The following is a 121,896-nucleotide window of genomic DNA, read 5'->3' as shown; positions in this document are numbered from 1 at the left end:
GGTCCTCACTGGACGTCCCTCTTTGCAGGAGACCTCCCCCTCAATCTTGAGGACCTGGGGTGGAGGATGTTGCATGCAGCAGTGCTGTACAATCACCGATTGCACCGGTTCACGGACTCCCAAGAAGCCTGCCATTTTTGCAGCCTTGTGGAGTCTGTGGGCCATATCTATGTTGAATGTTTTAGGCTGTAATCCCTTTTAATTTTCTAACCAAACTTTTGCTGGGGTTTTGTTTGCACTTCAGCCCCACGCTCCTAATCTATGGGTACCTGGTGTGGAGAGGGGCGGGGAAAGCGGAGGACCTCCTTGTGAACCTGATCCTAGGCCTGGCAAAGCGCGCCATTTATAGGTCCAGGCAGCAGGCGACCGATGGGGTCATCCAGCCAGACTGTTTGCCCCTCTTCCGTGGCTACATTCACGGCCGGGTGTTCCTGGAAAGGGAGCATGCAGTGTGTCCACGGGCACCATCGAGGCCTTCCGTACTCGGTGGACACCGCAGGGGTTGGGGTGCTTTATTGACCCCTTTAACTGCACTCTTATTTGATGTTTTTAAGTTTCCGTTGATCTTTGTTATGTTCGGGTAGTGCCCCTAACAGGAGCGGCCCTTTTTTGCTTTGTCCCTCAGTTTGTTTTCCCTTCTTCTGTTTTGTTGGTGGACCTCAAAAGAGCGGCCAATCCACCTAGCCTGCACGTCTTTGGGTTGTGGGGGCGAAACCTACACAAAAATGGGGAGAACGTGCAAACTCCACACAGACATTGACCCAAAGCAGGGATCAAACGTGGGACCTCAGCGCCGTGAGGCAGCAGTGCTAACCACTGCATCACCATGCTGTCCTGTTCCAATCTCACTTTCCATTTGATGCCATCCTAAAATTTTTAAATTGTGCTTCTGATTCCCAAGTTGAAGCCATTGATGTAAATTATCTAAATTATAAACAACAGTGATGCCAGCGCAGATGATCCCTGTGGAATACAGTTTTCCACCTTTTGCCAGTCTGAATAACTGGCCTTAAACCCTACGCTCTAGTTTCTGTAATGTTTTCCATCCATTCTGATATCTTGTTCCCTGACTCCACATGGGGCTGGTTTAGCACACTGGGCTAAATCGCTGGCTTTTAAAGCAGACCAAGGCAGGCCAGCAGCATGGTTCAATTCCCGTACCAGCCTCCCCGAACAGGCACCGGAATGTGGCGACTAGGGGCTTTTCACAGTAACTTCATTGAAGCCTACTTGTGACAATAAGCGATTTTCATTTTCATTTCATTTTTTCATTTCACATGCTCTGACCTGAGTCTACTATTACAGCCTTTTGAATATCCAAATATATGACATCTGACACATTACCTTGGTCTACCCTCATTAATTCTTCAAGAATGCAATGCGGTTTGTCAGACACAGCCTTCCTTTTGATGCTGATATTATATTATATTTTCAGTTTCTAGATGTTACAACTTTAGACAGTGATTCCCTTGGCTTTCCTGCCAATTATGTTAAGTTAACTGATCTGTGTTCCCTGGAATTGATCAATCTCCCTTTTAAATATCTTAATAACATGGGCTGCCTGCCATTCACAACAAGGTAAATTAATTGACGGCACAAATAGAAGACCATAAGATGTATGGGCAGAAGTGAGCCATTCAGCCCATTGAGCCTGCTCCACCATTCAATGAGATCATCACTGATCTGATATGGCAACACCATTTTCCCATCTTACCCCATAACCCTCGATTCCCTTACTGATTAAAACTTTATCTCAGCCTTGAACCCCTACAGCCCTCTAACAGCCCAACCTCTACAGCCGTCTGCGGTGAAGAGTTCTGCAGATTCACTAGCTTCTGAGGGAAGAAATTCCTCCTAATCTGTTTTAAATGGACAATCCCTTGCTCTGAGATAATGCCCTCTGGTCATAGACTCTCCCATAAGGTGAAACAACCTCTCAGCATCTATCTTATCACATCCCCTGAGAATCCTTATGTCTCAATAAGTCGTCTCTCACCTTCTGAACTCCAGTGAGTACAGACTCAATCTACTCAACCTCTCCTCATCAGAAAATCCCTCCATACCTGGGATTAACCTAGTGAAAAGGAAACAGGTATGATCTAATTGCAATTATGGAGATGCGGGTGAAAGGTTGTCAAGGATCGGGATTAAAAGTTCAATGCATTTCGGAAGGATAGGCGAAAAGGAAGTGGGAGGTCACACAATAAAGGATGGGATCAGTACACTCATGGGAAAGGCAGTGGAATGTTATGGCCCCGTCGCAGCAGGGGAATGGCTGGAAATGCGACGAGCTATCAAAACTCTATTGACGTCAGTGGGGTTGGAAGATCCCACTGACAGGAGCAGCTGTAAAATTTCACCCAGGATCTTAGATCAGAAGATCAAGATGTAAATTCAGTTTTGGTGGAGCTAAGTAACTGCAAGGGACAGCAAACTTTGGTAGAAGTTATTTCTAGACCACCAAATAGTAATGGTATTATAGGGCATGGAATAACTCAGGAAATTGGAGGTTCATGCAACAAAAGTAATACAGTAATCATGGGTGACTTCAATCTACATATAGATCGGGTAAATCTAATTAGCACTAACACTGAGGATAACTTAATAGAATTTGTGGTGGTTTCCCTGAACAGTATGTTGAAGAACCAAAAAGAGATCAGGCTATTTTAGATCTAGTATTGTGCAATGAGAAAGGGCTAATTAATAATCTCGCTGTCAGGAAGCCTTAGAGAAGTGACCAGAATATGACAGAATCTTACATGAAGTTTAAAAGTTATGTAATTCATAGATTAGAATCATCAAGCCTGCACCAATAAAAAACTACTCTAAGCTACACTAATCCCACTTCTCAGCATTTAGCCCATTGCCTTGAATGTTTCAAGTGCACATCCAAGTCTTTGTAAAGATTTGGAGGTTTTGAGGGCAGCACGGTAGCACAAGTGGCTAGCACTGTGGCTTCACAGCGCCAGGTTCCCAGGTTCAATTCCCCGCTGGGTCACTATCTGTGCGGAGTCTGCACATCCTCCCCGTGTCTGCGTGGGTTTCCTCTGGATGCTCCGGTTTCCTCCCACAGTCCAAAGACATCCAGGTTAGGTGGATTGCCATGATAAATTGCCCTTGGTGACCAAAAAAAGGTTAGGAGTGGTTACGGGGATAGGTTGGAAGTGAGGGCTTGAGTGGGTCGGTGCAGACTCATGGGCTGAATGGCCTCTTTCTGCTTTGTATGTTCTATGTACTCCCTGCCTCAACTATCCTCCCAGGCAGTGCATTCCAGATTCCCACCATCCTCTGGGTAAAAAGAAAATCCTCAAGTCTAAACCTCCTGCCTTTCACCTCAAAATGATGCCCCCTTGTTATTGACCATTTAACTAAGGGGAACAGCTGCTTCCTATCCACCCTGCCAATGCCCCTTATCATCTTATACACCTCAATCAGGTCCTCCCGCAGTCTTCTCTGCTCCAACGCAAACAACCCAAGCTTATCCAGCAGCACTTCATATTTCAAATGCTCCATCCCAGCAATCCAAAACGAATGCCTTTGATTGAAACAAAGGCAGCTATGTAGGTATGAGGGAAGTTGGCGGTGGTGCAATGGGGAACTGCATTAAAAGGTATGATGGTAGACAATGGCTAACTTTTGAAGAATTAATACGTGGTTTGCAACAAATTTACATTCTTTTGGACACAAAGGCCAGCAGGAAAAGTGATCCAACCATGGCGAACAAGAGAAGTGAAGGATCCTATTAGATTGCAGGCAAGGGTATATAAAGTTGCTCAAAAAGATAGTCAGCCTGAGTATTGGGAGCATTTTAAAGTTCAGCAAAGGAGAACCAAGAAATTGTTAGAGACAATAGATGTGACAGTAAACCAGCAAGGAACATAAAAGCTGCTGAAGGTATGTAAAAAGGAAAAGATTGGGAAAGACAAATGGCATAGAAACGAAAGAAATACTTTGTGTCTATCTTCACAGAGGAAGGTACAAAAAAACTTCCCTGAAACATTGGGGAGCCAAGGGACTTGTACATAGATAGAACAGTACAGCACAGAACAGGCCTTCGGCCCTCAATGTTGTGGCCGAGCCATGATCACCCTACTCAAACCCACGTATCCACCCTATACCCGTAACCCAACAACCCCCCCCCTTAACCTTACTTTTATTAGGACAACTACGGGCAATTTAGCATGGCCAATCCACCTAACCGGCACATCTTTGGACTGTGGGAGGAAACCGGAGCACCCGGAGGAAACCCACGCCCACAGGGGGGAGACGTGCAGACTCCACACAGACAGTGACCCAGCCGGGAATCGAACCTGGGACCCTGGAGCTGTGAAGCATTATGCTAACCACCATGCTACCCTGCTGTGTGAGATTGAACACTTGAAATAAATTAGTATTGGTAAAAAAAGTGAAGAAATTACTGGCACTGAAGTTGATAAATAACTTCGACCTAACGATATGTATCTGAGTGTTGAAAGAGGTGTCTGTTGAGATAGTCAATGCATTGATTACCATCTTTCAAACTTCTGCTGATTCTGGAACAGGGGCGCCAGGTGCAACAGCAATGAGGAAGGCAAATGGTATATTAGTTTTTTTTGCAAGGGATTTGAGTGTAGGAGTAAGTCTTGCTGTAATTGTATAAAGCCTTGGTCAGACCACAGCTGGAGCATTGTGTGCTGTTTTGGTCTCCTTACCCAAGGAATGATGTACAGGCCATAGAAGGAGTACAACAGAGGTTCACCAAACTAATCCCCCGGGATGGCAGGATCGTCCTGTGAGGAAAGATGGAGGAGACCGGGCTGGTATTCCCTAGAGTTCCGAAGAACGGGAGGTGATCTCTTTTGAACCAATACAAAATTCTTGCAGGGTGGCTTCAGGATGCTTTCCCTGGTCGTTAGGGTGGTGCGAGAGAAACGGGGAACACAGCCCAATTAGGGACGAGTTGAGGAGAAGGCTCAAAGAGGCAAATGGATTACCCCTGCTCCTATGCCACGTGCCTTAATCAACTCACTTTCAGGATCTGCAGACACATGCCAAGGCCCCTCTGTTCCTCCATAGTACTCCGTTAGCTTCCATTTACTGTGTTTGCCTTGCCTTGTTTGCACCTCCCAAAATGCATTATCTTACTTTTCTTCAGATTGCATTTGCCAATTTTCGGTCCAATTGACCACAGCATTGATATCTCCTGGCAATCTAAAATTTTCCTCCTCACTGTCAAGTGCATGGCTAATTTTTTGTATAATCTGCAGACTTCTGTAGCATTAGAGTCTTAAGTCATGATATGAACCACAAAATGCAAGCGACTGAGCATGGAGCTCTGTGGAACCTTTCAGTCGTAAAAACCTCAACCATTAATCTGCTTCCTGCCATGAAGCGTACTACTCTCCCTTGGATCCCAAGTGCTTTATCTTTTTCATCAACCTGCTTGTTAAAACACGGCTCAAATCCATAATAGACCATATCCACCACACTGCGCTCACCAACCCACTTGTCAATTTCCCAAAAAAGTTAATTTAGTCAGATATGGCCTTCCTTGAGAAAATCCACGCCTTTCTAAATTAGGGTTATACTGTTCTTTAGGATGGATTCTAATAATTTGTCCACAGCCAAAATGTTGTTCCGTACCAAAATGTTGTTCTGTAATGCTCCCGTAAAGGTGTCTGAGCACCTTTAATGTAATAAAATGTGCCATGCTTAAGTTGTCATTGTTGGTTATATGGAACAGATACAGGTGAGCTCAGGCCTAGCAGCTTTATCACTCTAGCTTGGCAAGCGAGGGCTTGACCGAGTTGATATCAGAGATGCAATGGCACTTTCCTCCTGTGCCAGACAAATCTTTGTTTTAATGTCAGGTACCAGTAACAGTGCATGATCTAAATGATGGAAGATATTGATCACAATCACTCAAGAATAGATTTCACTGGCTTCAACCTTGTGGTAGATTTATTTGCCGTAAAAACCTGATAGCACTTTTACAAGAACTTTTGTTACCTTTGCGGTGGGTTGATAAACACAAAAAAATAATAAATGGCTTCACAAGAGTCAGCATTATTGCAAGTTTATTACACAACCCGATTATCGTACTAAACTTTTTGAGTTTCAATTGTTTCGTTGAATATGACAGATATTAACAATAGTACAACATTGTGTAACGCGTAAATGGGTCGAGTCTGATGTAGCTTCCTTCCCATATTGAGCAGCTAGGTATACAGCCAGGTGTGAATTCAGTCTTCAATTGAGGCCCGTCCTTTACATGCATTTATGCAGAATTCAGCTACAGCAGCAGAAAATAGATATTTTGTCAGTATGTGTTAGCAGATGGAAGGCTCATCCACTGCGCTGGCTCCTTCAGTCACCGCTTTGACACATTTTGCCATTGTCTGGGAAGCTCTACTGATCGGATCTGTAGGAAAAAGGGAACCGGTATCAGAAAAGGCTTTAGAGAATCTTGAAGAAGTCTACGTTCCTGTTGAAACCTGTTGCACAAATACAATGGAGCCTTATCTCTGGAGCAAACAGGGTTTTTCACAAAACAAAACAATGCATGAACGCAACACTATTATTGCTGGATTTCCCCCTCAAGTCAGCAGGTTGTGGCTTTGTGGATCCAAACTGCACGACAGGGTTTGAGCATATAATTTCAGCCAAGTGTATCCATGTAATGATGTATGTGCCACTTTACAGCCTCATAGCCGTGACAACCTAACCCACAATGTTCAGTCCGATGTGACTTTGATTTCCGACAGGCTTGTTTCTTTAGTTTGAATTCTGAAGATTTGGAAAAGGCGGTTGCCTCACTGGCGAATAAATCCTCATTCAAGTCATAACATTTTCTCTCCCCGTGTTTGCATGGGTCTCACCCCCACAACCCAAAAAGAAGTGTAGGGTTGGTGAATTGGCTCACGCTAAGTTTTTTTTGTTTTTTAAATTTTTTTTTTCTAAATTTAGATTACCCAATTATTTTTTTCCAATTAAGGGCAATTTAGCATGGCCAATCCACCTACTCTGCACCATTTTTGGGTTGTGGGGGCGAAGCCCACGCAGACACGGGGGGAGAATGTGCAAACTCCACACGGAGTGACCCAGAGCCGGATCGGAACCTGGGACCTCAGCGCCGTGAGGCGGTTGTGCTAACCACTAGGCCACCGTGCTGCCCCTGGCCACGCTAAATTGCCCCTTAATTCGAAAAACAAATTGGGTACTCTAAATTAATTTAAAAAAGTAATAACATTTTCAGGTGTATATCCAGCTTAAGGGAAACAAGCAAAAACGTTACATCTACGGCTCTCTTAACCTAGTGCACACCCAGCCAGCCTCTCCTCCTTCTCCCTCCATCAACAGCAGCTTATCGAAAACTCTGCTGCTCCTATCCAGTCCTGCAATGACTTCAGCTCACTCGTGTCCAAGTTTCAGAAATCCTTGCCTAGTCCGACTTCAATTACCTCCTCTGAGAACCTCATTTCTGATCCCTCGTGGATCCTCTGGCCCCTATATTGAAGGCCATCAGGAATTCCCTCCCTAAACACCTCGACCTCTGCATCGGTCTCTCCTCTTTCAGCATCATTCTTTTATTATTTTAAAAAAAAATTTAGAGTACACAATAATTTTTTTCCAATTATGGGGCAATTTATCATGGCCAATCCACCCAGCCTGCACATCTTTGGGTTATGGGGGTGAGACCCACGCAAACACGGGGAGAATATGCAAACTCCACACGGAGATGATCCGGGCCGGGATCGAACCCGGGCCCTTGGCGCTGTGAGGCAGCAGTGCTAACCACAGCGCCACTCTGCTTCCCCTGCATCATCCTTTTGGACCAAAATCTGAGTTCTCTCTTTGAATATGTCCTCAACCCTTTGCAGAAGCATCGGGTTAGTGACACAAACTTTCAGATTTCAGCGTTATTCTGTACATGTGCAGACTCCCAAGTGTTTCTGTCAGTTTTTAGTGGCGTAATGACAGTGGCACTGGCAGTTTTGTCATCTCTACGGTGCAATATCCAGGCTTCCTGGCATGCAACTAATCAGAGAAGGTGCCTCATGTCAATTAAGTACAGCTGCTACTGGTAAATATCACATTAATCAAAGGAAAGAAAATTCCAAATTTGATTCTTATAGGAGGATAATTACCACTGGTCTCAAACACTACCCCATTGAATATTTGAGGTATACATACCAGTCATGTAAAAATCTTTAATTGTAAGTTGGGGTGGAGCAAGTGGTTCAGCTAGGACCTGTTGATTCACCAGCTGTAAGAAAGCAGAGATAATGGTCAGAGTCTGCCTGGAGGAATGGAACAAATCAAGAGGAACATTAGTAGAAATGAATACACATAGTATGAAGTATTATTTTCTAAACATTCTCCAAATACCAAGTCCCATTCATCTATCACCTCGGTTCTAGTGACCGAGATCATTCCCCTGGGTTCAAGATTTAAATTTTCATGACCATGTCTCTCCCAATTGTGCAATCATCCCACCGCTATGAGAACTCTTCATTCCTGTAAATGTAATTCTTGTACCTCCTTCATTCTGCAATTGGTTGCCATTCCTTTATCCATTCACATGCTTATGCTTTGTAATTTTCTGCTTAAACACCTCCGTCTCTTCCTTCTCCTTGAAGATGCTCTTAAAACCTATCTACTAAACACAACCCTGCAAACGTCTCCATTTTTATCGGATTAGGATGAATTAAACTACGTTAAAGGTTCTGTATAGATGAAAGTTATTTTTCTTAATGTCCCATGTGATCATAACGTAAGCTACGGAACAAAGTGCATTCATATGGCAGTGTGTAAACTCTACCAAGCTAATAGTGAATCACTCTGACCTTTGCGAGCTCATTTGCCTGTTTGAAAAAATTGGCCTCCTCTACATCATTGTAACAGATCAGGTTGGAGCTATCTCGGCCAGCCTGTCTCGAACCTCATCCAGAGTATCGTATGGAAGTGTTACACCAGCCACCTGTGGAGGGACAAAGCATTAAAAATGCACAAGACCCCACTTTCAAATTAAACGACCACTGGTTGATTTTCGCTGCTCAAACCTCATTTGGAAATTTGGTCTGTATAAATATGAAGAACTCATTAGGTTTTAAATTGAAAGCAAGTAAGAGATTTTCTTGAGAGTTCAGCAAGATAATTATACGGCATGGTGTTGTACTGAACCGTACAGATCAGGAAGATTAATTCAGACTTAACCCCTGGTGTCAGCCATGGATCAGAAGATTTGGGGATTCAAGCACCAGTCTAGAGATTGAAGCACAAAATCTACGCTCGGTACCAGTGCAGTGCCAGGGAGTGCTGCTCTTTCAGAAGTAGAGACTTTTGGATGAGAGGTTAAATCAAGGCCCTGCCCATACTCTCAGGTGAACATGGAAGATCCATAGTACAATTTCAAACAAGACCAGGGTCTTGAGCATGACTTGTGCCTCAACCAGCAAAACTAAAAAATAGGTTATCTGGTCATTATCATTTTGTTTGTGGGAGATTGCTGTATGCAATTGGTTGCTGCGTTTCTTACATAATAACAGCGGCTACATTTCAAAATTAATTCATTGGCTGTAAAGGTTGGGACAACTGAGGATCTAAAGGGTGCTATATAAATGCAAGTCTTCCTTTGTACCACAATTAACTGTGCGTTTCAGTTTTCAGGAAATTTGGTCAGCTCGACTGAGTTAGGACGAGAAGACAGATTAAGGACTCAGTCCAGATCTGAAGAGTTTGACACCATCACCAATTTGAGAAATGAGTGGCAGGTGCTACAAGAGTAAGATCAATGCAAAAATAGCCATATTAAAGTAGGTAGTCTGAGATAGGCTTTCTCCCTCAGCACATTACTTACTACAAACATACAGATGTGCAATTTCTATAGGGAATACTATTTAAGGATAATGGAAGTCTTAACTGTTCCTGTTAGGTACTAACAGAATTAACTGAATTTTTCAAATTTACCCTGGTTTCTCATGGAACTAGGCCTGCCAGTTAAAGCCCTGCTTTATCCTTGGGAGTGGGATAAAGGAAGAACAAGTTCATGGTCCCATGGAGCTGGGAACTGAAAGAAAATGGTTGCCGAACGAGGCGGTTGGTGGTCCCACCTGCATTTCTACCCGTGGCCATCTTCCATGAGAGTAGGAGTTGTAGAGTTGGCCCCAGAACTGGTCCAATCCTATTAGGAGACAACTGACCAGCATTATGGGCTCATGGAGACTCTGCCTCAGGATAAGATTTTTTTGTTAATTTGAATGAATGAAATGAAAATCGCTTATTGTCACGAGTAGGCTTCAATGAAGTTACTGTGAAAAGCCCCTAGTCGCCACATTCCGGCGCCTGTCCGGGGAGGCTGGTACGGGAATCGAACCGTGCTGCTGGCCTGCTTTCAAAGCCAGCGATTTAGCCTTGTGAGCTAAACCAGCCCCTATAAAATGAAATCGCTTATTGTCACGAGTAGGCTTCAAATGAAATTACTGTGAAAAGCCCCTAGTCGCCACATTCCGGCGCCTGTTCGGGGAGGCTGTTACGGGAATTGAACCGTTCTGCTGGCCTGCTTGGTCTGCTTTCAAAGCCAGCGATTTAGCCCAGTGTGCTAAACAGCCCCTGGTGTGAAAATTCCAATTTTCATGGAATGGGTGGAATTCAGCAGCTGCATGGAGGCAGGAAGAGAAATGGTTTACCTCCATTACAGATCATCATGAAATGCTGTAGCATGAGTTGAATGTGTTCAGAGAACACCATCTCAGACTGAAGCGCCGATCCTTTAAAACTGAGATGAGGTGGAATTTCTTCAGCCAGAAGGTGGTGAATCTGTGAAACTCTTACCGCAGAAGGCTGTGGAGGCCAAATCATTGAGTGTCTTTAAGACAGAGTTAGATAGGTTCTTGATTAATAAGGAGATCAGGGGTTATGGGGAGAAGGCAGGAGAATGGGGATGAGAAAATATCAGCCATGACTGAATGTGGAGCAGACTCGATGAGCCGAATGGCCTAATTCTGCTCCGATGTCTTATGGTCGTATTAAGGTGATTTATGACATTGCAGTGATTGGACAATATCTCAACCCTGAACAATGGTCTGTACACGTTAGGGTTAGAAGGATGAGGGGGAATCTTATTGAAACTAACAGAATACGGAGAGGTCTAGATAGATGTGGAGGTGGAGAAGATGTTTCCACGAGTAGGAAACAACTAGAACCCGAGGCCACAGCCTCAGACTAAAGGGACGCTCCATTAAACTGAGACGAGGATGAATTTCGTCAGCCAGAGGGTGGCGAATCTGTGTAACTCTGTGGAGGCTAAGTCACTGAGTGTCTTTAATGGGGATGTGAAACATATCAGCCATGATTGAATGGCGGAGCAGACTCGGTGGGCCAAATGGCCTAAATCTGGACTTATATATTATGGCCGTATATGTGGTGATATGCCTATGGACCACATCACAGTTGGAAGATGTGCAACCTCCAACCAGCAGGTGGGGGTACAGACACACCATGCAGTCGTTAGACCAAGGTCATGTGACCTGTGACTCCGCTATAAGGAAGACAGTGCTAGGTGCACGTTCCATAGGAGTTGTCAGCAGACTCCATGATAACGTGCTCTGAATCAGATTGCTATCTTACCACACGATAAGCAATAGAAGATTCTGGTTTGAGGGCTATTGCTGCCTCATAGCGCTGAGAACCTGGGTTTGATCCCGGCCCTAGGTCACTGTCCGTGTGGAGTTTGCACATTCTATCAGTGTCTGCATGGGTTTCACCCAACCCAAAAAGATGTGCAGGTTAGGTGGATTGGCCACGCTAAATTGCCCCTTAATTGAAAAAAATATATAATTGGATACTCTAAAGTAATAGAAAAAAGATTCTGATTTGGACGAAGTGTTTGGCGAGTTCCTTCGTGAAGTACAAAAGACCAAACACAACATTATGGACAATGTAACTGCCCCTTGAACAATGTGTGTGCCAGATTGTTACTTCAGCCAACTGGCAAAGCTGTAAAAGATCGTAAATGTGAAAAAATCATCATATGAGTTTAAAAAAATTAATCTCATGCATGCAAACTATTTTGCCTGGGACCCATTATTACCAACCGAACATCCTTCGGGTCCCACGCCGGCTGACTGTCGCGACCCACCATTTTCATTACATTTAATGTGACAGGAGGTCTGCTTGGTCCTCACCATCTCACTTGCTTGTTATTCAATGTTACATTTCTGATAATGACCTCAGCTGATGATTGAGCATCCATTGTAAAAAATCAAGAGGTATGTCCTGGAACTCTCCATGTTTAGTCTTCAAATGACTTTGACATTTTGAGGGTTTTAAGCTTTCATTTGCCAGTGCTTCCCCGCATGTCACATATGAACTTTGAATCCTGATTTGCAGTGACAGAGTTAATAAAGCCATACTCAAGAAGTCATCTTTCTGCTTGATTATTCCTGTTTTCAGCTTCTTCTTCATCGCCTCCACAAATCCAAAGATGGGCAGCACGGTAGCACACGCGGCTAGCACTGTGGCTTCACAACGCCAGGGTCTCAGGTTCGATTCCCTGCTGGGTAACTGTCTGTGTGGAGTCTGCACGTCTCCCTGTGTCTGCATGGGTTTCCTCCGGGTGCTCCGGTTTCCCCCCACAGTGTAAAGATGTGCAGGTTAGTTGCATTGGCCATGAAAAATTGCCCTTAGGGTGGAAGTGAGGACTTAAGTGAGTCGGTGCAGACTCGATGGGCCGAATGGCCTCCTTCTGCACTGTATGTTCTATGTATCTACAGGGTTGTTCACCTGGAGCTCATACAGGCGCTGCTGGCACCTGCAAAATGGAGGAATCTCTCTCGTGCCTAGAACACGTGACGTCAGCATGCGTCAGTGTGACCTGCTCTCTGCTGCTGCTTCTGGTGGGAGGGCTCATTGCTGAAACAAAACTGGCCCTGGACAGCACGCTGACATCAGGAGGAGGCGGTCTACCCAGCTGAGCTTCGGGCCTGCACACTGCTTGATCCGACACCCACGCGTGGCATGGCCGGCAAACTCAAATGTTCATCACGACCAGCATTTTTAAAAGCCGGTTGTGGCTGTTGGGCGTTCCTTCCGCGATGGGTAACGCCGCGACCGATCGTGTCGCGACCCTCCTGAAACCTGCACGCGACCCTGAGTTTGAAAACCCCATATCTAATGGATACAAAGATGGAGTACATTTCAGACCATTGAAAAAGTAGCCTAGTATGATGACAATGTGCAAATATTTAATTATTACTCACTGTTTCTTTGTATTCAGTTTTGACATATATTGAAATAGCAATTCTAAGGTCAGTTAGTTTATTTTTGGAGTTTTATGGGCTCTTTACTGCAATGTACCTGCCCAAACATTTTACAAATGCTTGATTTTGTTCACCCAACTGACTTGAAGAGTTTGTTTACTCAGGGAGTTTTATGAACTATTCAACAGCTTCCAATTGCTATGATCCGGCTTCTGAGATTTGTTCATGAATGGATGGGTCAATGAGGTGAAGGGGTGTTTAAAGTGGTCAGACGGTTCAACGGTATCTAGATGGGCTGCTGATTGCATTGGGAGCACCAGGCCAAGGCTTTCTGGGAACAGAGTCAGGCCTTTTAACCTACTTTTTCTGAACTTTCCGCATTGCCAGGTTTTCGGGCCTGGACCGTGGGAATATCCTGCCTTCTGGCAGTCTTGAGACAGAGGTGGGATTCTGAGGACGGGATTCGTCCCATCTCCTGATTCCAACTTCTGACATGAAAATCTGGCTCCAAGACTTTGGCAAAATTTGGTGATCATTAGTGAAGGTTAACACTTGTGGAAACCTGAAACCCTCTCCTCCAAAAAGCTGTTCAGTAAAGGCATGAAGGCATAGGGAACAATGCTAGGGATGTGGGGCTGAATTGGGGGTAATTAGTTGGGGTTGAGATCCAGATCAATCATATTCTAATTGAATGGCCAAACAGACTGGAGGGCTGAATGGCCTGCTCCTGTCACTATTTCATGCATGATCCATTTTACCTCAGAAAGTGCACGTATTATTTGCCAATCTACCCTGGCCATGCCAGGTGCAGTCACTGCCACTCTGGTCTGCTGGGCACGGCCCTCCGTGTTGACATATGTGGCATTCTTCTCAGTGTAAGCTGCTCCAGGTAGAACAACATCTGCCATGGGTGCTCCGACATCTCCGTGGTGTCCTAAATGGAGAATATGGACAACCAGTGACCATCTGACATGGCTGTGTTTGAAATCAGTTACTTTTTTTGATTTTCAAGCTCATCAAGTCGAGGGATATCAACACAAAGCAAATAGAGTTGGCAATCACAGTCAGCATTAAGGTATCAAGCAGCTAGTTGCATCATAGAGGATAGCTCTGTTTATTCTGTCCCATAGGCTTTAACCGCAAATTCAAAATATTTATTGCTGTCCTACAATATTTCTAATTCTTACACCTGTCAGTCTTGTTGCCTCTCAGAATGAGATGCCAAGACGTTCCCAATCATAGTTAGGTGTTACTGTGGGCTCCAGAGACTTGAGCACATAATCCAGACTGGCATTCAAGTGCAGTGCTGCATTGTCAGAAGTGCCACCTTTTGGATGAGATGTTACTGTCCTGGACTGCCCTGGATTGGGGCAGCAGGGTAGCATAGTGGTTAGCATAAAATGCTTCACAGCTCCAGGGTCCCAGGTTCGATTCCCGGCTGGGTCACTGTCTGTGTGGAGTCTGCACATCCTCCCCCTGTGTGCGTGGGTTTCCTCCGGGTGCTCCGGTTTCCTCCCACAGTCCAAAGATGTGCGGGTTAGGTGGATTGGCCATGCTAAATTGCCCGTAGTGTCCTAATAAAAGTAAGGTTAAGGGGGGGGGGTTGTTGGGTTATGGGTATAGGGTGGATACGTGGGTTTGAGTAGGGTGATCATGGCTCGGCACAACATTGAGGGCCGAAGGGCCTGTTCTGTGCTGTACTGTTCTATGTTAAACCGTGCCCTATCTGCCCTCGCAGGTGGATGTAAAATATCCCACAGCACTATTCAAAGAAGAGCAGTGGACTTCTGCTGGTGTTATGGTCAACTTTTATATCTCAGGCAACATTTAAATCAAAAGATTTGGTCTTCAATTAATTGATGTTTATGGTAACTGGTTGTACAAACATCACCTGCTACATTTTCTACATTACAAGAGCGACTACGCCTCAGAAAGTGCACAACAGGCTGTAAAGTGGTTGCTGAGCTAAAGCTGCTCAAATCTGTCATGATGGCTGCTGACAATCAGAGGTGAGATATTGGTCAGGATGTAGTAATGACGATGTTGTGATAGAACAACTGAGGGTTTCCTGATGCAATGTTTTTAACATAGGAAGACGCAAAAATGACAGGCAGGAAAAGACAATCAAGTATACCCCATACTATGAGAGTGAAGAATCAAGGATGAACACATCCTCCCATCTCTGTCTTCTTTTCAGTCACATAATCTCCAAAAAAATACAAGAGAAAAAACAGGGGTTCAACACAAAAAAGTATACTCTGGAATATTCTTCATCAATGCACCGCTGGTGATTGAAAACAATCGAAGTGATCGCACCAACTATGTGTTATCTAGACTTGCCTTCTATGATTCAATTTTTGCCCAAATAAAGAACACTTCATGCCTGTAGAAAGTCAGTACTCACCATACCTGATGGCAATACATACTAAAGGGTCAACTGTATGTGTAGATGACAGTAACCCTGGAACTTACCCTGATAAATGACGAAGCAGTCCTTTGGAAGGTCCTGTCGTGTGATGCAGCCATTGTCTGCTCCGAGAAGGAACAGGACTTTGGGTGGATTTTTCCGGATAACATCAACACCAGCTTTGTATCCCAAATCCAGAGCTGCTACTTGACTGGCTACCCTGCAGGAAGACACAGATAGCAGCTTTGTTACTTCATATCAAATAAACAACCGCCAATGGGAGTTCTGTGCACTGTACACTGTACCACTGTGCTGCACCTTAAGATGTTCATTAGGTGGGCAGCACGATGGCGCAGTGGTTAGCATTGCTGCCCCACGCGCCGAGGTCCCAGGTTCGATCCCGGCTCTGGGTCACTGTCCGTGTGGAGTTTGCACATTCTCCCCGTGTTTGCGTGGGTTTCGCCCCCACGACCCAAAGATGTGCAGGGTAGGTGGATTGGCCATGCTAAATTGCCCCTTAATTGGAAAAAATCAATTGGGTACTCTAAAGTTTAAAAAAAGATGTTCATTAGGGTATACGCAGGGAAAAAGTTGTTACCTGGACAGATTCAAAACTCAACATCATAAATATAAGATCACATATATATATTTTGTAAACATTTTACAATTAAGGGGCAATTTAGCATGGCCAATCCACCTACCCTTCACATCTTTGAGTTGTGGGGTGAGACCCACAGACATATGGGAAGAATGTGCACCCCCACACGGACAGTGACCCAGGGCTGGGATCGGACCTGACTCCTCAGCGCCGTGAGGCAGCAGTGCTAACCACTGCACCACTGTGTCGTCCCTTACGATTATATATATATATATTATATATATATATATATATGAGAAAGCTATTCCATTAAGGAATCCAGGACAAACTTCTTTATGCAAAATAGTGAAAATGTGGAACTCGTTATTGCATGGAGTATTTGAGACAAATAACATAAATGTAGTCAGTTCTCCCAGTGTCTGCGTGGGTTTCCTCCAGCTGCTCTGGTTTCCTCCCACAAGTCCTGAAAGACGTGCTGTGAGGTAATTTGGACATTTTGAATTCTCCCTGTGTACTGAACAGGCGCCGGAGTGTGGAGACTAGGGGATTTTCACAGTAACTTTCTTGCAGTATTAATGTAAGCTACTTGCCACAGTAATAAAGATGATCATATTATTATTATTTAAGGAAAGATCGGTAAGGACATGAAGGAGAAAGGAATAGGGCAAAGTGAAGTAAAATGGGAGGATTGTGTGGAAACCAGTTGGATTTAAAGTTGTTTCTGTGTTGTAAATTCTATGTAATTTAAAAAGTACCAACAATTCAATCATCTTACCATAGGTTTGGTCGGTTTTCCACAAAATGAACCCCACTCCAGGACCTCATTCACATTATCTAAGACTGACAGTTTGGTGCAGTACTGGGGAAGTGTTATGTTGTTGGGGCTGCCAGCTTCAGATGAGATATTAATCTGCATTCAGTCTCTCTTCCTGGGGGTTAGCTTTCATTAAAGATCTGCCTGCATCATCTGAAAGAGCAAATCTTTTTTACCCCAATTAATTTTTGTTCCAATTAAGGGGCAATTTAGTGTGGCCACTCCACCTACCTGCACATCTTTGGGTTGTGGGATGAAACCTACGCAGACACGGGTGAGAACGTGTAAACTCCAGATGGACAGTGACCCAGGGCCGGGATTCAAACCGGGTCCTCAGCGCCGCAGTCCCAGTGCTAACCACTGCGCCACATCCCCCACCATGGAAAGAGCAAATCTGCATTGATATTGTACCTTGCACTTCACAACCCGTTTTTGAGGGATTGTCAATGTAAGCAAACATAACTGTGAGGTACTGAAAACAGCTGGAATGGCTGATGTTTGTTTAGTTTGAAAGATCATTTTGAATAATTTTTTAAAAGGAGATACTTTGAATTGTGATTTTGTGTGTGTCAAATGCAAGAGATACTTTTAATGGTCATAATGTGTAGAAAGTAATGTGTATGATGCATACTTCCCAGAAGCATCATACTTATTTCCTGCTAGATTTATGCGACAAAACTGCATATCATCCAACGATCCATCAATAGTCCCATGGGAGATCTGCAGTTTGTAGGAATAAAACTGTAATACAGTTCAGCAGCTCTCAAGATCGAGCAATATAGGCAAGTCATTGAAACAGCGTTGTAAATCATGAATCATTCATTCAATATTATATTACAGCTGTGGCTTAGTGGGTGGCACTCTCACCTCTGGGTCGGAGGGCTCCACTCCAGAGTTGAACACGAGATATATGCTGACATTCCAATTCTGAGGGAATTCTGCAAAATTGAAGGTGCTGTCTTTCAGATAGGAAGTTCAACCAAGACTTCCTCCTCATGTGAATGTAAAAAAAGGTCCTACTGCACTATTTGAATAGCAAGAGAATTCTCCCCAGCATCCTAGCCAACATTTATGTCTCAACAAACATCCTGAAAGCAGATTTTCTGGTCATTACCGCATTGCTATTTGTGGGATCTTGATGTGCACAAATTGGTTGCTGCATTTCCTACATAACAGTTCTAAAGGTGTTTCATTGATTGGAAAGCCATTTGGAGGTGAAAGATGCTACAAAAATTCAAGCTATTGCAGCATTGCATGTGACGTTAGATGGGATTCTGTGCTGTTATCTGATTAAATTCAATACTGCTTTGACTGGGAGGAGTTATGCAATGAGTTGGCAGTGCTATGCTGGAACCCACGAGGTTTTGGGCAATTGTTCTACTTAAAACACCAAAGCTCTCACTGCGTCATTGGTCGTCACATTGCTAACCTCTGGAGGACATTTAAAACCTTCCAGTCATCTCCGACTTCACTGCCTGCTCGGGCATTCATTGCAATGGTGCTGACTGCGGCATGTATCGCTGCACTGTCACTCCTCTGGAGAATCGAGCTACCCACCACCACCATAGGCTTCTTTGCTTTACCCAGGACCTGTTTTGTGGGAGGAGAGGAATAGAAAGAAAAGAGGTGAATGTCAGTGTACCCGTTTGTTTTGCTCTTCATCTTGCAATCAATTCAGGAACAATGGTACAGTTTTCTCGTCACACCTTTAGCTGTACTTATGCCAGTACTAAACTATGATTCTGGTACGTTCTTGACTTCAGGAATGATTGATACAGGAACGACTGTCTAGATCGAAATAGAGATATTTTATAAGCTAAAACAAACATCTCAAACTCTAACCTGGCAATGGGACACTGAACAAACAATTCATTGGCTTTTGTTCTTTCAGCTAAGTTGTTTCCCAAAACAGATATGTTTTTATTTTATGACTGCAACAAGGACTCCAGTATTTTATCGACCAGGATCTAAATGACTCAAGTGAAGGCATATACAGAAACACGGCACACCGTACTAACATGCCCTTGCCACAATGTGAATTTTGCTCATATTATTTAAAGGTCAGGTGGGTAATTGTTGAAGAGATCAAAGGGGTGCTTGGTGAACGGTCAAAGGAATTTTAAATTGCCAAGTTGTACGAATGACTTTCCACAGGGCCCAAGTCAGTTGGAATGATCAAAAATCCCTGGTATTTGGAGTGGACTGCAGCGGTTCAAGAGGGAACTCATCACCACCTTCTGAAGGGCAACTAGGGATGGGCAATAAATGCTGGCCCTACCAGTGATGCCCACATCCCATAAATTAAAAAATATATATTTATTGAAAGGAAAGGGTTCTGTTGCTGTGCAAAGCTCCTAATTTACATGATCTGCATTTGAATTGTTTAACAAAGCTTTGTATTTTGAATTGTGCATTCGAGATTTTTCTGTCTGATCACCAAATTTAAATAAGTCGAACAATTAAAAATAGGAGGTTCCAAAGACAGTGGAACATTTGGAGCTTGTGCTGAAATGAATAGAAAAGGAAGCTACCTTTGACAGTGAATATTTAAGAACTTTGTTCAACAAATGCATTGACAATGTGGAAATAAACCAGAAGCTTGCTCTTTTTATACAGGTTATGGACTTTTGAATGCAGGCAGGCTTTATACCTGACACCATAATGTGTCACCAATCTTTGGTGTGCAATTCTTTTTTAACTATAAATTAGTAGCTTATGGAGATTGATCCAAAATTTTATTCTCTTTAATATTAACCAATTGAAATATTTAATCAGAAAATGTCATAAAACCCAGTAAACATATTATTAAAGAAATGCTAAGTGTTTATCCTTCGTGCTACAAAACTTTGTACGGTTACTGAAGAAGTAGTTGCTAGGTAGATAGCGATCTGATCAATTTCCAGAAATCATTGTGAAACAGAGAGCAGACAGAGTTTTATGAAAACGCTGATTTGTTATAGAAGCACATTTGTTCAATCAGGGTTGTGTTTTAGGAGTCTCCATTACAATTTCCCAAGGGCAAATCACTCTACTCACTGACGCTATCTAGCCAGATTTCTTATCAAGAGTTTGAAATTCACTCTGCTAGGACAGAAGTCAATTCCATACCAATAGCACCGAGTGCATAGCAGTTGCTCCATCAGCAACATTATTAACTTGTGATGAAGGTTTGAATTTCAAATATATTGCATTATAAGTATCTGGTGAAGTAAGGGTTAAAAGCCTTGGTTAGAATGTGTTTGACTGTTGAAGTATGTTGTAAAAGATTCTTAGGTTGAAAGACAATGAAGCTTTTGGGCAAGAGGTGCAATTAATCATCGTAAAAAGCTTGGCTAATGGAATTTTGTTTTGATTAAGATGATTCCCTGGGGAGTTAATTGGTTTGCAGCTTTGTGAGATGATGTCATTGGCAAATTACTGCTGGTATCTGAAACAATCAGCAGGTCTGACAGCATCTGTGGAGACAAAAGGGAGCCAACGTTTTAAGTCTGAATGACTCTTTGTCAAAGACTTTTTGAGAAAGCATTTTCAGTTCAGTTCTGTTCTGGATGAAGCTGAGGCTACAAGTAAGGCAGTGTGTTCTCACTGTAGGTTAGTAAAAAGAGCTGAACAGTATTTAAAGCAGTGCAGACCTGTCTCAGAACAAAGGGGAGCTGAAACAAGCCAGCTAAAAACAGCTGCTGGAGCTGGAGTTTCTGGGTCAGATCTTGCCCGGGATTCTCCCCTACCCGGCGGGGGGTCCCAGCGTAGCGGAGTGGCGCCAACCACTCCAGCGTCGGGCCTCCCCAAAGGCCCGCGCCGGAGTGGTTGGCGCCACGCCGACTGGCGCCAAAACCGGCGCCAACGGCCTCTGACGCCCGCCGCCCGGGCTGGCCGAAAGGCCTTCGCCGGTTCGCGCATCCGCCGGTGCGTTAGCTGCCGCCACCACCGACGCATGCGCGGTAGGGGGGTTCTCTTTCGCCTCCGCCATGGTGGAGGCCGTGGCGGTGGTGGGAGAAAAAGAGTGCCCCCACGGCACTGGCCTGCCCGCTGATCGGTGGGAACCCCAATCGCGGGCCAGGCCACCGTGGGGGTTCGATCGCCCCGCGCCCCCCCAGGACCCGGGGGCCCGCTCGCCACCGCCAATCCCGCCGCCCACCAGAGGTGGTTGAAACCACGTCGGCGGGATTGGCCTGTCAGCCTGTCAGATGGGCTTTGGCCCATCGCGGCCGGAGAATTGCCGCGGGGGCATGCCGATCGACACGGCGCGATTCCCGCCCCCGCCAATTCCCGGGTGGCGGAGAATTCCGGCCACGGCGGGGGCAGGATTTTCACCGGTCCTGGGCGATTCTCCGACCCTGCGGGGGTCGGAGTATTTCGCCCCTTGTCTTTAAAGCAGTGTCAAGAGATCTTTCTCAAATAGTATATCTGTAAGGCAAGTATTTTTCTGGTATTTATGGTAGATTTAGAGCGGAGATGGGTTTTTTTCTTATTGTTTAAGTGAGAATAAAGATAGCAAGTAAGGGTATTGTATTCACTGTGTTGAGTAGTATTGTTTAAGGGATAATTATGTAAGCTATTTTCTATTGTGATATTAAAGATTTAATACTGTGTTAATAATAAACTTTGTTTTAATGTACCATATTGTTATTTTTTTCATGCAATCAGTCCCGGAACAAAGTATCCTTTCCTTACAGGAATACAAAATAAAAATAAAATAATAGGGTTTCTGTCCAATAGCCTAGCCACCGTGGGGTCTGATCTGGAACCATAATAAATTGAAATGTCAATACAAATAGATTAAAATAAAACAAAAAGTATGAACGTAACATAGTCAGGATAAGCTATACCTGGTTGAAAGGGTGCTTTCCTGAAGCGATCTCCTGTAACACCTGTGGAGAGTCCCCAAGGTGATCGTAGGTGTAGCTCAAATCCACATTTGCCCCAACTAAAGCCACCTGGAGATCATTGTGCATCCAGCTGTAAAAGGATATACATTTGGAATGAAAGTAAGCACTTTATGGTATACTGCTGCACATCATCCGATTGCTGGGTCCCAAACTGTTTCAAAGAAGAAACTGCAAACGAAAACACTAGAAATGTTGGTAAAATAGCAATTGAAAGAATAACAAGGTGGGTGCAGATCGTTCAGAATTTCTCCACAGTTAGCATTTAATTTTTCTCAGAATCTTATCTGCAGCTGGCTGTTGGACATTATTCCCTGTGCTTATTCTCTCCTTGTCCCTCCAGCAATCAGGGCAATTGGAAGTTTGCTGTGTGGAGAATGCAAAGGTTTGCTGTGGTACATGACTAAATATTAGATTGGACAGGTGAGTGAAGGAAAAGGGGTGAAAACAATACAGGGTGCAGGACAGCACGGTAGCACAGTGGTCAGCACTGTTGCCTCACAGCACCAGGGTCCCAGGTTCGATTCCCGGCTTAGGTCACTGTCTGTGCAGAGTCTTCACTTTCTCCCCGTCTGCATGGATTTTCTTCCGGGTGCTCCGGTTTCCTCCCACAAGTCCCAAAAGACGTACTGTTAGGTGAATTGGACATTCTGAATTCTCCCTCAGTGTACCCGAACAGGCGCCATAGTGCCTAGGGGATTTTCACAGTAACTTCATTGCAGTGTTAATGTAGCCATGATGTGGAGATGCCGGCGTTGGACTGGGGTGGACACAGTAAGCAGTTTTACAACACCAGGTTAAAGTCCAACAGATTTGTTTCGAATCACTAACTTTCGGAGCACAGCTCCTTCCTCAGGTGAATGAAGAGGTGGGCCCAGAAACACATATATAGACAAAGCCAATGATGTAAGACGATACTTTAATTAAGTCTTTACAGGTCCAGACAGAGCGCCTGGAGAAAGTATTGTATTCCATCATTAGGAATCTCAAACAAGGAGGAGGAGACAACAAATATAGGATGACAGTCTTAAAGCGGTAATGTCACTGGACTAATAACCTAAAGACCCAGACTAATGCTCTGGGGACATGGGTTCAAATCCCGCAGATGTTTTAGCCTTTGCCTCGCTGATCGCTCGAAGGCGGATCCTGTTTGGGCAGCTGGCTGAATTTAAATTCAATTAAATAAACCTGGGGGCAGCATGAAGGTGCAGTGGGTAGCACTGGGACTGTGGTGCTGAGGACCCGGGTGCGAATCCCGGCCCTGGGTCACTGTCCGTGTGGAGTTTGCACATTCTCCCTGTATCTGCGTGGGTTTCACCCCCACAACCCAAAGATGTGCTGGGTAGGTGGATTGGCCACGCTAAATTGCCCTTAATTGGGAAAAAAAATAATTGGATACTCTAAATTTATTTTTAAAAATTAAATAAACCTGGAATATAAAAGTTAGTCTCAATAATGGTGATCATGAAACCATTGTCGATTTTCGTTAAAACCTATCTGTTCACTTATGTCCTTTAAGGAAATAAATCTGACTCTCTTAGCTGATCTTGCCTACGTGCGACTCCAGATCCACAGCAATGTGATTGACTCTCAACTGCCCTCACAAATGGCCCAGCAGATGGGAGGAGAAGTGAGTGAGGGCATTAAAGGATTTGTTTCTCAGGAGCCGGTTTGTGGGAAAGATGGAGCTGAGTGCGAAATATGGATTGGGGCAGGGGGAAATGTTTAGATATATGCAGGTCCGAGATTTCGCTAAGAAGGAGATACAGAGCTTTCCAGTAGCACCGTCCTCCACACTGTTGGAGGAGGTGCTGACGACGGGGGAATGGAGAATGCGGTGGTGTCGGCGATTTACGGAGCGATTCTGGAAGAGAAGGCGCCGCTGGAAGGGATTAAGCAAAGTGCGAGGAAGAGTTGGGAGGGGGCATTGAGGAGAGGTTGTAATGTGAGGGAGGGTGAATGCCTCAACTTCGTGTGTGAGGTTGGGGCTGATACAGCTGAAAGTGGTGTACTGGGTGCAACTCACAAAGGCGAGGATGAGCCGACTCTTTGAGAGGGTAGTGGATATTTGTGAACCTTTTGGTCCTGTCCAAAGTTGGAGGGGTACTGGGGGGAGGTGTTCAGGGTAATTTCCAAGGTGCTACATGTGAGGCTTGAGCCCTCTGGAGGCCATATTCAGGGTATCGGATCGACCGGGATTGGAAGCAGGTGCGGAGGCAGATGTTTTAGCCTTTGCCTTGCTGATCACTCGAAGGCGGATCCTGTTTGGATGGAGGTCAGTTTCTCCACCCTGTACCATGGCGTGGCGGGGGGATCTGTTGGAGTTTTTAACACTCGAGAAGGTGAAGTTTGAGTTGAGGGGAAGGATTCTACAATTCATGGGCTTTGTTATTATTGCACTTTCAAGAATTGGATGATGTTGAACATTAAGGCGGCGGGGGGATGGGGGTTGGACTGTGTACGTGTTGGTGACTATGTATGGGTGGATGGTGAATTCCTGATTCCTTTTCTTTGATGTTTGTATTTAAAATGTTGAGGGTTGTTTGGGGGTTGGTGGGAGGAATGAATTGTTGGACAAGGGATTGACATTGTATTTGTTACCGTTGATTGTTTGTTGGTGGGTGTAAATTTGGATGAAAATGTGAAAAAGGAGAATTAAAATATAAAAAAAAAAGAAATGGCCACTCAGTTTAAAGGCAATTGGGGATAGGCGATAAAATGCTGACCTTGCATTTACATTTAGAAAATATGCAGTTGCTCAACCTGATAACAAAGATACTCTCTCCCACTTTCCTTCCAATCTCACTTGAAGGTGATTATATTTTGAAGTGAGAACATGCTTCCTCAGATTCCAGAAGCTACTATTCACATGCTAGCCTTGACAACGAGTGTCTGCAAAATATTCAAATGCTGGGTGTTGTAGAGGAATAAAGGAAGAGAAGTCAAAATGGATTCTGATCCTGTTCCCAGAGAACAGCAATAGGAATCAGGCATTCGGGAACACGGAAGGTGAATCAATGCACCCCCACTGAAAGCTGCTAATTCTGTACAGATCAAACGCCATTTTTTGCAAAGTCTTACACCCAGAGCATCAAACAGCGCAGCTCATATCAGAGATAAAGCTACACTATTTTGTGGGCTGCTATCCTTAGGTCCAACCTCAAGTAAATGCTGGAGTATACATGCACAGCTAATATTATTTTAAAAACACTTAAAAAAAAATTAAAAAATTTAGAGTGCCCAATTCATTTTTTCCAATTAAGGGGCAATTTAGCGTGGCCCTGCACATCTTCGGGTTGTGGGGTGAAAAGCACGCAAACACAGAGAGAATGTGCAAACTCCACATGGACAGTGACCTAGAGCCGGGGTCGAACCTGGAACCTCGGTTCTGTGAAGCAGCAATGCTGACCACTGCGCCACCATGCTGTCCAACAGCTAATACTGTATTATCATGTCAAAATAGCTCCAGTGTCTTGGACAAAAATTGATTTCAGTGCAATTACATATGCAAATCTCAGCATGGTCCAACTACAAATAAAGCACAAAATCAGAGAAGCATTAACAAACCAAGAACAGAAGCCATTTACACCCAGTATATGCACACTGCCCTCTGCCAATTAAGTGATCATTCACATCTCACCTCTTTCTGACTCGAACATTGAAAAGTGGGGCTTCATAGCGTGGGTTGGTGCCGACCAGCAGCAGGATATCAGCCTCCTCCACTCCAGAGATTTTGGTGTTCAGCAAGTAGTTGGAGCGCAAATCGGTGCTGTTTGGAAACAGAAGGAAATCAAACACGAAAGAAAACACTTGGTTTCACCTCACTTTCTACTTGTATAAACATCCCATAGATTATGTTGATTGTGCTCACTCTTTAGATGACTGGGCACTGCAGATTGTTCTAAAGGATTATCCTTTCCATTATAAAGAAAGGATCACTTTTAAGTGGTCATCTTTTTCTTACCAACAGTCCCTGTGTCAAATGTCCCCATCAGCTTTTTATAAAACAGCCTTTCTATACAGCTATTAGCTTATGTCTATCTCCCTCCTCGGAATCGAGGGAAAAAGAAGCCTGTTTCCACCACACTGTCTTTAACTCTCACTCAACCATCCCCAGGTGACTCACCCTCCCTTAGTCTCTGGTTGGCACCCTGCTGGCGGGTTGGTTATTTTGTTTGCAATTTATTCATTCTTGGGATGCAGGCAATGCTAGCAATTATTACCAACAACACTCAAGAAGCTCGACACCATCCAGGACAAAGCAGCCCGCTAATTACTATCCCTTCCACAAACCTTCAAATCTTCACCGCCGACGAACAGTGGCCAGCCATGCGTACCATCTACACGATGCACTGCCAGTAATTCAACAAGGTCCTTAGAAGCACCTTCCAAATCCACAACCCATACCATCTAGAAGGACAAGAGCAGCAGATACCTGGGAACACCCCACCTGGAAGTTCCCTCCAAGTCACTCACTATCCTGACCTGGAAATATATCACTTTCCTTCACTGTCGCTGGGCACCACCCTGGAACTCCCCTCCCTAATAGTACAGTAGTGCTACACTCAAGAACTGCAACAGTTCAGGAAGGCAACTAACTATCGCCTTCTGTAGGGCAATTAGGGATGGGCAATAAATGCTGGCCGAACTAGTGACGCCAACATCCTGAGGATCTTCATCCAAGGGTTGTAAATCTGTGGAATTCCCTGCCCAGTGATGCAGTTGAGGCTACCTCATTGAATGTTTTTAAGGCAAAGATATAGATTTTGGGCAGCATGGTAGCATAGTGGTTAGCACAGTTGCTTCACAGCGCCAGGGTCCCAGGTTTGATTCCTGGCTGGGTCACTGTCTGTGCAGAGTCTGCACGTTCTCCCAGTGTCTGCGTGGGTTTCCTCTGGGTGCTCCGGTTTCCTCCCACAGCCCAAAGATGTGCGGGTTAGGTGGATGGTCCATGCAAAATTGCCCGTAGTGTCCAAAAAATGTTAAGTGGGGGTTATAGGGTTGCGGGGATAGGGTAGATACATGGGCTTCAGTAGGGTGCTCTTTGTCAGGGCCAGTGCAGACTCGATGGGCCGAATGGTCTCCTTCTGCACTGTAAATTCTATTATTCTAAAGGTAGCACAATGGCTAGCACTGTTGCTTCACAGAACCCGGGTTTGATTCCCGGTTTGAGTTACTGTCTGTGCGCAATCTGCATGTTCTTCCAGGTGCTCTGATTTCCTCTCACAAGTCCCAAAAGACGCGCTAGTTAGATGAATTGGACATTCCGAATTCTCCATGAGCGTAGCCAAACAGGCACCGGTACGTGGTGACTAGGGATTTTCACAGTAACTTCATTGCAGTGTTAATGTAAGCCTACTTGTGATAATAATGAAGATTATTATTTTAAAAAATTGAGTGTTATGATGAGCGGGCGGGTAAGTGGAGCTGAGCCCACAAAAAGATCAGCCATGGTCTTATTAAATGGCGGAGCAGGATTGAGGGGCCAGATGGCCTACTCCTGCTGCTTGTTCTTATGTTCTTCTTAACCTTCTGACTCAGATGCAAGAGTGTCATCAACTGACACTTCGACTCAACAGCATCTGACGGTAAGGAGAAGCAGTCCATCAATGTGCCAGTGCATGGATGGGATGGTTGTTGGATGCAGGTCGGATCCTGGAGTTCTTCACTTGTCAAATTGCTACTCCCAGCAGGGCAGGAAGGGGGTGGAAAATAACAGCATGAAAAATGAAGCCTCAGAGTAACTCTTGTAATTCTGGGTCATGCTGCACAGCAGCACAAGTCTACATGCCTGCTTCCCCCAGACAGAAAGTTCTGTGGATAACTTTAGAGATTCACAAAGCCGACCTTGTAAATCACTTGCCTCCCATTTGGAACAGGTCAGTAGATCTACATCAGTCAGGAGAGAGGGGGCTGAAATGGCATTGGATCTGAGCTGACAATTGCACAGTCAGGTGACTTCAGTCATGATCTGCTCCTTTCTTGGCAGGCAACCAGCAGCAGAACCCCTGCATTGTTACAGCATAACTGATACACATTCTCCTTTAACTTGTGAGCTGAAGTTCAGCTTCACATCTCCTCACCCCACCGTCCCAGATACATTCACACAAAATATATCAGGGAACAGCTGGTCCCGTGAATAGGGAGCGACCATAAACTGACAAGGTAGTAACCAATTCTTGTCATTGGAGGGAGGTAACTTTCCACTGTTCCATTTCCAACATCACTGCAGTGAGCACACTTCATTGGTTGGAGAACACTTCGGGAAATCCAGTGATTTTGAAAAGACACTTTGAAAGGCCTTTTCTTTTTGATAAACTTAAAACTTAAGAACACTCGGTAACTATGAAACATCAGAAAGACGAACAATGCACTTGTGCCAAACCATTTTGGATTTGTTATCAGGTCAGTGCTGTATGCTCCAATGCAGTGCAACTGCAATCTTACCCAGCTCCGGCCATCGGGAAGATCTCCTCTGTGCACAGTGCGTCACTGTTTAACCCGTTGACGAAGTCCTTCAGGGCCACAAGAGCCTCGGCGTCAGCCATTCCTCCAGCAATAGCGGCCACACCTTTAGCATCCACTCCCTGCAACTGCAGCCACAATATTAATATTTAAATAGTCAGGGCTGGGTGTGGGAAGGAAAAGCATTCTGGATTTCATAGAATCATACAGCACAGGAGGCCATTCAGCCCAGCACACTTGGGCGACAGCTTTGAAAGAGCTATCCAATTAATCCCATCCCTTGCTCTTTCCCCATAACATTGCAGCTTCTCCTTTCCGAGTACATTTGTGATTCTGTTTGAATGTTACTTTTGAATCTGTTTCCACTACCCTGTCAGGCAGCGCATTCCAAATCAGAACAACTCGCTGGCTGAATAAAAATAAACACCGCTGTTTCTCCCTGCCAATTATCTTAAAATTATTGTCGGTGTGAAATGTTATTATAAATGCAAAACCAATAAATAGACTTTAAAAAAAATTATGTTCTCTGATAAACAACCTTCAGACCTGTGGAAACAGCTTCTCCCAATCTATCCTACCAAATACCAAAAAAGGTGTCGCAATTTTAGATCTATTAAATCTTCACTTTATTTTTCTTTTAAAATCTTGTGTTCAGCAAGAATAGCCGTGGTTCTGTCCATCCAGATGGAAAACTCTTCTGCCTTTGCCGAAAGCATGCAGCTGACCGTGTGACAGCGCTCTGCTCATTCAGATCAATGCAAATTGGTTTTAACGAAAGAGTTTGCTGATTGTATCTGAATAAAAGTGGTGTACTCAGACATGTCAGCAGGCTTGTTTCATACATTCACACAGTAGTACCATTACATACTTCCCCAATCACTCACCACCCAAGCCCTCTTCACCCTTCTCTGGTTCAGGACTGGGCAATAACTAGCAACTGGTGGTGACAGGTGTATCCACTGGGATATTTGAATACCTGAGGGTAGGCCAGAAAGATGGGGGAAATTAAGCCGTTTACTGTACCATGTTTGATCTTGGAAGAGGACTTCTCCTCTGCACATACTTCCAGAGATTGGACGATTTGAAGGCATAGCCTCCAGAGCTGAAGTGACAGAAATCGGGAATGCTCAAGAGGCCAGAATTGGATAACGTGGAGAAGCGCTTATCAAATGTTTTGGCTTGAAGGACCTCATTTGAAATGGATTAGCAATCATGAATCCCCATTTAAATTCTAACAGTATTTAAGAATCATAATATTGGGAGTGTTGAACATAAAGTTTCTTCATAACGCTTTTATGAAACAGACACCAGGAAGATGCGTTTACCAGCTTTCACTACAGAGACTGCCTATCCATGGCAGGGATACAGACATAAGAGACTAGAGAACCCTGGAGAAGTTGTAAGAGAGCAGGGACCCAGAGAGAATGTCAGGGTACAGCAGTAGCCCAATGGAAGCAAAACATGCCTCTGGCTGCCAGTCCTTGGGTTACTCCTGACCACGGCACCCCTCAGCAGCCAGCCCTGAAAAGTGTCCATTGACCTGCAAGGATCTGTGGATACATCAATATGAGAACTATTGTCATGTTGGGTCTCGACGAACTGTGGGGTTGGGTAGGCTACAAGATAGGAAAGGATGAGGCAAGAGAGGCATTTGATACAAGAATAATATGTAGAGTTTCTGTCGGATCAATTGCAGTGTTCTCCATTCCAGAACATCATCTTCAATCTACCACACCACAATGTTTGATGAACAGGTTCAGATCAATGTAACACGCAGCAGTTTCTTACCGCTTCAGCAATTTGTGTTAATGCCTCTTCCCAGGATGCAGATACCAGCTGCCCTTTAGAACCCCTGACCATGGGAACAATTAAGCGCTGACGCTTAAGGCCATCGTATGCAAACCTGCAGAGCAGGACAGGTAAAGTTAAAAATGACATCCATTTTCAAATTAAATAAATCAATAAGATCCTGACAAAAATCAGATCAGTGTATCAAAGAACTGAGAGCAGAGAAGTTTGCTGCTCATTTCATGTTTCTTCATTCCTTTACTGTTATGCATTACCTGTATTGAATAAGATTTATGTTAACCACTGCATCACGTTAACCCAATACCATGCAAAATTACCAATAATTGTATACTACCCATTCAGCCGCATGGTTCGAGAGCAGAGGGATTGGTGTCATGTGGACACGCTGGAGTAGTGGAGTTGTTCTTGAGAGGATTTAACAGAGGTGTTCAAAATCATGAAGAATTTAGATAGAGCCAACCAAGACAAACTGTTTACAATGGCTGAAGAGTCAATAACTAGAGGGCAGAGATTTAAAATAATTGACAAAAGAACTAGAGACGACATGAGGAAATTCTATTGCCCAGCGAGTGGTCAGGATTTGGAATGCACTGGTCACAGATTCGGTTGTAATTTCCAAAAGGGAATTTGGTAAAAACATGAGGGAGAAAAGAATTGCAGGGATATGGGGAAGGTGGAAGTAAGTGGGACTGATTGGAATGCTCTTTGAAAGAGTCACCATTGTCTCAATGGGCTGTATCGCTTGGTTCTATGCTACTATGTATGATTCAATAGTCTAACAAATGTCAGGTTCCTCTGCATGGGCCAGAAAGAGCTTTACAGACAATTAAGTTCTTTTGAAGTGTAGTCATTGTGCAGCCAATTTGTGCACATCAAGCTCAGACAAAGAACAATACAATGACCAGATACTCTGTTTTCAGTTGTAGTTGAGAGTGCAATGTTGGCCAGAATATGAGGGAGAACTCCTTTCTTTGGAATATGCCATTAAATATTTTACATCCACCTGAGAGGGAGGGGATTTGGTTTAATGTTCCACCTGAAAGGTGGCACCTCCCACAGTGCACGTATTCTCAGTACCGTGATGACATGTTAGTCAGATTTTGTGCTCAAGTCTCTATAGTGAGACCTGAACCCACCACCTTCTGGCTCAGAGTCGAGGGTGTTACACTTGAGTCATCCTGTCACCTGGAAGGGGTGAGATTGTTCTTCCACCTCACTTTTTCACATGAGGTTTCCTAATCCGTGTCAATTCAGAAGTGGGGGATTTTAAGAGCAATACTTTGTATAAAACACCCCATCCAGTTAAAATCCATCACCTAGTTTTATCAGAGATCCACTCTTCATTCACATCTTCATTTAACCGTGGCAGGATTCTCATCACTTCCCCAGTTCGCGTGCTCACGACGATATTGCTTCCGATGGCATCCATCACATCAATGGACTCTGTCTTCCTGTTGTAGAAGAATTATGACAAAGGTAAATACAGACTGGCAGTCTGCATCCTTATCTGTGGGCATTTTGGGTTGAGGAACCGTGACAAGACTGGAGCACTAAGCTCACCAAACACACCTTATTCTTAAACAGGTCCTGCAAACACAACGTATCGTAGTGAAACTATACACAACACCACAGTCAGATAGACCACCATATCATTTTGATGCTTTCACTACGGTTGGATTCTTTACGTTAATTCCCAATCTTGAGGTTTCCCATGCCACTGTAGGTGGTATACAACTCACTGACATGTTCACGTGTGAAGGTGAAATTTCAACTCTCAAGAATGATATATGGAGGGACTTCCGGTGGCGGCCATGGTATTTGGTGGTTCCCGCTTGTGGTGGACCTTTGGGACCTTTTCCCCTGGTGCATGGGGGATTTGATCGTCAAAACAGGAGATTGGCGAGGTAGAGGAGAAGAATTCCCCATCAGTGTTTGAATTTGTGGACCAGGAGTGGTCTGAAAAGGAGAGATCGTTGGTCAAAAAAGGGAGGGGAGTCTGCAGCACCGAAAAATATGGCGGAGGGTCAGGGACCGCAATTGCCGGCCCAGTGGTCAACGGAGCAGCTGGTGGACTTTCTCCAGGAGAGCTTTGCTCAGCAAAGAAAAGAGTATCTGAATCCAATTATGATGGGGATTGACCGTGTGGAGCGGAGATTGGAAGCCCAGGGCCAGGGAATTAAGAAGGTGGAAGAGGTGGTTGCTGAGTATGATGACCAGCTAGCCGCAATGGCGGTGGAGATGGGACTGTTGAAAGACCACCAGAAAAGGCTGCAAGAGAAAGTGGAGGATCTGGAAAACAGGTCACGAGGGCAGAACTTGAGGATCGTTGGCATCCCGGAGGGCAGCGAGGGATTGGATATTGGGGCATATGTGGCGCGTATGTTAGAGAAGCTGCTGGGGGAAGGTGCGTTTACTCGACCTTTGGAAATGGACAGGGTGCACTGAGTGCTGATGAGGAAGCCGCTGAGGAATGAGTCACCGAGGGCGACGGTGGTACGAATACACCGGTGTCTGGACAAGGAACAGATCTTGAGGTGGGCCAGACAGACGAGGAGCTGCAAATGGCAAGCGAGCGAGCTGCATATTTACCAGGACTTGGGTGCGGATGTGGCCAAAAGAAAGGCGAGTTTCGATAAAGTGAAATCGCCCCTCTTTAAATGCTGTACCCAGCTAGTTTGTGGGTCACTTTTGAGGGCCAAGAACTTAATTTTGGATCGCCAGATGAGGCGGTGAACTTTGTTAAGGACAGGGGACTGGCAGGTGATGGGGGACATGGAACTTGGGGGCAAGTAATTGTGTCCATATTATGCTGCTAAATTTCTTTTTGGGTTTTGTATGTGTTGTTTTGCACTAAGGTTTGGGCCATAGCTCGGTTTTGTATGCGAGTTATCTTTGTTCTTAATGGGGGATGGAATTTTCTTCTTTGTGTTTGTCGGGGTTTGTAATGTTTACATATGTATGTTTGAGTGGAGGGGGGGGGGGGGGGGGCTACAAGGTGGGCTAGCTCACAGAAGCGCAGTGGGGGGCGAGCAGGTTTGTTGAGGGGGGTTGGGATGGTTATTTTGTTATTTGGCCGGGGAGGGGGGGGGCGGATTATTCTGCTGTCAGGGGAGGGACTGGCACCGTGGAGACAAATTGGAGGTCGATGACGGTAGGCGTCCGAGGGCTGGCCTGAGGAGGCGTGGGATGAGGGCTGGCCTAAGAATGGAGATGGTTGATTGGCAGGGTGGGGGCTGTGTCCCCCAACAAGGCTGATCACTTGTAAGCGAGAGGGCTGAATGGGCCGGTCAAGAGGGCTCGCGTGTTCGTGCATTTGAAGAGTTTGAAGGCGGACGTGGCAATGCTACAGGAGACACACCCGAGGGTAGTGGATCAGACTAGGCCGAGGAAGGGGTGAGTCGGGCAGGTATTTCATTCGGGCTGGATTCTAAAAATTGGGGGGGGGGGTAGCGATCGTGATCAATAAGCTGGTGTCATTCGAAGTAGGGAGCATAGTGGCAGATTCGGGTGGCAGGCACGTTATGGTGAGTGGGAAGCTGGAGTGGATGCCATTGGTATTAGTGAACATTTATGCACCAAACTGGGACGACGTGGAGTTTATGAGGCGGGTGCTGGTCAAGATCCCAGACCTGGATTCACATAGGCTGATCATGGCGGGGGTACTTTAATACGGTTATAGATCCGAGGCTGGATCGGTCGAGTTCGAGGATAGGGAGGGTGTCAGCCATGGCGAAGGAGCTAAAGGGGTTATGGAACAGATGGGAGGGGTAGATCCGTGGAGGTTCGGATGACCAAGGGCGAAGGAATTTTCTTTTTTCTCCCGTACACAACCCGGATTGATTTTGTCGTTTTGAATAGGGCCTTCCTGGCAGGGTTGGTGGATGCTGTGTATTCGGCGATTGTTGTGTGGGACCATGCCCCACACTGGGTGGATTTACGGGTGAGCAAGGAGGGGAGCCAGTGCCCGCAATGGAGATTGGATGTAGGACAGTTAGTGGATGAGGAAGTATGCAGGCGGGTGAGGGAGGCCATCCAAAATTATTTGGAGATGAATGACACAGGGGAGGTTTCAACGGCAATGGTATGGGAGGCGCTGAAGGCAGTAGTTAGCGGGGAGCTGATTTCGATATGGGCTCATAGGGAGATGGTGGAATGGGCAGAGATCGATAGGCTGGTTAGCGAGATCCTCCAGGTCGATAGAAGATACTCGGAAGCCCGGAGGCGGGACTGTTGAAGGAGCGGCTGAAGCTGCAGATGGAGTTTGAGCTGACATCAACAGGGACGGCGGTGGGGCAGCTGAGGAAGGCGAGGGGGGGGGGGGGGGGGGGGGGGGGGGGGGTGGTATATGAGTATGGGGAGAAGGCCAGTAGGATGCTCGCACACCAGCTCAGTTAGAGGGAGGCGGCCAGGGAGAGAGGAAGAGTGAAGGATGGAGGGGGGAAACACAGGTCTTGGACCCAGCGGGGTGAATGGGGTGTTCAAAGAATTTTACAGTCGGTTGTATGAGTTGGAGCCTCCTGCTGGGGTGGAGGGGGATGAGGCAATTTTTGGAGGGTTTGGAGTTTCCGAAGTTGGAGGAAGGGTTGGTGGAGGGGCTGGGTGCCCCGATCGGGATTGTGTAGTAGAGGGATTGGAGGCTATGCAGTCGGGCAAGGCCCTGGGACCGGACGGTTACCCAGTGGAATTTCATAAGATGTTTTCTAGGGTGCTGGGTCCACTGCTGGTGAGGGCATTTAACGAGGCAGGGAAGCTGAGTGTTGTTCCCCCGACAATGTCACAGGCTTCGATCTCATTGATCCTGAAGAGGGAGAAGGACCAAGAACAATGCGGGTCATACAGACCAATCTTCCTACTAAATTTTAAAGCCAAAATGCTGGCCAAGATTTTGGCTTCGCGAATAGCGGATTGTGTACCAGTGGTGATAGGGAAGGACCAGACGGGATTGGTCAAAGGCAGGCAGTTAACGGCCAACGTCCGGAGGCTTTTGAATGTAATCATGATGCCCTCCGAGGGGAGGGAGGCAGAGGTAATGGTCGCTATTCGACCGGCTGGAGTGGGAGTATTTGTGGAAGGTACTGGGGCGGTTTGGGTTTGGACAGGGCCCCGGATCACTTACTGCATGGGGTTTGCACATTCTCCGGTGTCTGCGTGGGTTTCACCTTCCCAACCTAAAAATGTGCAGGTTAGGTGGATTGGCCGAGCTAAATGGCCCCTTAATTGGAAAAAAAATAAGTGGGTACTCCAAATTTATGAACAAAAAGTAGAAACATTCATAACTACAAGGTACAGCAACAGGGTGTAGTAACTGGCAGTTGAAGAAATACTGCACCTGGTCTCCCAGGGTCTGGAAGTAAAGGCATAAGGCTTAGATGTCAAAGCTCCGACAGGGCAAAGGTCAATGATGTTCCCTGACATTTCGGACATGAACATCTTCTCAATGTACGTGCCAACCTGCATCTCATTTCCTCTCCCTGTGGTGCCCAGGTCATCCACACCTGCCACCTCACTGGCAAACCTGTAGAAGAATTAGAGTTACATTTTTCATCTGTATGATTGTTTGTGTTCAGAAAAGTGAAGGGAAATTGGACAGTTCCCCATTTTTCACAATGCCCGTAACTAACAAGGATTCCCCTTCAGGTATTGCACAGGTTGCAAATGCAGGAACCACGTACCTCCTCCTTCCAACTCTGCCGCCCATGATCACACTAAGTACAGTGTCTGAGCTGCAACAATTGTGAGGTGCATGTTTTGTTATGATTGGGCCATGGATGACAAATTTCTTATTCAGACAGAAAATTGAAAATTAGATGTTTCCTGACAATGCAAAATTACTCCACAGAAATTGCAGTGTATTTTTTTCTGCTTGTGTGCAGGTTTGTGTCCTAAGGCTACAAAGTCTAATGGTCAAGAAAAATAGCTCGAGTTCATTCATGATTTTTGATACATCCCTAATACTGAGATGCAGAAACTATTGTAAAAGGAAGAACAATATTTATGGATCGCTTTTCATGATCACATGATATTCCAAAACAGTTCACAGCCAATGAAGTATTGGAGTCTCTGTTATAATGTGGAAAATATGGCAGCCAATTTGTGCTCCCAGAAGGGAAAGTGATCAATTTATTTTAATGGCATTCGCTAAATTAAGGGATTAATATTTTTAGGCCACCTGCTCTTCAAAATAGTGCCCTGGGATCTTTCATATCCATCTGAACAGGCAGATGGGGGCGGCACAGTGGGGCAGTGGTTAGCACTGCTGCATCACGGCACCGAGAACCCGGGTTCAATCCCGGCCTCGGGTCACTGTCCGTGTGGAGTTTACGCGTTCTCCCTGTGTCTGTGTGGGTCTCATCCCCACAACCCAAAGATGTGAGGGTAGGTGGGTTAGCCACGCTAAATTGCTCCTTAATTGGAATTTTTAAAAAAAAAAGGCAGATGGGCCATTGTTTTAGTATCGCAGCCGAAAGATGGCACTTCTAACAAAGTAGCACTCCCTCAGTACTGCACCGGAGTATCAGCGTACATGTTGTATTCCAGACTGCAGGGGGATTTCAGAGGAATAAATGCCAACACTGATCCACAGTCAACACCTTACAGTTAGGGCCCATTTCTTGCCCCATTTGACATCAACTACATTTTCACAGACCTCCTGGTCTATAAGGATGTGTACAACAGTAGGCAGTGTGTTCATAAAGTGTCTGGGTGCAGTTACCTGATGCAGCGCGTGCAGTGGATACACCTCGTCATTATTGTTTTCACAAGAGGCCCAATGTTCTTGTCCTCTACAGCTCTCTTGCCCTCTGTAAATCTGCTCCGGTCACTGCCGAACATCATTGACTGATCCTACACCAATTGCAATTATTGCACATGAAATATGAAATAGAAATGGCAACAGTCAACAAGTAATGTAGGGAACACAAATCGAATGGCTGGAACTATTAGACTGAGTCTGGCAATTTAAAATACAATAACTGCATCTTCTTCCTGCCTGCATGGTTTAATTTCCCATTTCATGCCTTTTCTGCTGAGGTAAATTTGTAATACTATTACAGCACCTCCATTGGTGGTGAGTATAATTACAGCACAACACATTTACGTAAGCAGTTTCCATTATAAATTGAAACACTGAGTTGACAGGAAATGTATGCAGATGGAAAGGCTTTTTCTTTTTTTTCTCTTTTATTTAAAAAAGAATAAATTTACAGTACCCAATTGATTTTTTCCAATTAAAGGGCAATTTAGTGTAGACAATCCAACTACCCTGCACATCTTTAGGTTGTGGGGATGAGAACCACGCAGACACAGGGAGAATGTGCAAGCTCCACACAGACAGTGACCCGGGGTTGGGATCGAATCCGGGTCCTCGGTGTCGTGAAATAGAAGTGCTAACCACTGCACCACCGTGCTGCCCAAATGAAAAGTTTTAAAACAAATTTAGAGTACCCAATTAAATTTTTCCAATTAAGGGGAAATTTAGCATGGCCAATCAACCTACCCTGCACATCGTTGAGGTGTGGGGGTGAAACCCACGCAGACACAGGGAGAATGTCCAAACTCCACACGGGCAGTGATCCAGGTCTGGGATCGAATCTGGGTCCTCGGCGCCGTAGGCAGCAGTGCTAACCACTGAGTCACCGTGCCACCCGAGATGGGAGGATTTTAATAATTATATACATTTGTGACCCCTGAAATGCCACGGTATTCAACTATGTGGCTTCTGAAGGCAAAATGCCACCACTGCAACTAATCAAAACTTTTCTTCAGTGGTACCTGGAGGTCACATTCCCCTCCTTGGTCACAGATGGGACAATCCAATGGATGATTAGCCAGCAGAAACTCCATCACACCTTCCCTGTTAAAGCAAAACAAAAATGAAGCACAACAGCTTGATACATATGTACGTACAGGATAGTGAAACACCATCTTCTGTTCTACTCTGAATGGTGAACATTCCAATAACACATAATGCTTCATTAGAACTTGTCAGTTTCTTCAGGTATTCTAACTGAAGGGCTATGTGTATTTCAACAATACTTTTCAATCTGCATCAAAGGCCTTGGGCGGGATTCTCTCTAGCCCAACGCCAAAATCGAGTACGCGATCGGGCGGAGAATGGCTCCCAACTCCAGAATCGGAAAGGCATTGGTTTGACACCGGTTTGCGATGCTCCACCCCTCAAAACTGGCGTCATTGGGCTGCGCGCTGCCATTAGGCAGCCCACACCATCACACTCGGCTGAGATCCGTGCCGCTGGCTGGGGAGGGGGGCTTCTGCTAGGGCTGGGGGGAATGGTGGGTGCAGCCAGGAGGTGGGCTGTGGGGTCAGGGTGGCGGGGGTAGGCGGTCTAGCATGGCGGAGCCATGTTTTCCGACGTGACCGGTGCATGGGTGGAGGTGGTCTAGGCGTGCGTGGCTGTAGCTAGTCAGCCCTGCACATGCGCGGCCTGGGGATTCTCCGTTTGGGTCGGCACTTAGCCTCAGGAATGGAGAATCCAGCCTCTTATATTTCATTATCCTGTAATACAGTGGGGATGTTTCTCCCATTCCTATGCAAGTTATTTTCCCTGTCCTATTTCCAGGAATTTCTGTTGTGCACCTAAACTTTTCACAAAATTCATCAGGCTACATTAATCACATCAGTTGCAATTTCCTTCAGTAATAAAAGGAACTTCACATGGATAAGTGTGAAGTTATTCATTTTGGTCGGAGGAATAAAAAGGCAACTCATTATCTGATGGAGAGAAACTTCAAAATGCTTTGGTGCAGAGAGATTTGGGTGACCTCGTGCATGACTTGCAGCCAATAATATGGAAGGCAAATAGGATTTTGGCATTCATTGCAAAGAGAGTATAAAAATAGGGAAGTGTTGTTCCAACTGTATAGGGCAAATGTATTGGTGAGATCATATCTGGAGTACCGCAGACAGTTTTGGTTCCCATACTTCAAGAGCAAAGTAAAGGTGGTTCAAAGAAAACTTACTAGATTGATTCCAGGGACGAAGGACTTGTCTTATGAAGAGAGATTGAGAAATTGCAACTCGCTGGAGTTTAGAAGAGCGAGAGGATATCTAATTGAGGCATATAAGATGCGAAAGGAGATTGACAGGGTGGACACAGAGCGGATGTATCCCGTTGTTGGACAGCTCAGTAGCACAAGTGGATAGATAGCACTGTGGCTTCACAGTGCCGGGGTCCCAGGTTTGATTCCCCGCTGGGTCACGGTCTGTGCAGAGTCTGCATGTTCTCCCAGTGCCTGCGTGAGTTTCCTCCAGGTGCTCCGGTTTCTTGCCACAGCCCAAAGATGTGCAGGTTAGGTAGTCTGGCCATGATAAATTGCCCGTAAGTGACTAAAAAGGCTAGGAGGGGTTATTGGGTTACAGGGATAGGGTGGAAGTGAGGGTTTAAGTGGGTTGGTGCAGACTCGATGGGCCGAATGGCCTCCTTCTGCACTGTATGTTCTATGGACATTCTAGAACAAGAGGCCATAGTTTTAGGCAAAGGGGTGGCAGATTTAAACAAAAATGAGAAGGAATTACTTCACTCAAAAAGTTGTGAACCTGTGGAATTTTCTACCCCAGAGTGCAGTGGACTCCGGAACAGTGAACAAATTAAGGAGATAGGTAGGTTTTCAATTAGTAGCAGGATGAAGGGTTATCGTGAACAGGCTGGAAGGTGGAGATGACATCAGTCATGATCGTAGTGAATGCAGAGCAGGCTCGAAGGGCTGAATTGCCTATTCCTGCTCCTAGTTCTTATGTCAGATTTCAATTGAGCCCGACAGACAGATGGGTGTTTTCTGTTCTTTGTAACTGCATGTTCACAGAGCGATCTTTGAAGAGGTTTCATATAGACGATACCTGGCTTTCTTGCTCTTCTCTGAGTTAGTAAGGATGTTCCATCCTTTCATCACAGGCATCGCACATGCAGCCACGGGCTTAAAAAAAAGAAAAAGGACCACGCAATTTGTAGTCAACGAACATTAACAACAGAATAATAAATATTGAGTCAGAGAATAACAAATATAAATAAATCATTACCGTTTCAATATTATGGGAGGAAAATTCAATATTTATAATACTTCTGTTTCAATTCATTTTAAAAAAGGGATGGCTCGTTTTGGTCTTTAAAAAAAGTTAATCTACTTCAAATATTACAATTTGCGGTATACAAAGGTGTTCTATGATGATAATCTTCCTCTGGTCACTGGTGTACAGTGCTCCACTGCCACCAACATCACAGTATTGATGTAAAGGTGGCAATCCAGTACGACAAACTGTTGGAACAGGACAAAGAACAGCGGGCAAGGCAGAGAGGGAGAGGGATAAAGGAGGGAAGGATGGGAAAAGGGACAAGAAATGCTCTAACTTCAGTAGATCTCACTTGTACAAAATGCTGAATAAATACGTTCTAATTTTTACTTCCACCCTAAATTCACACTATGCCTGTGATAGAGAAATCCTTCCTCAGTTCTCTTCCTGCGGGAACACTATTGCTTCCCTGGCCCTCTCCTTAAATTGACCCATTTCATGCCAAATGGAATTTATTTCCCAGTACCATCACTTTTCATTGCCCATCTTTTCCACTATGTACATCCAGTTGGAAGTCCCCCCATTATAAAACATTACCTTAGGTGCCCTCTCTATTTCCACCAGGCACATTCGACAATTCCCAGCAACGGACAGCCTGTCATGGTAACAAAACCGTGGGATCTGTATACCAACTTTCTCGCAGGCCTGTAATCAGAAGAGAGACTGGGTTTGTCACATTACTTCCTGAGTTAAGATCCATTTTACCTCTCATTGGCAATGTTTTCTTGTTTAGAATGGGGAGAGGTGTTCAGCTAATAAGCTGGTGGATAGATGGATGACGTGACATAGCACTGATGCACTGTGTCAGTTGATCTCCGTTGATCTCAATGGGGCATCTTGGCTCCACAATTGGCTCTGGGATTGATCAATTGACCAAAATTCAGATGATCCCTGCAGGGGAGAAAAGTGTGCACATGGCCGTTGATTAAGGTAAACAAAAATGGACAAAGGATTGGCTAGTTTACAGGGAGCAGAGAATAGGGATCAATGGGTCTTTTTTGAATTGGAAAGATCAAACTTATTGAGTGCTACAGGGATCGGTACTGTGGGCCATATCTTTTTTTTTTAAATAATTTTTATTGAAAGATTTTGAATTTATACAACAACAACGAACCATAATAAAATACCAAAAATAACAATAATATTAGCAATCATAAACATTCGCCCCACCTCCATGAACAACACAGCATTTTAACAACGCAAATTAACACAATATTAAGTTACATAATAGAAACTACAATAAGGAACCCCCGCCACGTTGCTGCTGCTATTAACCAAGATACCTATCTTTGAGCCAGGAAGTCCAGAAAGGGCTGCCATCGTTTATAGAACCCTTGTATTGATCCTCTCAGGGCAAATTTGACCCTTTCCAATTTTATAAATCCTGCCACGTCACTGATCCAGGGCTCCACACTTGGGGGCCTCGCATCCTTCCACTGTAGCAAGATCCTTCGTCGGGCTACTAGGGACGCAAAGGCCTCTTTCGCCTCCTGCACTCCCGGCTCTACCGCAACTCCAAAAATCGCGAGTCCCCACCCTGGTTTGACCCTGGATCCAACCACCCTCGACACCGTCCCCGCCATCCCCTTCCAGAATTCTTCCAGTGCTGGGCATGCCCAGAACATATGGGCGTGGTTCGCTGGACTCCCCGAACATCTGGTGCACCTGTCCTCACCCCCAAAGAACCTACTCATCCTAGTCCTGGACATGTGGGCCCGGTGCAGCACCTTAAATTGGATGAGACTAAGCCTCGCACATGAGGAGGAAGAGTTGACTCTCTCCAAGGCATCCGCCCAAGTTCCGTCCTCTATCTGCTCCCCGAGTTCCTCCTCCCATTTGGCCTTCAGCTCCTCCACCTCCTGCATTACCTTATAGATGTCAGACACCTTCCCCTCTCCGACCCACACCCCCGAAAGCACTCTGTCCATCGTCCCCCGTGAGGGCAGCAAAGGGAATCCCTCTACCTGTCGCCTAGCAAACGCCTTTACCTGCAAGTATCTGAACATGTTCCCTTGGGGAAGCCCAAATTTATCTTCCAGTTCCCACCTCTTGAACTCCTCCTCCATCTGATCTACAAGTCTGGTGAAATTATGTTTGTGAAGAGTCCCCCAGTCCCTGGCCACCTGCACTCCAAGGTACCTAAAGCTCTCCCCTGCCTGCCTAAGCGGGAGCCTACCAATTCCTTCCTCCTGGTCTCCAGGGTGTGCCACAAACACCTCACTCTTGCCTAAATTTAGTTTATAACCTGAAAAGGTCCCAAACTCAGCTAGCAGCTCCATCACCCCCGTCATCCCTCCCACCGGGTCCGCCACATACAGTAACAGTTCATCGGCATACAACGACACCCTATGTTCCTCCCCACCTCGCACCAAACCGCTCCACCTCTCTGAATCCCTCAACGCCATTGCCAGCGGCTCGATTGCCAGTGCAAACAACAAGGGGGACAGGGGACAACCCTGCCTGGTCCCTCGGTAAAGCCGGAAGTACTCTGACCTCCTCCCATTCGTGGCCACACACGCCATCGGGGCCTCATATAGCAGCCTTACCCATCTAATGAACCCTTCACCAAATCCAAACCTCTCCAACACCTCCCATAAGTACCCCCACTCCACTCTATCAGCAACAGCGCCACCACTATCTCTGCCTCCCCCTCAATCGCCGGCATCATGATGACATTCAACAACCTCCGCACATTCGTGTTCAGCTGCCTTCCCTTCACAAAACCTGTCTCGTCCTCGTGCACAACCCCTGGCACACAGTCCTCTATCCTGGTGGCCAGGATTTTTGCCAGCACCTTGGCATCTACGTTGAGGAGAGATATGGGCCTGTATGAACCACACTGCTGGGGGTCCTTGTCCCTCTTTAAAATTAACGAGATCAGCGCCCGCGACATCGTCGGGGGCAAAGTCCCCCCTTCCCACCCTTCATTAAGTGTCCGCACCAGCAAGGGGCCTACTAGGTCCACAAACTTTTTATAAAATTCCACCGGGAACCCATCCGGCCCCGGTGCCTTCCCTGACTGCATCTGCCCGATCCCCTTAACTAGCTCCTCCAGCTCAATCGGCGCACCCAACCCCTCCACCTGCTCCTCCTGCACCTTCGGGAAAGAAAGCCCGTCGAGGAACCTCTCCATTCCCCTCCTCTCCCCCGTTGGCTCCAACCGGTACAGTTCCCCGTAAAAGTCCTTGAAGACCTCATTCACCTCTACCCCCTTCCGCACCACATTCCCACTCCAGCAATTTCCTTAGCCGCATCCCGCTTGCGGAGCTGATGAGCCAGCATCCTACTCGCCTTTTCACCATGTTCGTACACTGCCCCTTGTGTCTTCCTCCACTGTGCCTCCGCCTTTCTAGTGGTCAGCAAATCAAATTTAGCCTACAGGTTGCGCCTCTCCCCCAACAGTCCCTCCTCTGGTGCCTCTGCATACCTCCTGTCTACCTCCAGCATCTTTCCCACCAGTCTATCCCTCTCACTCCTCTCCCTGTGTGCCTGGATGGATATCAGTTCCCCACGAATCACTGCCTTCAGGGCTTCCCAGACCACCCCCACCTGAACCTCCCCCGTATCATTCACCTCGAGGTACCCCTCAATACTTGCCCGGAACCTCCTACACACCTCCTCCTCCGCCAACAACACCACATCCAACCGCCACAACGGGCGCTGGTCCCGCACCTCCCCCATCTCCAACTCTATCCAATGCGGAGTGTGGTCGGAGATTGCAATGGCCGAATACTCGGCCTCCTCCACTCTCGGAATCAGTCCCCTACTCACCACGAAGAAGTCTATCCGAGAGTAGACCCTATGTACGTGGGAGAAGAAAGAGTACTCGCGTGCCCTCGGCCTCACAAACCTCCATGGATCCACCCCACCCATCTGGTCCATAAACCCTCTCAGTACCTTGGCCGCCGCCGGCCTCCTACCCGTCCTAGAGCTGGACCGATCCAGTGAAGGATCCAACACCGTAATGAAGTCCCCCTCCATGATCAGACCTCCCGCCTCCAGATCCGGGACCCGTCCCAACATACGCCTCATAAAGCCCGCATCGTCCCAGTTTGGTGCATACACACTAGCAAGTACCACCGTCGCGCCTTGTAGCCTGCCCCTAACCATAACATACCTACCCCCCTTATCCGCCAAGACCTCCGATGCCTCAAACAACACATTTTCCCCCACCAGAATCGCCACTCTCCAGTTCTTCACATCCAACCCAGAGTGGAAAACCTGCCCCACCCATCCCTTCCTCAGACGGACCTGGTCCGCCACCTTCAGGTGGGTCTCCTGAAGCATTGCCACATCTGCCTTTAGCCCCTTCAGATGAGCAAGTACCCTCGACCGCTTCACCGGCCCATTCAATCCTCTCGCATTCCAGGTGACCAACCGAATCAGAGGGCGTCCCGCCCCCCCTCCCCCGTCGACTAGCCATAGCCTGTCGACTGCCCGCCCCAGGCCAGCACCCCCTGCCCGACCCAGTCCCCACAGCAACAACACCTCTCCTCTGTCCCCCCAGCCCCCACCAGCTCCTTCCTGACCCTGCCAGCAGCAACCCGGTATTCCCCTTTCCCCCCCTCCCTTCCCCCCCAGGCTAGGAACCCTCCTAGCCGCGAACCGTCCTCCATTGTACTTCTGTGGGTCAGCTAACTTCTGCTGACCCCAGAAACTCCCGCCAATAACCCGACCCCTCCCAAAGTGGGATCAACCCCCAATCTATCCCTCCTCCAGGCACCGCTCCAGCGCGGGGAAGAACCAGTTAAGGCCCCGCCTCCCCCCGTCATCGTCTCCACCCCCCAGCCCCGCAGCGCGGGAAACCAGAGGAAAGCCCGCGCTTTCGCACTGCCCCACCACACCCTTCTGACGCAGCTCCCAAATACCAGCCCCACTCCATACCCCCAACCCAACATAGAATACAACAAACCCCCCCAACCCTCCCCGCAAGATACAAAACTCAAGCAATGCCCCACAGCAAAAAAACATAACAGAACAACACCCCCATAAATAACCGCATCAAAATTGCAAAAGTACAAAAAAAAAGAGAACACAGCAACAGCAGAAACCAGCAATAAAGCATTATAACCGACCCCGCAACCCCCAACCCCTAGTTCAAGTCCAGTTTCTCCGTCCGCAAAAAGGCCCACGCCTCCTCCGGGGATTCAAATAATAATGCCGGTCCGAATAAGTTACTCACAGGCGCGCGGGCTGCAACATTCCGAACTTTATCTTTTTCCTGTAAAGCACCTCTTTCGTCCGATTAAATCCGGACCGCCGCTTAGCCACCTCCGCACTCCAATCCTGGTAGATCCGTACGACCCCATTCTCCCAATTGCTGCTCTTTACCTTCTTGGCCCAGTGCAGCACACACTCCCGATCACTGAACCGGTGGAACCTCACCAGCACCGCACGCGGGGGTTCATTCTCCTTAGGCCTCCTGGCCAGTACTCTGTGTGCTCCCTCCAGCTCCAAGGGCAGATGGAAAGATCCGGCCCCCACTAGCGAGTTCAGCATCGTAGCCACGTAGGTTGTCAGGTCCGACCCCTCCAGCCCCTCCGCAAGTCCCAAGATCCGCAGATTTTTCCGCCTCATGCGGTGATCAAGCTCCTCGAAGCGTTCCTGCCACTTCTTGTGGAGTGCCTCGTGTCCCTCCACCTTACTCACGAGGATCCCGGCCTCCTCCTCTCGTTCAGTGGCCTGTGTCTGCAACTCCTTGATGGCAGCACCCTGGCTGGTCTGAATCTCTGAGAGCCTTTTGTTTGTTTCCTGCAGAGAGCTCAGTACCTCAGCCTTGAAATCTGCAAAACAGCGCAGGAGGGCAGCTTGTTGCTCCAGGGCCCACTGCTTCCACTCCTCTGGAGCTCCACCGGCCGCCATCTTGGATTCCTTCCCCTGTTTTTTCTGGGGAGCTGCTGCCGTTTTTTTCCCCCTTTCCACTCCGAGTTCGAGTCATGGACTGCGGGGAAAGTCGATCAGCACACCTTCTCCCACCGGGAGACGTCGAAAAATTTCCGTTTTGGGCTCTAAATAGAGCCGAAAAGTCAGTTTAAAACGGGAGCTCCCAAATGTGTGGCTTCCTACGTCATCGCCGCCACCGGAAGTCCTGTGGGCCATATCTATTTACAATCTACATCATCTACATTTGGATCAATGGACTGAATGTACAATAGCTAAATTTGCCTACAGCACCAAGATGGGTAGGAAAGTAAGTTTCAAGAGGAGTTAGAAAATTTGCAACCAGATATACTTGGGTTAATGATGTGGAAATGCCGGTGTTGGACTGGGGTGAGCACAATAAGAAGTCTTACAACACCAGGTTAAAGTCCAACAGATTTGTTTCGAATCACTAGCTTTCGGAGCACAGCTCCTTCCTCAGATGAATGAAGAGGTGGGTTCCAGAAACACACATATATATATATAGACCTCTCTCCAGTTCCTCCGTCTGGACCTGTAAAGACGTAACTACCTGCAAAGACTCGGATTCAAGTGCCGTCTTGCATCATTGACTTTGTCTATATATCACAGTCAGAAGTCTTAGAACACCAGGTTAAAGTCCAACAGTTTTGTTTCAACTGTCTTGCACCTTTGACTTTGTCTATATGTGGGTTTCTGGAACCTACCTCTTCATTCACCTGAGGAAGGAGCAGTGCTCCGAAAGCTAGTGATTTGAAACAAATCTGTTGGACTTTAACCTGGTGTTGTAAGACATCGTAAGGTGCTCACCCCAGTCCAACGGCGGCATCTCCACATCTTGTCTAGATAAGTTTCTGGCACCCACCTCTTTATTCACCTGACGAAGGAGCTGTGCCCCGAAGGCTCGTGATTTGAAACAAACCCGTGGCGGCGGCGGCGGAAAAAGAGTGCCCCCATGGCACTGGCCCACCCGCCGATCGGTGGGCCCCGATCGCGGGCCAGGCCACCATGGGGGCACCCCCCGGGGTCCGATTGCCCCTTCCCCCCCCCCCCACAGGACCCCGCTCGCGCCGCCAATCCTGCCGGCACCAGAGGTGCTCCAATTCCCGCTGGCGGGAGAGGCCTGTCAGTGGCGGGTCTTTGGCCCATCGCGGGCCAGAGAATCGCTGCGGGGGGGGGGGGGGGGGGGGGGGGAGCACGCTGATCGGCATGGCGTGATTCCCGCTCCCGCCGATTCCCGGGTGGCGGAGAATTCCGGCCATGGCAGGAGCGGAATTTACGCCGGCCCCGGGCGATTCCCCGACCCTGCAGGGGGTCGGAGAATTCCGCCCCATGTAACTGAAGCTATCCACAGATTAATGAGAACTTGACTGAAACTATCAACATCTACAAGGCTTCATGCAATGCAGCTGAGAGTTCAAAAACATTTTCAATTGAAGTCTTATAGCTCATCCTGGACATGTGGCTATCTCTCCTATTTAGCAAAACAGTAAATAGTTGGGCCGATAGTTCAGTGAGCAGCAAGGGAACACAATTTTAAGTTTGTGGGCCTCAGGCAGTACACTTTCCTCCATCAATCCAATTCACAGAGCCTAGGAAACTGGGTCCTATCTGCGGCTTGCAAGGTTCTGTGGCTTGGACACTCCAGGGACACAGGACTAAATGACAACAAACATTAGTATTGTGCTTTTGTCATTCACTGCTATAGTTTTATTTGTCTCTCAGCTTCCTTGCCTGCCAAAATAACTCCTGCAGAAATCTCTTCTTAGCCCTTTCCAGCTGACCCAAGTCTAAATTTACAATGGTTTACTGATATAGTCAGCTGCTTTACCTGTAGGACAGTGGTTCCAGGCTCCACCATCACTTGCTTGCCATCAATGAATACCTCAACCAGGTTGCTAGCTGCTGTTGCAGTGGTGCGAACTGAAAAATACAAGACAAGAGCAAACAGCAGATTGTTGTACCAGCATGAAATTATCACAAATACATGAATTACAATTTTAGGATTGCAGTACATAAATAATACATTTGATTTACTTAACAGTTGATTTCCAATTTAGGGCACACCAGACATTTTGTGGTGAGATAGTAGGTTGTTCAAAATGTAAAGAAATATAATAAGTTTGCAGAGTTATGGGGCAAGCGCAGGAGTGTGAGACTAATTGTATAGCTCTGTCAAAGACCCAGTCCAGACATAATGGGCCAAAAGGCCTCCTTTTTTATCCTGTACAATTCTATAGTAGAGTGCCATCCATGACCTCAGGATATCCCAAAATACTTTACGGCCAATGGAGATACTTTTGCAGTGTGGTCACTGTTGTAATGTAGGAATCACAGCAAGCTCCCACAAACAGCAATGCATTCATGTTCAGATATTGTTTTATTGACTTTGAGAGATAAATATGAGACAGGGTAACTTAGAAAATTGCATTGTTTTTCTTTGAGATAGTGCCCTTGGGTCCTTTACATGCCCCTAGAAGGCAAAAGGGGCCTTGGATTAATGTTAGATTTGAAATATAATACCTTCAACAATGTGGCATTCCCTCAATATTGCATTGGACTGCAAGCCTAGATTATGTTCTCAATCTCTGGTGAAATTTGAACCTCTTTGCTTTGTGACTTCGAGGCAAAAATCCTGGTACTACTTTGACTGACGCAGTAAAGAAACTTTTGCCAGTAAAACTCCACAGAGCAACATTCCTGCTGCAACTGAAAATGGTGGACCACCTTAAGGCCCAATAGAGACATGTTGAAACCTCTGGGCAGAGATCTGTTTCTGTTGGTATGGGATTCTTGCAGTGAATGGAAAAGGTACAGCTGATAAATAATGGTCTGATATTATTTTGATTTAGGGAAAGCTAAAACAAATTTGTAGGCATATAATGCTTTATCACATCCCTCTCAACATTTCATACAATTCACTATTTTCATGACACAAAGTCACTGTTGTACACAGCAGTTATTTTACATATCAAGACCTCACATTCAACCTCACTGAGATGAATGACCATTTTTGGGGGATAAGGGAGGAATATGGGCCTGGACACTGGCGGAACCATGCTATTCTTCAAAAAAATACCAAAGGATCTTTCAAAGAAAAGCGATAGATGGGCCCTCAGTTAAATGTCTCATCTGAGGGATAATGCAATACTGAGGTGTTATCTGAGATTATTTATTCAAGTCAGAAAGTGGAACTTGAACTTTCAGATTCAAGGAATGGAGTGCTACCCACCGAGCTCGGGCTGACCCTCACCACTGCAATGGATTTTATAAATCTGTGCAACAGAGTGGATAATTGGATATGCTTTCAAATTCAAACATTGCAATTTGAAAAGATTGGTTGGAAACAGGTGATTTGGGGGGGGGGGGGGGGGGGGCAGGTCGGAGGTCCAGCTGGAGAAGCATGCATGGCAAGAGAGATCATAAATTTAGAGCATTAGGTGGGGCACAGCAGTGAGCAATGAGAGAGATTCAGAAATAAAAAAGCAACTGAATGGAGATCGAAAGACTTAAAAATAAGTGGACAATATTTTTCCTACTTCCTATTTAAGGAATGGCATCACCTGCAGAGAGAACAATGGAATCAGTTCCACATGAATAAAATATTTACAACTCAGACTAGTTTGATATTGGCACTTAAAAGTAATGTTAGCAAGCAAATCTTAGGCTGTACTCCCAGCTCCAACCTCCCTCATTATATGAACTAGTTTGACGCATGCACTTTTAACAAATGTGGGTACAAAGTAAGGATGTGAAATTTTTAGATGGCTTTTTTGAGGCTGACACCCAAACAATTGGTGAAGCGCTGCTCGAAAGCATACAGCTCTCTATAGAAGCAGAGCAGACATGGCAGATAAAACAAAATTGCCTGGACAAAAGGACGGCAGAAGTACATGACTTAAAAACCCTACACGCAACCAAGAAAGTTAATTGAAGTGCAGTTATGACACTTACTGTTGAACATCAAATTATTTATTTTTAAAAATTCGATTCAACTTTAGAATTCATTGTTTAAGAGAAGAACAACCTCTGCGTTTTGGCTTGTATTACAGTATTAATTGCAAAAATTGTTAATTTAATAACACACCACCCCCACCAAGAGACAAACAATTAAAAAAAACTCATAGTCAAAGTCCCAGGAAGCCACATACCCTCATAAAGTAGCCTATAGATAACATTTTAAAATGTTGTGCTCACAAAGCATGGGTTGGCAGCACAGCAAGAGTGGACGAGTTTCAACACCAAGAACTTTCAGGAATGATACAGTATTACACTGCTTTGGAAATAAGCCCAAGGTCACATATCAGGTACAAGGTGAAGTTCCTTCCACGTTGAAGGGACAATTTAGAGCAAAGATGAATGGCAGTAATGCTACGACAGAGGGTAGTGGATTTAGTACCTTCAGCCCAGTGGTGGCAAGTTCAAATCCCCCCATAACAAGTTGGGAAAGTGAACCAATAAATTCAGTCATTTGTGGACTGAGGAAAATAAATCGAAACATCCATGCAAGGATTGTTTTTGAAACCCAAATGTTTCACTATTGCCCTTCAGGGAAGTGACCTTGCCAGCTGGTCTGGACTAGAGACGACTCCAACTCCACACAATGCAGTTGATTCTTAAAGCTCTTATAATAATAATAATCTTTATTGTCACAAGCAGGCTTACATTAACACTGCAATGAAGTTACTGTGAAAATCCCCTAGTCGCCACATTCTGGCACCTGTTCGGGCTTGATGGGACTTAGCAAGCCCATCAGTTCTAACTGCTGACTGCATCTTACAATCATAGAATCCCTACTGTCCAGGAGAAGGCCATTTGGCCCATCAAGTCTGCACCGACCCTCTTGGGAGCACCCTACATGGGCTCACTCCCTATTCCCGCTCTCAAACCTACACATCTTTGGTCACAAATGAGCAATTTAGCATGGTCAATTCACCTAACCTGCGTATCTTTGGAATCTGGGAGGAAAAGGGAGCACCCGGAGGAAACCCATGCAGACACGGGGAGAACGTGCAAAGTCCACACAGACAATTGCCCAAGGCCGGAATCAAATCTGGATCCTTGGCACTGTGAGGCAGCAATGCAAACCACCATGCCGCAGGGAAATGAGGGACAGTCAATAACCCTGACCTGCTCAGTGCTGCCAAAATCCAGAGACGTCGATCAGAAATTTATGAGGAGGTAGCGGCATAGTGGTATTGTCACTCGACTAGCAACCCAGTAACCCAGGGTAGTGCTCTCAGGACGTGGGTTCAAATCCCAACACGGCAGATGGTGCAACTTGAATTCATTAAAAATATGGAATTAAAAATCTAAGGATTTCCTTGAAACCATTGTTGATTGTGTTAAAAACCTATCTGGTTCACTAATATCCTTTAGGGAAGGAAATCGGTCTTCCTTACTTGGTCTGGCCGATGTGCGACTCCAGACCCACAGCAATTTGGTTGACTCTTAACTTCCCTCTGAAATGCATTGCAAGACCCTCAGTTCAAGAGCAATTTGGGATGGGCAATAAATGCTGGCCAAGCCAGCGATGCCCACATCCCGCAAATTAATAAAACAATTAGCTCAAGCGCCCCACAAATTGTGTCCCTGTAAATCTGTGCAGTGGTATGGCAGCACGGTGGCACAGTGGTTAACTCTGCTTCCTTATGGCACTGTGGATATGGGTTCTATCCATGCGCCAGGTCACTGGCCATGTGGAGTTTGCACATTCTCCCAGTGTCTGTGTGGGTCTCGCCCCATAATGCAAAAGATATGCAGGGTAGATGGATTGGCGATGCTAAATTGCCAATTAAAATTGCAAAATTTAAAAAACTCTGTTCAGAGAAACCTAGTAAGCTCTCACAACATTGAAATGGCTGACAGGGGGACACTTCTCATCCCTATTATTTTCATACCATGGCTCTTTGCTCCCAGGACATCTTTGGCAGACTGGGAAACGCCGGTTAACGTCCTGCGAATCACAGGTAATCGCAACATTATGGCGACCTGTATACAGAGGAAGCATTCAGTTAGAATCAACTTACACAAATTTCCACCAATGTAACATGACCCATCTCCAGCCCTGCCTCAGCTTGCTTACTGCCGAAACACTCATCCATGATTTTGTTATCTCCGCACTTGACTATTCGGATGCTCTCCAGACAAGCCTTTTACCTTCCATCCTCGAAGAAACTTTAAAAAAAAAAAATTTAGAGTATCCAATTATTTTTTCCCCAATTGAAATGAAATGAAAATCGCTTGTCACGAGTAGGCTTCAATTAAGTTACTGTGAAAAGCCCATAGTCGGCACATTCCGGCGCCTGTCCGGGGCGGCTGGTACAGGAATTAAGGGGCAATTTAGCGTGGCCAATCCACCCACCCTGCACATCTTTGGGTTGTGGGGGTGAGACCCATGCAGACACAGGGAGAATATGCAAACTCCACACGGACAGTGACCCAGGGTTGGGATCAAACCCGGGTCCTCGGCGCCGTGGGGCAGGAATGCTAAATTCTCGTTCTACTGTTCAAATGCATCTGTGGTCTTGCCAGTTCTGTAGCAGTGGTTAGAGTCAAGGCTGCACTACAGTACTGAGAGAAATTAATTTAATGCCCCCCTAACATCCAGAAGCTCTGAATCTATGTCATCTGGCTGCAAAATTCAACGCAGCACTGAAAATTAGTGAGCCTGATCGCATGAGCCTGTGGAAACTGATTATTGAGGAACCACCAGGTTATGTAATGAAATAATGATTCAAATATTCCAGTCCATCAAGATCAAGATGCTAATAGTATAACAAAAATTTATTTACGGGATGTCGGCACCACTAGTTCGGCGAGTATTTATTGCCCATCCCTAGTTGCCGTTCAGAAAGTGCTGTTAGGGAGGGAGTTCCAAGAATTTTTCCCAGCGACAGTGAAGGAACGGCGATATATTTCCAAGTCAGGGTGGTGAGTGACTTGGAGGGAACTTCCAAGTGGTGGGGTTCCCAAGTATCTGTTGGTTTTGTCCTGCTAGGTGGTAGTGGCCATGGGTTTGGAAGGTGCTGTCTAAGGAACCTTGGGGAGTTACTGCAGTGCATCTTGTAGAAGGTACACACGGTTGGAGAGTTTGAATATTTGTGGAACAATGAGAAATCATGCATGCTGCTTTGTCCCGGATGGTGTGGAGCTTCTTGAATGCTGTTGGAGTTGCACTCATCCAGGCAGGTGGAGAGCATTCCATTACTCCTGACTTATGGTGTAGCACGGTAGCATAGTGGTTAGCACACGTGCTTCACAGTGCCAGAGTCGCAGGTTCGATTCCCACTTGGGTCATTGTCTCTGCGGAGTCTGCACGTTCTCCCCGTGTGTGCGTGGGTTTCCTCCCAAAGTCCAAAGATGTGCAGGTTAGGTGGATTGGCTATGCTAAATTGCCTTTAGTGTCCAAATTTGCCCTTCGTGTTGGGTGGGGTTACTGGGTTGTGGGGATCGGGTGGAGGTGTGGGCTTGGGTAGGGTGCTCTTTCCAAGAGCGGGGTAGACTCGATGGGCCAAACGGCCTCCTTCTACACTGTAAATTCTATGACATGTGCCTCGTGGGTGGACCGGCTTGGGGATGGTGGACCGGCTTGGGGATGGTGGACCAGCTTGGGGATGGTGGACCAGCTTTGGGGGGGGGGGGGGGGGGGGGGGTGGTGCTGGGGATCAGGTGAGTTACTCGCTGTAGGATTCTTAGCCTTTGGCCTGCCCTGGTAGCCACAGTATTACTGTACTATGGCTAGTCCAGTTCAGTTCCGAATCAATGTTAACTCCCAGGATTGGCTATGCTAATTTCCCCTTAGTGTCTCAAGATCCACTGGTTAGGTGGGGTTATGGGGATAGGACAGAGGAATGGGCCTCAGTCGGGCGCTGCTTCAGAGCTGGTACGGACTCAATGTACCGAATGCCCTCCAGAGCTGGTACGGACTCAATGTACCGAATGCCCTCCTTCTGCACTGTAAGGATTCTCTTCTAACCCCATTTGCCAGGACTTGGCTCGTAGCTTTGATTGCTATGGCGTTTCAAGATTTCGGGCTCAAATCTGCAGTACCCACAGCCTTCCAAGTGCGAAGGGGGCTCCTGAGAAAGGTTTATTTTCGGTGTGACTATAGGGTAGGGCAGCATCTATTTAGTCTGTACATCCTGGTCCGGGGGACTGTGTTTACAAACTTGAGTTGCAGAAGAACAGTTTCAGCTGTCCAGCCACAGCTCAGTTTTATGACCAGTTCCATGGTAAAGGGCTTGGGCAGGACACCGCTGAAGAGGAGTTGTGGATTGAGCCTCTCAGGGTCAAGGGCAAAGCCCAGAAAGCCGGGCTACAGCCTCCCTTCGAAGGCAAGGGTGTGCAAGGGCCGTTGTCTCTCAAAATCGCCGACCAGGGGACGCCAGTTACCCAAGTCAATCACCACCCGGCACTCCTCTCACTCACCCAGCTCGCTCCGCTCCGCTGTTTGGCCTTCTCAACCACAACAGCGGCGGCGCGATGGCGGCTCTGACTGCGCACTCGGCAATTTCCGACTTCCTCCACAACGAAGAACGACGGCAAAATTGGAAACAAAACCAATCAAGAATTACTCTTTCCTCCCGCCAGCACTCCCTTTAAATTCAACAACACAGTAATGCACATTCAAAATAAAATAAAACCTGCTCCGGTCAAACCGTTTGCAACGTCGGCTATTTCCGTGAGTCTCCACCACCCCCGGCCGCGACCCCTCCGAACCGAGCCTCTCGGATTTATTTTAATTTCAAATTTCTATGTTTGAGAATCAATCCGTGCGATGAAGAGATAAGGTATTGATGGTTATTTGAAGTTTTGTGCTTGTTTTATTTCTCGGGCCGATGCCCCGCCCCCTTGGCCGGGTTTCCGGTGAGGATATAAAGGCGGCGCGCGGGCGGCCCGGCCTCTTCTAACGGCCGCCGCGCGAGTTCAGGGTACAGGGAAGAGGAGCCCCCTCACCGCGAATAAAACATGGGATTTGGAGACCTCAAATCCGCCTCCGGCTTGAAGGTGCTTAACGACTACCTGGCGGATCGGAGCTACATCGAGGGGTGGGTAAGGCGGGGCCGAGACTACCCGAGGGGACGGAGTGGGAGGGGAGACGGCGAAGCGCCGATTGGTGCTACTGCGAAAGTGTTGGACATCGTCCGGCCGCCTGCGGCCTAGCCCAGACTCTATTTGGCACTGCTCGACTCCCCTGCCTCCCCCCCCCCCCCCCCACCAACGGGCCTCCCCCCCCCCCCACCAACGGGCCTCCCCCCCCCCCCCCCCCCCCCAACGGGCCTCCCCCCCCCCCCCCCCCACGGGCCTCCCCACCCCACCCCACCCCCCCCCCCCCCCCAACACGGGCCTCCCCCCCCCCCCCCCCCTCAACACGGGCCTCCCCCCCCCCCCCAAACACGGGCCTCCCCCCCCCCCCACCACACGGGCCTCCCCCCCCCCCCCCCCACCACACGGGCCTCCCCCCCCCCCCCCACCACACGGGCCTCCCCCCCCCCCCCCCCCCCCCCACGGGCCTCCCCCCCCCCCCCACCACCGGCCTCCCCCCCCCCCCCCCCACACGGGCCTCCCCCCCCCCCCCCCCCCACACGGCCTCCCCCCCCCCCCCCCCCCCACGGGCCTCCCCCCCCCCCCCCCCACCTCCCCCCCCCCCCCCCCCCCCACACGGCCTCCCCCCCCCCCCCACACGGGCCTCCCCCCCCCCCCCCCCACGCCCCCCCCACCCCCCCCCCCACGGCCCACCCCCCCCCCCCACGGCCTCCCCACCCCCCCCCCCCCCACGGCCTCCCCACCCCCCCCCCACACGGCCTCCCCCCCCCCCCCCCCCCCCACGGCCTCCCCCCCCCCCCCCCCCCCCCCACGGGCCTCCCCCCCCCCCCCCCCCCCACGGGCCTCCCCACCCCCCCCCCCCACGGCCTCCCCCCCCCCCCCCCCCCCCACGGGCCTCTTCCTCTCCCTCCCCCCCCAATCTCCCTCCCCCCCCAATCTCCCTCCCCCCCAATCTCCCTCCCCCCCCAATCTCCCTCCCCCCCCCCATCTCCCCCCCCCCATCTCCCTCCCCCCCCCATCTCCCTCCCCCCCCCCCATCTCCCTCCCCCCCCCCCATCTCCCTCCCCCCCCATCTCCCTCCCTCCCCCCCATCTCCCTCCCTCCCCCCCCCGTCCCCCTCCCTCCCCCCCCCCGTCCCCCTCCCTCCCCCCCCCCTTCCCCCTCCCTCCCCCCTCCCTCCCCCCGTCCCCCTCCCTCCCCCCCCCCGTCCCCCTCCCTCCCTCCCCCCCCGTCCCCCCCGTCCCCCTCCCTCCCCCCCCGTCCCCCTCCCTCCCCCCCGTCCCCCTCCCTCCCCCCCCCGTCCCCCTCCCTCCCCCCCCGTCCCCCTCCCTCCCCCCCCGTCCCCCTCCCTCCCCCCCCGTCCCCCTCCCTCCCCCCGTCCCCCTCCCTCCCCCCCGTCCCCCTCCCTCCCCCCCCCGTCCCCCTCCCTCCCCCCGTCCCCCTCTCTCCCCCCCCCGTCCCCCTCTCTCCCCCCCGTCCCCCTCTCTCCCCCCCCGTCCCCCTCTCTCCCCCCCCCGTCCCCCTCTCTCCCCCCCCGTCCCCCTCTCTCCCCCCCCCGTCCCCCTCTTCCCCCCCCGTCCCCCTCTCTCCCCCCCGTCCCCCTCTCTCCCCCCTCTCTCCCCCCCGTCCCCCCTCTCTCCCCCCCCGTCCCCCTCTCCTCCCCCCCCGTCCCCCTCCTCTCCCCCCCCGTCCCCCTCTCTCCCCCCCCCGTCCCCCTCTCTCCCCCCCCCCGTCCCCCCTCTCTCTCCCCCCCGCCCCCTCTCTCCCCCCATCTCTCCCCCCCCCGTCCCCCTCTCTCCCCCCCCCGTCCCCCTCTCTCCCCCCCCGTCCCCCTCTCTCCCCCCCCGTCCCCCTCTCTCCCCCCCCCGTCCCCCTCTCTCCCCCCCCCGTCCCCCTCTCTCCCCCCCCGTCCCCTCTCTCCCCCCCCGTCCCCCTCTCTCCCCCCCCGTCCCCCGCTCTCCCCCCGACCCCTCTCTCCCACCCCGTCCCCTCCTCTCTCCCCCCCCGTCCCTCTCTCTCCCCCCCCCGTCCCCCGCTCTCCCCCCCGTCCCCCTCTCTCCCCCCCGTCCCCCTCTCTCCCCCCCCGTCCCCCTCTCTCCCCCCCGTCCCCCTCTCTACCCCCCCGTCCCCCTCTCTCCCCCCCCGTCCCCCTCTCTCCCCCCCCCGTCCCCCTCTCTCCCCCCCCGTCCCCCTCTCTCCTCCCCAGTCCCCTCTCCACCCCCCGTCCCCCTCTCTCCCCCCCCGTCCCCCCCCTCTATCAAAAGTCCCCCCCCCCGTCCCCCTCTCTCCCCCCCCCGCCCCCTCTCATCCCCCCCCGTCCCCCTCTCTCCACCCCCCCCTTCCCCTCTCTCCTCCCCCCCCCCGTCCCCTCTCTACCTCTCCCCCCCCGTCCCCTCTACTTCTATCTCCCCCCCCCGTCCCCCTCTCTCTCCCCCCCCCGTCCCCCTCTCTCCCCCCCCCCCCCTCTCCCCCCCCGTCCCCCTCTCTCCCCCCCTCCCCCTCTCTCCCCCCCCGTCCCCCTCTCTCCCCCCCCGTCCCCCTCTCTCCCCCCCCGTCCCCCTCTCCCCCCCCTCCCCCTCTCCCCCCCCCCCCCCCCCCCCCGTCCCCCTCTCTCCCCTCCCCCCCCGTCCCCCTCCTCTCCCCCCCCGTCCCCCTCTCTCCCCCCCGTCCCCCTCTCTCCCCCCCTCCCCCTCTCTCCCCCCCCCCCCTCCCCCTCTCTCCCCCCCTCTCTCCCCCCCGTCCCCCTCTCTCCCCCCCGTCCCCCTCTCTCCCCCCCGTCCCCCTCTCTCCCCCCCGTCCCCCTCTCTCCCCCCCCGTCCCCCTCTCTCCCCCCCCCCCCTCTCTCTCTCCCCCCCCCGTCCCCTCTCTCCCCCCCCCCCCGTCCCCCTCTCTCCCCCCCCGTCCCCCTCTCCTCCCCCCCCTCCCCCTCTCTCCCCCCCCTCCCCCTCTCTCCCCCCCCTCCCCCTCCTCTCCCCCCCCCCCCGTCCCCCTCTTCTCCCCCCCCCCCGTCCCCCCTCTCTCCCCCCCCCCCCCGTCCCCCTCTTCTCCCCCCCCCCCGTCCCCCTCTTCTCCCCCCCCTCCCCCTCTTCTCCCCCCCCGTCCCCCTCTTCTCCCCCCCCCGTCCCCCTCTTCCTCCCCCCCCCCCCGTCCCCCTCTCCCCCCCCCGCCGCCCCCTCTCTCCCCCCCCCCCCCCCCTCCCCCTCTCTCCGTGTTTCCCCCGTCCCTCTCTCGTCTCTCTCTCCTCTCCCCCCCCCCCCCCCCCCCCCCCCCCCCCCCCCGGTCCCCCCTCCTCCTCTCTCCCCCCCCCCCCCCCCGTCCCTCTCTCCCCTCCCCCCCCCCCCGTTCCTCTCCCCCCTCCGTCCCTCTCTCCTCTTCCCCCTCTCCCCGTCTCTCCACTCCCCCCCCCCCGTCTCTCCACACCCCCCCCGTCCCTCTCCATCCCCCCCCCCCCCCCCCCCCCCCCCGGTCCCTCTCCACGCCCCCCCCCCCCCCCCCCGACCCTCTCCACGCCCCCGCCTTAACACCCAGGCCTTCACACACCCCCGCCGCCTGGACTTCACATACACCCCGCTCCCCTCCCTTCCACACAGGATCTCCCTGGCCTCCGCATCTCCTGCCCGACCTCCCCCCCCCCCCCCCCCCCCCCACCCCGCCAAACACATAATGGGGCCCTAGATTTATGAAGTCATCTTCGGTTTTTCATTAAAATGAACGATCTAGCTTTGTATCTAGTTTAAAGTGCAATAATTTTTGTGTATGTAACTCCTGTTGTGAGTTTGTAGTTTTTTGAAATATTTAATTATTTTTCAAGGTATGTTCCATCTCAAGCTGACATAGCTGTATTTGAAGCTCTTGATGCTCCACCTTCAGCTGATTTCTACCATGCTCTCCGGTGGTATAATCACATCCTGTCCTATGAAAGCACAAAGGCTTGGTATGTTATGCTCTCATCTGTTTCTGACACTTTATCATGACTCAAGTACTTCACATGATAAGTGCAACTGTGGAATAGTGCAAGTTAGGTAGTAATATCATTGATATGATTATAAACTGATGAAATTAAATTGACATGTTGATTTGTTTTCATGGTGTAGCTAGCTGTATGACTGAGGGTGCTGTTAAATAATGCAATTAGATATAGAATCATTGAAACGTTACAGCACAGGAGGCTGCCATTCAGCCCATCTTGTTGATGCCAGCCCTTTCTAATCCCACCTTTCTGCACCCGGTCCATATCTCTAGGTTAGAGCACTAGAAGTGCAGATCCAGGTACCTTTAAAGGACTTTAGGGTCTTTGCCTCCACCACCAACTTAGGCAGTGAATTCCAGAGTCCCATTATCTTCTGCATAAAAAAAAGTTTTTCCTCATGTCCCTGCTACACCTTCTGCCACTTAACTTTAATCTATGTCCCCTAGTTCTAGAATTCTCCACCAATGGAAACCATTTTATCCTGTCCACCCTATCTCTTCCCCTTCCTAATTTTGTAAACCTCAATTAAGTCACCCCTCAGCCTTTGTTCCAAGGAAAATAACCCCAACCTATCCAATCTCCTCGTATGCACACTTTTCTAACCCTGACAACATGCTTGTGCACCTCCTGCACTCTTTCCAGAGCAATAATGTCCTTCCTTTATTGTGACTAGAACTGTGCACAATATTCCAGTTTTGGCCTCACCAGTATACAATTCTAACATATCCGTACTTTTATATTCCTTCACAATCTTGTCAACTTTTATACGTTCAGGTTTATTGTTGAGTATGTCACTTCAGTTGACTTAAAGGAGGCAGAATCTCACTGCTGTATTGAGTTAATTGAGCTATATAAGACGCTAAAGGGTATTGACACGGTAAAGGTAGAGTGGCTATTTTTCCTTGTTGGGCATTCTAGGGCTAAGGGCTGACAGATCTAAATCAAATGGGGAGGAATTACTTCACTCAAAGGATGCTGAATCTGTGGAAATCTATCTGAATGCAGTGGACGCCAGAACACTAAACAAATTTGAGGAGATAGATAGGTTTTTATTTAGTAGTGGTAGTGGGAGGAGAATGGGGAGTGGACAGGAAGGTGGAGATGAGGCAGAGTTGGGAATGGCAGAGCTGGCTTGAAGGGCTGAATTGGCTCCTACTTCTGTTCCATAATATTTCTGTAGATGTAATGTGATTTAATTTATAATTCGGAAAAGTCTAATAGACTTTTGGTACTGTTTGTTATCTCTCTCTGGCTGATGTTGATCTGCTTAAATTATTTATTACTTCATTTGTCAGTAGATATGCCCAACTAAAAATTACGTCTGCACCATAGAATAATTTCGCACAGCAGGCCATTTGAGCCTGCATCAGATCTTTCGAAAAGCAGTCATGTAGAGAGTCTCACTCTGCTTCTTTTCCACCCCCACTCAAAATATTTAGTTCCCTTTTGAAGGCTGCTACTGGAATCTGCACCCAATATCCTATCCGGCAGGGCATTCTCGACCCTAACGTTCTAATTTCTTTTTACAACCACTGAAGTGTCACTAGATTATGCCTTCAATTCTCTAGACTGTGACTTGAACCCACATCATTGATTCAGGAGAATGTTGCTACTGAGTCAAACTTTCACATCCTGTGAAAGAATTAAAAATGGGTTGAACGTGATCTGTGAAAGTGAATGGCAGATGTTTCGAGGAGCCCCAAGTGGCCTTTTCTTGTGTTTTTTAAAACGTTGAAGGTAAACAGTTTTTTTTAAAAAAGCAATGGGTGTGATCAAAACAGAATTTCATATTGCAATAAGGAAAGCTTTTTGAAATAAAATGACGACTGCGTGCTGAACACTTTGCGAGTTTTGAAGAAAGAATTGTAATGAACCGTTCTTAGTCTCAAATCCCACTAGTTTCTGAACAGAATAGACTTTTTCCCCCTCACTTTAAAACTTCCAGCTTTTGAATTTAATGGTCCAGCTGCAACCCTATATTTATCATTGAAATTGAGCTCCTGACCTCCTTTTCATTCTGTTAGCAAATCCCACCTGTTTTCATCTCTAATCTTGCATGTTGTCTACTACTGCAACCCCCGTCTATATAAAAAGTTAACCGTTAACTTTTGGCTTGAATATCTTAATGCCCTCCTGGCTAGTCTTTCCGGTAACAGAGCTATGCTGTGCTTGTATCCTAACTCACCAAATTCCATTTCATCCATCAACCGTCCCAATGCTTGCTCATCTAAATTAATGACCCCGCAATATAAAAAAACATTGTTTTCAAAATTCCTCCATGGCCTTACCCCAGATATCGCTAATCCCCTTCAGCCCTACTATGCTTAAGTCTCTACTTCTCCAAACTTGGCTTCTTGCACATCGTAATATATATTAATTTATAAATATCGCTGCATCATTAACAGCTGTGCCTTCAGCAGCCTATGCTGTCATCTTTCCATGCTTCCACCTCTACCCCTCTCCTCTGAGACACTCCTCAGAACCTGACCAGGTTTATCTTGAATCTTGCTGTCGGACAGTTTCAACAAAATCTTTTAAAATCTTGTATTTGTTACAGCTCGGGAAACGTGATTACAACAATCTTTTAACAACATAACTAACTTAACACTGCAAATCGATGGCCCCAGTGATCAAAAAATGTACCCAGCAATGTGTTTGAATTACACATTGCAAAAACTATGGAGTTGTATTTAATTTTTCTAGCTATGAGCAGTCGTTGGGTTAATCCAAAGACTCGCTGCATTAACTATTTAAATTTCAATGCCAGAGATGCCACAATTGTATTTGAGTGACAACAATTTTCTGACCTGGGATTTATATATTCCCGAAAAAATTCTTTCAACAGTTCTGACAAATTGCTTTCTAAAAGTCTCTCATCTAACTTGGTTTCCTACTAGAAATCAAATAATCAAAAAGGGTATGAATGTATTTTGTAGCTTGTTTCCCAAGAGTTTTACAGATCATGAATTATCTTTTGATTTGTAATTTTGGAAAGATTGATTGAGCTGAGGAACATGTTTTAGCTACAAACCAACACATTTTCTGAATTCTTACAGTTTAGGATTGTTGGGGGCCAGGTGGAAGTGATTTTGTATCAAGTTATTTGGAGGCAGATTCTGATTGCCTTTGTGATAACTGCGGGGGATTGCGAATGCTGACACTGGCTGTTTATATTATGGTTAAATCTAAACCACTATGATTTAGTCAGTTTGGATATTTGCCTAATTCTTTATTGTATTTTTGAACATTCACCACTGACAGCCTTCCGGGTGTTAAGCAGCCTCTTGGTAAATATGGCCCACAAAACGTAGCAGATACAACACCAGCAAAAGCTGTGGAAGATGATGACGATGACATTGATCTCTTTGGATCTGATGATGAGGAGGTGGGTTCTGTACAGAGTTTGACCTGTGCTGTATGTGACTGAATTCCTCCTGGCTTGATTATCACGAATGTTGGTTGAAGAGCCATAACAGTTAATCCTGCCAGTTGAGTATCAGTTTGGTTTGTTGGTGATTTCTTGGTGTTGGAGACTGGTTTTCATGATGATTCTGCAATTCTCCATCTTTCGGCTGAATTAATGATTATGCTTTTAACAATCTGACAAAACCAGTCCAGTACATTATTTTATGCTGAAGTTCCATTGAGCGTAATTGACTGTTTATATCTGTTTCTTGCAGGAAAGTGCAGAGGCTAAGAGGGTCAAGGAAGAGCGTCTCGCTCAATATGAAGCTAAAAAATCCAAAAGTATGTACTGTCAAGTTACAATTTAGTACAATGGTCTGAAGACGATGCTTAATTATGGTGTCTCCCAATATGGATCTGTGGTGTAGATTCAGTGTTTTGCAAATACTGGCAGATGTGTATAAATGGTTATGATTCGCGTAACTTGACTGTTTCTTGAGGTTCTTTTAAAGAACACAGATCCAAGTCTCTTTGATGCTGGGTGACAAGAAAAAACTTGCTTAATTTTTAATGTATCACATTCTGTACTGAAGATACGCTGCAGCCTATTTTAAGTTGATTTATGCTGGTAGAACTGAAATGAAATGGTTTTAATGATGATTCAGATTCACCATCTTTCGACTGAGTCAATGATGTGAGTTAATCTAATCTGACAAAACCAATGTTTCTGATAAACTGAGGGTGAATATGTTAGTGTTTGTAGATATTGTTAATGTTAATAAATGTATTTAAGTGTATTTCAGTGGCTATCGATTATTTTAAATGCACCATATTTGCTTATGCTTGAGCATTTGTATACTGTTCAAATTCAACTTGCATTGTTATTAGCATAAAGCTTTTCATTGGTGTTTGGATCAAAATTGTTAATACATTTGAGTTTGAGATTTTGAAATAATGGCATGGGGTTTTTGAGCTGAAAAGTTCCTTTTAAAAAGAAACCAGGTAAATACATGAAGAAGAAAGGAATAGAATGATATGTAGCTGAAGTTAAAGTAGGGGGGAAAATAAGCTTGTTTAGAGCACAGACACTGACATCTACCAGTTGGGGCCAGAACTGTGGTACATGTGATTGGAATCTGATCCTTAAAATGACTGACGACGCTTAATTTATGATGTATGCTTTTAGAGCCAGCACTCATTGCTAAATCATCGATCTTGCTGGATGTGAAACCATGGGACGATGAAACTGACATGGGCAAATTGGAGGAGTGTGTACGTTCAGTGATAATGGATGGCTTAGTTTGGGGTTCCTGTGAGTATTATTTGATTTGTGTTTAACAGTAATATTGCAAATTAAGATGGTCTCCTTGGTTGAGCTTGTGTTATGAGAGCCCATTGTTGACAGATTTTCAATGCTCAACTCTTGCTACGGCCAGCTTTTGAGAGAATCCATTTTCAGTATGTCTTTTAGATTATCAGTCTTGGCAAATTCGAGTGTTGGACGGCACAGTAAGCCAATTTCCTTCTGTTTGCAAGTTGCAGCTATCAGCTGTAGTAATTACCATACTGGTTTGGAGACTTTTGCCGTCATGTCATCTTGATTGTTACAGGTTAAGGCATGGGCACGGCTATTATCCAGGCAGTGCTCAGTTCATTTCCAATAATAATAATTATTAGTGTCGCAAGTAGGCTTACTTTAACACTGTAATGAAGTTAATATGAAAATCCCCTAATCGTCTCACTACATCGCCTGTTCGGGTACACTGAGGGAGAATTCAGAATGTCCAACTCGCCTAACAAGCACATCTTTCGGGACTTGTGGGAGGGAACTGGAGTACCCGGAGGAAACCCATGCAGACGGGTAGAACGTGCAGAATCCGCACAGACAGTGACCCAAGCCGGGGATGGAACCTGACACCCTGGCACTGTGACACAACAGCGCTAACCACTGTGCTCCTATGTTGCATTGTCAACATTTCTGAATCCTGGCGCAAGCGCAACTGAATTCTTCGAGCCCTATTTACATCTTTTGTGACAATTTTGTGTAATTAGATTTCCTGGATTGCAGATTGACAAGAAATAGTTGAATTAGAAATGTAGTCGAGAAAATATAATTCATAACGATTAAGTACGGGCAATTTTGTTTGCTGTTAACTTTAAATTTCCACACCTCACGTTACCACCTTTTCCTGGAGGTGGAATTGATTTGACTTTGCAGGATTAATTGACAGGAAAATGCTAATCTGAATTGAATTGTGGTATAGGCATTGCCTGTAAAAGTTGGCTTTTCTGCTGTCAGTTTGATTATATTTGACATGGGCTGGTCGTGTCATTGCTTTCGTGCATTCTCTTAAACTGGTCTATTCCATTACAGCCAAACTGGTTCCAGTGGGCTATGGCATCAAAAAGCTACAGATTCAATGCGTCGTTGAAGATGACAAGGTAAGAATGTGGTTTCAGTTATTGATTAGCAAACAAATCTCAACCCAAATTGCAAGTTCATTACTAAAGTAGCTATTTAAAGCTTGTACGAAACAAATTATGGTGTGCTTGCTTTTCACCATTTTAATCTGTTGTGAATTGTTGGCAAGTAAGAAAACATTTTGGGCTGCTAAACTGATTCTGCAGAAGATCACTATACCCCGAATATTGCTTGGCCAGCATGTTATAAGCCAAACCTGATTCTTTTTTTTCCCAAACCTGATTCTTGATGTCCATTCTTTAAAACTTTTTTTTAGCAACCCTTGACACTGCAATCTTTCTCATATTTCAAACACGTTTCTTATTTCAAGAAGAACTGAGTTTTGTATTGACCACTCTTGTGGAATATTGGATCCTGAATCATGCAGGAGGGAAGGTGGGTGAAGGGTAAGAAGTAGTTTGTACAAATTCAGTTCTGGACAGGCCATTGGCAGCCTCAACAATGGAGAGGAATTGATGAAGCATGAGCTATTTTTCCTTTTCAAAAATATTTTGTGGTGTGAAATTTGAGATGGCCGGCACAGTATTTGATTTTGACTTCGGATAAACTAACACGGGCAACTTCAGTACTTCACGAGGCACATGTCTTAGTATTTTATATGCATTGTTTCCTTTATAATCAAAGCCGCTTCAGTCTTGCACTGTGTTCAATAAGGAACTGAACTGTTTCAGACTTGAATGTTGAAATTGGTGTTTGGCTTGTATTGGCTCCATCTAATGGTCACACTGCTGTGCAACAGTGTTGTTGCAAATGCAGCTATGTCAATAATTTGATCATTTGCTGAGGCAAGTGGAATAATACAAATAAAGCACTGGTTTTGGTGGTCCCAGTGCATACATTTGAAATTTAAATCTAGAATATTCTAATTGAGTATTTCTTTTCAGGTGGGAACAGATATGCTGGAAGAAACAATCACTGCATTTGAAGATTACGTGCAGTCTGTTGATGTGGCAGCCTTCAACAAAGTGTAAAACAGCAACTAATGAACCCTTAATAAAAATTGGCTTGTCCAAAACGTGATCTGGTCCTTTGTCTTATTGCTTTGTGGGACTGAAATTCAGAAGCCCAAGGAGGCTGATTGGAGGATTAGTCTACTCTGGAATTTCTTTGCATCGGTCTTCCTGAAATTGACAGTTATAGGCAGGCCTCCACTCATTGCACAAATTGCATCAAGCATGACATTCTTGTACAAGATTTGAATTGACTCGTTCAGAGATTGGACTTCGTGTTTGGAATCTCACTTGCACGCAATTCCTGCGGTGTACATTTGTTTGAACTATTAGTAGTTGCTCCAAATGGAAGTTTGGACGTGCAGATCTGGCAACTGTCTTTAATTGGTCAGTATTTTTTCATACTATATTTAAAATTCAATATCTGCCAGTAAAAGAAAACCAACAGGCTTTCACTTCTCTGGTTATGAATGATATGGAGATGCCAGCGTTGGACTGGGTGGTGGGCACAGTAACAAGTCTTAGAACACCAGGTTAAAGTCCAACAGGTTTACATAGACCATACAGTGCAGAAGGAAGCCATTCGGCCCATCGAGTCTGCACCGACCCACATAAGCCCTCACTTTCCACCCTATCTCTGTAACCCAATAACCCCATCTAACCTTTTTTGGCCACTAAGGGCAATTTATCATGGCCAATCCACCTAACCTGCACGTTTTTGGACTGTGGGAGGAAACCAGAGCACCCGGAGGAAACCCACGCAGACACTGGGAGAACGTACAGACTTCGCACAGTGACCCAGCAGGGAATTGAACCTCGGTCCCTGGCACTGAAGCCCCAGTACTATCCACTTGTGTTACCTGATGAACGGGTTGCGCTCCAAAATCCAGTGATTGCAAATAAACCTGTTGGACTTTAATCTGGTGTTGTAAGATTTCTTACTGGTTATGAATGGCAGAGCTTTCTATGATTAGTAACTCTTAATGTAAATTATACCTGCTTGTTACTACAGACTACGCTGATTCATCAATTCCTATTGTCTTTGGCAGGTTTTATTTGCTTTCAATCTGCTGCATGGTTTAAAATTTTATAAGATTGTGAACGTTTCAAACTTTGTGTAGCTTGTGGGCATTTAATGGCAGCAGTTTACTTTCGTCTTTGACATGTCAGACTGGAGTATTTGACTGGTCTTGATCATGTGACCTTCTTCACCTTGGATTTTATGATGGAGGGAAGGTCATTGATGAAACAGCTGAAGATGTTTGGGACCTGAGTGATTCATGCAGTGATGTCCTTTGGATTGAGATTGTTTTTTTTTATAAATGTTTTTGAACAAAGTATATTTACCATTATGTACACCGAATAAGATATATATTATAGAAAAGGGCACATAAACATACAAAAAAAAAACCCCAAAAGTAGTAATAAAAATAAACTAACTGGTACGGTATCATGCACCAGTTCAACAGCAGCAACTCTACAATTGGCAATATTTACAACACATAAGTAGGCATCTGTTTGTGTGTGGGGGGGGGGGGGGGAGGGGAGGAGACTGGGGAGGTAGATGTACATTTGGGCGGAGGAAAAACAATTAGAGGGCAATACTGGAATGGGTCTGGTGTCACTTGTTTCTCCCGGATGGTTTTCATTGTTGTCTCGTGCTCACCTCCCCTTCAGCGTTAGTCCCGTCTTTCGTCTGGATTCTCCTTGCTCTCTGTTCCTGTAAATGCCAAGTTTGTTATCATTTTATCATTTCCCGTGCCCTCCTTCCGGCTATCATTTACCTGCCTCCCCACCCCACCTCCCTGGTTCTCCTCGATTGTTCCCTGTCTCTTCTCTTTCCCCCCCTCCTCCCCCCCCCCCCCCCCCCCCCCCCCACTCCTGTTGTTTGCCTATCTTTCCTCTTGGGTTTAACTGTTCACCCCCCCCCCCCCCTCTCATGCATTGGCTACTTTCCCCTGATTCTTGGCTACCTGACTATTCTTGTTCATTGACCACAAACCGGTCCCGGAACAATTGGGTGAATGCCTCCCACGTTCTGTGGAAGCCGTCGTCTGACCCTCGGATAGCGAATTAGATTTTTTCCATTTGGAGAGATTCCGAGAGGTTGGACAGCCAGTCTGCAGCTTTGGGTGGTTCTGTTGTGACCGTCAGCCGAACACCATAATCAGCCATTGGATTCATTGGCTTCCATACTTGATTTTGGTGCAAGTCGCCACATTTGACCAAACTTGCACTGAGGCAGTGAACAGGTATTAGCGACTTGATTGACCATTTGTGTCGTGTTCCTGGAGTTGAGAGTCTGAAACTGTCTATAGGTGCAAATTTCAAAACGCTTGCATGTACTGCACATTCTTAGACTTATGGCAATATTGACTATTTGCTACAAAGTGTTACATAGGATGAACAGCACAAAGGAACCAGGTCAGCCCATGAGAGTGTTTGTACTCCACTTAAACCTAGTTCATCGTTCCTCTAAATATACTGTTGTAACCATCTACACCTCCGCTTCATGCCTGTCTGGTTTCCCCATAAATGTATCTACACTATTGGCTTTTTATACTCCCTGTGGTTGTGAGCTGTACATTGTTTCGACAGTTTAGGTGAAGAGAGTTCTTGGGGAAGCACGGTAGCACAGTTGCTTCACAGCTCCAGGATCCCAGGTTAGCTTCCCGGCTTGGGTCACTCTCTGGAGTCTGCACGGTCTCTCTTCCCCCCCCCCCCCCCCCCCCCCCCCCCCCCCCCCCCCCCGTTGCGTGGGTTTCCTCCAGGTGCTCCGGTTTCCTCCCACTGTCCAAAGATTTGCAGCTAGGTGGATTGGCTATGTTAAATTGCCCTTGGTGTCCCAAAAATAAGTTAGTTGGGGATAGGGTAGAGGTGTGGGCTTGGGTAGGTGCTCTTGCCAAGGGCCGAGGCAGACCTGGAGGGCTGAATGACCTCCTGCACTGTAAAATCTATGATTCTTCGTGACATTGAAGGCCTGTAATTATCTTCCTGCATGATTAAATATTGTGTAACTTTCTGGTTTAAATGGCTGTTTAGTTTCCTGTATGGTAACTATAACTCTACTTGGAATTGTTAAGTGCTCTGCGATACAAATGCAGGTTTGTCTTCTGCAGTAATTCATTTTGTGCAAAACCTGATGCTGAATTTGGAATGTGTTCTGCCATACATGAGTCTAGTGCCACCCTTCTGCTCATAGGGAGGTGCTGCCTGAAATCTCCAGCATCTAGCACTGACATTTTGCAGCCTATAATGGATTTCTGGAACCGTCAAATTGTCATCTACCAAGAAGCTATTCTACAGCAAAGAATTTACTTTTGTATAGTAAAGAAAAAGGAGGTTATCATTGAACGTACTGACTGAATTAGTCCGGTAAAACTGTGCTGAGTGCTGAGGTGATAATTAAATTGATCAAAATCTCCTCCCGTGCAAATAGTTGTCAACTTGGTGATCAAGCATTCAGTATAATACACAATTGTTGGTGCTACAGTTCAGCATCTCAAAAAGGTGAGTTCTGTGGTCTATATTATAAGCTTTATAATAATCTTGTTATGGCAGCAGTATCAGAGAATCCTAGAATTTGCAGTGCAGAAGGAGGCCACAGCTTTTTTGGGCTCTTTTTATAGCCAGTGTGACTCGGTATCGCATTGCACATGATGGTGTAGCACTCGCAAGTCCAAAATATCAGTCATCTGAACATGTTTCTCTCTCGCCCCCCCCCCCCCCCCCCCCCAAATCTTGACACCGCAGTGTTACTCCTGAGAAGTAATTCTTGGGGCTTTTCACAGTAACTTCATTGCAGTGTTAATGTAAACCTACTTGTGACAATGAAGATTATTATTAAGGGGGAAAACACCCTGATATAATTTGAGCTGGCATATCGAGTGGCGTTGGGCCCCTCAATTGTCATGTCGGTGTAGTTAAGAGGACTTTGATTCATTACATTGGCAGGCATTGAGGTATTTTTTGGGGAGGAGGTGGCTGAGACACAATTTAGAAGTTTGGTGAGGATGGTTACCAGAAGTAAATGCAAATTGCGAACTCCCAAAATCAATGCTTCCTTGTCCACCTCCAACCGGTTCCTTGCCTTCCTAAAGGATCCATCTTCAATTTCCATTGATAATTATCCACCAAAATGTCATTGGAACATTTAACACCTCGACCCTGTTTTGAGGTTGTGACTGAAATGTGACCGAACTCTATATACCTGCCTTTATTCCATATGCCTTTATAAAGAGAGTTTTTAACAACTGATGTAAATGCAACTGCTGTTTGTGTCATTGTGTGTGTGTGAGAGAGAGAGATGGCTGGGTGTGGTGAAGAAGCTGAGAACAATCTGTGATGGTCTACTATAGTGCACCAGATTTCAGAACCGGCGGGTCAAAATACATGATCTCTTCGAAATTACGGGCGAGAGGATATTAAGTGAGCTTTGGTGCTTGGCTTGTTTATCCCAGCCTCAAATTATTTATCCCAGCAGTGTGAGAACCTCTGATGTGGGAGAGTCGCTGAGAACGTACTCGCCTCTGATCTGTCGAGCCTTGCATGATTTCAGAAGAAGCTGGCCAGTTTGAATTTGTCTCCTGCCCTCTGGGACATTGAGCTAAAGGAAACATTTGTCAATGCACCTTGCAATGCTTGTTGGCAGGTGCTGGTCTGAGATACGATCCCAGACCTTTTAGGGTGTGGAAGCGCTTGTCTCAGCTCTGCACAGTTGTATCCTGACGAGCGGATTCAGAATTTTCAGATTATTTAAAAAAAATATTCCATTGGGCATGCCGCGTGTTTCTGCCTGGCGGCCAGTGTATTGCTGCTGGCCTTTTGAAGTAAGCATCCAGCAGGGTGGGCGTTCTCTGCTTGTCAAAAACATGAGAGTGGAGGATCCCTTTAATGGTGGGCGCGGCCTCGCTTCGTCGTCGGAGGCTTGTAAAGGAGCCCGCTGCCCCTTTAAAAGTGGCCAGGAAGTAGAGAAGGAAGGAGCTGAACTCTGACCGTGAGAGTGGAAGCACATTCAGCGCGCTCGAAAGATACGGTAAGGGGGAGGGGGCAAACGATATAAACCCGGGAAGGGGGGGTGAATATGGGAAGGGACTGCTCCATTGAAAGATGTGGGAGGGGAGCCCGTGGTCTCGAAACGGTGGCCACGCGATTACTTGTTACTTTAATGTAGCAACTTTAATGTTGCAACTTGCACCATGTCTCAATATTTTCAGAACCCCTGGGGGATCAGTTCGCTCAGAGTTGGTTGTCTTTCTTCGGTAGGGTGGGTTGAAGTGCAGTGAAAACAAGAGCCCACTTTGCTTCGCTGCCGGACACATCTGCGCAGAAATGAATTGGATTTGTTTTGATCTGCTTGACCTACACACTGGAATCTTAATCCCCCTCCCTGATCACCGATCTACTGCTGAGCTGTCAAATGGGATGAGGCATGGAGGAATAGTATGTTACGAGCGACACTGGTGGTGCCCGAGGGAGTCATGACATATCCATTTTAAATGCCTGTGTTTCTGAAGAGCGTCAAAACGAGCTATTTCCCATGACAAAATAAGCAATTATTTGCAAAAGAAGTCTGGCTAAGCTGATGGTACAAGTCTCGCAGTCAATTGTAAACTCTGCTTCCTGTGTTCATAACCTGTAACTGAATGTACTTGTTCTTCAATACGTTTTTCACCTCGAAGTGAGTACTTTAAAGTGCAGACACATCAAATATATCTCACTGAAGATCAACCAATATTCATAGAATCCAGACAGTGCAGCAGGAGGCCATTCCACCCATCGAACCTGCACGGACCATCCAAAAGAGCACCCTACCTAGGCCGACTAGGAACTAAGCAAGAACTAGGAGACAGTTTAAAAGGGGTCTCTGTTTTCAGACCGAGATGAGGAGAAATTCTCGGAGGGTCGCTCGGCTTTAGAACTCTCTCCTCCAGTTCTACCTGGGAACTAAGGGACAATTTAGCATAGCCAATCCACCTGCACATCATTGCACTCGGGAGGAAACCCGCACAGACACTGGGAGAACATGCAAACTCCACACAGTCACCCAAGGTTGGAATTGAACCCAGATCCCTGGTGCTGAGGCAGCTGTGCTAACCACATGCACCTAAATATTGTGCACAAATATTGTGACAGCTTGGCTTGTTTTAAATTCCAGCTATAAAGTTTCTTAAATTGATCCCATTTACCTATTGTTTGGAAAATATTTTTTCTGGATGAATTAGTGTAAACAGATTTCTCGACTCAAGGGGGTGGCAAGAGAGGATCAGCCATGATCACACTGACTGACAGAGCAAGCTCTGATGACCTGCAGCCACTCCTATTTTCTACTTTTCTGTTCAGAGCTTCTCTTCAAACCAAGCATCTCCAGTTTCCTCCTGAATTAACTGGATTGAGGGCTGCAATCAAGATGTGTACATCCTTGTGTTAAACTGCATCACCCTATTCATTTTGTCTCCTAGGTGGCAAGGATCCAGTGGCAGCTTAGGGGGTTTAGCAGTGTCAGTTTGTGATTAGAATTACATCCTTGCTGCTGTCAAGTCAGCTATCAGATCCATAATGTTGATTTGAAGTAATTTGATGCAGGTGCTGTGGTCTCTTGATTAAAAGAGCAAACAAAGTTCACTTTGTCTGTACTTAGTGCTTTAGTAGTGAGTATTCTGGCATGTGAAGGAGATTTTCACCTCTTTGGCTTCTCCAGTACAGTCAATTGAGTGCCTGTCTCGGAGGATCTTCTTTCATGTGTACGTGGTATTTTCTTCTTCTTCTTAATAGGTCATTGTTTAGAGTACCCAATTATATTTTCATATTAAGCGGAAATTCCATCTGGCCAATCCACCTACTCTGCACATCTTTGGGTTGTGGGGGTGAAACCCACGCAGACACTGGGAGAATGTGCAAACTCTACAAGGGCAGTGACCTGGGGCCAGGATTGAACCCGGGTCCTCGGTGCCATAGGCAGCAGTGCTAACCACTGCGCCACCATGCTGCCCTTAATAGATAATTTTAACAAAATAGTAAAGCTCCGAGTTTTGGGGAAATGAATCCCACTTCCTACATTTGGATGGGGGGGGGGGGATTTAAAAGCAACACTTTGACTTGCATAGTGCCTTTGAAGGTGTCCCAAGGTGCTTTGCAGCCAATTTAGGTGTAGTTATTTTCATATTGGAAATAGTTTGCCGAGAGCAATGTGAGCATGACCAGAGGGACATAGAGCAGGAGTGGGCCATTCTGCCTTTCAAGCATGCTCCACATTCAATATGATCATGGCTGAACTGTTTGTGGTCCCACTTTCCTGTCAGTCCACCAATAACCCATAGCTACCTTTTTGTTTATCAAAACTCTGTCCAACTCTGCCTTCGGTAAATTGTGGCCCAGACTCCACTGCTTTCTGGAGGAGAGAGTTCTAAAGCCGAGCGACCCTCCGAGAATTTCTCCTCATCTCGGTCTTAAAACAGAGACCCCTTTTAAACTGTCTCCTAGTTCTTGTTTCCTCAAAAGGTGGAAACATCCTCCTGGTATCTACCCTGTTAAGACCTCTCAAGATCTTGTGCTTCAATAAGATCACCTCTCATTCTTAATTCCCAATGACTATAGGTCCAAACTGTTCAACTTTTCTTCATAGGTAATTCCTTCATCCCATGAATCAGTCGAGTGAACCTTTTCTCAGCTGCTAATTCAATTATATCATTTTTCAAAACGAGACGACCAAAAAGACCAGGCCATCTATTCTTGGGTGATTGCTAGGGGAAAAGCAATGTCCCTGGGCACCAGGACGAGTGCTTCTTATCTTTGAGTAGTTTAATGGATTTTCAATGCCCTTCTGACGATTGGACCTCTGTTTAATGACTCAACCAAAGGAAGCCATCTCTGATAGAGCAGTACTCCCTTGGCCAATGCGCTGGAGTGTTGGTCTGGATTTTATTCTCAAGTCTCTGGAATAGGGCATAAACTTATGACTTGGGTCTGTGTGCCACTGCTAAGATATGATTGCCTTGGGATGCTGAATGAACTATTATTTCAATGGAAGATGCACTGAAAGTAATGTAGTGTGACTTGCATTCAATTACAATACAGGCCAATCCACCTGACCTGCAGATCTTGCATTGTGGGAGGAAACTGGAGCACCTGGAGGAAACCCACACAGGCATGAGGAGACGGTGCAAACTTGGGGGAATAGTACACTTTCCAGTTGAAGCATTTTCTGCTGGTGTTAAGTGCTGCTCTGTTTAGATGCAGACAGTTTAGTTTAGATGCACAAGTTTCACTGTGCCCCGCCAATGATATAGGCAGTTGTTCCAGACGCCATGTTTGTTGTCACAGCTGACCACAAATTACCATGTTCATTAACCCGGTTAACCATGTACACTATTGTGTGTCAGTCTCTATGAAAGGTTGCACTTCAATCCATTAACCCGGTTAGGTTTTTGGACAAAAGGACCTGCTGGAGCCAACTGGCCATCTTGGAATTTAAAAAAAACTATGAAGTCTAGCTGCAGTAAATTTTAAAACTAGTTCAGCTTTGATTACTTCACACAATCATTCTCTGAACCTACTTCTTAAATCAATGGCTGGGCCTCAACTGGAGTACAGTGTTCAATTCTGGGCACTGTATTTCAGGAGGGATGCCAAGGCCGTGGCAAGGTCACATACAGGGTTTATTACAATGGTACTGTAGCTATGCGGAGAGACTCAAGGAATTAGGATTATTCTCCTTCAAACTGTGGCTCACAGTCACAGAATTCCTACATACTGAAGGCCCTTCAGCCCATCGAGTCTGCACCGATCCACTCCGTGCAATACCTGTAACCTGCAGATCCCTGGACACTTGGGGGCAATTTATCCTGGCAAATCCACCTAACCTGCACAGCTTTGAGCTGTGGGAGGAAACCAGAGTACCTGGAGGAAAACCACGCAGGTTCTAGAAGATCGTACAAACTCCACACAGTCACCCCAGGCCAGTATTGAACCCGGCTTCCTGGCGCTGTGGGGCAGCAGTGCCAGCCACTGTGCTGCCCATTAACAGGGACGACATGAAAAATTGCAAAGGTTTTTAAAGATGAACTGTTTACACTGGCAGCAGAGTTGGTAACTAGAAGGTTACACAAATTGGCCAAGGAACAAGAGTTATCTGGAATGCATTGTTGGAAAGGGTGAAAGATGATTCAATTGTAATTTTCAGCAAGGAATTGGATTTATATTGGGGAATGAGAAAAAAATCTTCCAGGGAAAAAGCAGGGGGAGTAAGACAAATTAGAGCATTATTTCAATGAGACATGATGGGCTTGGGTGACTAAATTGTGCGGTTCCTGGTTAGGTTGTTCACATTGTGAACGTTCACTTTGTCTATTGTGTGGTTTAGAAGTTTCTGCTCTGAACATTCTCTCGGTCTATTGTTGTGTAACGTGGGTTTGGATTGTCAAGGCAGAAAGAACTTTCACAAAATAAGGTAGCTGCAATTTAGGTTGTACTGTAATTTCCATGAATTATGAAATAAGAAACTGATTGTATCAGGGCACTGACATGCTATTCCAGCCCTGATCAATGTACAGAGCGAGGCGCCACTCACTCCCAATTGAACTAAGGTAAGTGTCGCCGTCGCCCATTGTTCCTGTACTCACTGACCCACATTGGCTTCCAGTCTTGCAACAACTCAATTTAGGGGGAGTAAACATAATCTCATCCTTGTTTTTAAAATCATGCGGGGGGGGAGGGGGTGTTGGGGGAGGAATGTGCCCAATTCCTGAGCACTATCTGTCCCTGGTGTTGAGTGTATCAGGTGAGGGGATGTTGGGCTCTTCTGTGATGACCTTCCACTATTGAATAACCGGTTGATATTTTTTGTCCAGTAGACTACTTGAAGAACGACAGCTTGGGGTGAGGTACCAACAAAGCCAAATCCATGAATTATTTTGGTTCCAGAGAGAATAGGTAAGGTGACAAAATTGAAGAGGGGTTGAAGGAGGCCTACCTAATTGATACTGAGCAAGTGGAGGATGGGATGGAAGAAACAAAATTTAACAATTTGGCTGATCTCTCAAATTTCTGGCATTTTGCTGACAAAATACGGTTCCCCATCAATCATCCTTTGCTTTCTATTTTTTGCTTGTATCAGTCATTTTTACAGTCGGTTTCTAAAATTGCAGAATTATTCTGCATGGACATTATAGAGATGTGTTGTAAGGACATGCTATCTGCTATTTTAATTAAGCTATTCAGCCATTCCTAATTTGAGTTGACAAGGCCGTTGCTCCTGACTCAGCACATTGGGTTTTGGTTACTGCTTGTCCTGTGTCAGCTGTGGCTCTGTCAGTAACACACTTGTCTACCATTCAGAAGGTCGTGAGTTCAACCCCTGCTCTCAAGACTGAATCCAGGCCATCGCTTACAGGGCAGTGATGAGTAGCAAGGTCAGAAGTGTCATCTTTTGGCTGATGCATTAAACTGAGTATCCTGTCAAATTGGCTGCCCTGTTTGCTAAGTTAAAGCAGTGACTGTGTTTCAATAGATGAAGCACTTTGGGATGGCCTGAGGTTGTGAAAGGCGGTGCAGAAATGCTTTTCCTTTCGCACTACAGCACAGCGCCCTGCTCTCTGAAAGTGCTTTTACGAACCACATGGCTAAGTGGAGTATTTTGTAATTACTGAGGGAAGCCACTAAGTGAGCTCCACCAGGGAGCTCATTTGGGCACCTTGTGTAAACAGCTGCTGATGTGCAACACTACCTTGTGTGTGACAATAGCATTTGTTTCTCCCCAACTTCTAAAAGCTCCGATTCCCTGCAGTGCCCTTCCTAATATTACATGTACCTATTTTCAAGGTATCAAATATCAAGCATTCAATAGCAAGAATGGGTGGGGTTTTCCTTTTCTGTGAGGTTTATTTAACCAATGCACTTAATTAATTCCCCCGAGATAGAAAGCATCACATCAGCAAAAATGCTTGTGTTCAGTATGCCGGAATGTACTGTGATTGTTATTAATTGGATACACAAAAGGATGACAACATGAATTCTGATCCTGGACTTAGTGTTGCATGTATGACAGGCCAACTTTATTCTTTGCCCAAGGATGTAACAGTTTCAATAAACGCTGTCCTCCAAGCAAGTCGGCTAATTCCTTATAGAGTGGCAGTGGTCCGGCTGTTTTAACATCGGCGCTCTGCTGTATGTCATCAGACCCAAAGCACCCGGAAGCTTCCTGCAGCAGGAAGCTCCTGCTTAAAAACATGCATTGGGTTCTTGTTTTAACATTCTTTAAAGTACTCAGAAGTCAGATTAATCATTGCTTTTTAAAATTTTTCCAAAGTAATGGTTTTATTAACATTAAAACACCCACAACTTTACAGAGACTCAACTTCTTAATCAGTACAACTATTTGACTGGGAACGGCCAATTCTTCTGCTTCAGGCAATGCTGGTTAATCCACTGGGTATCCTGTATCACCTTCTTCTGACCTATGGGCTTGCTCCAGTCAATTTTGTGCACTTGTTGATCCGATCTTAATAAAAAGGCTGGTTTTTAATAAGGCAAACACATTTTCCAGTACCTTTTGTATTCTCTCTGCCTCCCTCCCAGTGGTGGTAGTGCACCTGATGTTTATAATAGCTCCTTGCAGACTTTCAAGGACTTGCAGCTGTCTTATCTTTAATCTCTTAAACAGCCTGGTGAAGAAGATTTTCTTTGAAAGTTGCCAACCCAGCAATCTCCTTTTTGAACAAACTCGGTTTTATCCAAACTCGGCTCCATTCAGCAAAGAATTAATCCAGAGTTTTGAGGTATATTCAAATTCCCTTAAAACTGATGCTGGAAAGTCATAAAAATGCTTTGCTGATATGCTCACAAGGACATTCTATTGCTGCTGATATTTACACCAAGATCTTTGTATCCTCAATGCTTTCAATCCGACAGCATAATCTGGTAGCTCTGTTGTGTGATATGATGGTAGATCTCATGAACTTCAGTGTGTGTAGAGCTGTGTGCGTGTACAGCTAACTAAGTATTTTCAAAAGTGTAGCATAATATATTTTCATTCAGTAATTGATCAGTTGCAGAGTTTAAAAAAAATAAATTTAGAGTACCCAATTCATTTTTTCCAATTAAGGGGCAATTTAGCGTGGCAAATCCACCTACCCTGCACATTTGGGTTGTGGGGTGAGACCCACGCAAACACGGGGAGAATGTGCAAACTCCACAGACAGTGACCCAGGGCCGGGTTCGAACCTGGGACCTCGGCGGCATGAGGCTGCAGTGATAACCACCGCGTTACCGTGCTGCCCCTCAATTGCAGAGTTGATGAGCAAGGATGGAACGGGATGCAAATTGCCAAGGCCTAGCAGATCTTTGCTCTTCTAAGGTTAAGCCTTGCTTGCTTTCCCTGATATCCGTGAACTAGAACCTTGGTTTACAGGGCACCATTTCAAATGTTTGTGTATGATACAAAGCTTGGAATCGTTGTGAACCTAGAGGGAGATAGTGTGATGCTCCAAAGGGACATAGACAAATGTGAAGTTATTCATTTTGGTAGGACAATCCTGATGAGACTATTTAAAATAAAAGGCTACAACTGTGTATAGGGGATGCAAGAGCAGAGCGAACTAGGTGTATAAGTAATTGAAGGTGCTAAGACTGTTGAGAGAGCAGTTCATAAACATACAGTATCCTAGGCGTTATTAATAGTGGGGGGGGGGGGATTGTAAACAAAAGCAGATAACTTGTTTAACTTGTGCAAGACACAAGTTCTGCCTCAACTGCAGCATTTTTCCCAGTTTTGGGTGCCGCACTTCAGGATGGGTGTGAAGGTGTAGGATAGAGCCCAGGAAATATTCAAATTAACGATTCCAGGGATGAGGAACTTCAATTATGAAGGTGGATTGAAGAAGTTGTAACTGTTTTCCTTGGAGAAAAAAGGTCAAAGAGATCTGAGATATTCAAAATCATGAGGCGCGTTTTGGACAGAGTAGATGGGGAGAAACATTTCCCACGGATTGAACAAGAGAGGGCAAAGATTTAAAGAAACAAGAAATATATGAGAAAGTAACTTTTTCGAGGAGTGATTAAGATTCTGAATACCACTTCCTGAGTGTGGCGGAGATGAGTTCAATCGAGGCATTCAAAAGAAAAAATGTGCAGCGTTTGCAAGGAGCAGGCAGAAGGAGAATGCCACTAAGCAGATTGACATTTGGAGAGTTGGTGCAGATGTGATGGGTTGAATGGCCTACTTCACTGTAAAAATATTCTGAAATTGGAGTGCTTGCCTGTGTCAGAAATAGGCTTATTCTCCAAGTACTGCCACTCTGAAATTGTCGGCTTGTATTTTTAACCACTCGTATATTTTGATTTAGTGGTAACATTCCACAGAAGGTATACCACAGGAACAAGCTATTCAACACAACTGGCTCACACTGGTGTTTATATTCCACATGAACCTCCTTGCTTACTTCCTCTTACCCTGTCAGCAGATAGTCCTATTCCTTTCTTCATCATGTACTTGTTAGCTTCTACTTAAATGCATCCATGTTATTCGCCTGAGCTGTGTTAAGTAATGGGTTAAGAGACATTCCAATTAGTTGTCTGATTTATGTTAAGTATCCAATAATTGACACTGATATGTAAAGAGGCTTCAGGTGGCCTTAGGGTCAGGTGATGTGAAGATCGAGTTTTGTGCAGCGTCTGTTAAAGTGAAATAAAGGAGTTTGTGAAAAGGAGAAGAACCGTTGACTCTATACAACAGCAGCTTTACATCTAACAAGCTGTTCCATGTACTAGCAAGCTTGGCCTTCTCGTGTCTCTGGGTAAATTAGTTCCTCCTGATCTGGCTATTCTGTACTGTGGTCCTTTGTTTTGGACTCCGTCGCAAGTGGAAACATCAACTCTCCCAGTTATTATCAGTTGGTAATGAAGGTGAAGGCCTTAATCAGAAATCATAGAATTTACAGCGCCGAAGGAGGCCATTCGGCCCATCGAATTTGCACCGAACCTTGGAAAGAGCACCCTACTTAGGCCCAAGCCTTCACCGTATCCTAGTAATCCCATCTAACATTTTTATACACTGAGGGGCAATTTAGCATGGCCAATTCACCTAACCTGCACATCTTTGGATTGTGGGAGGAAACCGGAGCACCCGGAGTAAACCCACGCAGACATGGGGAGACATTGCAAACTCCACTCGAGTGACCCAAGCCAGGAATCGAACCTGGGACCCTGGAGCTGTGAAGCAACAGTGCTAACCACTGTACTGCCATGCAGTCAGATTAAAAAAAAGAATGCCCTGTGTATAAACCAAAGGGAAGTCCACACCACCTGGCAACACAGACTTCCCTCAGGCTCACGCAGCACTGACTGCTGCATTGTGTGGGATTCAGGAGGGTGGTAAGTTGGAAGAGTTGTTAAACCGGCAGTGAGCAGAAGTTTGCATTGAGTTCAAGTATAAAATTTAATCTATGCTTATGAGGAATTCAGTTTAAAACCATTAAAAACTTGCAGTTATATTGTGCTTTTCATGAACTAGACATCCCAAAGTTCTTTACAACCTTTTCAAATGTAATTATTGTTGCAATAAAGGAAACCTAGATAATTGGTGCATGGCAAGGTGTACAAGCAGCAAAACTATTGATACATGTGCGAAAGACAGTTATCCACTTCAGATAGATAGAAGCCTGAAGAGCAGAAGCCTGCTACTTGGGTGCCCTGGACACTATTAATCCCTCAGCCAACATCACGTTTTTAAAAAATGTTAATGATCTCATTGCTTATTATGAGAACATTATTAGCTGCTGTTTCTCTTGCATTGCAACAACGACTGCTTCAACAAGTACCGTACTTTCCGGACTATAAAGCGCACCTGACTATAAGCCGCACCCACTGATTTTGAATTTTTTTTTATTTTGAACATAAATAAGCCGCACACGTATATAAGCCACAGGTGCTTACCGGTACATTGAAACAAATGAGCTTTACACAGGCTTTAACGAAATACGGCTTGTAACAAAAATAAAAAATTAGCGGTAAAGAATAGCCTACCAAGAAAGTCATTGGTCACTGTGGAGCGAAATCAATCCGATTAAGCTCTTAAGATTAACATAGAATCATCAGTTTGAAACATTAAAAATAAATAAATCGTGTAAAAAGAAGTATTTTATTACTGATCGTAATCAAGATATCACCAACCCAGGTGATCAGAGTCACTATCCTCCTCTTGTGCACTGAAACCACTGAAGTCATCTCCTTCAGTGTCAGAGTTGAATAGCCTCAGAATTGCTTCATCCGATGTTGGATTGTTTTCATTGTCGCTCTCATCACTTTCATCCGGAGGCAAATTTCCCGCTGAGCTCATGCTGCCCTCTTCAACACGCAGCAATCCAGCTTTTCGAAACCCGTTGATGATAGTGGATTTTTTAACAATGCTCCACGCTGTCAGGACCCACTGGCAGACTTGACCATAAGTTGCTCTTCGCATGCGGCCCGTTTTAGTGAAGGATTTCTCCCCACTTGTCATCCAAGCCTCCCACTGAACACGAAGCGCCACCTTAAATGCACGATTTAAACTGATGTCGAGTGGCTGTAAATACTTTGTTGTGCCCCCAGGAATCACAGCTGGAATTGAGTTTGTCCTCTTGATGGCTTCTTTCACAGAATCTGTTATGTGGGCCCTCATGCTGTCCAAAACGAGCAATGCCTTGTTCCTGTGAAAGAATCCTCCCGGTCGCTTGCCGTAGCACTCCGTATGCCATTCATGCATTAGGCTTTCCGTCATCCATCCTTTCTTGTTGACTTTCACAACAATTCCTGTAGGGAATTTTTCTTTTGGTATCGTCGTGCGTTTAAAAATCACCATCGGTGGAAGCTTTTCTCCCGATGCCGTGCAACTCAGAACACAGGTGAAGTGCGTTTTTTCATGCCCAGTTGTTTTCAGCATGACGGATGATTCACCTTTCCTGTTGACAGTCCGAGTGAGAGGCAGGTCAAATGTCAGAGGAACCTCATCCATATTTATGATATTGTGTGGGCCAATGGAATGCTCTGCTATCATTGCATCAGTGAATTTGCGGAAGTTTGAAATTTTTTCCTCGTAGTCGGGAGGGAGCTGCTGACACAAACTCGTCCGTACCCTGATGGACAGGCCTTTACGTCTCATAAATCTGAGACACCACGATGGTCCACCTCTAAAATTCTCAAACTTCATTGCGGTGGCGATTGTTTTGGCTTTCAGTCGGATCTGTACAGTTGAAACACCTCGGCCGTCTGCTCTCTGCATGTTGACCCAGTCTTCGAGCTCATTTTCTAGTTCGGGCCATCTGCTTTTCTTCCCTCTGAAAGCTTTAGTTGTCTTTTTGCACTGAGTCAATTCCTCACGCTGCTGTTTCCAATGTCTTATCATCGACTCATTAAGACCAAGCTCTAGTGCAGCAGCTCTATTTCCTTTCCCAACAGCCAGATCGATCGCCCTCAACTTGAAAGCTGCATCATATGCATTTCTCCGTGTCTTTGCCATGATGAGGGTGACAAAATGACTACCGTAATCAGAATGATGGGATGTTTGAGCGCGCTCGATTTAATCTAAACAGTAAACTAAAAAGTTACATTGTTTTACCTTGACCCGTTACGCAATTTCATTGGTTTAGTGAAAAGAAAGCGGGAAAAATCCATAAATAAGCCGCGTCGTTGTATAAGCCGCGAGGTTCGAAACGTGTGAAATAAGTCGCGGCTTATAGTCCGGAAAGTACGGTACTTTATTATCTGTACTGTGGGACATTGAGGTTATGAAGGGTGATTATTTAATAGAAGTGTTTTGTTGAGTTGGCAGTGCACGTACAAACCCATGCTCCAACTGTTAGCAGAAATTTTTGGGACCACTGTACATGGGAGAATATGTAAGGCAGCACCTGCATTTGTATCTAAAATATTACAAGGCTCGGAATTGAGTAAAAATTAATTTCCCTTTGATCTGTGACAGGTGCGCAAAGGGGAGTGAGTGAGTGTGCCACAGAGATGAATGACAGTGCCAGGTAAGTTGGAGAGTTCTACAAGAACAAGTGATAAATAAAAAGGGATTGGGATCTATTGGGAAAGCAGTGGGTTGCATAGACATCAGGCAGAGTTGGAAGTGCAATACCACAATGTCCGGCTCGATGGTTAATTAGGGAAATTAGAAATGGTGTCCAGGATAAGTTTTAACTGCCTTCAGGGAGTGACTGGCTAATTATTTTTGGAAGGGAGTGTGTTCACATTGTACAAAATATCAACGGGCTTCTCAAAAAGGTTAGACTGAGTGAAAACTTTAATATGTGGGATCTGGTGTTTGAAGGGACTGCATGATGTTGGACCCTTTTAATCCAGCCTGGACCCTTCTGCATGCTTGGGTTCTGTAGTAAATGGCACTGAGCAGTCCTAAACCAGCTCTTGGAAGATTACCTCGTAGCACAATACTCTCTCTTCTCTCTCTCTCTCCCCCCCCCCCCCCCCCCCCCCCCCCCCCTCCTGTCACTGAGCTTAACTAATCACTTGGTGTCTGTGTGATAGAACTGTTCTAAAGACTGGAAACCTGTTTTCTCATGTTCCAATTTATTCCATCTCAGCATCACTTGCAACGCTGGGATTTATTACTCATCACCTGAGGAAATGAGGCAACTGAATGACTTGCTTAAGCTATTTCAGAGGCAATTTAAGCTTCAGTCATGGTGTGGGACTGACTAGACCAGGTAAAAATGGCAGCCTTCCTTCCCTAAAGGACATCAGTGGACTGATTGGGTTCTCATGGCAATCCAATAGCTGCATGGTCACTTTTACTGTTAGATTTTAATTTTCAGACTAAACTGAGCAGAAATTCTGAAATGGCTCCATTCTCTCGATCACTAGTCCACGAGTAAGATAACCGCTCCATCATTGTACCTGCATAATTACTACTGAGCAGAGGTGTGACCTTACTGGTAGCTTCCAGCTTTGTTACTTGGCTACATTCCTTTGTTTAGTGGTTCTGCTTAAAACCCTGCCCAGCTTGGCACAAGTCAGCTTGACATGTGGTTTTTGTAGAATCCCCACATTACAGAAGGCGGCCATTCGGCCCATCGGGTCTGCACCAACCCTCTGAACGAGCTCTCTATGTAGGCACTCCCCAGCCCTATCGTCGTAATCCGGTGCATTGATCATGGCCAATCCACCCAACCTGCACATCTTTGGAATGTGGGAGGAAACCGGATTACCTGGAGGAAACCCTTGTGGACATGGGGCGAACGTGCAAATTCCACACAGTCACCCAAGGCCGGAATTGACCCTGGGTCCCTGGCGCAGTGAGGCAGCAGCGCTAACCACTGCCGCTGATGTGTGTTTAATGCCATTAGTATTTTGCTTTTGACCTTTGCAGTGGTGACGGACCGTACCCGGAACAGCCTATACCAGAGACACTCACGAGGCAGAGCAGGAGAGGCTATTGTGGTTGCTGTAAGGAGTTGTACACTTGTCTGGATCAGGTGAGGACTGTGGGCGGGTGTGGCAATAGCTTTGTATTCAAGGTCAGGTTTCTCTCTGTTATTATGTGTAAAAAAAAAAAAAAAATTTTTTTTAATCCAGCACAATACAGGCCCCATTCATTGTAGCCTGGATTGCTGCTTGCATACCCGCTTCTGAGTTGGAGGTTCGCAGATTCAAGCCAGTGCTAATCTAAGCTGACCGTCCAATGCAGCACTGAGGGAGTGCCACATTATCAGATATGCTGTTAAGATAATGCCCCTGTTTGGAGTTGTCAGTTGAAGATTCACTTTCCTCCCTCCCTCCAGGCTCAGTTCCTAGTCTGATTGATAAACTGCAGTGAGGAACTGAGTGCATCACCTCTACGTAGATCAAGGAAGGTTGAACATGGTGGTTCTACCTGGTTAGTATCTCGTGTCAAGCCAACAAATTGTTGCCAAATGTCTATCTCCTGTTAGAGGAAATTTTTATGACATCCAAGGCTAGTGCATGGTTGATTCCAGTCCTGCTTGACCCGGAGTCACAGCGGAAATAGCTAATGATGGACATAGAACATACAGTGCAGAAGGAGGCCATTTGGCCCATCGGGTCTACACCGACCCACTTAAGCCCTCACTTCCACCCTAATCCCATAACACCTTCTGACCTTTTTGGTCACTAAGGGCAATTTATCATGACCAATCCACCTAACCAGCACGTCTTTGGACTGTGGGAGGAAACCGGAGCACCCGGAGGAACCCACGCAGACATGGGGAGAACGTGCAGACTCCGCACAGACAGTGACTCAGTGGGGAATCGAACCTGGGACCCTGGCACCGTGAAGCCACAGTACTATCCACTTGTGCTACCGTGCTGCCCTTAAGTGAATGCCCGTAAGTGAATGAACCGATAGTTCTTAGACATAAACCCCAAAGTCTTTGGCGCTTGGCTGTCCAATGATTACAGTCACCAGGTTTGTAAGTTTAAACACAATTACTGATAATTGAAACAAAAACTAAAATGAAACTTGCAGCAAATATATTATTTTAAAATTTAGAGTACCCAATTCTTTTTTCCAATTAAGGGGCAATTTAGCATGGTCAATCTACCTATCCTGCACATCTTTGGGTTGTGGGGGTGAAACCCACGCAGACACGGGGAGAATGTGCAAACTCCACACGGACAGTGACCCAGGGACAGAATTCAAACCCGGGTCCTCAGCGCCGTAGGCAGCAATGGTAACCACTGTGCCACCATGCTGCCCACATGCAGCAAATGTAACTGGTTAACTATTACTAATTCCTAATTTCCCGCTTTTAACTTGCCCCCCGCCTATATATACACACACACACACAAGACTGACAAACAGGAGGGAAAAAAGAGTTTTAAAATATCATAAGCAAAAAGAGAAAGAGTCGTTTAAAATGGGTGTCCCCAGCAGTCTGCTCCTCTTCAAACCTAGCTTTCAGTTCAAGGTTTTTACTGTGGATTCATTCAGTTCTCTGTAGTTTCCTCTCCTTTCTGGATAGTCCTGATTTTTGCCTGCAGCCTGTAATGGTTTTTCTGTAGATTTATTCATTGAAGTTCTCTGCAGCTTCAGGAATTCAGCACTCGTAGCCTTTTTGGAGAGGGAGAAAAAAGCAGATACTTGCGTTTCTGTGTCCAGGAGTCAAACTGAAACTCCTTGGGGTTCTGAAAACCATTCCACTGTGGCAATCAGCATCTGCTACCAGGCACAGTACATCCTTTTAGGCCAATTCATTGGCCTCCAGCAGGTCAATAATACGACTATAAGACATAGAGGCAGAATTAGGCCATTTGGCCCCCCCCCCCCCGAGTCTGCTCTGTCATTCAATCATAGCTAATATGTTTCTCATCTTCATTCTCCTGCCTTCTACCCATAACCCCTGATCCCCTTAACTTATTTAACAACTTCCTTGTCATCTTGTCAAAGGCCTTCTGGAAATCTAAATAGATCAAGCCTATTGATTCTCCTTTGTCTAACTTCCTTGTTACATCCTCAAAGAATTCCAACCGATTTGTCAGATGTGACCTCCCCTTGACAAAGCTGTGCTGGCTGTCCTATTTTATCATGCACTTCCAGGTACTCCGCGATCTCATCTTTAATAATGGACTCTAAAATCTTACCAATCACCAAAGTCAGGCTAACCGGCCTATAATTTTGTGTCTTCTGCCTTCCTCCCTTCTTAAACAGTAGTTTTGCATTAGCCATTTTCCAGTCCTCTGGGACCATCCCTGCTTCCAGTGTTTCATGAAAGACCACCACCAATGCCTCCACAATCTCTTCAGCTATCTCCTTTAGAACCCCTGAGGTGCAGTTCATCCAGTCCAGATGATTTATCCACCTTCAGAACTTTCAGTTTCCCCAGAACCCTCATAATGAAGTGCTTCGAGAGGTTGGTCATGAGGCACATCAACTCCATACTCCCAGAATGTCTAGATCCATTGCAATTTGCATACTGCCGCAACCGGTCCACACCAGACGCCATCTCCCTGACCCTGCACTCATCCCCGGAGCATCTCGACAACAAAGACTCCTACATCAGACTCTTATTTATTGACTACATAAATAAAAGCAAATTACTGCGGATGCTGGAATCTGAAACCGTAAGAGAAAATGCTGGAAAATCTCAGCCGGTCTGGCAGCATCTGTAGGGAGAGAAAAGTGCTAACGTTTCAAGTCCAGATGACACTTTGTCAATGCATTACCTCACATTTGTCCGGATCAAGCTCCATTTGTCATTTCTCTGCCCAAAACCCCAACCTATCTATGTCCTGCTGTGTCCTCTGACAATCCTCAACACTATCTGCAGGACTCTAGTCCCAGCATGATTCAGATGAAGACTCTTCCATTGGAACAGGTCCCTTTTTCCCCAGTATTGGTGCCAGTGTCATATGAATTCAAACCCATTTCTCCCACACCAATCTTTGAACCAATCAAACCGATTCCGCACCCATCTCTCTGATACCAACAAGTCTGAAGCTCCTGCGTCTCCTTAATGTCTGAATTCCTCATTCATCTGAACAAAAAAATAAGAAAAGCACAGGAACAGGCCCTACAGCCCTCCAAGCCTGCGCCGACCATGCAGCCCGTCTAAACTAAAATCTTCTACACTTCCGGGGTCCGTATCCCTCTATTCCCATCCTATTATTGTATTTGTCAAGATGCCCCTTAAACGTCATTATCGCCCCTGCTTCCACCACCACCTCCGGCAGTGAGTTCCAGGCACCCAATACCACCTTCTGCTTGACTTAAAGATATATGTTCATTAATCACCCAGGGTCAAAAATGATCATGGCAAAATAAAAGAGATGGGAAATAAGGGAATAAACAGGAAGGAGCCTTGCATACCTCCCTCCCTAAAGAATGAAACATCAGATCACATATAGTTAATTTTGAGGTATGCAAGACGTAAGTCTCACACATCCATTCAATCCATCCCCATCATGTAAGTTCCCTCCCAGCCTTTACATTGGTTTGGTTATTCATGAAGGCTCACCGTCTCAAAGTTGCCCCTCATCTGAGGTGTGGTGATCCTGAGGTTAAACCACCACTAGTCAGCTCTCCCTCAAAGGGGAAAGCAGCCTATGGTCATCTGAGACTATAGTAACTTCACCTTACATTGGTAATTAATAAGCCCTTAAACATATGACAACGCATCCGCAATCACCTTGTCCTTTCCGAGAAAGTGCAATTTTAACATTGAACTGTTGTAATAATAAACTACAATGAGATAATCTTGTGTTCTGGGTTTTAAACTAAACATCTCTATAACCACAACTGGATTATGGTCTGTACAAACCAAGCTTTGTTTACTGTCATATCCGACATATTGAAGTGCTGAAGGGCTATTAGCATGGCTTCCTTTTCAATGATGGAATACTTTCTTTGGCAAGGACTTAGTTTTAAAAAAAAAAATCCCACTGGCCCCTCTCCCTGCATCGCCGCCATGTAGCATATTGCCCCTACCGGTCACTGGCATTTCTGGTCACTTTAAATGGTCTGGAAAGTCCAGGGCGGTTAGCACCAGTTTGCTTATTAAGATGGCCTTCAATCTCTCAAACTCTGTGTTTTGTGGACCACAGCGCCTTCACTTGCTTCCGCAACATGTCCATCGTGCCCTGTATTTCAGCCTCTAACTGAGCCAGCCTCCATGGTTTCAGTCAAGATAGATGTGGCAAAGGGCAGCACGGTGGCCTAGTGGTTAGCACAACCGCCTCACGGCATTGAGGTCCCAGGTTCGATCCCGGCTCTGGGTCACTGTCTGTGTGGAGTTTGCACATTCTCCCCGTGTCTGCGTGGGTTTCGCCCCCACAACCCAAAAATGTGCAGAGTAGGTGGATTGGCCACTCTAAATTGCCCCTTAATAGAAAAAATAATTGGGTAATCTAAATTTATAAAAAAAAAGATAGATGTGGCATGATTGTTTCTTTTTGCAATCCTCCTTCTGAACTCCCACCAGTCCCATGGGCTTTCCCTGCGACTTCCATCATGCTGAATGAACGTGCCCCACCTTGTGACAGTGGTAACACCTAGGCGTCCAAGTCTCACCTTCATCCTCAGTACCTTCTCTCCTGGTCTGAGGAGATCATCTTGGGGCATTCCCAGCTATCTATTATTTACCTAGACTACCTGCCTTCCTTCAACTCTCGCACTTCCTATCCGTTTCAAAATTGTGGGGGTGACGGAACAAAAGTTTGAATTTATGGATGAGCTCCAAATCATCAGCTATAATTGCCGCCTGCCTAGCAGTCTCTACACCCTATAGTTTTCAACATGGGTTCTTATTATAGAAGGTAGGGAATTCTTAAATTCCTCTAACAGAGACTCATAGTTACAATTCCCAATTCTTGTACCAATCTTTCAAAAGTGTTCTGCTTAACCCTTTGGAACTCTGCATAGATCGGTCCTGGCTGTCTCCTTAAATTCTGAAGCTATTGCCTATATACTTCAGGAACCTATTCAAATGGACACAGAATAATCTCTGTTGTCTCATCATAATTCTTAGGCACCTGCTCTGACAGGGAAGCATGAACTTCCTGTGCCGCAACCCCCCCTCCCCCCCCCGAACCCGAATTTTGGGAGGGCCTCGTCATTGGGTTCAGTTCTGAGATTAAGCTCTCCTCTAATTTCTGGCTATTCCCAGCTAATTTCAAGTGCCTTAAAATGGAACTCCCTCACTTTTGCCTTTTCCTCTCTCTCTCTCTCACACTCTCACTCTCTAATGCTACTCCCCCTCTCTCTCTTTTGCTTTCCCCTCCCTCTTGCTTTTTCCTCTCTTTTGCTTTTCTCTCTCTATCTTTTGCTAGTCCCCCTCTCTTTTGCTAGTCCCCCTCTCTTTTGCTAGTCCCTCTCTTTTGCCAGTCCCCCTCTCTTTTGCTAGTCCCTCTCAGTCTCTCTCGCTTTTGCTTTCCCCCTCCTCTCGCTTTTGCTTTTCCCTCCTCTCGCTTTTGCTTTTCCCTCCTCTCGCTTTTGCTTTTCCCTCCTCTCGCTTTTGCTTTTCCCTCCTCTCGCTTTTGCTTTTCCCCCCTCCCGCTTTTGCTTTTCCCCCCTCTCGGCCCCTCTTAGCAACTTCCCGATTCATCCTGTTAAATTACTACAACCCGGTGTCTTTTTTAAATTGAGATTGAACCAAAACATTATCCTCTCGGAAGGAGCGATCACAATATGGTGGAATTTAAAATACAGATGGAGGGTGAGAAGGTAAAATCAAATACTAGTGTTTTGTATTTAAACAAAGGAGATTACAATGGGATGAGAGAAGAACTAGCTAAGGTAGACTGGGAGCAAAGACTATATGGTGGAACAGTTGAGGAACAGTGGAGAACCTTCCAAGCGATTTTTCAGTGTTCAGCAAAGGTTTATACCCACAAAAAGGAAGGACGGTAGAAAGAGTGAAAATCGACCGTGGATATCTAAGGAAATAAGGGAGAGTATCAACTTGAAGGAAAGAGCATACAAAGTGGCAAAGATTGGTGGGAGACTAGAGGACTGAGAAATATTTAAGGGGCAACAGAAAGCTACTAAAAAAGCTATAAAAAAGAGTAAGATAGAGTATGAGAGTAAACTTTCTCAGAATATAAAAGCAGACAGCAAAAGTTTTTACAAATATATAAAGCAAAAAAGAGTGGCTAAGGTAAATATTGGTCCTTTAGAGGATGAGAAGGGAGTTTTAATAATGGGAGATGAGGAAATGGCTGAGGAACTGAACAGGCTTTTTGGGTCGGTCTTCACAGTGGAAGACACAAATAACATGCCAGTGACTGATAGAAATGAGGTTATGACAGGTGATGACCTTGAGAGGATTGTTATCACTAAGGAGGTAGTGATGGGCAAGCTAATGGGGCTAAAGGTAGACAAGTCTCCTGGCCCTGATGGAATGCATCCCAGAGTGCTAAAAGAGATGGCTAGGGAAATTGCAGATGCACTAGTGATGATTTACCAAAATTCACTAGACTCTGGGGTGGTCCCGGTGGATTGGAAATTAGCAAACGTGACACCACTGTTTAAAAAAGGAGGTAGGCAGAGAGCAGGAAATTATAGGCCAGTGAGTTTAACGTCGGTAGTAGGGAAGATGCTGGAATCTATCATCAAGGAAGAAATAGCGATGCATCTGGATAGAAATTATCCCATTGGGCAGACGCAGCATGGGTTCATAAAGGGCAGGTCGTGCCTAACTAATTTAGTGGAATTTTTTGAGGACATTACCAGTGCAGTGGATAACGGGGAGCCAATGGATGTGGTATATCTGGATTTCCAGAAAGCTTTTGACAAGGTGCCACACAAAAGGCTGCTGCATAAGATAAAGATGCATGGCATTAAGGGTAAAGTAGTAGCATGGATAAAGGGTTGGTTAATTAATAGAAAGCAAAGAGTGGGGATTAATGGGTGTTTCTCTGGTTGGCAATCAGTAGCTAGTGGTGTCCCTTGGGGATCCGTGTTGGGCCTACAATTGTTCACAATCTACATAGATGATTTGGAGTTGGGGACCAAGGGCAATGTGTCCAAGTTTGCAGATGACACAAAGATGAGTGGTAAAGCGAAAAGTGCAGAGGATACTGGAAGTTTGCAGAGGGATTTGGATAGGTTAAGTGAATGGGCTAGGGTCTGGCAAATGGAATACAATGTTGACAAATGTGAGGTTATCCATTTTGGTAGGAATAACAGCAAACGGGATTATTATTTAAACAATAAAATATTAAAGCATGCTGCTGTGCAGAGAGACCTGGGTGTGCTAGTGCATGAATCACAAAGTTGGTTTACAGGTGCAACAGGTGATTAAGAAGGCAAATGGAATTTTGTCCTTCATTGCTAGAGGGATGGAGTTTAAGACTAGGGAGGTTATGCTGCAATTGTATAAGGTGTTAGTGAGGCCACACCTGGAGTATTGTGTTCAGTTTTGGTCTCCTTACTTGAGAAACGACGTACTGGCACTGGAGGGTGTGCAGAGGAGATTCAAGAGGTTGATCCCAGAGCTGAAGGGGTTGGATTACGAGGAGAGGTTGAGTAGACTGGGACTGTACTTGTTGCAATTTAGAAAGATGAGGGGGGATCTTATTGAAACATTTAAAATTATGAAGGAAATAGATAGGATAGATGCGGGCAGGTTGTTTCCACTGGTGGGTGAAAGCAGAACTAGGGGGCATAGCCTCAAAATAAGGGGAAGTAGATTTAGGACTGAGTTTAGGAGGAACTTCTTCACCCAAAGGGTTGTGAATCTATGGAATTCCTTGCCCAGTGAAGCAGTTGAGGCTCCTTCATTAAATGTTTTTAAGGTAAAGATAGATAGTTTTTTTGAAGAAAAAAGGGATTAAGGGTTATGGTGTTCGGGCCGGAAAGTGGAGCTGAGTCCACAAAAGATCAGCCATGATCTCATTGAATGGCGGAGCAGGCTCAAGGGGCCAGATGGCCTACTCCTGCTCCTAGTTCCTATGTTCTTATTATTGTCTACTGGTCCAAAGATCCTGGATCCAAGCCCCCAAATTAGGTTACCACACACTGGGCTAGTGCGTGGTCGGTTCTAGCCCCACATGACCCGGAGTTACAATACAAATTAAATAACCGATAATTCTTGGGGATCAAGCTGAAGTCTTTGGTCCTTGGCTGCCCAACAATTACGGTCATCAGGTTTGTAAGTTTAAAAATAATTATTGTTTTTTAATATATAAATTTAGACCCAATTAATTTTTTCAAATTAAGGGGTAATTTAGCGTGGCCAATCCCACCCTGCACATCTTTGGGTTGTGGGGGTGAAACCCACGCAAACACGTGCAAACTCCACACGGACAGTGACCCAGAACCGGTATCGAACCTGGGACCACGGTGCTGTGAGGCAGCAGTGCTAACCACTGTGCCACCGTGCTGCCCTTTATTGTTTATTTATAACGAGAACTATAATGAAATCTGCAGTAAATACAACTGGTTAACTATTATCGAATTCCTAATTTCTCACTTTAACTTGCCTCTGATATGCCTTTAACCCTGACCTCTAATACACAAAAAACACACGCGCAAGGCAGACATTCACAGAGAGGAAGAAAGGGGTTTAAAAAAAGCATAACTAGGAGAGAAAAATAGTCCTTGTTTCAAATGTATGTTTCTGGCACCCTGCTCCTCTTCAAACATTGCTTTCAGTTCAAACTTTTTACTCTGGATTCATTCAGGCTTCTCTAGTTTAGGAAATACAGCACTCACACCCTTTCTGGATACAGAGTGTCCTGGTCTTTGTTTGCAGCCTGTAATAGTTTTTCTGTAGATTCCTTCATTCAGATTCTCTGCAGTCTCAGGAATACAACACTTACAGCCTTTCTGGCGAGGGAGAAAAACAGCAGACCCTCGCCTTTCTGTGTCCTGGAGTCAAACTGAAGTTACTTGGGATTCTGAAAACCATTCCGCTGGCACACGATCCAATCACGATCCTGTGCTGCCGGGCACAGTGCACCCTTTTGGGCTAATTCATTGCTCCCCCTCCACCCCAGCCAATCAATCAAACCGATTCCAAGCCCATCTCTCTCTCTGGTGTTGACAAGTCTGAAGCTCCTCTCTCCTGTAATTCTGAATCCCTCATTCTCTCTGCTGCTGGACTTAAAGATACATGTCCATTTATCACCCATGGATCAAAAATGATAAAAGAAAAAAAATGAAAGGGGAAATAAGGAAATAAACAGGAAGGACCCTTACAAAATGTAAATCCAAGCAGATTTTAAGTTTATTAAAATATTTTTATTAAAGTATTTGCAAATGTTTATAACAATAACAAAAACAAAAAACATTAACATGGTAAAATAAACATTTCCCCACCCGACCCAATCATCTCGCACCACAACCATCTAACACCTATTCTCCTCCCCCCCCCCCCCACACACACACACACACACTTTGGAATACTGCTTCTGCTGACATTTTAATGTTCCCCGAGAAAATCGACGAACGGCTGCCACCTCTGACAGAACCCCAACATTGACCCTCTTAAGGCGAACTTTATTTTCTCGAGACTGAGAAACCCAGCCATGTCACTAACCCAGGTCTCTGCACTCTAGGGCTTCGGGCCCCTCCACATTAACAAGATCTGTCTCTGGGCTACCAGGGAGGCAAAGGTCAGGACATCGGCCTCTTTCAATCCCGGATCTTCTGATACTCCAAAGATCGCAATCTCTGGACTCGGCACCACCCGGGTTCCTAGCACTGTGGACATTGCCTTCGCAAACCCTTGCCAAAACCCTCTGAGCTTCGGTTATGCCCAGAACATGTGGACATGGTTTGCTGGGCTTCCCACGCACCTCACACATCTATCTTCTACCCCGAAAAACTTGCTCATCCTCGCCACCATCATATGTGCCTGGTGGACCACCTTAAATTGTATTAGGCTAAGCCTGGCACATAAAGAGGAGGAATTGACCCTGCTTAGGGCAGCCACCCATAGACCTGCCTCTAACTCCCCACCTAGCTCGTCCTTCCACTTGCGCTTAAGCTCCTCCATCGGGGTTTCCTCCGCCTCCAACAGCTCCTGGTAGATATCCGACACTTTCCCTTCCCCCACCCAGGTACCGACACTACCCTATCCCGTATCCCCCATGGCGGCAGCAGCGGAAAGGCCGGCACCTGCTTTCTCAGGAAATCTCGCACTTGCAAATATCTAAACCCATTCCCTGGCGGCAGTTTAAATTTATCCTCCAGCGCTTTCAAGCTGGGAAAGCTCCCATCTATAAATAGATTCCCCCATCCTTCTAATTCCTGCCCTCTGCCAGCTCCGAAACCCGCCATCCAGCCTGCCCTATGGTGCAAACCTATGGTTGTTACAAATCTGGTGCAGACCGACGCACCCTCCACCTTCTTATACCTCCTCCATTGCCCCCAGATCCTCAAAGCTGTCACTACACCGGACTTGTGGAGTACCGGGTCGGCGGGAACGGCAGAGGTGCCGTTACCAGCGCTCCCAAACTGGTGTCTTTACAAGACGCCGCCTCCAGCTGCTCCCATGCCGACCCCTCCACCATTATCCACTTCCGAATCATGGCGATGTTAGCCGCCCAGTAGTAGTTGTAGAACTTCTGCAGCGCCAACCGACCCTCCCCCCGACTGTGCTCTAACCACATTCTCTTCACCCGCGGGGTTGTATTCGCCCATACAAAGCCCGAGATGACCTTGTTCACCCGCTTGAAAAAGGCCTTGGGGATGAAGATGGGGAGGCACTGAAAGACGAACAGAAATCTGAGGAGGACTGTCATTTTCATGGTCTGTACCCTCCCCGCCAGTGACAATGGGAGCATGTCCCATCTCTTAAAGTCCTCTTCCATTTGCTCTACCAACCGGGATAGGTTTAACTTGTGCCATGCCTCCCATTCCCGGGCCACCTGGATTCCTAGATATTGAAAGCTCTTCCCTACCATTATTAGCGGCAGCTCTTCCAGTCTCTTCTCCTGTCATCCCCCCCCCCCCCCCCCCCCCCCCCCCCCCCGCTGGACTGGGGTGAGCACAGTAAGAAGTCTTACAACATCAGGTTAAAGTCCCAACAGGTTTGTTTCAAACACGAGCTTTCGGAACACTGCTCCTTCCTCAGGTGAAGAAGGTGAAGTTCACCTGAGGAAGGAGCAGTGCTCCGAAAGCTCATGTTTGATACAAACCTGTTGGACTTTAACCTGGTGTTGTAAGTCGTCTTGCTGTTCCCTGTGGTCAACAACTCAAACTACGCCTGCAACTTTTGCCGCTCCCTAAGGAGCATCTGGGGCCTCCGTGTATCTCCTGTCCACCCGGAGTATCTCCTCCACTAATCTCTGCCCGTTCCCCCTTTTCCCTATGGGACAGGATCGAAATTAGCTCCCCTCTAACAACCACCTTCAGAGCTTCCCACACAGTCGCCGCAGAAACCGCTCCCATATCGTTAGTTTCCAGGTAGTTCTGAACGGACTTATTCACCCGCCCACAGAGTGCTTCATCCGCTAGCAACCGCAGATCCAATCTCCATAACGGACGTTGCCCTCGCTCCTCGCCAACCCACAAATCCACCCAGTGTGGGACATGATCCGAGAGGACAATTGCCGAGTATTCCATCCCCACCACCCTCGGTATTAGCGCCCTGCTCAGAACAAAAAAGTCAATACGGGAGGAAACCTTATGAATGTGAGAAAAAAAAGAAAACTTCACCCTCGGCCGTATAAACCTCCATGGGTCTATACCCGCCATCTGTGCCATAAAGCCCTTCAATTCCTTTGCCACAGCCGGCCCCCTCCCTGACCTAGATATTGACCGATCCAATTCCGGATCAATGACCGTGTTAAAGTCCCCCCCCCACTCCCCCGATCAAGTTATGCAACTCTTAAGCCCGGGATCTTGCCTAACACCCGCCTCATAAACTCCACGTCGTCCCAGTTCGGAGCATATATGTTCACGAGCACCCCTTGTACACCCTCCAACCTTCCACTCACTATTATATCCCTACCTCCCTTATCCTTAAAAAATGTTTAACCAGCTGCTCTGTCGACCACTGCACCGTCTCTCCTTGGCCCTTGCCCTCTGCCTTGCTGTCCCGCGGCACCAGCTCCGCTTGCTTCTCACTACCAGGACTGAGTTGTTTCACATGGCCACTTCTGGTCCAATTCTCCATACATCAGAGAGGGAATCCTCCTTACTGTAGCACAGTTCACCGATTTATCCCATAAAATCCAAGAAAAGTCGGGGGAAAAAGGTCCGAAAGTCCATTACAGGCGGGAGCTATCGAATGTGCGACCTACTCCTCCATGGCCACCATCGGAAGTCCAGATTTTAAGTTTAAACTGATCATGTAACCTAAGAGTCCTATTGGGTTGAGTTTTTCGGTTTTATTTGTTTGCCAGCATTTATGGTATTTTGCTTTTATTTTGTGTAGCCCCTCCCACTGGATCTGTTGGTTATGCCAACTTGCGCAGCAAGATCCCAGGCTCAACTCCTAACCTGTGCTGACCCCTGCCATAGCAATGGGGGAAGCTAAGGTGGCATCTTTGTGAAGCATAATGTGGCGGGCTTCCCGGCATTAATTGCTGTGCACCGGAGCCCATGAGAGGGAAATTGGATTGAGATCTGTTATGGGTGGTGACCGGCCTGCCCTCTGTCTAATGGCGCAGGCGTTTCGATGAGCGAACTGCAGGTATGCTTGGAGCTGTACCCCAGCAAAAGTCAACCATCTTCAGGAGGGGAAAGAGGAAATTGTAAAGAGAGGTATATGGGCAAATGAGTTGTGAAATCATGCAATGCTGGTTAAATAGCGCTTGGTATGATTGCCCTGCCTTTGTTTTTGGTTCAGCACCTCCAGACAATTCGGCATAGGCAATTTGCCAGTGAGACCAGGAATCTGGGATCGGCTAAAAGCCTCATGGAGCGCTTCCTGCAGGATGTCATACAGTACCACCCGTCCCGATATAAAGACAACAGGTAAAAGACAGGGGAAGTCTCAGACATGAGTCTGAATCCTGTAACACTCCACCAGTTAGCAGCTGAGTGCTCTAACAGCTTTTAGCACATGCCGATTGCCTCATTTTCTCAATGTGACAGAGAAGACAATTAATGAGATATTAAGGTAGAGATGATTGGCATTTCTCCCTGATGCCTATGCACCAGGGATATTTGGATGGTTAGGAAAGAAAGCATCCTGGTGAAATCTTCCCATCTCTTTTTGTGACTTCCAAGGATGCAGGGCAGTAATCTTTAGAAATGTAGAATCCTTGTCATCTTGGTAAGAATGTATGTCTGCAAGCTCGGAATGTTGAAATTTATCCAAGATCCAATTAAATCAAGGTAGAATGTTAGAGTCATGGACATGAGACACCCTTCGGCCCATGCCTGTGGCCATTAAACACCTATCTATTCTTTTTTTTTTTTTTTTATATAAATTTAGTGTACCCAATCATTTTTCCAATTAAGGGGCAATTTAGAGTGGCCAATCCACCTAGCTTGCACATTTTTGGGTTGTGGGGGCGAAACCCACGCAGACACGGGGAGAATGTGCAAACTCCACACAGACAGTGACCCAGAGCCGGGATCGAACCTGGGACCTCAGCGCCGTGAGGCCGCAGTGCTAACCCACTGCGCCACCGTGCTGCCCTAACACCTATCTATTCTAACCCCAATTTCCAGCACTTGGTCCATAGTCTTGTGTGCTGTGGTGTTTCAAGTGCTCAACTAAATGCTTCTTAAATGTTGTGAAGCTTCCCGCCTCTATTGCCCTTCCAGGCAGTGAGTTCCAGATTTTCACCACCCATCTGGATCAAAAGTTATTTCCTCAAATTCCCAATAAATCTCCTCCCTCTTACAGTAAATCTCTGCCACCTAGTTATTGACTCCTCTACTCGGGGGGGGGGGGGGGGGGGGGGGGGGGGGGGGGGAAGCTCCTTCCCATCATTCACAATGCACCACTGCCTTTGGCCCAGTTGTGATTTGTTGCATTCTTCTGAATCCTATCTATGTCCCTCATAATGTTGAAGGACTTAATTGAAGTTAATTTATTGACATGCTGTCTTCTTTTGGTTTTTGCTGCTTGAGTGGATACAGGGAAGATCCAATGCCAATCCTCCAGGGAGTTCCAGGGATGGGGGAGGCTCTGAAGGAGTTCTCCTTGAGGAAATACAAATGAAGGGAAAGTGTGTTCTGCTGCCAGTTGATACCCCCTACCAGAAGTAGGATGCTCAGTAAAATGTGCATCTTGCATTAGTGGCTTGGCACTTGCCATAGCCATTTGCTCCCACTGCGGACATCAATACGAACCAATAAACTCTTGGATCTAGTTCTTCTGGTGAGGTTGTTTTTCTTTCTCTTACCCAACGGCCAGGTATTAAAATTTCTTTTGTCCTCTCCAGGTCAACATACATGGATCTGCCATCCATTAGTGCTCCACTTCTGCCGAAGAAGGAGCTTGCAGACATACATTCTTACCAAGATGACAAGGATACTGTTGAGACCAGAGAGGAGTTACCTAGCACGGATAACGAATCTATCCGATCAGCACACTTGCTAGTTGGGAGGAACACCAGTTACAACCGGGCCAAAGGCAGCGGTGCATCTCCTATGTTCATTGGGGCTCCACCAAGTCACAAAGACAGCATAATTAAAGAACCAACATTTGGAGAGCAGTTGATGGACATCAGCTCCCCTACCCATAAAGACTTGTGCAGGACTGCTTTCTTGGGTGTGAGTGAGGGGGTCCTCTCGTGCAATAAAATGGATAAGCATGGACATCGCATTGCTTTGGGCTTGTATAAACCTGCACCAAGGAAAGGAATAAAGGACCATGATAAGTCCATGGCTGTCAGCCCACCCAGATGCGAGCAGCATGAACATTGGAGTCCCACACTTGCTCAAATGAACTTTCCGAATGTCTCCTCAGGGCCAGCTTTTAGGTTTTCTAAATTGCACAACATTAATTCTCAGGGCGCAATAGCAGGATCTTCTCTTCCTCAACTCAGGGACTACACCGGGCCCAGTAGCCCACGATGTACTGGTGGGCCAAGCCAAGCTGAGGAGAACAAGCCACAGACCAGGAACACTGTCACTTGCCTCAGTACTCTCAAAGAAACCAAAATAGTGGACCGCATAGAGGATTTGGTCTCCGAGACCATTGAGACAGTCATTCAGAAATACTGTAACAGACAGGCACCACAATCGCAAGACAGTGACAGTGAGAATTCAGCAGCGGAAGTGAAAGGAATGCCTACATATTGCCAGCTTGAAAAGAAAAGGAAAGCAGTAGAGACGGGCCGGAAGAGCAGTGTTCCAGGGATAAAAAGGCCCCCTGAAGGAGACCACCATCCTTGTACCTCTTCAAACGGTAATGAAATGATTTGCAACAAACAGGCAATTAAGGATACAGCGTCTTGCTTCAAGAAGATGCTGTCTTTAACTCTCTCCAATGATAGGAAATCTGGCGGGCATCATCAGGGCACTGGTGAAGATGGTAGTTCTGACGGCAGCATTTGTTCTCTTGGCAGCCAACTGGGGCACCTGCGGTCCACCAGCAGCTCCGAATGGGATGCCTCTGTCAAAGTCGAGAAGGACTGTTCACGGCTAGCAAGTAAGGACTTGGACCTGCTTACGGACACACAAATAACCCTCGAAGATCGTGACTATAAAACTCAGCTGAGCTCAGTCCTCCATTTCCAGCCAGATGTGTGCGACAAAATGGAAGAAGAAAATCTTATCCCTTCAGAGAACGGTGTGAAAGTGGAGAATGTTGAAGAAAAACCACAGCAGCCCCTTGAAGTTGAACAAAAGCTTCGGTCACTACCTTATGTGCCCGCTTGTTTTGCTGGCAAGACCTGGTCAGAGATTATGGCTGAGGATGATCTGAAAGTGGAGGCACTGGTGAAGGAGTTCAAGGAAGGGCGATATTTATGTTATTTTGATAGCGAGTCTCTGGCCAATCACGGCAAGAAACTAAGGAAGAAACATCGATCTGACGTGAAAGACGTATCAAAAGTGACTTCCAAGGCGTCGGTTGACACTAGCTTGGATGTCACTGTTCCTGAAATGTTGCCGCACCTTCAAGAGAGGAACGATGAGGCTGAGCCTTCTCCAGCACCCTGCAAGCCGGAAGTGGACAAGAAGCCAGCTCTGAGGCACTGTCGCTTGGCATCCAGATGCCAGGTGGTCAAAGTCAGTCACGGCACCCAAACCAGCGAAGTCAGCTACCCAGTGGTCAAAACAAAATCCAGAAGGTTGCAACAGGAGCCGGAGAACATTTGGACCGGGCCAGAGCAAGAGGAGAGGGCTGACATGAAAACCAGGCTGTGCTCCTTGAGGTTGCCCAGAGCCTACAGCAAGATCATGAGCCCAGTTCAGCCCAGGACTGTCATTTACGTCCTGTCCTCACCTGACTTTACGTCAGCGGCACAAGCTGTCTCTCGGGATGGAAAGAGGAACTCCAAGGCTTCGGAAGACAGTGCCAGCCCAACCAAATACAAGTACAAGAAGTCCCCTGTGAGGTATTATGACCCTGCCACAAACCGGATTGTGAAGACCCCACCGAGCACCTTCAGCAGCGAGCGTCTGCGGCGATCGTCCCACCATGTGCGGCAGCTGTTCCGGAGTCTCAGCCCAGATATCAATATGGGGCAGCTTACAGACGACCGGAAGTGCAGCACCAACAAATCGTGGATGAAGGCTGACGTGTTGAAGGCCGGGGTGAAATCTGGCAATGGTGGTAGCCTCCAGCACCCCGGCAATGCCACCACCTCAATGCCGTGGCCTGCCGGTGGCCTCAAAACGAAGGATTGGGCCCTGGGCGAAAGCCCGAGCAGCGATTGCCCATCTAAAAGCACTGGCACTGCCTCCAGCTCCCGGCAACCGTCGCTGTCCAAGTCGCTGATGGGCTCCGATGGGCCTCCGCCGCCACGTCGCTTCTCTGATCAGAAGAGTGTCATCCTGTCGCCGCTGAGGAGGAACACGCCCGAATCTCCATTTGGCAAGCTCAACGTGTACGTCGGTCCGCGGAGCCGGCGGGCACCCGAGAAGGAGAATCCCCGCGCAGGGTCCGGAGAGGAGGTGCTCTCTAGCCTGAGGGGTGTGTCATCTCAGTCTGATTCGGGGGGTCTGACAACCGCTGTGGGCCCTCCTCCACCACGCAGGCCCCGCCTGCGATCCAGTTTCCGGGCGGTCCCCAACAAGGACGGTTCCTCGGGTGCAAAGGTGCTACGGAGGGAAGCTGAACACTCCAATGTGGCCGCCAGGGAGAAGGCGACTCTACGGCACAGCCCCCGGCAGGGCACCCGCAAGAGGAAGTGATGTCCATCTCAAGTGGACTGGAGAGACAATGTCACCCTGTCTTGACCCATTCCCGCCTGCACCTCATTTCTGAGTTGTGTTTTTTCTATTTGTATGAAATACTTCAGGGAATTTGTGGTTAAAACATATTGCAGCCTGTATTTTTATAAAGAGCCCAGGTGTTTTTATTGAAAGTGTCTCGAGTTAAAATGTTAACAAGTGGTTCAGTGCTCCAAACCTAAAATGATGCATTGTTTTTACTTTTAATTACAGTAAAGGTAGAGCACAGAAACCTGCCATTTAGACCATCTGGTCAACGCAAGTGTTTATGCTACATGTCAGCTAACTTCTCCATCTACCCCATCAGCATATTCTTCAATTCCTTTACTTTACTTTTCCAGATTCCCCTTAAATGCCTCTACTTTTCTCTCTTCACCTATGTGATCGCAAGTTCCATATTCTAACCACTCTCTGCCAAAGAAGTTCCTCCAAAATTCTTTGCTGTTTGCCTGTGACTACCTTATATTTATGTCCTCTTGCTTTGGAGGAACATCTCTGCATCTCTTTGCATCTATCCCATCAAACTTCCTAATCTTGGTATCGGCTCACCACCTCTGTCTTCTCGTCTCTCGGCTAGAGCTGGTGACCCTACTTCAACCTCCTGTTTGTGCAGAGTTACCGAATTGTAATCGGCAATGAGCTGGATGGTGCCACGTTATTCCTGGGTGAGCGCAGCGCGTGTGTTGTAGGAGAGGGGAAAATGAGCCAAGAGTTCCCTTCCTGATTGCTGTCCAAAGGCTGCTGATGAAAGTCCACGTGTTTGAAGTGCATCTGCGTCATTGGGTCAGGGACACTTGCCGCTTAGGTTCATTCATTGCAGAGTGACCGTCTGCTGGGGCGCCCATGAGGCTACTTCCAGGAGAAGCACCAGCAGGGAAGTTCTTGTATGTTCTGGGGTCCCATTGGAGGAAAGTAGTTGTCTGATTGTCTGACTCAAATTATTAAACACATAACCTTGGTAGATGTAAAGGAACAGTCTGGTCGTCCTCCACTTGCAGCATACGCACCCAGGGAAATTGCAATAAAGCAAGGCAGGAACTTCATTGCCAATGACTGAAAGTGACTGGTGCCCGTGAGCTCCTTCCAGGCTGGTGTCAGAGGTATTGGTAGCATCTCGCTGTTACTGTACATTATGTATGGGAAGTCACTGAAGGGCTCAACTAGAGTTAATTCCATTTAATTCTCTTGCCAGAGGCAAGCCGAGCTTTACTAGGATTGCAAGTGTCCCTGTGATCCAGGGTATCACTGATTGCGAGAACATTGCCTTGGAGGGCTCCGCAAGTCATAACTTCTCTATACTTGAAGCAGCAGAGATTTTACCCACATCATCATCTGGCTGTTGTGTGACCAGAGGCAGTGACCATGCCCCCTCTATCCAGCACAGTCATGATGCCATCGTTTTGCGGAAACCTATATTTGAAAAGGATAGCTAGAGGGTGAGGAGGGCTTATCCGCTGCTAACATGGCTGATGACTCTGGTTTGCAAGAGCATGACCATGTGCAGCATGTATGCAACAAATTAGACGCTGTCGCATACGCATGTCCTTCCAATGGACGCTAGGATATCTCTGTCAGAGGGCACAGGCGCATAGGGCTGATGGTGAGGAGAGCAGTGCATGCTTACACCAACTGAAGCTTGTCAGTTAGCAGAGGAAGTGGGATCCGTCGAGGAGGATTAGGAATGTGATAACGATCCTCTTTGATGATTTTAGCGCCGCTATTTCCCACAGCTTCATCAATGGGCATCCTCATAATGGTCGGCACTGTCCAGACATGCAGGAGCCCTAGTTCCCTTCTACGTTCCTGCTGTCTCTGGTTGTAAGTCACCTTGTCATGCAAGAGAAGTAGGTGAGTACTGTATCAGCGAGTGTAGTGCAATGTATTTGTTTGATGTGGCTGTCATTGCTGAATAACTGACAGTTCACGTGCAAGCTGAGATGTTCGTGTGAAGTTTGCAGTAGTGTTATGTGTGAGACGGTGTGGTGGAGCACATAATGTTATGTTGAGGGCTGATTGGTAAGTGAGTGATGGGGGTGTGGGGATTTTTACAGCGGCTGAAGCTCTGGTGCACGTTGGTGGGATATAGTATTTCAAGGTGCATTCACTGACCATGACCACTTGTGTGAGGTTATTGAACTGCTTGCAATATTGCATTTGGCCCTCGGTGCTTGACTTCTGGCGATCTGTTCGCCTTTTGCGAGAATGTCTGGAGAGTCCCTTGTGGATTCAGAACATCTCCTTTCTGTCTCCTCCCCCAGGATCTGCAGTGCAGTGTCTGAAAACATTGAAACTCCTCTCACAGCCGTTGTTCCATTCCTCACTCTTTCCCAAGTCCAATTCTCTGCAACGTGACTCTTGGCACCTGCTCCAACCACATGCTCTTCCCCTTTGAGTGGTTTTAATTCCGTGTTTTACAGCACAGAAAGTGACCCTTTGGCCCATCGTATCCGCACCAGTCATCAAACACCTGTCTATTCTAATCCCATTTTCCAGCACTTGGTCCGTAGCCTTGTATACTGTGGGGTTTCAAGTGTTCAACTAAAAGCTTCTTTAAATGTTGAGGGTTCCTCACTCTACTATCCTTTTCGGCAGTGAGTTCCAAATTCCCACGACCGTATGGGTGAAAACGTTTTTCCTCACATCCCCTCTAAATCTCCTGCCCCTTACCTAAAATCTCTGTCCCTGATTATTGACTCCTCTACTAAGGGGAAAAGTTGCTTATCTACCCCATCTGTATCCCTTGTAATTTTGTACATCAATGAGGTCCCCCTCGGCCTTCTCTGCTCTAAGAATAATAACCTCAGCCTATGCAGCCTCTCTTCATAGCTGGAACGCTTCAGCCCAGGCAACATCCTGGAGAATCTCCTCTGCATCCTTTCTAATGCACTTGCATCCTTCCTATATTGTGGCGACCAGAATGCACACAGTACGCCAGCTGTGGCCTAACCAGCATTTTATACATAACCTCCCTACTCTTGTCTGCTATCCCTCAGCTAATAAAGGCAAGTATCCCATATGCCTTCTTAACCATCTTATCTATCTGTCCCTCCTTGCAGGGATCTTTGGGCATGCACCCCAAGATACCTCTGTCCTCTGTACATCTTTGCCTGATGCGCAGTACTTGTCCTTGCTGACACTAGATTAACAATGGTTAACACCAGCTGGGCACAGATAATTCAAATGAATGGGCATCACTATGTTGGCCTGCTGCTTGCTTTGCAATCAACGGGTTTGGGTTAATTGCGTCCTTGCATCTCTTTTTGGGGAATGCCCAATTTACCCCTCCCCAAGTCCTGATAATGCGTTTTGTTGTGCTCCTACATCTAGATGTCCTAATTGTTTACCAGCAGTAGAAATGTTTTTTTGTCTGTTTGCCTTTTGCAAACCCGTCATCAAACGGTCTACTCTTAACAAAAAGAGCTCCTTGTCCTCTTTCCACCTTGCTGGCCCCTGCATTCCAAGGATCATCCTGTGCCATTTGAGCTAATTCTACATTGCTTCCATGGAACACATCTTCTCTCTCCCTCCCTTGCCCTCGTCAGCATTCCGCAGGGACCACTCCCTCTGTGACACCCTGGTCCATTCCTTCATTGTGACCAACTCCCCACCCCCTTGCCACCACACCTTTTGTTGCAATTGCAGCAGGTGCAGCCCATGCCCCTTTACCTCCTCACCGTTCAAGGCCCCAAGCACTCATTTCATGCTAAGCAGCTTTCACTTGTTTGAATCTGGTCCACTGTATTCACTGCCCCCAATGCTGTCTCTTCTGCACTGGGGAGACGAAATGCAGACTGGGTGACTGCTTTGCAGAACTTGTTTGCTCAGTCCGCAAGCATAACCCCAACCTTCCTGTTGCTTGCTATTTCAACTCAGCATCTTGGTCTCGTGCCCACATGTCTGTCCTTGGCCTGCTGCAATGCTTCAGTACAGCCCGGCGAAAGCTGAAAGAGCAGCATCTCACGTTCTGATTAGGCACGTTACAGCTCTTAGGACTCGTGTTGAATTGGGCAGCTTTAGATTGTGAACATTCTCCTATAGTTTAACCCCCTTTATTTTATAAATCAGAGTACCCAATTAATTTTTTCCAATTAAGGGACAATTCAGCATGGCCAATCCACCTAACCTGCATATCCTTGGGTTGTGGGGGTGAGGATTAGTACTTGGAACTATGATGTTGTTGCCATTACAGAGACATGGTTGAGAGAAGGACAGGATTGGCAGCTAAACGTTCCAGGATTCACATGTTTCAGGCGGGATAGAGGGGATGTAAAAGGGGTGGTGGAGTTGCGCTACTGGTTACGGAGAATATCACAGCTGTACGACGGGAGGACACTTCAGAGGGCAGTGAAGCTATATGGGTAAAGATCAGGAATAAGAAGGGTGCAGTCACAATGTTGGGGGGTTTATTACAGGCCTCCCAACAGCCAGCGGGAGATAGCGGAGCAGATAGGTAGACAGATTTTGGAAAAGAGTAAAAATAACAGGGTTGTTGTGATGGGAGACTTCAACTTCCCCAATATTGACTGGGACTCACTTAGTGCTAGGGGCTTAGAGTTTGTAAGGATCATCCAGGAGGGCTTCTTAAAGCAATATGTAGACAGTCCAACTAGGGAAGGGGCTGTATTGGACCTGGCATTGGGGAATGAGCCCGGCCAGATGGGTAGAAGTTTCAGTAGGGAAGCATTTTGGGAACAGTGACCACAATTCAGTAAGTTTTAAAGTGCTGGTGGACTAGGAAAAGAGTGGTCCTAGAGTGAATGTGCTAAATTGGGGGAAGGCTAATTATAGCAATATTAGGTGGGAACTGAAGAACCTAGATTGGGGACGGATGTTTGAGGGGAAATCAACATCTGACATGTTGGAGGCTTTCAAATGTCAGTTGAAAAGAATTCAGGACCGGCATGTTCCTGTGAGGAAGAAGGATAAATACGGCAAATTTCAGGAACCTTGGATAACGAGAGATATTGTAGGCCTCGTCAAAAAGAAAAAGGAGGCATTTGTCAGGGCTAGAAGGCTGGGAACAGACGAAGCCTGTGTGGAATATAAGGAAAGTAGGAAGGGACTTAAGGAGTCAGGAGAGCTAGAAGGGGTCACGAAAAGTCATTGGCAAATAGGGTTGAGGAAAATCCCAAGGCTTTTTACACATACATAAAAAGCAAGTGGATAGCCAGGGAAAGGGTTGGCCCACTGAAGGATGGGCAAGGGAATCTGTGTGGAGCCAGAGGAAATGGGCGAGGTACTAAATGAATACTTTGCATCAGTATTCACCAAAGAGAAGGAATTGGTGGATGTTGAGCTGGAGAAATGTGTGTAGATAGCCTGGGTCACATTGAGATCCAAAACGACGAGCTGTTGGGCGTCTTGAAAAATATTAAGGTAGATAAGTCCCCAGGGCTGGATGGGATCTACCCCAGAATACTGAAGGAGGCTGGAGAGGAAATTGCTGAGGCCCTGACAGAAATCTTTGGATCCTCACTGTCTTCAGGTGATGTCCCGGAGGACTGGAGAATAGCCAATGTTGTTCCTTTGTTTAAGAAGGGTAGCAAGGATAATCCAGGGAACTACAGGCCGGTGAGCCTTACGTCAGTGGTAGGTAAATTACTGGAGTGAATTCTTCGACACATGATCTACTCCCATTTGGAAGCAAATGAACGTATTAGTGAGAGGCAGCATGTTTTTGTGAAGGGGAGGTTGTGTCTCACTAACTTGATAGAGTTTTTCAAGAGGTCACAAAAACGATTGATGCAGGTAGAGCAGTCAATGTTGTCTATATGGACTTCAGTAAGGCCTTTGACAAGGTCCCTCATGGTAGACTGGTACAAAAGGTGAAGTCACACAGGATCAGGGGTGAGCTGGCAAGGTGGATACAGAACTGGCTAGGTCAGGGGTGGGCAAACTTTTCCGTGCAAGGGCCACATTCAGAAATTCACAATTTTAAAGGGCCGCATAGTATATTAAGTAAAATAATTAATATTTTAAATAGCCAAAATAAAAGGTCTTTTAAAGAAAAAAAAGCACATTTATTTGAAAAACAAAGTAACTCAGTAAGTAACAACAATGTCAATGAGAATGATGCATCTGACTGCAGTCATTTACCAGTTTGTTGAAATCAGGTGTCAAGTTGCTTGTGCTGATCCTTAACACTGACAGAAGCACAGCCTGGCCGAGTCAACGATAAAAACGCGCGTAGTGGGGTAGATGAGTGGGGCTGCCTTATTGGTCGGTTTAGTTGGGTGTGCGACCAATAGGAGTCCAGGTTACAAACAATAATAAGGCTTATTGTTTGTAACCTGGACTCCTATTGGTCACACACCCAACTAAACCGACCAATGAGACAGCCCCACTCATCCACCCCACTACGCACGTTTTTATGCAGCCTGCCAATGAGGTGCCCGGAATCATAACCGGCATTTTTGAAAAGCTGCCGGGGAAAAGCCGCTGAAGTAAATGCGCTTATTCAATAAGCGCATTTACTTCAGCGGCTTTTCCCTGGCGGCTTTTCAAAAATGCCGGTTATGAATCCGGGCACCTCATTGGCAGGCTGCATAAAAACCTTTGTCGGGCCGCATGCGGCCCGCGGGCCGTAGTTTGCCCACCCCTGGGCTAGGTCATAGAAGGCAGAGAGTAGCAAAGAAGGGTGCTTTTCTAATTGGAGGGCTGTGACTAGTGGTGTTCCGCAGGAATCAGTGCTGGGTCCTTTGCTGGTCGTAGTATATATAAATGATTTGGAGGAAAATGTAACTGGTCTGATTAGTAAGTTTGCAGACGACACAAAGGTTGGTGGAATTGCGGATAGTGATGAGGACTGTCAGAGGATACAGCAGGATTTAGATTGTTTGGAGACTTGGGCGGAGAGATGGCAGATGGAGTTTAATCTGGGCAAATGTGAGGTAATGCATTTTGGAAGGTTTAATGCAGGTAGGGAATATACAGTGAATGGTAGAACCCTCGAGTATTGAAAGTCAGAGAGATCTAAGTGTACAGGTCCACAGGTCACTGAAAGGGGCAACACAGGTGGAGAAGGTAGTCAAGAAGGCATACGGCATGCGGTCCTTCATTGGCCAGGGCATTGAGTATAAGAATTGGCAAGTCATGTTGCAGCTGTATAGAACCTTAGGCCACACTTGGAGTATAGTGTTCAATTCTGGTCGCCACACTACCAGCAGGATGTGGAGGCTTTGGAGAGGGTGCAGAAGGGATTTACCAGGATGCTGCCTGGTATGGAGGGCATTAGCTTTGAGGAGCGGTTGAATAAACTCGGTTTGTTCTCACTGGAATGACGGAGGTTGAGGAGGTCTACAAAATTGAGGGGCATATACAGAATGGATAAACCGCGAGGGGCAAGGTTTAGAGGAGATGTACGAGGCAAGTTTTTTTTTGCACAGAGGGTGGGTGGCTGGAACTCGCTGCCGGAGGAGGTGGTGTAGGCAGGGACGATAGTGACATTTAAGGGGCATCTTGACAAATACATGAATAGGATGTGAATAGAGGGATACGGACCCAGGAAGTGCAGAAGATTTTAGTTTAGTCGGGCAGCATGGTCGGCACGGGCTTGGAGGGCCGAAGGACCTGTTCCTGTGCTGTACTTTTCTTTGTTCTTTGTTCTTTGAAACCCACACAAACACGGGGAGAATATGCAAACTCCACACGGACAGTGACCCAGGGCCGGGATCGAACCTGGGACCTCGGCGCCATGAGGCCGGAGTGCTAACCACTGCACCACTGTGCTGCCCTTAACCCCACTTTTTTAACATACCCCGTACACGTATTACCTCAATGCAAACCCTCCTCCCGCACAGGCCATCTGTCTTTTGTTAGGGGATAAAATCATAGACACTCTACAGTGCAGAAGGGGGCCATTTAGCCCACTGAATCTGCATTGACCCTCTGAAAGAGTACTTCAACCAAACCCACTTCCCTGCCCTATTTCTTTAACCATTTCACCTAACTTACACATCCCTGGACACTAAGTGACAATTTACCATGGCCAATCCACCTAACCTCCACATCTTTGGACTGTGGGAGGAAACCGGAGAACCCAGAGGAAACCCAGTCACACGGAGAAAATGCAAACTCCACACAGTCACCTGAGGTCGGAATTGAACCCGGGTCTCTGGAGCTGTGAGATAGCAGTGCCACCGTGCCACTTTTTTTGTTGCAACATCTCACAGCTACACTTTAAAATCTAAAATGTTCTCCGTCTCTTCAGTTCTGACAGTCAAATGGACTTGAATTAACTCTGCTTTCTCTCCTTACAGATGCTGTCAGAGTTGCTGAGTTTTTCCAGCATCCTCTGTACCTGTCCCAGTTTCTATTATCTCTTTTTGTAACTAAAGCCTCTCATCCCTGCTATCACCTTGGCAAGTTTCTTCTATGCCCGCTACCTTGTAATCTTTCTATAGTAGGTGACCAAAATTGGATACAATATTTTAACTGGGATAACCCATGACTTGTGCCAATTTAGTATCTCCTTGATTTGTTTTACCCTGTGCCTCGGATCCTGTACACTTTGATTGCATCTATACCAGGGGTGGGCAAACTTTTCCGTGCAAGGACATTCAGAAATTGACAATTTTAAAGGGCCGCATAGTATATTAAGTAAAATAATGAATATTTAAAATAGCCAAAATAAAAGGTTTTTAAAGAAAAAAAAGCAATTAATTTTTATTAATTAATATTTTAAAGTAGAAACTTTACATGAATCACATTTATTTGAAAAACAAAGTAACTCAGTTTAAAGAAAAAAAAGCAATTAATTTTTATTAATTAATATTTTAAAGTAGAAACTTCACATGAAACACATGTTGTGCCGAGAAATGATCACCCTACTCAAGTCAACGTATCCACCCTATACCAGTAACCCAACAGCCCCCCCCCCCCCCCCCCCCCCCATTAACCTTAAATTAAATTTTTTTTTTAATGACTTGATCTTGGTGGGCCGCATGAAGACCTTTGGCGGGCCGCATGCGGCCTGCGGGCCGTAGTTTGCCCACCCCTGATCTATACACTTTGAAAAAACAAAATTAAGCATCTTGAATTCCCAAGTCCCTCTGTTCCTCTGCACCGTACAAAGTTTGACAATTTGTTTATTTTTCCTTTTATCTTTTCCCCAGAATATGACTACACATTTCTCTGCATTAAATATCATTCAACATCCATTCATCTAACACACTAACCTGATGGTGTCCTCGCCGTGGTTTACTTTGCAGTTACCATGCTCCCTTTCACATGGTGTCTGCAAATTTTGATATTCTCCCTCTGTATATTATATTTATATATAAGGTGCTATTTTTATATACTCTATATCTGTCATCCATCTAACATCTACCTATTTAACTATGTACAATGGACATATATTGTGCCTTAATTTTATCAGCAACTCCTATCAATATGAACATACAAAACTGATGGGTAGACTTAACTTGGGTGCAACATCTCACCATCCTTTTTGTTGAAGAGACATGTAGCCAAAGCTTTTCAGCTTGCACTTATCAGGACAAATGCATGGATGCCAAATTTCAAACGATCACAAATAATACAGGATGGCAAGTTGCCACTGGCTGCATTGTTGTCATTGTGAAAGCAGCGGGGAACTATAGCCTCATGTTCCCGGGTGATTCAAAAATGGTGCAAAATATGTTCCTTCTGTTTACAGTGTAAATGAGCTCCGTCACGAGATTATGGACTCTAAACGTTAGCTCTCTTTTTATCCACAGATGTAACAAGCCTGAGTTTTTCCAGCATTTTCTTTTTTATTTCAGATTTCCAGCATCTGCAGTATTTTGCATTTCATTATGTTACATTATATTAGGTTGAGTGATCACCTTAAATTGGTTGTCAGTAAAGCTATTTGCGCACTCAGGATTGTTTGGCAAGGTGTTGCACTATCGCAGAATCACATCTGACGGGTTGTTTTAGACTTTATAAGTATGAGCTGGTGGAGTATGGTCAGTACTCTGCCGAGTACGAACAGCAGAAGGGACATGTTGTTCGATTTGATCAGCCAGTTGCTTGGGCATATGGTCTACCTACCTGCCGTTGCAATTATTATTGTTTGAAATTTGCCTTTCCTGCATTTATCCTGATGAGTGCAAGATGAAAAGCTTCAATAACGACCTCTCTTTCAAAATCTATAGTTGCAGGAGTTGAGATGGATGAATTCTAGCCTGTTAATCATCCAAAACTCCCTCACTTTGTCTTTTTCAATTTGCAGAAATATGGGGAACAGTAGGTATGGAGGTTGCATTGGCAGAAGAATTTAGATTAATTATGCTACTGGATAGACAAATGGAAAATTCAATTTATCAGACAGTAATGTTTATTGTGTTTAAAAAAAAAAAAAAAAAATGAATGGCAGGTATACTATGAATGGATTAGAATTAATAATAAGGAGCTTTACCAGGACTTATTCAAACATTTGTCGATATTGGACAATGTGAAGAAGCAAGTAAATGAGCAGAATGTTGGCATATGCAGCCCTGCACACAATGAAAATCTGTCCAGATTCCATTATAAGCAAATGACCCTTGAATTTTTTTTACTGTATCTGCTCTGTATTTTTACTCCTACGGTTGATGTGCAAATGATCATCAAAATCATTCGGTGACTTTAATATGCAGTTGGATGCTCGACTGAGTAAGTTGGAATATTCTAGGGATGTTCTCCCTTGTTCAAAGGTGGCTTTTTCTATTTACAAATGAAGGTTACGAATGAAGGCTCTATCCTGTATTACATTGAATTTACTGTACAGACTCATACCATTTTGCCCAATTGATCTATGCCAGTTTTTATGCTCTACCAAGTCTTTTCCCATCCCTCTTCATCTCGCCCTATCGCAAGGACACCAGATATAGGAACTTGGCACACTATTGCTGATCTGCTAGTCAATACCACTAGGGGCTGCGATTCTCCAGTGGGTTGTGCACTTGCTTGAGTGCAATGCGGCCGGAGAACGCCGGGTGAGGCTTTCAGCAAGGCTGGAGAATGCCGGGTGAGGCTTTCAGCAAGGCTGGAGAATGCCGGGTGAGGCTTGCAGCGAGGTTGGAGAATGCTGGGAGAGTTGCAGCAAGCCTCCCGACAGGCTCCGGGCCTCCTGGGATTCTCTGAAGTCCTGCAAGACGTCGGAGTTGGAACCCTGCCCCAAATGGGTGGGACCGAATGACGCTCCTGGAAGTAGGTCGTAAACCTACCTACAACTTCCCTCCGCAGGATCCAGTGGCCTCCCTCGATTCTTCAACCACCCCAGGAAGGCTGCAGAAGTGCTGGTCCACACAAACGTGGACAAGGCAGAGTGGCACCTGGAGAATCTGGGCCACCGGAGACACCTGGGTAAGTGCAGGATGCCCTGGAATGTTGGTACATTGGCACTGCCTAGATAGCACCTTGGTACTGCCAAGCCAGCAGGAACACTGCCTGGGTGGCTGTGCAAGGGTGCCTGAGTGCCAAGGTGGTACTGCCAAGGCCCAGGGGAGGAGGGGGGCATGCCCATGAAATGAGGGTGGAAAAGGAGGTTTCAAGGGTGGGAGTGTGTAGGGCAAGTAAGTAGGGGCCTCCGGGAGGTTGGGGGCTGATGGGGCTCATGGGTGGAGACCCAAAGAGGGGAGACCCTCAGAGACCTCATAGCAGGGGGATCATCACTTGGGGGAGGGGGGGGGGGGGTGACTGCCCATGGGTGGGGGAACCCACAAACTCACTTGGGGATCGGGGCAACCTTTCAAAATGGCGGCCCGATCTCCGTTCAGCTCCCCGATGCAAACAAATTTCCAAGTGTGGACTAAACCAGTGAGAAACCCCATAGGGCCCAAAGAAGTGACTAAGTGCCATTGAATAGTGGTGGGGAACTCGCCGGCAGAGCCGGTGGGAAACACCCTAAAAAACCTTTTGGGAGAATAGCGCCATCGGGCTGATCTTGGGCTTCAGCTTAATTTTCCTGCCTGAACCCCGTATCCCTTAATTTCCCCAAGAAACCAAAAATCTATTGTCCTATTCCTTTCTCTTTATATATTTATCTCTATCCTTCTTGAATATGTCTATGCTGTCCACAGAGCGCTCTCTGTGTGGAAGATGGGCCATTTGGTTTAATGTTTCATCCAAAAGATGATATTTGACAGTGCAGCGCACACTCAGTACTTCACTGAATTGTCATTCTGGCTGTTGTGCTAAAGTCTCTGGAGTGGGGCTTGAACTTGAATCTTCTGACCCAGGCATGAGTGCCACCACTGAGTCACCCGTAGTTACCTACAGCTGGATGGCAGCTGTGAGCAAGATAAATCTCAATATTGCCCCTCTTCAGTCAGGGTCATTTCATCTTATGTAGAAGATATTGATCCTATGGGAAAGGAGGTGGGCAGCCTCGATCAATACAATAGAATGGATTTTCTGCTATTCCTCCCTGTCTGCCTTCTCTTTCCAAATACACGGCATGAATCACAAGACATTCATCCAGAATGGTTACTATTGCAAAGAGGCAGCTTTGTGTTTCCTTTCATGCTAATTGTTCTTTAAATTCTCTAAATGTCAGCAATGTCGTTTTGAGGGATCCCTGGAAACTGGAGTGTGAATTTGGCAGAATATAAACATGGGTATAAAATAAATGTGATGTGCAGAATAGGAACAACAGGATCGTTCAAGTGGAGTACCTGCATGAATAAAGTACGGGTGAGAAATGAAATGTTGCCCTACTCCCAGAGGACCATAAGCTGCTCTCCCCTTTCTGTTTGTGTGTGTATCTGTGTGAGCATTGACCGGCGGTGATTTAAGCAGACTATCACCACTCCTCAGGCAAGGTTGAGAAGGGGGGGGGCTTTCATGGATCACCTCAGCTGCTACGGGAATTGAACCCGCACAGTTCGCCTCGCTCTGCATTGTGAATCAGCTGTTCAGCCAAGAGTTAACTGACCCCCTGCGCATGAGAAGCATGAACCTTATAGTCAGCAGACGACGTAGAGAATATGGTGAAGAAAAGCTTCCTGGCATTAAACGGCTGGTAACTTTGGGTCAGTAGTTATGGTTTGTTGTCTCCACAGGATGGCCCTGTTGTTAAGCCTAATATTTTTATTTATTGTATCAAGCAGTTCCTTGAATATCAGGTGTATTGACACAACTGCAATCACAGTCTAGTTGGAGATGATCATTCAGCCCACCTTAGTCCATCCAGAGAGATCCTGTCGCTCACCACCCCTCAACCTTCTGATGTATCTTACTGTTCCCTAAATTATTCCAGGCTTTGACTCCACATGATTATTTGCCAGCTGCGCCCACCTCAGTTATAAATTTCCATTTTTCTGGTTCGTAATTGTAATATTCCAGTTGAACCTTTTTTCTAACAATCTTGTGTTCTTCTACAAGTTTCACCACAAGCATGCCTCTTTTCTAGACTGAAAACGTGAAGTTGCTCCTTATCACAGAAACCGGGTGGAGGAGTTCAATCTGCTTCTGGTGCATAAATTGTCCACATTTCTTGCTGAGCCATTAGCAGGCATCCACACCAAAAGGAAGAAATAACTTTTACTCCTAAAGCATCTTTCATAACATCAACATGTCTCAACGGGCTTTACAACCAATGAAGTGCTTTGGAAATGTGGCATGGCAATGGTTGTAGCAAACCCATAGCAGCCAATTCATGCACAGCGTGATCCCATAAGCGGCAATGACTGCTCTTGGAAATCATATCACGGGATATCTTATGCCCAGTTAAAAGAAGGCATTTCCAACAATGCAGGACACTTGACACAGTGTCATCCGAATTTTGTGCTCAAATGTCTGAAGTGATACCTGAAGCGATTAAGCGGAGTGAATGCAAAAACGTAGGTACATGCAACGCATTTTGCATTTATTAATCTCTTGAAAAGCAGCAACTTACACTTGTAAATAATGGGTGCGATTAGTGTCATTTTGGACAGGTACCTGGCAGTACCAGGCTGGCAATTCCGGGGATTGCGAGGGTATTGACTTGCCCTGTCCCACATGGCGGTGGGGTGGTGCTCCAAAAGCCTCAGAGATCCCCTGGAGTGACCATCACACCTACTAATTGGTTTCTCGGTGAGGCCTCGCTGGTGCAGCCAGTGACTGCTGCACGAATGCGGCCTCAAATGAGCCATTGTAATTTGGTGACTCAAGCTTCCCTTCATCGCTGAACACTAGAACTGCACACTACTCTTATTGTGGCCTAACGTGCATCTTACACAGCCCCATCATAACCTCCCTGCTCTTATATTCTATGTCTTGGCTGACAAAGGAAAATATCCCATATCCCTTATTAACCATCATTTCCACCTGTCTTGCTGCCTTCAGGAATCTATGGACATGCACCCCGAGGTTCCGCTGTACTTTCTCGTGTCTTACCATTCATTGTATAATCCCTTGCTGTGTTAGTCCTCCCAAAATGCATCACTTCACAGTTTTCAAGGCTAAATTTAATTTGCCACTGTTCTGCCCATCTGACCAGCCAGTCTTTCTGGTCCTATAATCCAAGGCTTTCATCCTCGCTATTTACACCACCACCAATTTGCATGTCATCTGCGAACTTACTGGTCATACACCCCACATTTAATTTGTGTAATGGAATACTCTCCACTTGCCTGGATGAGCGCAGCTCCAATAACACTCGAGAAGCTCAACACCATCGAGGACAAAGCAGCCTGCTTGATTGCTCCTCCTTCCACAAACAATTGCTCCTCCACCACCAATGCACAGTGGCAGCCATGTGTGCCATCTACAAGATGCATTGCAGTAACTCACCAAGTTTCCTTAGTCAGCACCTGCCAAACGCACGTCCACTATCACCTGGAAGGACAAGAGCAGCAGATACCTGCGAACCCCACCACCTGGAGGTTCCCTCCAAGTCACTCACCACCGTGACGTGTAAATATATTGCCGTTCCTTCACTGTCGCTGGGACAAATCTTGGAACTCCCTCCCTAACAGCACAGTGGGGGTACCTATATCTAAAGGACTGCAGCGGTTCAAGAAGGCAACTCACCACCAACTTCTGAAGGATAACTAGGGATGGGCAATAAATGCTGGCCTAACCAGCGATGCCCACATCCTGGAAATGCATCAAAGAGAAACATTTGCATCTAAATCATTAATGTACATTGCAAACAGCATAGGATCCAGCACCGATCCCTACGGTCCACCGCTGGACACGGGCTCCCAGTCACAAAAACAACCTTCAACCATCACTTTCTGCCTCCTGCCATTTGGCCAATTTTGGATCTAAATTGCCCTGGCTCCCATGGGTTCTTCCCTTCTTGATCAGTCTCCCATGCGGGATCTTGTCAAGAGCCTTACTGAAGTTCATATGTGTGACATCAACTGCCCTCATCTACACACCTAGTCACTACCTCTAAAAATTGAATCAAATTTATGAGACATGATCTCCCCCTGACAAAGCCGTGCTGACTCTTCTTCATTAATCCGTGCCAATCTTAAGTGGAGATTAATTCTGTTCTCAGAATTTTTTCCAATTTCCTGACCACAGACTCACTGGCCTGTAATTATCTGTTTATTCCTATTTCCTTTCTTGAATAATGATACCACATTAGCTATTCTCCAGTCTTCCGGAGCTCCTCCTGTGGCCAGAGAATAATTGAAAATTAGCATCTGAGTCACTGCAATGTCTGCTCTTGCTCACACAGCAGTCTGGGATACATCTTGCCTGGGCCTGGGGGTTTATCCACGTTTAAGCCCACTAAAACCTTGAATACCTCTTCCCTCCCAATGCTAATTTGTTCAATTATATCACAGTCCCCCTCCTTGATTTTTGCACCAACATTGTCCTTCTGGTGAACGCAGATGCAAAAGACTAATTTAAAAACTCACCTATGTCTGCACGGTAGCTCAGTGGTTAGCACAGTTGCTTCACAGCGCCAGAGTCCAGGTTCAAAGCCCAGCATGGGCCACTGTCTGTACGGGGTCTGCATGTTCTCCCCGTGTCTGCGTGGGTTTCCTCCGGGTGCTCCGGTTTCCTCCCACAGTCCAAAGATGTGCAGGTTAAGTGGATTGGCCATGCTAAATTGCCCTTGGTGCCAAAAAGGTTAGGTGGGGTTACTGGGTTACAGGGATAGTGTGGGCTTGGGTAGGATGCTCTTTCCACGGGCCGGTGCAGACTTGATGGGTCGAATGGCCTCCTTCTGCACTGTAAATTCTATGATTCTATGATGTCACCCAGCTCCACACTTATTGCCACTTTGGACCCTAATGAACCCTACTCTTTTGCTGGTTACCCTCTTGCCCTTAATATACTCGGACATCACCTTGGGATTTTCCTTCATTTTGCCTGCCAATGTCTTTTCATGCCCCATCTTTGCTCTCCTAATTTGCTTGTTAGCTCCCCCTCGGCACTTTCTCTACTCCTCTAGTACTTCCACTATTTGAGCCCCTTTTATCGACCATAAGCCTCCCATTTTTTCCTTATCCAATCCTTTATATACCTTAACATATAGGGTTTTCTAGAGTTGTTGATCCCACCCTTTACCTTTATGGGAACATTTGGCCCTGCACTCTATTTCCTTTTTGCATGATTCTTTAAACATGGAGAACAATACTGTACACAGTACTCCAGATGTGGTCTCACCAATGCCCTGTATAATTGAAGCATAATCTTTTGTATAAAATTCCCTCAATCAACAATAACATTCTATTAGTTTTGCAAATTACTGCTGCGCCTATATACTCTGAGATTCATGCACGAGGACACCCAGATCACTCTTTATCTCGGAACTCAGCAATCTCTTAACATTTGGCTAAAGGCTTTTTTATTCGTCCTGCTAAAATGGACAATTTGACATTTTCCTACATTGCGCCCCATTTGCCAGACTTTTGTATACTCACCTAACCTATCTATTTTATTTTATAGCCCCTTTATATCCCATGCACAACTTACTTTCCTACCTTTGTGTCATCAGCAAATTTAACAACAATATTCTCAATTCCTTCATTCAAGTGTCGAGGTCCCAGCACTGATCCCTGTGGCACACCAGTCAATACATCTTGACAACAAGAAAATGACACAACATTGAATGGCCCTTGTTACATCAGAGTGCAGCTGGAGTTTGGTGAAACAGGGAGTCTGAAGGGCTAAGCTCGAAGGAATGATTTAATGTAAGGACTAATTTTAATGTAAATTTCAATTTAAAAGTCTAGTTTATTTAATTAATTTCAAGATTACCCAAAAATTGTTCTTTTGACTGGTTGAAGTTTAATCGCAGAGCTGGAGAAGGATGATCAACCAGCATTGTGGAGACCCCAAAATAAAATAGGCAGAAGGTGGAAAGAAGAAAATTGATAGTTTAAGGGATTGGGCAAATTTGTAGCAAATAAATTTCAAAAAAGGCAAGTGTAAGATTGGACATACATACCCAGGAAGGATCAAACAGGACATGTCAAAAATACTGAAAAGCTAGAAAGAGTGGAGTTCCAAAGAAATTTGGGGATCCAAGAGTGCAGATCATTAAAACTATCATGAACAGGTACAAAAGATTAATCAAAAATGCGAATGGAATGCTGTCCTTTAAAATAACAGACTAGAATGCAAGGGATCAGATGTCATGCTGCAGTTATAGCAAAACCTGGTTAGACCTGGGCTCAGTCGGATAGCACAATGATGCAGTGGTTAGCACTGAGGACCCAGGTTCGGTCCCGACACCGGGTCACAGTCCGTGTGGCGTTTGCACATTCTCACAGTGTCTGTGTAGGTCACACCCCCACAACCCAAAGATGTGCAGAGTAGGTGGATTGGCCACGCTAAATTGCCCCTTAATTGGAAAAAAATAATTGGGTACTCTAAATTAATAAAAGAAGATCTGGGTTCAGTCCAGGACATCAGGAAGGATATATTGGTCTTGGAGGGAATGCAGTGTAGGTTTACTAGAACGATAAGAGGAGGGATTACACAAACTAGTGTTGCAATTCCTCAAATTTGATTGGGTAGTGATTTAATCAATGTTTTGAAGATACTGAGCAAACTAATAGGCTAGGGAAACTATTTCCACCTGACCTGCTGTAAATCAGGATTTCCTGCTTTTAGTTCACGTTTATATCATAACGTTCACAACTTCAGGGCAATCCCAAATGCTTCCCGACCTGTATCTTTGATTTGGGAGAGCTAGTGGTTAGTAAACTGCGGATCCAGGTCAATACTGGGGGGAAGGTGTGTTCAGATCCCACCATGAGCAGACCGAATTTAAATTGAATTAATTAAGAGTGGAATTGAAAGCCAGCCTCAGTAAATGGTGACCATGAAACTATCAGCGATTGTCGCCAAAAAAAAAAACTCATCTGGTTCGCTAATGTTCTTTAAGAAAGGAAATCTGCTGCCCTTACTTGGTCTGGCCTACATGCTTCATCCCCGCTGTTACCAGACTCCTAAACAACCCTCTTATGGACTGATTTGATTAATACTACAGTCCTGTATGCTTCACCCGATGCCTGTGTCTATATATTTACATTGTGTATCTTGTGTTGCCCTATTACGTATTTTCTTTTCATGTACTAAATGATCTGTTTGAGCTGCAAGCAGAAAAATACTTTTCACTATCTCCCTACACATGACAATAAACAAATCCAATCCAATCCAGATCCACAGAAATGTGGTTGAGACTCTAACTGCCCTCTGACATGGCCTAACAAAGCCATTCAGTTCCAGGGCATTTCGGGATGGGCAACTATAGGATCTCTTATTCTAGCTTCTAATAAGAGTCAAAAGTCTGGTTGATGGAGGTGTCCAAAATACAACTTTTATTGACAATTATTCACCTCAATACACTTGCATAAGATCTGAATCAAAAATGGTAGATCCAAATACTACATAAACTGAATGAAATGAAATGAAAATTGCTTATTGTCACAAGTCGGCTTCAAATGAAGTTACTGTGAAAAGCCCCTAGTCGCCACATTCTGGCGCTGGTATGGGAATTGAACCCACGCCGCTGGCCTTGTTCTGCTTTACAAGCCAGCTGTTTAGCCCACTGTGCTAAACCAACTAAACCAGCCCACTGGTCAGAACATAGCGAAAAGTATTAAACATAAAGCATAAGAAAAGTATGAAGAAAGTACTTCAAAACAAAGGAAATCGATAGGTGGTTCAAAGATTCATGAAAACATAAATTTGAAACAACCCCTTAACCACGAGGTCTTACTTTTAAGGAAATTCTTATAGATGGTCTAATCCCTCATTCACTCTCATTGGTTTCTAATTCTCATCTGAGCTGTCCTGATTTGTTCAAATAGATGTGTTACTTAGAAGATGATTTATTAATCAAACATTGGTCATTATGTAAGATTTACTAATGTCCATCAAATTTAATTCAGTGTCTACGTTCGCCACCTTACGAGAATAAAATTCTCGTATCACGACTAGCCATTAACCTTGCTGTAGCTAATTGTTATAGATTCTCATGACTAAATGCACTGGAATACAATGATAGATTCTCATGACTAAATGCACTGGAATACAATGGTCTATTCATTATATTTTTCAGAAACAATGTCTGAATTACTGCGCAGACAGCCCCAAAGTTAAATAGTTTATTCAATATCTGAAACATTGACTATCCTTTTGCAGACAGGGGGCGGGATTCTCTCGCAACTGGCCAGATGGCCCGGCGCCAAGAGCGGTGCGAAACACTCCGGTGTTAGGCCACCTGGAAGTTGCAGAATCCTCCGCACTTCCGGGGTCTAAGCCGTTGCCGGAGGGGTTGGCACCGTGCCAACCGGTGCCGAAGGACCAGCGTGTTTCCTGCGCATGCGCAGGGGGTTTCTTCACCCCGGCCATGGCGGAGCCCTACAGAAGCCGGCGCGGAGGGAAAGAGTACCCCCACGGCACAGGCCCGCCTGCAGATTGGGCCCCGATTGCGGGCCAGGCCACCGTGGAGGCCCCCCCCTCCCCCACGGGGCTGGATCTCCTCCCCCTCCCTCCCCGAGGACTCCGCTAGTCGCCCTCCAAGCCAGGTCCCGCCAGGATGGACCATGTCCAATTCATGCCGGCGGGACTGGCTGAAAAAGGGTGGCTGCTCGGCCCATTGGGGCCTGGAGAATTGCTGGGGCCTGCTGCCAACGACCCCTGACAGGTGTGGTGTGATCCTCGCCCAAA

At 46.5% G+C, this 121,896-nt stretch overlaps 3 protein-coding genes across 14 annotated transcripts; 2 read left to right on the top strand and 1 right to left on the bottom strand.

Annotated features, from left to right (window-relative positions):
- Positions 1–5,908: 5,908 nt before the first annotated feature.
- ndufs1 (NADH:ubiquinone oxidoreductase core subunit S1) lies at positions 5,909–54,793 on the bottom strand. The gene is given in 20 exon segments (XM_038787264.1): positions 5,909–6,400; positions 8,173–8,245; positions 8,826–8,890; positions 8,893–8,959; positions 13,997–14,172; positions 15,711–15,865; positions 18,487–18,647; positions 21,887–22,016; positions 25,584–25,712; positions 28,391–28,536; positions 30,197–30,311; positions 31,534–31,668; positions 35,547–35,732; positions 36,930–37,060; positions 37,988–38,069; positions 40,073–40,149; positions 40,841–40,948; positions 48,033–48,124; positions 52,102–52,192; positions 54,632–54,793. Coding segments are annotated over 19 exon segments (2,202 nt in total). The 5' UTR covers positions 52,184–52,192; positions 54,632–54,793; the 3' UTR covers positions 5,909–6,308.
- A 245-nt stretch (positions 54,794–55,038) lies between these two features.
- Positions 55,039–66,126, top strand: eef1b2 (eukaryotic translation elongation factor 1 beta 2). Its single transcript, XM_038787272.1, has 7 exons — positions 55,039–55,251; positions 59,061–59,183; positions 62,481–62,604; positions 62,900–62,966; positions 63,811–63,936; positions 64,999–65,066; positions 65,991–66,126. Exons 1-7 carry the CDS (start codon positions 55,172–55,174, stop codon positions 66,075–66,077), a joined length of 675 nt encoding a protein of 224 aa, XP_038643200.1. The 5' UTR covers positions 55,039–55,171; the 3' UTR covers positions 66,078–66,126.
- A 4,850-nt stretch (positions 66,127–70,976) lies between these two features.
- On the top strand, positions 70,977–101,989 carry zdbf2 (zinc finger, DBF-type containing 2). 12 transcript variants are annotated; one of them, XM_038787175.1, is made up of 6 exons: positions 70,978–71,091; positions 75,908–75,986; positions 83,008–83,059; positions 84,415–84,520; positions 97,298–97,425; positions 98,847–101,989. In XM_038787175.1, exons 3-6 carry the CDS (start codon positions 83,043–83,045, stop codon positions 101,764–101,766), a joined length of 3,171 nt encoding a protein of 1,056 aa, XP_038643103.1. In that variant the 5' UTR covers positions 70,978–71,091; positions 75,908–75,986; positions 83,008–83,042; the 3' UTR covers positions 101,767–101,989. The 12 variants fall into 12 exon arrangements, with proteins under 12 accessions (XP_038643163.1, XP_038643103.1, XP_038643180.1 ...); XM_038787210.1 differs by having other exon boundaries at positions 71,071–71,091; positions 75,905–75,986; XM_038787200.1 differs by lacking the exon at positions 70,978–71,091 and adding an exon at positions 71,162–71,736.
- Positions 101,990–121,896: the final 19,907 nt, after the last annotated feature.

This window comes from Scyliorhinus canicula, chromosome 2 (assembly GCF_902713615.1).
Source record: "Scyliorhinus canicula chromosome 2, sScyCan1.1, whole genome shotgun sequence".
Classification (NCBI taxonomy): Eukaryota; Metazoa; Chordata; class Chondrichthyes; order Carcharhiniformes; family Scyliorhinidae; genus Scyliorhinus; species Scyliorhinus canicula.
Note: the sequence above shows the minus strand (reverse complement) of the source record. Positions and strands in the feature narration are given on the sequence as shown.

Bases quoted from the DNA above. Each gene is read 5' to 3' on its own strand.
- eef1b2 (XM_038787272.1), top strand. From the start codon at position 55,172: ATGGGATTTGGAGACCTCAAATCCGCCTCCGGCTTGAAGGTGCTTAAC. The intron at 55,252-59,060 runs GTGGGTAAGGCG...TTATTTTTCAAG, and splicing joins GATCGGAGCTACATCGAGGG to GTATGTTCCATCTCAAGCTG. The intron at 62,967-63,810 runs GTATGTACTGTC...GTATGCTTTTAG, and splicing joins TGAAGCTAAAAAATCCAAAA to AGCCAGCACTCATTGCTAAA.
- zdbf2 (XM_038787175.1), top strand. The intron at 84,521-97,297 runs GTGAGGACTGTG...TTTTTGGTTCAG, and splicing joins TGTACACTTGTCTGGATCAG to CACCTCCAGACAATTCGGCA. The intron at 97,426-98,846 runs GTAAAAGACAGG...TGTCCTCTCCAG, and splicing joins TCCCGATATAAAGACAACAG to GTCAACATACATGGATCTGC.